The following is a 144,179-nucleotide window of genomic DNA, read 5'->3' as shown; positions in this document are numbered from 1 at the left end:
TAGCTGTCCTGGGGCCATTTGTATCGGCTGTTATAGAACTTCTGGGCCGGCATTGCGTTTAATCTTTTATTTTTGCTTTTTATGTTGTCAAACTGGCATTCCAACAAATAAAAGCACAATCTTTCAAAAAGTGATTTATGATGTGTTGGTAGATAAACAAAATATTCCCTTGGGAACCTCTTTTGCTTCCTCTTTTATTTTCCTAAAATTAACTAAATTTGTGCGTGCTGATATACAAAGCAAAAAGGAAAAATATCAATAGTTACTTGAGTTTCTTTTTTATTTGGATTTTGTTTTCACTAAGCGCGAGTAAATTTAGTTTATCAAAATAATTTGAATGGTTTATTTTTTTTGTGATATAATTTTAATATTTTATTTTCGCTTAATGAGTGATGATGCAGCAGAGAGTCACCAGATGCTACTTTTTTTTTGTGGTGGGTGAGGAGAGTTGAAAATGCCTGCGCACTTACAGCGACCGTCGGCAACTGCGTCGAATGGTGTAGCCACTAAAACAATCCATCTTTCTCTTCTGGGGAGACTCCCTTCCCGGAACTACCTTTCATGACTTCGGGAAGGCCCAGAACGGTATCCATTAAATGGACCAATAATATTCACCCACGTCTGGGTCCACCATATTTGTAGCCAGCTTCATGCAATAGGCTCGTCTTCTAATGTCTCTGTGCCGTCATGTCGGTGGTATGTGTGGCATGCTTTCAGGATCCTCTCACATGGGCGTATGGATGTTATACGCTATTGAAGTTTCTTTTACATCTACAGCAAATAAGATGTTGCGGTAATATGATACCTTTGTTGTTGTTGTTGTTGTTGTTGTTGTGTCAGCATAAACATTCACCGTGCATAGACGAGGAATGCTGCTGAAGTGACAGCCCTTGGCCAGATATAAATCCGGGTCGTTCCGATTACGTAGAACCAACTGTCGTGGGCACCGTCTTATGCCGTCGTGAGCACATGATTTTCTCTGCGTTCTGCACTGCAACTCCGCGCGTTGCACGTGCAGCATTATCCTCTTTGCAAAACTTCTATCTGCGTTCCAACAGTCATTTGATGCACACATGTCATTGATTAAGCTGCCTGGGCTCAGCTGTTCACCCAAGACTAACTCAAGCGTTCGGCGTTCTTCGTTGAAACGATCACAGTAGAAGAGCACGTGCTCCGCGCTTTCTATTGCATTGATGCAGCTTGTACAGAACGGAGTGTCCGCCATGTGAAAACGATGGAGGTACTCCAAGAAACATCCGTGACCGCTCAATATTTGGGTTAAATAGCGTCTCCGCTAGGATAAGTCTATAGGTCCAACGTTTGTTAACAGACGAGTCCCATCTGCTTTGCCACATTTCTAACGAATGCAGACGTTTTGCAGCTTTCGGCTTTACTCCTTGTCTGTCATAACGTTGTCCCATTTCCTGCACAAGTATATCTATTGGGAGCTTCCCAGCGATGACGCAAACCGCGTCGTCTGATACGGTCCTGTATGCGCACGCGACTCTCAGTGCCAAATGCTACTTACTAATAGCTATGGAGGTGCATGCTGTTCAAGAAGCAATGAACTTTGTTGTGGAAAACAGGTGGAGAGACAGCTCTGAAGGTGTTTTCAGCGCTCATGGCCTTAGGCAGCCCTCCACTTCAAAGGTAGTTGAGTCCTGTAAATCCAGGCTGAACTATGTCGGCAGACATATTATCCTGCTGTTAACATAGGTCCCGGCATACATGGATATCGCGGGTAACGAGATCTCTGACTCTTTAGCTAGCATGGGTTCTGAAGCCAACTTCTTTGGCCTGGAGCCCGTTCTGCCACTCCCTTTTGCAGCCATCAAAGGCACGGTTAGCAAATGGGTTACTACAACCCACAAGCAAGCTTGGCAGGCTGAGAGAGGCTGCAGATGGACAAACCTGATGCTACCTGCCATGTCCGACCGACTGTAGCAGATCCTCCTGTTATTAAGCTGAAGGGATGTAGACAGCTGGTTGGACTGCTGTCGGGCCACTTTCTATGGGTGAAGCACACGGAAAAGGTAGGCATCTCAGACAGTACACTCTGCCCAGCATATTTGGAGAGAAGGATGAGAGGGCGGACCACTTTCTGTGCATCTGCCCGGCCATCGATCGAATCAGGCTTGAGGTCTTCGGCACTGATGTGTTAAGAAGCGACCACCTTGGCTCCTTGGCACCACAAGATCTACTCAGATTTCTTTGGAGGTCGGGTAGATTTAAAGAAAATTGTAAAGGGAACCCGAGTGCAGTAAAATAAATGTAATGTTGCCTGAGTGCTGTACTTGCTAGTCGTCCCGACAAAATAAAAACAAAGAAAAAATAGTTACCATCTCGTTGGAAGGCTTGGATGGATGCTTAAAAGCACATAACTATTGTGTGAGGGAGTGAGGTGAGGTTCTGCTTTTCTGTACATCACAAAGTTCCGTCCTAAGCAAAATAGCCTAACCAACCCCTAAAAAAAAAGCCGATTTATTTGTATTTTGAATACCTGGAAACCTTAATTGGTTAAAGTATTTGCATGTGCAATATTTGCTAATATTTAAAATCACAAATCAAATTTTCCTTTTAAAACAGAGCAGATGCTGTGCAAAATTAAAGTTAAATTTCATGTGCATCTATGCTCAGAAAAAATACTACCATATTCTTTTAACAATTTCACCCACTCGTCCCCCAAGCGTTTTGCCATAGCAACACGCCCATTTATATCCCATCTCAATTAACTGAACAACTGTATTATAGAGAAATGTTTATAAAATATTATATTTGTGTACACATTTCTAGATTCTATATATTATGGCTTTTCATACGCAGGCGCCTGCTTCGGATTAGGTTGTCGTTCGATATTTGCTGCGTGTATTTATAGACATGGTTGCTACAGGGTGATGCAATAAAAACGCAAATTTTCACACTCGAATTTGTTGAAATTAGTATTTTATTCATAATTTTTTTTTTATTCTATGGCTTAGCTAAGTATGAAAGGCAATATGGATTGAATGACGACAACGACGCCTCTGGCGCATATCTAAATTTTCCAAAACTTATCATCACATATAACGCGTATGATTTCCTTCTTCAGCTGTAGAGTCATCTTGGTCTTATTGGCATAGACCGTAATTTTTACTTATCCCCAGAGAAAGATGCCCAATAGTATTAACTCGCTAGAAATCGATGGCCATTTGATCCGGTTGATTCGTGGATACATCGTTCACAATAAGGCCATTGATTCATGCGCTATGTCGCAAGTGGTATCGTCCTGTTGAAACCACATGTTTTCCTGGTCCATCCCATCTAATTCGGGTCATAAAAAATTTGTTATCATATCACGATAACCTTCACCTTTCCCCGTGACATCGTTATCGACATGACTGACATCATTTTCGAAGAAGTACTGCCCGAAGATTCTGTTAGTCCAAATATAACACCAAACGTTGTGTGATGCATAAGTTTTTCTCGAATAACACGTGGATTTTCAGCTTCCCAAATGCGGCTGTATTGCGGATTGTTCACTCAAATTGTCATTTAAGATGACCGAAAAAATTAGGTAATGCGCGAAATGGAATTATTGCAAAACGACCTATTTCATAAGTTTCCCAAAGTCTGCAGTATCAATCGTCAGAACAAAAAACGAAAACAAATTATAATAATTCTCCTATCTCAAATATATATCTACACATATAAATTGCAAAGGTTCCAGAATAAAATTATTAAATGTCCAGTCGTTGCCCCTTGGTTTATACGTAGCTGCGATCTCGAGCGCGACCTAAATATTGATTCGGTAGCAGACACAATAAAAAAAACGCTGCAAAAACCCTCAATGATTGAAAAGTAATGAGCCTTATTTCTTTAAGCAGTTTTATTAAACCTTTTGGCTAACACAACTAATATTCTTCAAAATAGGACCCTTGAGCGTCAATACACCCCTGGTAGCGATCCTTCCACTGCAGGAAACATTTTTTAAACTCATTCGCCAGAATCGCGTTCAATTCGGCTGTCACAGTTTTTTGGAAAGCCTCGATGGAGTCACTTTGCGCATTTCAAGTTTTCCGGTCCTGATTTCCCGCACATTGTAATAAATTAAATTTAACTCTTCACTGATCTCACGTAGACTAGCACGACGGTCAATGTTCACGAACCCGGTTCACATCTTCGTCTGTTTGCGTCGTCGAAGGCCTTCCAGATCGCTGTTCGTCTTCGACGTCCTCCCGGCCTTCCTTGAACGACTTGTGCCACCGTTTTACCTGTGCACTGCATTTTCGCCACTGCAAAATCCTAACACACTTTTAAAACAGCTTTCACGCGCGGAGCGATGTTGACTGCACCGCTGTTTCCAGCGAACTGCGACCGGTTTCTAGTGGAAGGGGAAGGTCCAACGATCACTTTCCCCCACCAGCCAATTCGTTTGATCGCTTGGCAGACGCCCCGCGCGGGAAGGCTCATTACTTTTCAATCAAACTCTGTAATATTAAAAAACCTCGTCAATACGGAGGCCTCCATTCATTCTTGTATATCCAACTAATTGGAGAAGCAGTTTGAAACGCATAAACCCCAAAGACTAAATAGAATCACACCTTAAGGGGTTATATACGTCCAGCAGCGCCGAAATTGCGCTAAAAGAAAAACTTTTTTTAGAAGAGATAGCAATAGAAGTAAATATAAAAAAATTGTATAGATTGTTTATTAGCACTTAAACTTTATAAAAAAATTATTTTAATTTTTCTTTACAAAAATTAATATATAGAAAATCACGTGACCCAAAGTACAATGAAAAAAAAGTTGCTCACGGTCTGCATCATTTCTCCTTGAAATGTTGATGGACCTGGAAAAAGTTAAAAATTCTTGTAAAATAAAGTTGTAGTTACAGTTGTCGAGCCGGATTTTTGAATTTCGAAAAATTTTGCAATTTACGGCATTTTAACAAAAAGTATACGTCTTACGTCATCAATGTCACACTTTAATTATGTTTATAAAGTTTTTTAATAAAAATATAGAGAAAACACTTTCGAATATTATAAAAAAACCGCATCAAAAAATATTAAAAACTGTATGAGTTTCGAAAAAAGTAGTTTCGAGAAAAACGAGTTTAAAGTTTGAGGTACAAGAGTGCGCGGACTGCTCTCCACCTAGTTAATGGGCTGTAGAAGCTTTAATGTTGGGAATTTCCTCATGAAAATTTCACAGTATATTCCTAAGATTCTAAAAATTTTTTTTGATTTTTTGAAAATTCTGGACGTATGTAACCCCTTCAGTGATGTATGCACCTCATATTAGAAATTCAAAACAAAGTTAATCATATTTTTCTTAGTTAAGAATATTTTTCTTTGCAACTAATCGCTTGTAAATTTAAAACAAAAAAACAAAAAATATCTCAATAATTTGCTGCCAAAAACCTGCGTCATTTTTGCGTCACCCTATACATGCAAATGCCTATCAAAAATGTGTAGTCATGTTGTGTATATACATACATGTATACTTATATATGTGTGTACGCATGCAAGTTGTTTGCATATTATAAATAAATTTGATGTTTGCTTTCACATTTCATCGAAAATAGGAAACATCATAGAGTGGAAATCTTTTTTTACGGTTTCTGACGGTTTATTTCCACAAATTGCAATTTTATGAATTTCAACTAATTGAGCCGAAAGGTGGTATCTTCTTCGAATTCCTGCTAATCAGAGAGAAGAATCAAATTACGCATTGACATGTGTGGCCAGTCACATACATACATTCTGTGAAAAAAGTACCAGGAATTGTTCAATAAAACGAAAAATAATTGTTTAATCATCGAAATTTGTTTTGTCGCCTTCAAAATAGGCTCCATTCGAAGCAATACACAACTGCCAACGGTTAGTCCAGTCATCAATGCATCTTTTAAATGCTTTTGAAGAGATCTTCTTCAGCTCCTACAGCGAATTCTCTTTAATAGCCTCTATTGACTCAAAGCGGCGTCCGCGAAGTGGCAATTTAGGTTTTACGAAAAGGAAAAAGTCGCAGGGAGCTAAATCCGATGAATACGGTGGTTGTTCGATGATATTTGTCGAATTTCTGGTCAAAAAAGTGTTCACAATATGAGCCTTGCCAGACGGTGCCTTATCATTGGCGCAAGATCCATGAGTTTTCTTTCCACGAATTGAGCCGTTTCCTTCGCACATTCCTTCATTCTATGTCAAACGTCGCATAGCTTCCAAATAATATTCTTTATTTACCGTATAACCATTTGGAACGAATTCCGAGTGCACAACACCAGGATAATCCAAGACAAAGAGTTGCATGACTTTCACTTTTGACCGACTTTGACGTGGTTTTTTGGGTTTTGGCTCATGTGGATAGCGCCATTCAGCCGCCTATTGACTGGTTTGCTTGTCAAACTCATATACCCACGACTCATCACCTGTTATGCTGCTCTGGATAAACATCGGGTTCGAATTCACTAGCTCAAGCATGTCTTCAGCCACCTTCTTCCAATGAATTTTGTGGAAGGAATTCAACTCTCTTGCAACGAGTCAAGCAGCCACGCGTCTCATGCCCTATTGATGGTGGAAAATGTTGCGAATTGATTCGTGAAATACGCTAAAGGTACGAGCTACCTCCCTCAAATTTAAATGATGGTTTTCCAGCACCATTTCCTTGACTTTGTCGACGTTTGACGTTTTATCCGTCAAAGACGTTGATGGGCGACCAGATCAGGGCAAATCTTCCACGACTTTTCGGCCCCCTGCAAAAGCCTTACACCACTCGTAGACCCGTGCTTTTGATAAAGCACACTCGCCATAGGCTTTCTGCAACATTTTCAACGATTCGGTACACGAAATCCCGTTCAAAGCATAAAATTGAAGGCAAATTCTTTGTTCGATATTTTTATCCATAGTGAAAATCGCAGAGCGCAGCTGCGGTTGACTGATATAATTAAATGCCAAAAACAAGATAATTGTCAGATCACCCTCAAACTCTGCGACACTACAGAGGACAGTTGTATCAACATTCCAAAAAAAAAAACTTTAGACATGTGCGCTTTTTAAATGAACAATTCCCGATATTTTTTTGACAGAATGTAGATACGTTCCCTGCAGGGAAATTTACTACTACCGAACTCCTCGTGCGCTTCTGGTAAAATTGAAATCAAAACTAATTCTCGTATTTTCTCTCCATATAAGAAAGTTGAAAGTATTACGCGAAAGTGTTAAACGTCGCAGTCTGTATTTTTTTTTTCGAATATTTGGAACTATAACTTCATTCCCGATAAATTTGTGTATAATGTAATAAAAGTGTAAACTATCTCGTGCTGTTGCAATGGTCTGTAGGGTAGAGAAGGGTATGCAAACTGTAGGTCGTCGCGCGACGTCTGGTGAATGTCCATCGCACGGATTTCCTGCAGGTAGCAAATAGGATCGCAACGTTCCAAGAGGAGCTACTATTTGCTAGAAGCAGAGTGGGAAAGTAGCGAGGAAACACTGAGTATTTTCATGTTCTGAAGGGCTTTTCGCACGATAATTCTGCTGATATCACTGTCCATTTGGTAAATAATTTCGAAAGAATCTTGGCCTATACAATTGGATTATAGATTCATTCTAATCGACCCAACCTTATCTGTATTTTTAATAGTCGGCGGAGAGAATTAATTTGGGATATTTTTATGTCATCTTTGACATTTATCAAGTAGGCAGATGCACAGTTTTAATGGTCAATGGTCGCTGTTTTAGAACAACATTTCGTAAAATTCGTGGTTTTTTTGGTGGAAATAATAAACCGAATGAGGCGACAATTCAAAAGTTGCTGAAAAGATTTCAAGAAACTGGTTCAGTCGAGGATAGAAAAAGAAGTGGCTGGCCATAAACTGGGCGTTCTGTTGAGAATAATGCTGTGGTGGCGCAAAGTGTTGCTGAACAGCCTACACCCGACAACAACAATGATATCCCGACGTTCTCAACGATTAGGCATTAATGAATCGCCTATTTGGCGGATTTTACCTGTAGATTTGCCAGGGATGACACAATTTTTCACATATAATTGTCAAGAGCCGTATTTTGAATAAAACTAGTGACTTCTGGAAGAATCTAAATTTTTGCATATTTTATTTTCACGTCCTTTTAAAGACTGTACAAGTCAAAAATCTATTTAGAAAACGAATTATGTGAAGCTCTTTCAATACTCAGTCCCATTGTGACAAATTATGAAAAATACAAAAAAGAGCCTGACATACAGACACTATTCTTTTAGAAGGCCTCGTAATAAAATCAATTAGGTGGCGCATTGAGTGTCATATCGCATGCTTTTTACGACACATTTGTTTCACTGCACTTTCATGCCACATTTCATGTAAATGTTAATGTTTTTCGAGTGCGTTGATATTTTACAAACATTTCCGATTTTCATAGCATTATCATGATTTTTACGAGTCCACTTCCGTCAGACAGGTCCAGGTCGTAGAAAAACATGAAACACACAAGAAACCTGGTGAGCTTCCAGTGAAGATTTTCGTGAAATCCACTTGGCAGTAAATGTGTTAAAGAGCGTCGTAGTATGAAAAAGTTTGGCAACCCATTTAGAAGTCCCTCGGTTTGTTTGACATACGGCCAATGACTTGAATCAACAACTTGCTGCAATAGGAGCCGTATTCATCAATGACTCCGCTGTCGTAATATGAGCGAAAGGCCACTTTAAAGACACAAGTCACTACTCGCGACCAGCATAAATAGCGAGTTGATTCATACTTGGCTGTGCATAACAGAGATTCCTTAGTTTCGCTCTTCTCTACAGGGTTTATTTTGCTTTCACACGCACACCTGCCTGCCAAGTAGGCAACTACTACTGCTAGTCGGCTCTGCTTATTTGTCGTCGGCTCGTTATAGTGTCAATTATGTTGCAGTTATCAATTTTGCAGCTTTGTAGCGCTGTTGTTGCCCTATCTCGTATTGCACTCATTAACCAGCAGCTAGAATGTCCCTTAGTTGAATGACAACTAACTTTTGCAAATGGAGCCGCTCTTGGCACCACAACACTACTTCGGTTTTCCCCTCTTCTCTCCCCTCTGTAATTATAGTAATTTGTTTGTGCGCAATCTTGTCGTGCCTTAATACGAGGCGTCATGACGCGTCACACTCGCAGACGACGCAATGTACTATTTCCTAGACACACCCATTTTTGAGGAATACCAACACATACATATGAGCGCACACTCGTATGTTGTTTTGGTTTTACCTTTAATAATTCATCTGTTACTTCCACGGTTGATTGGTCAGTGTCTTGGCCGACCATTTTACTTATCTAAGGCTATCCAGTTGACTATTTCAGTCATTCTGTGTACGTGAAATGTCCTAGCGTTTGAAAGACCTCACTGCACACTCGTAGAGAATCGTAATTTGGCCAATGCACTTTCAATATACGATCAGTGTTTGGCATATGTTTTTGTTCACATGAAGCAAATTTTCAGCTGGAGTATAATTGAATAAATAATACGCAGGAAGGTGCATTGTGATGTGTGTAACGCAGTTTGTCGGTAAAGGGTAGTCCAAATGCAAGTTTATTTTTAGATTAAATTAAACGAGTAAAAATTTATTTTTCAACATGTCTTGTAGAGAAGGTATAAGAAGAACGATTGGGGTATTAACTGGTCATTGTTTAATAAGCAACGCTAGACGGTTAGGAAGAAGAAACAGTCAGACACCTTTTATGTGAGTGTGAAAACTTAGATATGAGGAGGCTGCGCACTATTGAAACTGCATTTTGAACTGACGTAGCGGGCATAGGGCATCTAAAACTAACGAAACTTCGCTCGTTTATTAAAGCAAGCAGATGGTTTTAAAAGGACCCCATAGGGTAAGGATAAGCTCCAGTGGTATCACAATGGCCCTGCGAAAGGTCTAAGTGTGTCGTTGCGACAGCCACCCTACCTACGTACCTACCTATAGAGTTTTAGTGGAAAGATAAAACATTGCAAGCCTGCCACAAAAAGTCTTTACGGTGTCAAGTTGGAGTTCCGACGGAACTAATTAACATCGCCAGGTCAACAGTTTGACGGATTGTGTGGCATCGTCTGTCATTCTTCCTTGTGAAACCAAAGATCTTCTAATCCCTTTCTCCTCTCTTCTTCTCTTTTTAAAAACCACTGTTCGTGCAATAAACGTTTAGAAATAATTTAGCAGAAATTTGCATCGTTTTTCAAGCGTAAATGGCTTCGCGATGCGTTTACACCCTTTAGTTGGGTGTTTCACCGAGCTCCTCCTCTTATTTGGTGGTAGGGGACTTCAAGTTGTTCCACAAATCAACGGTCCTGCAATTTTATGCCGCCTCAGAACAACAGATGGTTTTTATGATACAAATTCACTGGGATGGTTGGCATTGCCTGCCAAGAGGCGACCGCTATTTGAAAAACCTTTGGTGTTTCTTGATCGGAGTTTCGAATCCCGACTCTTCTGACTGATAGTCACACATCTACCTGTTCGGCTACGATGACCGACAGACTTATGATCCATATGAATATCAAATCTACATGAAGAAAATAAAAATATTGTATTTGACTAATTCTTTCTTGATTTATTTTTTGGCAAAAGTTTTGGTTTTTGTTTTAGAAAATCTTATAAAAATTTCTCTAAACCTCTGTGCTTTCCACTTTAACTTATGATACGAGGAAAAAGTATTTCAGCTTGAATTCAAGGCTAGTGAAATTAAAATTTAAAAAAGTTGATAGTCAAGAAGGAAAGGAGAAATTGGATAGAGAGAGAGAGAGAGAAAGATAGGATAGAATAAAGAAAGAGAGAAATAGGATAGAATAGAGAGAGAGAGAGAGAGAGGGGGAGAGAGAGAAGTAAAAGTGTAGATAGTCAAGAAGGAAAGGAGAAAAGTGATAGGGTGAAAGAGATAGGATAGAATAGAGAGAGAGAGAGAAATTGGATAGAATAGAGGGAAAAATTGGATAGAATAGAGAGAGAGATTGGATAGAATAGAGACAGAGAGAGATAGGATAGAATAGAGAGAGATAGCCAGTCCTATGAGAAATTTTCCAGATTCTTTGGCAAGTCAAAAAATATCATCCGGTTTGAGACAACGAATATTATTCAAACAACACTTGTAGTTCTGCAGCGTTCTGGGCTGGGATATCGCTCTTTATGTATATTAACTGGCATACATAATCGCTGAAGCAATTCATGATTCCTGTAGAACTGATTCAGATTATTGGCTCTGGTCCCTGAGGAGTAACCGCTGATCCGAAGTTGGCCAATTCGCTCACTGATTGAAATAATTGGTTATCTTTATAAAGGCAGAATGCCACCATATCCGACTAACATTATTCCTTGTATTCTTCAACAAAACGTTTTTGTTTCGAGCTCACCTAGATCATCCTCGCTGCTGTCATCAAGGTCTTTAGATTCGTGGCTAGTTAAAACTTTGTCTTACTTATATTGAAGGCTTTTATATCTTCGATAGCGCACACTGAAATTTTCTGCCAAATATTTTCGTGAAATATTTTAGTCCTTAAATGGCCGATTTAATAGAATTTTTTGAACTTTTCTTAAAAACGAGGTCAAATTGGCTCGTCAGAAGGGAAGCTTGTGGGTTAAAATGTTCCACAAAACAAAGCTTGTGAAATTCTGCTATAGAATCTGAATGCTGAAATTTCTGTGACCACAATTTGGATTATATTTGATTCAGGCTGAAAAAAGCAGAGGCATATTTGTTCTAAAAAAGTGGTCCACCCTTGATGGACTTTCAGTATTATATGGTCGCTTTTCTGTTTCACAAAATGCTATTGGACAGCGTAATTATTCCAATAATAACTTGTAATGCCATATTAAATACATTCGCTTGATGATAAAAATACGTCGTCGTTTTTTCATGCAAACATCATTCAAACAAATATTTAGCAATAAGCTCCAATAAGCGGATTATTCAGATAAACATTGCAAAAATGTAAAAGGGGAAATTCATGCCAATTACGTTATTCCCTTTAAACACAGTTGTATTAAAGAGTAAAGTATTTGTATGCATATAATTGTGTGTGTGTGTGTGTGTGTATCAAATTAATATACCTAATAAGATGAGAAAATCGCAACACTTGAGACAACGCTGAAGCATCATTAACCAGCCTCGCTATTCGTTAGGAGGGAATTCCCCACACTCTACATTCTTATATGTGCACTTGTATTGGTGCGTTGTGCCTCACTGACTCCACTCATGAATGAGTGAATGACTCGCATATAATTCCCACACGTACATATAGCGGAACAATAATAATACGAAATTCCAACAAAACTGAAAACAAAAAAAATATTTTTGCTATAGCAGAGCTATTAACCAACAACACATCCTGTCGTTGAACAATGACTAAAAAGTATCTACTCTGTCTGGTCTACTACTCAGTCTGTCCTGTCTGGCTCGCTCTGAGGCTCTCATTAGATTCACCATCTCCGCACATGATTTCAATGCATAATTTCCCATAGATGTTTGCTATATTTTTGTGCGAAAGTGTTAATGTTTCAAATGCAATTATTGTGCTTCTCCGTACTTGTTGAGATGATGAGTATATTCGACTGTGCTGACATTTATAAAAACATACTCTTCATTTCCATTTACATTAAGCATTGCCTTTTATACCTTCCCCGATGTGTATGTGCAGACAAAGTGTTGTTGGCAAATGAACGACACGAGACTTACTAAATTGCCTTCATCATCCTGATCACGTGACATTCGCTACATAAAATTACAATCAACAAATAAAATCGACAAGAGCAGAAATAATTTGCAAAACCTCAAACGAAATGCAGTGAGCTGTGGTTTCATTTAAAGCGAATCTCTCACAAGCACACCAACACACAGATACAAACAACAAGGCTGCGGGGTGGGAGATTTGCAGTTTGCTTAACCGAACTTGAAATTTACATGGGTAGTTGATTATTTCTTCTCTATACCACTTGGAGGGCTATGAGAAAACATGGGAGGGGTACAGAGTATTGTTGTGTTGGAATAAGAGAAACCTTCCCTATAAATTTTAGGGGAATGCTGCTGAAGTGATTGTCTTCGAGTCGCTCCGGTAGTATAGAACCGATTATCTACGAACGAGGGAACGAGATACAAATGCTCACACACTGCGCTAAATGTGTGCTAAGAGAAAGAGAAAAGTGTGCTAAGAGGATCAGCTGATCCTAGTCATCTATCGATCTTGTGCGAGATTAAATTACGTATTAGTTTACATCGATCTAGTACTTCAATGAGTCAATGTGAAAAGTTAACTTGAAGATCAAGAAGTGAACAGGAACTAATGAGTTATACTGTCTGACAGACAGAGGCCAACAAGAAGACGGTATAAATTTATCTGAAAGCATCGCTACCTTCGTTGTTAGCCGCGTTGCACTAAAGGAACAAGAATGCAATATCGATAGTTGAGCTTTCGAACTAACTATAAAATATTCCATCAAAAGTGCTCGAACCAGAATTCAAACGAGGTGAAATACTTGAGCATAATGCTGAATGTGTGCTATAGTTAGAGCTCTCACTTAGACCATAAGGGCTGAGCTCTGAACTCAGAGTTAGTCGAGGTACTAAATATAATAGTACAATCATCCATGGAAAAAATTCCCTATAATAGAAAGGTGAGATTAGGAATTAATATTCATGACTGAAAAATTTTGAAAAAGGAAGTTCAGTTATGAGCAAAGATTAGAGGAGGTTGAGCAAACGAGGGCAGATATTTACGGATCTGATAGCAAACTGTTTGCTCGATGGGCAAATATGTAAATGCCTTGAGGCAAGATCGGAAGGTCGCACTTATTGCTATCTTTTCAGTTAACCAAACGTACATCGAGGATCTCTTAAACAACCCTGTTTAAAGCATGCCACGACAGTCTTCAGCTTCGGGGAAAAATTTCCCCAATACGATGTTGGGTACCTGACCACTGGAATTATAGACAACGCTTGCGAAATGAAGACTGTCAACTGCTGCATGGAATCAGAACAGTTTTGCGGCCTTAGCTGTTCGGCGTGCAGCAGCTCAGTGACTGGGTGGGTTAAACTTAGACCGGAATAAGTACTGGGTTGCAGGAGGTTGCGAGGAACTCCCCATCAGACTCAAATTCAGGTTACCGGACCACTGCAGTGTGTTCCAGGCAGAGGTAGCCGCAATCCAGGAGGCAGCTGATTGGATGCTCACATGCGTACTAACAGTCAGGAAAGTAAATATTTACGCCGACGGCCAAGCGGCAATAGGGGCCCTCGTCAGTGACGGTGCATTCGAAACTGGTCAGGGAAGTCCTGACCTCACTTTCGACTGCGCCCGAATTCTTTGACATAAGCCTTATCTGGTTTCCTGGTCACAGCGACATTGTGGGAAACTGTGAGGCGGATGAGCTGGCCAGACGAAGGACATGTGAGGTGATTTCCTTGCGAAGGGAGACAAATGGGGTCCCTCTGACTACCTGCGATCTGCTCCTGGAAAGATGGGCATCGCGCTAACTCAGCGAGCGTTGGGCAAGTACACTAACTCGTAAGGTCACGAAATCCTTCTGGCCACGTGTGGACCGGGGGCGCTCGGGCGAGCTTCTGAGGCTGACTAAATATCAGCTCTGGAATCTCGTGGGTTTTCTCACAGGTCGCAATGCGCGAGGAATGCATGCTGTGAGACTTGGAATCATCTCAGCACCTTCTCCTTAGCTGCCCTGCTCTGACGGGACTAAGATCAAGGCATCTTGGCTCTTACTTCTTTGCTACGCCTGCTGATATAGCTGGCGTTGATATAAAAATCTGATGAATTTCATCAGCAGCACAAAGCGGTTGACGCAAACGCAGCACAGTCATCGTTCGTAATCCACACACTCTAGACCTACCCTCCCAACCATCCCAGCACCACCTCTCCCCGCCCTCTCCCTGCATGCCATGGGTCTTTCTCTTTCACCTCACTTCCTTCATAATCGTACCACAAAGGGCGAAACCTCGTCCAAGTGTGCTCATTCCTTGGGCAACCATACCAACCTAACCTGGCCTAACTAAGTTGCAGGAGGATGCCTCGGACAAGCGAAGCTATTAGGTTATATGTTTAACAGAAAAAACAACAAGTTGATAGGGGTGCCGTCAGTTTATTTACTGGTTTCCAAACTCGACTGCTTTTCTACTTGAATATGCCTCATCCAGTCAGGGCAACCTAACGAAATAGAATATTGCTTTTGTAGTCGACGATCGGTCACGGCCAGTCAAGAGTTGCAAGAGAAGTGTGCATGGTTATCCTTTTAAATGTAAGACTGCCAAAGGCATTTCGGCATTTATCAAGTTAATTGAGGAAATCTGGGGCAATCAGCGTTTGGGGCTAGCTGTAAAAACTAATTCGGCTCGTATTTATGGTATTTCCATTTAACTATGATAAAACCAAATTTTGCTTATTATCTGGTAGTATCCAAGTTAGATTGGAAAAAAGATGCTACCATCTGAAATTTAAAAAAAATTAACAATGCATTCGAAGTTTTACCAGGCAGTTTATGTTGGCATGATTATTTTTCAAGGGTAAGCAAACTTTTTTAGTCTTTCCAAAAATTAAAATAAGACTTTAGTACTAATTATTCTCTGCCCTAGCGTAGCATGGCCGTAGGATCCAGCCATTTGCAGAACAAAACGTTTTGTTTAGGGTCAACACACTTTAGCTCTGCCCCTCTCCATTAATACTTTCACTATTTATTCGTCATGTCGCTAATTATTTAACACAATTTTTTTATATTTTTTTTATTGAATTATTTTTTTAAAACTAATTTCTATTGAACATAAAAATATTAACTACCAATTAAAGCCTTTCGTAATGATAAAAAAAGCGAAGCTTTGCTATTAAAATTAAGTTGCAAGTGTCAGTAAAATGAGTTTCGTAATTTTGCATAATGTTTGCAACAATAATAAAAGCATTCAAGAGCTTAATTGCATATGGACGAGTACGAGCCCAAAATTTGACTCCCTTGAATGCTTCCCAAACGTTCACTTGTACGGTCATAATTTGTTTTGCATAGTTGTTGGAGAAGAGTCAACGAACTGGAACATCATGATGACGCTGATAATCAAACAAAATTTGAAAAAAAGTCGACCAGTCATATCCATCTGCATATGAATATGCAGATTTCCATGAGTGTATGGGTAAGTGTGTGTGTTTGTTGCTTGTTTGCGGGTCATATATTTTACAGTTAGTGAATCAGACATGCTGTGTTATTGTTGTGCATGCTTGAGTGCATATATGTATACATACACAGGTACCTTCCTGCATGCCCTGTAGAGAAATCTATTCAATGATTCTGAACTGACGTATGGCAATTGAAAATTTTGATTCCGTTTGATCGGCATTTTTCGTTTGTTCCCAAATCTGCAAAAAAAATGTATGCAAAAAAAATGGATTTATTTTTCCCCAAACTAATATAATATTTTAATTTTCTCGCATTGACCGGAACGACTCAACGCAGGTGTGAGTTTTTGGTCTGAGAGCGAAAAGGAGACAACTCTATAGTGGATTATTTTATTATTTGTGAAAATAGTACAAATCTATGAATCAATTTACTTTTGCTCGATATGACCACCTTTCGCCTTGACTATGGCCTGGAAATGATCTAGAAACGAATCGCAAGTTGCCCGAATGCGACTTGCAGGTATTTTGCCCCACTCGCGGACAATGGCTTTTTTCAGCGCCTCGAAACTGTTGAATCTTTTAGCTCGGACCTTGCTCTCCAAAGTGGCCCAAAATAATGCATAATAAATAATGTCCTATTTACCATTCTGAGTCCTATAGTAACATCCATGATCTGCCACAGAAATGTTTGTCTGCCCACGGCTTTAAAACAACCTCCAAAATACTTTCCCGATAATATTTCGCATTTACCTTACGCCAGGCTCGATGGAGATTGGATTGGAGAGCGGCCATCTGCGGTTACACCGGCCCAAACCATTACCAGTGGCGGGTACTGCCTCCTGGTGGCCAATCCTTGACTCAAATTCTCATATGAACGGTGGGTCAAAAAAACTCTATCGTTTTGGGAGTTTACGAAGTGCTGAATTTGAAAAATTTTCTCGTCAGAAAACATGACGAAGCAACTCCTTCGCTCTCTCAAATTTGACTGGTTGCTGCTTTGGTGTGAGATCATGCTCCTTTCGAATCTTGTAAGGCTTGACTTTGAGATCATTTTTCAGTAAGCGGCTGATTCTACGGTCAGATATTTTCTTCTTCAGTTCTTTCGCCATTTTATTGGCACTTCGTCGGCGATTTCGCTCAAATCTCTGCTTCACTTTTTGACCCATTTCACGTGATGTTGCAGTCTTTTGATGACCACCTCCACGACATTTCGCGATACTATCAGTATCATTGTAAGGAGTAATGGTGCGATAAACAAAAACTTTGTTTACTTTAAGGTGCTCGAGCTCACGAACTATCGCTGATTGTTATTTTCCAGCCAAATATAATGCAATCACACTTACGTTTGGAATCCATTACTGATTTTCTTTTTTCGCGTTTACTCTCGGCAAAATGCTTCCGCGCGCTTATAAAAAATAGTTTCGACTGTCATTTAGCCTACTCACAGACAGCTGATGCCCGTGCATATCGGCGTGAGTGCTAAATATCGGGAAGAGCACCGCAAAAGTTCGAAGATACTCAACTACAAAAATTATTGGATGAAGACGCGTGTCGAACCCGTGATAATATGTCTAAAGAGTTGGATGTTGACAGATCAACCGTGGGTAAACGTTTGCACGTGATGGAAATGGTCCAGAAAGCAGGTTACTTAGTGCCACATCAAATGAAGGAGAGGGTTATCGAAAAACGTGTAAGATGCTTCTTGAACGGCAGAAAAGAAATGGTTTTCTGCATCGCATCGTCACTGGCGATGAAAAATGTATCTATTATGATAACCGTAAGCGTCGAAAAAGTTCGAGCCTGACAGGTGGGCCAGATCCATCGTCAGTGAAAAAAATATTCATGCTTCAAAGCTTGTGTTGTGCAACTGGTGGGATCAGAAGATGGGTGTCATCTATTATGAACCCCTTAAACCATCTGAAACCATCACTGGCGATCGTTACCGACTGCAGATAATGCCTCAAAAAGTGGCCGGAATGGATTGTAGTCTTGACAATCTGGGCTTGCTGCATGACAACGCCAGGCCACACGTTGCTAAATCGGTCCAGAAATATTTAGAGGGACTGAATTGGGGAATCTTGCCCCACCCGCCGTATTCCGCAGGCATTGCACCTTCGGATTACCATCTGTTTCGATCAATGCAGTCAGCCCTTATTGGAAAGCGGTGCACTTCTTACGAGAGCATGGCAAACCAGCTCAATGAATGGATCAAATCAAAAGAACTCGAATTTTTTCGTCAGATAAATCCGTATGCTGCCTGAAAGATGGAGTTAAGTTGTAGCTTTCAATGGCCTACACTTCACATAATATCATCTATTATTTAATTGTTTAAATGATTCGTAACTTTGGCTAAGAAAGGATCGAAACTTATTCCCATACCCAATATATAAAACTATTTATAAATATTAACTTCGTAGTTCTCAGCGCGGTTATACACCTACTAATCTTCGAACTTCAATAAGAAGGATGGCGCTGTAAAATATTTAATTTTTATTCCATACAAACGAATTTTCAGCTTCCGAATACATGCGAAGTCTTTTTCTGTCGGTTTTTTTTCATAACGTGAACCGCTTTCGCTTTCACAGCTTCAATGGACACAAATCTAGCTAATTTTAAAAACAATCAGCGCAAGATCTTGGTTAGAGTGAGATGTTGCTTTATTGCTTTAATGCCTACGAAGCTAGTTGTTATACCGATTGATTTACAGAAGCGAGAGGTAATACACTCAAAAGAGAAGGTTTCATGCGGTCGCTGGCTGCTTCGTCTGTAGCAACTTAAGTCTGGAATTTATTGTTTTACTAGATTGCAAGTATAGGAGTAGGCCAAATGGGTTGGTGCGTGACTACCACTCGGAATTCAAAGAGAACGTAGATCCGAATTACGGTGAAACCTCAAAAATGAAGACAATGGCAAGCCTACGAGGGTATTTCTGCCATGAAAAAGCTCCTCATAAAAATATCTCCCGTTCGGAGTCGGCTTGAAACTGTAGGTCCCTCCATTTGTAAAACAACATCAAGACGCACGCCCCAAATAGAAGAAGGAGCTCGGCCAAACACCCGAAAAAAAGGGTGTACGTGCCAATTATACATAAGTATACGAGTATTTTTCCTGCAGGGTGTTTACATTCAGCTGATTTGCATCTCACCTACAAATATAACTTTTATCCACGGTCATATTCCGAAGGCACGATACTAGACCCACTGTCACACCAATAGTGCAACAAAACCTTATAAACATACGTACATACACCTGGGTTCAAAATATTAAGAGCGCGACGAATTACCACGTATTAAATATTTTTTGTATGTTTTGTTTTTTTTCTTTTTGTAACAAAAAGGCATATAACTAAAAGTTAACAAATTTGTACAAAATTCACAAAAATTTAACAAATCTCAAAATTTCCAACTTCTTATGCAAAAATAAAAAAAAAATTCTGGATAGGCAGTTTTGCAACCCATTAAATTTTAGTGTATAGGATAGAAAGCCAGTTTAAAGTGGCTCACAGAATTCTCGTTGACTTTTGCTAGCTTTGTTTTGCTGATGTGTTGATTTTTTTCGTAAAGGCTACATCGCACGGAAGCAAAAAAAAATCACAAAATTAACGCGATTTTTGAATAGTTTCGAACTTCCACTTTAGTATACTAAAATTGAATGGATTATAAAACTGTAAAAAGTTGAAAATTTTGAACATTTTTGGTTTTTTAATTCTGTTCAATTATTGTGAGTCTTCTATAAAGTTTCTTAAAAAGTTGAAAATTTTGATGAAATTTTTTTTTTAATTCTGTTAAATTATTGTGAGTCTTCTATAAAGTTTCTTAAAAAGTTGAAAATTTTTATGAACATATTTTTTTTTAAATTCCGTTAAATTATTGTGAGTCTTTTATAAAGTTTCTTAAAATGTTGAAAATTTTTATGAACATTTTTTTTTTAATTCTGATAAATTATTGTGAGTCTTTTATAAAGTTTCTTAAAAAGTTGAAAATTTTGATGAAAATTTTTTTTAAATTCTGTTAAATTATTGCGAGTCTTTTATAAAGTTTCTTATAAAGTCGAAAATTTTGATGAACATTTTTTTTAATTCTGTTAAATTATTGTGAGTCTTTTATAAAGTTTCTTAAAAAGTTGAAAATTTTGATGAACATTTTTTTTTTAATTTCGTTACATTTTTTTGAATTTCCGTTAAAGTTTAGAGCTTTCAATTACATGGTTTTTGTTGTAAAATGTATAAACTATAGCTCACACATAAATGTGTAGTAAACACAAAAACAAAATTTAAATACAAAAAAATACTTCAAACTAGGTACCTAATTCGTCGCATTTCTATTATTTTGATCGCTAGTGTACACACATATGAATGTCTGTATAAAAATCTAAAATGTGAATGTCAACAGTACAGTGGAGTACAATAGCAACAACACCAACTACAAATCGTAGCCACTTTGTGGTATGGCCATTTGTTGTTTGTATTGGTTTGGTTTGCCTTTATTTTGTTTGTCGAGTTGTTGTTGATGCAGGAAACGCATTTGCTGCTGCCTTTGGCGGACTAGCTGATTGCACTTGTAATGCACCGCACAACAATAACAAAAACTCAACTCATTGAACTTCATTCAATACACGTGCACGCTTCTCATAACGCCACCGAACGCAAAGATTGTAATTGTGATTACAAACAGGCCTATCTCTCCTCTACACACACAAACACACACATACATACATATACGTGCTATTGCGCAAATAAAAAATTTGATAGCATTGTAAAAGTCATCGTCATGGACTGCACCGGCGTCGCCGGCCTCCATCAGACAGTGTTGTTGGTTGCCAGTGATGGATGTGGGTGTCTGTCTGCCTGCGCCTAACTGCCCTACGCTTTGTCTCGCCCAGTTAAATTGATTGCAACACAGTTTTTTTCGCTTCGTAATTTTGTTGGTTTTTATTTTTGCTGATTTTCAATCATTTTATAGGTTTTTCATGTACACTGTTTTATAGGCATTGCCCGCTGCAATGAGTGTGCAAAAATTACCAAATACAAACTGCGTAGTACCGTTAAGCAGAAGCACTGGAGTGAAGCGAAAAGTAAGTGAATCCAGATTAGCCAGTGTTAGCCATTAAAAATTGTAAAAATAAACCTACTGTCCGATGTAAGGGTTTTTTATCACTTTAGGAGCTTTTCTGATGTGTTTGGTGTTTCAAATAATGTGGAGGCTGCACTTATTAAGTTATTTCTTTCCATCTTGTAAGTATGCAGGTCGAGATCTTCACTCGAAATTCGCAACAATGTAGACTGTTACTGCCTGCTACTGAGCGGAATCGTCTGTTTTTGCCAAATGAAAGCATAAAACCCCGTGAAATGAAACTTCAATCTGAAACAAAGTCTGCTTGCTTCTGTGTCTCTCTAGGAAGACTGCAAAATATGGACTGTTTCAACTCACATCACGCAGCCAAAATGGGATTCGTCGGGGGTACTTTAGAACAACTACTTTTCTACTGCTCTGCTCTTTATAGAACTCGACAGTTTTCGCTGTTTTTTTTTTTTTTTTTTTTTTGATGAAAATACAATTTTATTCTGAAAAAATGATTCACTTGTAACAATCATTGAAAGTATTGCCCATCGCTGGCTACTACTTTTTCCCATCTTTCTGGTAGATCTCGTATACCGTCGCGGTAAAACTGTTCATCTTTTGAGGCTATCCACGGATCAAGCCATTTTTTGATGTCTTCATATGAATGGAACTGCTGGTCCGCTAGACCGTGTGCCATCGATCGGAATAGGTGATAATCGGACGGCGCAATATCTGGAGAATATGAATTTCCCATTTTAGTGTTTCCAGGTAGGTTTTAACGGGTTTGGCAACGTGAGGCCGAGCGTTTTCATGCTGTAGAATCACTTTTTCATGCCTCTCCGCGTATTGCTGCCGCTTCTCGCGCAGTGCTCGGCTCAATCGCATCAATTGAAGTGGATACCGATCCCCAGTGATGGTTTCGCTCTGTTTTAACAGTTCATTATAAATAACACCCACTTGGTCCCACCAAATACGTAGCATAACCTTCGCAGCGACGATGTAGAAGCATGACCGGGCAGTCCCCATGACTTTCGTTTCTCTGGATTGCTGTAATGAATCCATTTTTCATAACTCGTCACGATGCGATGAAGAAAACCCTCCTAATACTGAAGCAAGCTCTTCTTGCGTTTGACACGGATCCTCCAATTCAGCGTCTTCGAAGGTTTTTGCCCTTGCTTCACGCGGACGGTCGCCAACATTAAAATCACCGTGTTTGAAGCGACGGAACCAATCTTGGCATGTTGCTTCACTTAAAGCAGCATCTCCATAAACTTTTTGTAGCTCTCGACGCGCTTCAGCTGCCGTTTTCTTTCGAATGAAAGCGGAAAATCAACACTTCCCGCAAATGACGATTAGTCGGCACAAAATCAGACATTTTCACAAAACCAAAAGTTTATGATACCAAAACAAAGTCGCTAATGCGTCGAAGCGGGTTGTTTACCTTATGTCTAAGCTTGGTTTATGACGTTTAGGTTATGCCGACTAGCACACACTGCTGGCGGCATCTATTGACAAACAGCGGGAACTTAGTTGCGCACCTAATATTTAGATCATTTATTTTCATTTTGTGCAAAAACATCAAGACCCCCGCCACAAATAGGTCAAACACTTAACAGAAATTTACGGGGCAATTATTTATTTATTTATTTAAACTTATTTTCATCTTTTGCTATGCGCCAAACTTTCGAATCCCGCTGCTACCTTTTCACCTATGAAATTACAAACTTTCCGTCGGGTAGTAAAAAGTGTTAATATTAGGACGGATTATATATTTTCCTCTTCTTCTGTTGGTACATTTTTTCGATTCACCCCATTATGAGTATGATAACGGCATTTATCACAACCACAGCTACTGCCTACGCATGTGAGGCAAGTCTCGCCTAATCGATTTTATTCGTACATATTTATTCAAATTCAAGTAGTCGCTTTTGACTCCGATATTTTACAGTTCGTCGATGCACAAAATGCGTGACGAAAGCTTTTAATGAAACAAATCAGTGCGTTTGTGCTGCTATTTCCATTATCTACTCTATTGTCTTGATGACCGAATAGCCCCAAGTGGCTTGATTATACTCTTCTAAGTAGTCTGTGCTGTTCAACTCAAGTGATTTACGTATATCGGTGATACCTCAGCCGCATTTTTTTAAAGTGATTACTGAGTGTTTCAATGACGTCTCTAAGGGTTTTGATATTTCTAGAGCCAATTATAAATACTTTGACTTCATAAAGTCTTCGTGTCTAAAAATTTATTAGGTCTGCTCAAATATTTGTTGCGATATATTCGGCAATAGGAAGTTTAAAATTATCCATGTAAAGGTGCGATCAAACTGTCAGCTTGAAAATTTTGGCTTTTCCAGTGACGACTCTCAAAGTCGTCCGTCAAAATTCTTTTAGACTTTTTGGCAATTAATTTCGAAAGTATAATTAATGTTAAAAGAGAGCAAATCAATTTGAAAAAAAAAAAATGTTCACCTTCGGAGCGCAAATTTTTCATCAGAGCTCTTTTGTGTATAAAGGATGCATCCACTCTGGCGGGCGAAAAAGGACTAATTTTGACGATTTACTTTGAAAGTATGGAAAAAAGACTAAGACTTCCTTTTAGACAGTACAAATAGTTAGCATATTGAAGTGTGAAACACAATTTTTTCTCATTATTCCTTTAGGAGCGCACAAAGTTCTCGTTTATTGTAAGCCAACTACAATAGATAACATAAAAGGATACTAATAAGCAATTTTCATTTGATGATTTAACTTGTTTTAAGAATGCAACCAGTGACCTTAATCGTCTAGCTGCCAAACCCGGACATTTACGAGAAAATATGTCAACAGTCTGCTTCTCCGAAAGGTCCCCACAACTTCTGCAATGAGGGTTAAATAGGAAGCCTAGCTTTTCCGCGTGTGTGCCTATCGTCCAAAGTCTGAAAAACACAGTTTTGAGTTTGGAAATTGAATGGCGTTGAGGGTGACATTATTCAATAATAAATTATGGTTATTCATTTTTACGCCCCTAATTAACATCTCTGTGGCAGAGGAGAAATATCAATAGGAACGCTTCCACGTTCGGGATTTAATTAAAAAAAAATTGCTAGACATTTTTTGTTATGAACAACCGAAAAGTAATTTTAGATAATTGGAATTGTAGAGGAAATTGGAATTGTGTAGTTACTTTCAACTTTGAATACTTGACATAGGCACTCACTGCTGCTCTTGCAACTACTTTTCGAAACTAACTCTTCAATTCGGCATACTTTCTGAAAGCTATCTTCTTGCAACGTCTGACGGTATCTTAAGTTTTCAGCAAAAACACTTAATTAACAAAAGTGTGGCAAACATCCAAATCTCCACACACAAAGTATTTACCCTGCAAAAAATAGTGCGACTAAACTCTAAAAAGACTGCTTCGGGACCAGTCTATTAAAAGACTGCTCCGGGACTAGTCTCCTTGGTGTACAATGGGGTATTATTTGACAATTTCGAATCACTTCTTCCAAGGTGGAAAGCAACAAAGCTGAGAAGGACATGTAAATAGCCAATCCACTCAAACAGCTTAAGATTCTGAAGGCGCTGATTCGAGTCTGCTCTCAAGCATGTGAGGTTTTCAAATGAAATATAAAGTTACCTTGTAATCTTTGAATTAAAACAAAACTTAAATACTAAAATTTGCAAAGTATTTGGAACGAGCAAAAAAAATAATAATAATAAATACAAATTTGTTTACTTGTGCCAAAATTAGAGCCTCAGATGTCAATAAATGTTATAACCCCCCCGCTTTTGCGTTGCCAATAGATGAATGAGGCTTAGATATAAACTTCGCACTTCGAGAAGTACTAGTCTCACTTCATACCCGTTCGGGCACAAAAGGGTACAATTAGTCTCTTCATAGGATATGCTCAAACAAATGCAATCAGATATAAAGAGATCAAAAGTGCCAGTAATGATCGCCTTATCCTTAGCAACTGATCCCGAACACGTGCGGGACAAGTCGCAATTTTCGCAGTTTATTTATATACAATTTTAAAAATAACTAAACAATCAATTTGATCAGTGGCACACGTACGCGCATACACCCACGCACACACACACAGGCCCGGCATAACAATTGATTATTGATATTTGTTTATTTATGCATTAAATGTTAATTTAATAACAAACCAAACTTAACTTTACCCAATCACTTTACTCACTTCACCTCACTTCCACTTCAATGGGTTGATGATCGCTTCGAAGCGGGTCGTTTGGAGTGTTTATTTAACATATTTTTACACGTTGTGTACTTTATAGTGTACGGATGTGTGTGTGCATGATTGTATACACTCGCCGCTAGGGGATCTAATGTGTTTTGTGTGTAGGCAGCAAATACATCGGAAGAGAGGTGGAGTAAAGATGGTAATTTATGCACACGTGCTACCGGCTATCTCTGACTCTTGTGTACGCTCTGTCTGTCCCCAGTTCCTGTTCCCTTGCCTTTCCCTTATCCATTAGCCTATATTTCCCAAATATCCGTAATGGCTTCAAATGAAATTACATGCGTATATATGTATGTATGCGAGTATTATTGAGCATTGAGAGTCGTTAAGCCGAGCGAGTGCATTAGCTGTCACCCGAATGAATGTTGTGGCTATTTATTGATGTATTTGCATTAGCTTTTATGTAAATACGTATATAGTTTTTTTATATTTTGTTATAACCGCAGACTTGTGCACAAGGGTATTATAATTTTGTTGTATGTAACGGCATAAAGGAATCGAGTTGATATAGTCATTTATATATACAAAAATGCAGGGGATTTATGAGAGGAGAGTCTGTTTGTACGTGCACCCTATTACTCGAACAAAAATTCATATATTCCTCCAATGAAACTCAAGCTCAATGAACTTGACTATGACTCTCACTTCTACTACATCCAAGCTATATTGGTGTATATTTGTATTGAAAATGCGCAAAATCGGTCAATAGCTACGCCCACATTGCATTTAATTATAATTTTCAACCACAACACAACGTGACATCTCTGCTATAAATGAAGTAAAATTACTCAAATTTAATACAAAGATGATCTCAAGAAAATACATACGGCACAAGTAAAATTTTGAAAAAAATGGGAGGTGCCACGCCCACTCTTAAGTTAATGCGTGCATCTCGATAACGACTTAATAAATATTATGTTTTTCGGCCCGTCGTATTCAAATATCATTTCAATCCAATTTCGTGAACTCTATTAAGGGGTTAGGGGTAGTCAGAGGCCCGAAAAAATGATGATTTTCACGAATTTTTTTTTGCTACTTAATTAATTTATTTAACAAAAATAAAAACATAGCATAAAAACATCATGTTTTAACTTGACTTCACCAAAATTTCAAAAAAAAAATTAGTAATTGCAAAAGTTATCGCTGTTTGTGTGAAGCCCGTTTCTCCAGAAGTCCCTTGCGGTGAACATCACAAGTCCTTCCAGATTCATCTACAACCAATCGGACAAGAAAAATTAGTTTTATTAATAGATAATCTTGTGCCTGATCGAACCTTTTTTTTTCAAAATGAACAAAATGGCGGACTCAGACAATTTTTTCCAGATTTTAGAAAAAAAACCAAAAGTTAATTGTTAAAAAAAAAATCGAAATTTTGGAAAAAAAAAATCCTTCGATCAGGCACAAGTTTTTTATGTTTTTCAAAAGCTGTATAAATTTTATTGAAATCTACGTAGCGGTTTTTAAGTGTACAGTGTTCACCAGTTTGAAAAACATAGTTTTGAGAAAAACGCATTTAAAGTTTTGCTATCGGCTCCGGAGCGGCCGAGTGCCCTTTGTTAATTGTTGAATAACTTGAAAAGTATTTGTCGGATTCACTTCAAATTTTTACACAATATTTTTAAAACATTATACTTTAAGAAAATGCAAAAAAAAAATTGATTTTTTGAAAATTCTGACTACCCCTAACCCCTTAACTCCCACATATTTTTATCAAATTATTTCAAATTTGAATATCAAAATTATTTATTTTCGAAGAAATATCAAATGCGTTGGCAGACAACATAACGGTAATGCAAAGCACAAAATAATAAAGCGAGTTGCCCGCGTTATACGAATGAAAAAAGTACGATGTGAACCCTATACTGAAGAGTCATCTAAAATCAATCGGACAAGAGAAATCAGTTTTATTAATAGATAATCCTGTGCCTGATCGAAGCTTTTTTTTCAAAATTAAGCATATGGCGGCCTCAGGAAATGTTTTTCAAATTATCGAAAAGAAAACCGACAATTGTTTCAAAAAAATCGAAATTTTTGAAAAAAAAAATCCTTCGATCAGGCGCGAGTTTTTCAAAAGCAGTATACATTTTATTGAAATCTACCTAGCGATGTTAAAGGTACAATGATCACCAGTTCAGAAAACATAGTTTTGAGAAAACCGCATTTAAAGTTTGGTTACTTGCTCTCGAACGCTCCGGAGCGCCCGAGTATCTGTCGGATTCACTTCAAATTTTCGCATTTTTAAGATATTATATTTTAAGAAAATGCAAAAAATAAAGTCCAATTGTTTGAAAATTCTGACTACTCCTAACCCCTTAATTCATTTTTGTTTTTCAATTCTAATTACCTGCAATCATCTTAATACTATATTAAATAAGTATCTATTATTTTAGAAATAAATAAAGTTCTTACGTAAAATGTACTGCTTTTACATACTCCAAAAATGAAATCCGTTCCACATGCAAATATTTTCTCAAATAAATCCGTACCCAAGAGGCTACGAGCCTTTCACATGCATTTTTATAGTAGTTATATTCTGTTTATGCATTATATAGGAAGTGCAAAATTACAATTCCCCTCTTTGCTCGAAGAAATCACCACTCGAATTCCCCAACTAGTCAAGTCGTCTGCCAAGCAGTTATGAGTATTTCTCTCCCATTAAGAATGTGTTTGTTGTTTTTTTCTGGGAAGTTCTCCTATTTTTATTGTTATAAAATACCTTATAAGTGGCCGCATCGTGGCATTGGTTATTTTCGCAAAATGTCCCATAACCTTTTTTCATAGAGCCAGCTGCTCCTTCAGTTGAAGAATTGTGCTTGGACTATTCACCTACTCCTTTCCCCTCAGAAAACCAAAAACAAAGAAAGTAATCCGACCACTCTCACACTCAATACTCTCTTCATATCTATATAAGTGCAGGTTACAATAAAGTGCATATAACCTGAAATTACTATAGCAAACCAACAACAAAGTATGAATATTTGTCATAAATGATGTCGGATTATTTGCACTTAATTGTGAACTGCCCTATTGATTTTTCATAATATCCTGTGAGTCGCTGTAACTTGCCATGACTCTAAATTCTTAGTATACGACCTGAATCGGACACATTTTTTTTTGGTGGGTCACTGTAATATTGCAACCAACAGTTATACCGCAAACTTTGAAATATTTCTATCTGTAAGCATTCGATTTCGCTCCACAAAATTCTATAATGCCGTATTCACTAAATAAAATGCAAACATATATAAGTGTGCATAAATATATTTCCGTACAAATTGTGATTATGTCATGCAATTCCTTTTATCCATAATCATGAAGTATTTCGATAACATCTTTCACAACTGCTTGCAGTAAGCCCTTCCATTAGTCATTAAGCAAGCACAAGTTTACCTTGGACATGCATATTCTCGTATGTACATACCGTCTCACCTAACCAATGACCGACCAATTAATCATTGAAATGTTTGACGTGTTGGCATTTATTTCCATTTTCAATCGAAGCATTGTTGCATGGTAACCATTGTCGCCAACACAACTTTATATGCAGCACCTAATGACCGACGGCCAGTTGTACCTAATAATGAACACTCCAAAAATACATTACCACCCCCACACATTCACTCATATCAACTTACGAGTAACCCAATTTTATTGGTGTCCTGCTTTTCACTACATTACTTAAAGAGGAGTGGGAAAAAAGGAATACTTCGAAAGGGAAAATAAAAGCTAGAAATCTACTTGAATAATACATTTCTATGTATAGATAACTGAACAGATTCGATTGGCATTCACTTCCCCCCACCATTTAAATGTTGGTCTCAATAACTTTGCGGCACTTTTTCCTGGCACCGTTTCTCCAATTTTGTATTCATGTACGTGTGCGTTTGTTAGCAAAGGCATTCGTATCGAACTTGAACTCAATTAAATGTGCTCCAAAAACTTTTTCCTTTTCGTCCTCATTTTCTTACTTAGAAATTCCCTTTTTCTTGCTGCTTTGTAAATCTTATTATTGTTATTTTCTTGCGTCCTCAATTTTTTGTTGCCATATTTTCTTTTACCACCTCACCCCTCCAACTGCACACCCGAATGCCTTAATGTCAATAAACGTATAAGTATTAGTGTCTTATTTATGCGCTTGAGTTGTTGCATTCTTCCCCATGACGAGGGGAACAACCATGCAAGGCAGACAATACGTGTATAGGAAGGAAGCGTTGTGTTGTTGTTGTTTTCCTAGTGATGCATGCTCAGAGTGTTGTGCATCCTCAATTTAAAAGTCAGAGCACATGTATAGTCGTAAATTTTATATAGATTTATTTTTAGTTATAATTTTTAAGGGCACGAGCGACTTATACTCGTAGATAGATCGTTCTCCTCTCCACCAAACTGTTGCTGTGTATGTCGTCTGCTTGCCAATATGCCAGTGAAGCGACTTTATATTTTTCATTCGTGGTGCGTTGTGTCAGCAACTGTCGCTATTTTATTCATCATCGTCTTATTGCAACAGATGCACCAGTTTTTCAGTGAGCCGTACATCCGCGTGTACGGAGTGTACGCAGCGTGTGAGTGAGTCGATAAACCTACTATAAGTATACAAATGCAACGGAATAAATACAGCAACGGGCAACTAATTAGTGACACTGTTTATATGAACCGGAAAAGCAGCTTCCCGATTACTTAGATTATAAATTCATTGAAATAACACTGAATTTTGTAAGTAAGTGCGCAATAATTCGAAGCCTCGCGCTATGCCGTGACGATATAATACTGAGTTGGTACCACTTTGATACCACTTGAGCGCGAAATAGAAAACAGAAATTAGTCCAGCACATACCTTGCTTATCTTGCTTTATTGAAATATTATATTTTGCCCAAAAACTTGTGGTACTTAATTTTATCTAAAAATGTTACCAAACTAGCAAATACTAATTTGAAAATTTATTTCAATTTTTTTTTTTTTGCATAAAAAAATTCCTTTAATATGGCGTGGTAATTATTTTCAAAACTTGATTTGTGCCCAGAAAAGTGATGTTACCTGTATGCCGTTGTTAATTATTCGACCGTTGCTGTATTTCTATATTGCATTTGTGTAGGAAAATCATTCTCGTTCTTGGCAGCCATGCGCTTCTGATGACTTTTAGCGCTCAGTTCCGAGTTATGTTCTTTTTTTCTCGCGGTCCCTTTGCGCCACTACGCCCTCCGAGCGCTTGGGTACTTCTGCAGCATTTATTGAAAATATATCCTTTTGTGTGCATTATTTATAACTGCGAATGCAGTTTCATTCACTCGTTCGTTTATTCATTCATATATGCACTTCTTCTTGGCTGTGGCTACGAAAACTTTTCGATGCATTCAATTTGCTACTCATTAATTAAGTGTTTGTCAGCCACCACTTCCGGTGGTACAGCGCCAGCTTATTGGGGTGGTGCACTTAAATTCTTGCATTCATTTTGTAAACTAGTAAATATTTAATTTATAGGTATTACTTGATGAAATAGGCTGGTAAAGGAGTCAATATTCTTAAATCGTATTAAAACTTTCGCTTTTTAGGAATTAATTTACTTTTACACCCTTTATTGGGTGTTTGGTCGAGCTCTTCTTCAGTTTGTGGTGGGCGTCTTGATGTTTTTCCACAAATGGAGCGGCCTACAGTTTTATGCTGTCACCGAATGGTCGATGGTTTTTATGAGAAGCTTTTTTTTCATGGCAGAAATACATTTGGAACTTTGCCATTGATTGCGGAAGCGCGACAGATATTAGAAAAAAATCATATCTATCATTTGGTATTTCATGGCCGAGGTTTCGAACGCGTGCACCTCCGAATGGTAGTCACACACCTATCCATTCGGCTACGGAAGCCGCCGTATATGAGGAAAAAAGTATTTCTAGCTCAGTAACTGATTTTACATAGAAATTGGATGGTCTGGCCCCACTTTTTGGCTTAAGCAAAAAACAAAAACAAGTCTGTAATTATTTGTAAACACGGTTTTTTGTAAAATATCTAGTAGGATTTGCTTTAGTGTGGCGTTTGGTCACTAGCTTGACTTGCTAAATCTCCTATCTCGGGATTTTGATACCGACGGCTGTAATTATTGCACTTGAGAGACACATCCCACCTGAAGCCCTTCTCTACTTGTTCGAGCAAACAACATTTAGCTTTTGCTCCGATCTCGGTTTCTAAGAGCAACTTTAATACAAAAACCCTAAGCAGTTAATATATAGTAAGGGCTCATGGGCTCTATACCCCTGTAGTTAGGCCAATCTTAATATATGGAATACTTGTATGGTGATCATTTGCTCAGAAGGCGAGTTAAGCTAAAACCATGAGTAAGGTCCAAAGAACAGTCTTTTTGTGCATCTCTGGTTCTTTAAGGACGACCCCAAAAAAAGCGCTGGAAGTGCTAATCAACTTGCCTGCGCTAAATCCCTCAGGCAAACACGTGGCGGCCGCCTCGGCGCTTAAACTTAAAAGTATGATGCCATGGAAAGGCTGGCGGTTTGGCCACGCTGCTATTTTGCATACTCTAAACAGTCACAAACAAGAAATGGACGACTCTATTCCTAGCCACTTTGGACAAACTCTTCAAGGCGAGCATTCCGTCAAGAAGAGAGAATGTCAGACGGTAAGGCCATGGAAAAAGGGGGTAATTAAACTTCTGTAATGATGATTCTAGCTAGACGATGAAAAGCTAGACGATAGCGTTGGATATGGAATATTTTTGAAGGAATTCAGACTGGAACTATCCGTTCGACTACCAAACTTCTTCTTCTTCTTAATTGGCGCAATAACCGCTTACGCGATTTTGGCCGAGTTTAACACAGCGCGCCAGTCGGTTCTCGTACTAACCGGCGCCAATTAGACACACCAAGTGAACCAAGTCCTTCTGCATCTGATCTATCCAACGCAGAGGAGGCCTTCTCCTTCCTCCGCTACCACCAGCTGGTTAGGTTAGGTTAGGTTAAATGGCTGCCCTAGCTAAAGAGCTCACTTGGACAAATGTAATTCGTCCGTTGTGGTGCCATACATGGGAGAGGGGAAAGGAGATGGGAAGGAAGAAGGAGCTTTGGGATTTGATACGATGATGACCATACATTTTACGACGGCGCCGACGGGGGCTGATTTGCGTTCGTAGTTGGCCGTAACAAGCTACTAATGAACTTCATCAACTTTATGACATCTACACCGGCTATATCCGCAGGCGTAGCGAAAAAGTAAGAGCCCAGATATCTAAGTCTTTGCCGGGCGAGAGCAGGGCAGCTGAGAAGAAGGTGTTGAGATGATTCCACCTCGTCCTCCAGACAGTTTCTGCAGAACGGACTTGAGGCAATCCCAAGTCTTACGGCGTGAACACCTAACGGACAGTGTCCTGTAAGGATGCCCACCAAATTTGAGAGCTGGGGTTTTGTTAGCCTTAGGAGTTCTCTTGAGCGTCCCCGATCTACCCGTGGCCAGAAGGATCTCGCGACCTTGCACGTTTGCGCAGTAGCCCAGCGCTCGCTGAGTTGACTCGAGGCCCATCTTTCCAGGAGCAGACCACAGCTTCTCAGGGGAACCCCAATTCTCTCATTACGCGACGAAACCGTCTCCAAAGTTCCCTGTCTAGCCAGCTCATCAGCCCAGCAGTTTCCCTCTATGCCACTGTGCCCGGGTACCCAAATGAGCCTGATGATGAAGTATTCGGATGCAATCGAGAGAGAAGCCAGACATTCTCCGACCAATCTCGAGCGCACAAACAGCGAGCCCAAGGCCCTAATTGCCGATTGGCTATCGGAGTAGATGTTTACTTCCTTAACGGTAATTACCGAATTGAGCAACCAGTCCACCGCTTCCTTAATTGCGGATACCTCCGCTTGGAAAACACTACAGTGGTCCGGGAGCCTAAATTTAAGTTTGATGGGAGGCTCCTTGCAGAATACTCCCCCACCAACCCTTCCGTCCAACTTCGAGCCATCCGTGAACATGTTTGCCATGCCTTGCCGCCGAATGTTGCACCCCGCCCACTCATCCCTTGAGGGAATGTGGGTAGAAAAAGGTCCGCTCGGACCTAGCGTGGGTGTACAGTGGTCCAGCACCATAGGGATGAACTCAAAGTTTCTAAGAATACTAGAGTGTCCGTAACTTAAGTCTAGCCTATGGCCCGAACACCTTAACCTGATTGCGGCGCGTGCAGCGGTAGTTTTTCCTACAATGTCCACGGGCGCCACATTCAGCATAGCGTTAAGCGCTAGAGTAGGAGTGGTACGGAGAGCCCCACTGATTCCAATGAGGGCAGACCTTTGTACCTTCTCCAGCTTCTTAACTGATACCATCCTTTCTAGCGAGTTCCACCAGACAAGGACTCCGTATAGCAAGATTGGTTTTATAATCGTGTTATAAAGTCAAAAAGTGACTTTAGGCGAGAGGCCCCATCTTTTGCCGATAGCGCCCCTGCAACCATACAGGGCGACTGTTGTCTTTCTGATTCTCTCCTCAATGTTTGGCTTCCATGTAAGACCTCTGTCAAGGATGAGTCCCAGGTACTTCACCTTGTCAGAGAGCACCAACGGAGCGCCCGATATTGAGGGGAGAAGCACTCTTGGTACTTTGTATTTCCTCGTAAATAAGACGAGCTCCGTCTTCAGAGGATTAATCGATAGGCCGCATTTAGCGGTCCAATTTATAACTAGATTCAGATACCCCTGCATCAGTTCCATCAGAGTATCTAGAAACTTGCCTCTGACAATAAGTGCCACGTCATCCGCGTAGGCAATCACCTTACAGCCCCTCCCCTCCAGCTCCTCCAGCAGACCGTTAAGTACGGCAACCCAGAGTAGTGGCGAGAGAACACCCCCTTGCGGAGTGCCTCTGTTCACTTGCCGGCGGAGAGAGGTGTCACCCCATTCTGCCACGACCGTTCTATCGGTAAGCATCGTGTGGATAAGCCTTATAAGTTCGGTTCCGACTCCTAGTTTACCTAGCGACCTGGTGATTGCCTCCGGGAGGACATTATTAAAAGCCCCCTCAATGTTGAGGAAGGCACCCACAGTGAACTCCTTCTGGTGGAGGGACACCTCGATGTCCTTAACAATTGTATGCAAAGCAGACTCTACCGATCTGCCTTTACAGTAAGCATGTTGAGCGCACGATAACCGCCCCCGAGGAATTTCACTCCTTATGTGCAGATCAATCAGCCTCTCCAGGGTTTTCAAGAGGAACGAGGAGAGACTGATTGGTCTGAAATCCTTAGGGGATAGTATGAAAGTTACTCTCACATCCCTCCAAGATCTGTGTATATAGCCCCTATCTATGCAGCTCGCGTAGATAGGAAGAAGCCAATGACAAGATACCTCAGCAGATTTCTGCAGTTGAGCCGGTATAATGCCATCGGGCCCAGGTGACTTGAAGGGTTTGAAAGAGTCAATCGCCCAAGCCAGGCGTCGCTTATTCAGCCAGCGGCGGTGGGTGTGTGGAGTGCTATGCGTCCTATCCCAGCCGATATTAAGCGAGCCCGGATTTGTTGGAAAATGGGCGTCAAGGAGTAACCGTAGTGACTCCTCGCTGCTCATGGTCCAGCACCCCGAGCTGTCTTTCAGGTACCCCATAGGTGTGGAGTTCCTCGAGAGAATACGTCTGAATCTCGCGGACTCATGACAGCCCTCCACGCTTTCGCAGAATTTCCGCCATGAGTCTCCCATCCCGAGGGAGACTTAAGTCTTCTGGCTCTATTAAAGAGTCGCCTACATGAAGCCCTGATTTCCGAGAGCTCAGTTGTCCACCAGGGCGGCTTTTCCTTTTTGGGGGGCGGTCTTAGTGGACAAGCGCTCTCGAGGGCTCTGTTGCACGCAGCGGTGAAAGTCTCCACCAATACATCTATAAATTCTTCCGAGAGATCCGCGTTTTCTTGCGGCGCTTCCGGAAGGAAAACCTGCAGGTTTCTGCAGTATAGGTCCCAGTCCGTACTCCTAAGGTTCCTGTAGGAGGATCTATTCGGTTTTTCTTCATTCAGAGAAAACTGGATGTATCTGTGATCCGAAAAGGAATGAGCGCAGAGCACCCTCCAATCAGATATTCGATACCTTAGTGCAGAAGAGGCTAAGGTGAGGTCAAGCACCTCTTCCCTGACCGCCGTAATGAAGGTTGGGTCCTTACCTCTATTGCAAATAACTAAGTCTTCGCTTATAATAAAATCAAAAAGTGACTCACCTCTTGAGTTGATATCCGAACTTCCCCAGCAAGTATGATGGGAATTTGCATCGGTTCCGATAATGACGTCGATTTTCCTTCGCCTCGCCTCAGCTAGGGCCTCCCTTAGCAGCAACGGAGGTGGCTCCACCTCGTCATCGTGCGCCATATAGGCTGAGATCAGCCAGAGTCTCCCGGTGGTGCTCTCCAGGCTTATAGAGACAATGTCCTCATTGCTGAAATTAGGCAAAATGAATGCTTTTAGTTCTTTTCTGATGAGTATGCAGGATCTTGGTTTACCTGCACCACTGTGAGCCATCAGTAAATAGTTTTTCGTCCTGATTCCAGAGATGCCGCTACTGCTCAGCCACGGCTCCTGGATCAGGACTACGTCGACTCCACCTTGCTCAAGGTGGATTAGTAAGTTGGCGGAAGCTGCCTTAGAGTGCTGGAGATTTATTTGAAGAATCTTCATCTTCAATAATCTTCTCCAACATCCTGAGGTCAGCCTCCTCACTATCCGAGGCCAGAAGCCCCTCCTCCTCTGCCCTGTCGAACAGTTGCCCGATACTGAAGACTGACTCCGCTAAAGAGCGGGCGCCGTCAGCACTGCCCCCATCCGACATGACAGATTCCACATCCATCTCCACGGGAGCTTCCTCTACCGTGGGCCTATCCCCTCCCAGCATTACCGGAGTCGCAGAGACATCACCCCTGGCATCGGTCTGGTAAACCTTGGCTACCTTCTCGAAACCATAGGTGATGATCCCTTTAGTTTCGGCAAGAGGTCCGAGGGACTCTGCATTTAGCAGAATCAGCGCTTGCCGAAAGTGTCCCTCGGACTTCTCCACCTTGACTACCTTCCAGTTATGCGTGGGAAGATTCGGGTTACAGTAACGGAGGATTTCCTCCATTTCCTCTGGAGCAGAGGGCTCTGAGGGAAGCCAGACCCGGGCGCGTGGACGAAGAGGTAGGTCCTTTTTGTCCACAGCTTCCAGCTTGGCTCCCTTCCAGACCTCCCCCACCAGAGCTACTGCCGCCCTGTACATAGTAGCCGATCGCTCATCGGCACACACTATTCGCTTAAAGGTGCCGTGGTGCCACCCGGCACTCTCACAGCACGGTGGAGGTCCAGGGTTTTCCCTTACCACCTTCATAAAAACCGCAGAGATGGCCGATGCCACTATTTTCCACTCGTCCCTGGAAATGGCGCCATCTTCCCTGCTATTGTCGACCACCCCCAGAGTGATGGATCCCGCCTGCTTAGCGACTTCGCTAAAAGATTTCGGCGGACCGGCCCCAGTCCTCGGCTTCTTCGGCCGGAGAATTTCCTCCTCTTGAGAGCGTTGCCGCTTCACTGCCGATTCTACTGGCGGTGCTACCGCATACACCCTTTCCACTCGGCCTTTCTCTGCCCCACTAAGTACCATCCTGGCCCACTCAAGCGTCCTTAAATACTTCTCAGGTACCTGCGAAGCATTTTGGCCGCCGTAGCGTTCCAGGATTTTAGCGGCTATGCGTTGGTCAGAGAAGGCTTTCCTGCTCTGTCCTGGCTGCCGTTTAGGCCTAGCAAGGGACCCCTGAAAAGAAGCCCCGGAAACCCCCGGAAAACTTGGGGAAAACCCCTTGCTGGTACTGGCCATCCCCTCCAGTCCTACCTCACTACGGGTCGCAGGCGGTTCCGCAAGCGACCGTCTACCTACGTGAAGCGGGTTCCCGCTCACCCCCCCTGGGATGGTGCTCGAAGTCGATTCCGACTTCCTCCCAGAGCCCCAGCCTGAAAATGCTTTGAGCGTCGACTCCGACGCCCTTCCGCCCCTACTTGTTTTGCCCCCCCTGGGCTGCCTCTCGGTTAGGGCTGGTTAGAGAAGGCGGTTCCGCCCCTCTTTCCTTAAGTGAGGAGACCTTGGGGTTCGGCTCCGAATCCCCACTGCCGCCTAAATTTTTAGGGTTTTTGTTATTAGTTTTGTTTTTGTTGTTGTTGTTGTTGTTCATGTTTAATTTGTTGGGTCCCCACTCGGAGCCGCTATCCATAACTCGAAAGTGTAGTCGTCCTTAAATGATCCCACGGTTATCTGTGCCGAGGCAGGGAGGCCGTGCTAGGGTTGACGCATACCCTTATGAGGCATGCGTTCAGAGCCAGATCGGACGCAAAGCGGGAGTCCTCTCAACCGCACCTACACCACCAACCCAATGGCGACGAGTTAGGAACGTACTCCGAGGCCTGCCAGGGTTTTAACGGGACGGGGGCAGTCACGACATTTGCCCACCAGCCGTTTCGGCTGAGTTTCACCCCAGCGTACTCGGGTGGCAGAATGCCGCAACCACCAGCTCAGGAAACCAAGTTCAAGTTCAGAGAGTTTAGAAAATGCCAAAAGAATGCAGGGTCGTCACCGTTCAGGTTTAAGGCCGTTAAGGCCCGGGGTGCACCACGCGGAGGCGATCTGCCCTACACCCCACCACCAGCTGGTACCGCGTCGAATAATTTCAGAACCGGAGCGTTTGTATCCATTCGGATGACATGATCCAGCCAACGTAGCCGCTGGATCTTTATTCGCTGCGCTATGTCTATGTCGTCGTAAAGCTCATACAGCTCATCGTTCCATCGCCAACGTGTAAAAATCTTCCGCAGAATCTTTCTCTCAAACACCCCAAGCGACGCCTCATCGGATGTTGTCATCATCCAAGCTGCTGCACCATACGTTAGGACGGGCATGATGAGCGCCTTGTAGAGTATTACTTTTGTTCGTCGAGAGAGGGCTTTACTACTCATTACTCCTACTCGACTACCAAACTACTGCAGCGTTTATCAGGCAGAAGTTCTAGCTATACAAGAAAGAGCTACGCGTCTAAAAACGCGTACCGCAACAATAACTACAATAAATATATTTCAGGACAGCCAGGCGGTCATTCAAACAATGATGCGGATCAAAGCTTGCACAGGAATGCCGGGCAGCCCTAAATGATATTAGCGTCGTATTCAAGGTCAGCTTTATTTGGATTCCGGGGTCCAAAGAAATTGTAATGCCGATGAGCTAGCAAAAAACGGTACTACTCTTCAACTGCTTAGTGATGGGAGTACCATTTGGGATATCTTTGGCCACGAGCAAAGTAATAATCAAAAACAACATTATCCAAGAGGCCAGTAGGTCAAGGAAAGATGAAGACAAAAGCGTCATTCCTTGAGACTAGGAGTTTTCTCCCATGAATATTGTAGAGGTTGTAAAGATGAGGAAGGGGAAGAAGCAGTTGAGCACTTCCTTCGCAATTGTGCAGCCTTAGATAAAATCAGAGCGGGTTTTCTAGGTAGATACTTTTTCAGTTCTCTTACGGAACGGCCCGGATTGGATCAATCTTGCGCTTCATAAGAGCCAAAAAATGTTTTCGCGGAGATAAATAAATAAGGTTCCCGTGTCACACGGTGCTATCACAACGGACATGACAGGACGAATTAAGTTAGTTGTGCAGGCTGACTACCACCATAACCTAACCTAACCTTATAGTGGTGGTGGTTGCTCTCAGGCAACATTAGGTCCATTGTACTGCACTCGAGTTCGCTTTTTAATTGCCTTTAAATCTACCCGACCTCCGAAAAATCTGAGTATATCTTGTGGTGCCAAGGAGCCAAGATGGTCGCTTCTTAACTCGTTAATATAGTAATTTTCAATTAGTTCTAGTCAGTATCTTCTCACGAATCGCCCTTCGTTACGACATCGCTGCAGCGTCTTTTTAAGTCTAAAATTTTAGCTTTCAAGCAGACTTTAGAACAGCTCGAACCCAAAAACTTAGAGATAGCTGTATTCATGTTTGTGTAGTGATAGCGAAGCTGTAATTAGAGATCTACAATCTTCTTTGACTTCAGTCGTAGACATCCGCTTGAGTTTCGCCCATTGCTTTGAGCCTCTTAAGTCATCTACTGCAGGACTTAAGAAGCTCAATGCAACTTGACTCCCTGGCCAGAGGGTTATAGAAGAAACCTGCATAGCAGTTGGCTTTGCTAGGCCACATTGATATGCCGAATGCCACTTACGAAATTTACTTTTACGCAATCTCGTAAAAGATGGGATCAAAGAGAAGATTGTCGGCCGAATTAGAAAAACTGTGTGTTTTATTTGAAAAGGAAAGCTGCCACAAAAACCACGAAGACGCCTTAACTAAGATGCCGCAGAAGTTGCAGGATTCAAGAGGATGAAGAAATCTCATTTGCTTTCGTTTATGTGAAGAAGAAAGCTTCGGCAACTCGGAGCACAATTTTTCGATATCTTAGATCAGATGGCGTGCATTTGGTTACACGAACTTTACGAAATTCAGCAGGGTTCTTAGATAATTTAATAAAAGCGGCTGTGGTATCACTAAAAGCCGCTATTTTTGACCCAAGTGAGCCGCTCACTTCAACGGAAGCCGCTTCAATCTATCCTAACCTTCACTCGGCTAGTAGGGGCGTAAAAAATTTTTTGTCCACAAAACTAAATGTAGCTTTGTATCAGAAATGATAGGATATTCTCTACATCGCTGTTTTGTATAACTTAAACTCGACAAAGGTGTGGCTACTTAGCACCGCTGAATCCAATGCAACTTTGCTTATACTATCCAGATAGCCAGATTATCTACCAACCTCTCTGACTAATTCTATGCAGTTCGTTCTAATTATTTGTGCTTCGCTTCTTTGGTTCCACGTTATTAGCCTAATTAATTCTACAAAACTAAGAGATTTGTCCTCAATTACTGCACCATCCTAAGCAAAAGTCACACACACATGGAAAAAAAAGGAAATTAAAAATTGTTGCTACCACAACCCACTACCCACACAACATTAAGTGCTCTCTTTTAGTGCAGTTAAGTGCATGGGCAGATGACAAAATGAACGCGCATATCATACTCGTGGATGGGTCGGTAGGCCGACCACAGCGCACGTATCACCACAGCCAGTTGCCGTGACTTTTCCGTTCCCGAAATCTCTCCACCGTCAATAGTCGTCACATATTTTCAAATACATGCACGAAAAAACCGTTCAATTTTTTAATAGATACACAAAAACCACGCCACATCAACCGTTTGCAAGTGACAGAGAGCAGAACGACGCAAAGTGCGACAAAGGAAAAGTTTCTTAACAACATCAGCATCAGCAGTTGTTGATGTTGGTTCAGCCAGAGGCAGAGGTGGGGGCAGAAGCACAGAGTCAGAGACAGCGGCAACGTCAATTGCGGCACTGTGACATCCTGGCTGGCTGGCTGGCATATTTGTCCTACGTGTCTAGCAAGCACACAAAAACAACGCAGCACACGTACTTTGGAACAGACAGAATCCGTCCTCAAAGAAATGATTTTTTTCCCCCAGCATACGAAAAAAATGTGTTCCACGCCATCTTGATTTCGTCTGTCCTGCTTCGTACGCCCCACTGTGCTGACGTGATGACTAGCTGACTGGCTAGAGACAATGCGTGCGTTCATTCGTTGGTGTGGGGTGGTGGGGGCTCAACTTCAATAGTAATTTTCATCCAGTAAGTTTCATCCAGCAATCGTGTGTGCTTCACCGCCTGTGCTGTTGCGGTCGGCTCCTTCAGTTTTTCAACTACACAGTCTGATGCTGGCTTGCTGACTCTGCAAATGTCGTTTCGTTCTACCTGTGTTTTATTTTCCATTGACTATGCGTTGCATGCTGCCACTATTGTTGCCGCCTGCTCTGCTACATTCATTGTTAGCGCACATTTTTCTTCGATCGATTTGTTTATTAGGTATTGGTAATTGAAACGATTCTTTTGCGAATGGAATAATAACTAAAGGAATCTACGTACATAATAGTGGGTGTTAGGATGTGAATTCTTATGGTGTGAAAATACATTTATTATAAACGATTCGATGAGACGTGGATAGGATAAGTAGTTGTATTTTGACTTTTATTTCTATGCTTTTTTTCCACCCGAAAACTCAAGCAAAGTTATGTGCCGGCATTTGGTCTGCAAGTTTTATGGCTTGATGCCATATCGAAAAGAGGGGAAGGATTTTCTCCATTTACCGTGAGGGCGAAATGAAGCCTAGAATGTTGTCTCTGAGTGAAAATAGGAACAAAAACGAGATGAGAAACTTGTGATTTCGATTGACTTTCACTTCTGAACTAATTTATAACATAACTAGCATTTTAAAAAAATACGATAAATAATTGGCGCGTACACTTCTGTTGGGGGTTTGGCCGAGCTCCTCCTCCCCACTCAGAGGTTTGCCATTGCCTGCCGAGGGGGCATTAAACTAATGAAATCGCGCAATCACGTGAGTCAACTATCTTAACATGACAGCGAAGATTCAAGCAGCTGAGAAAGCCGGCCTGAAGGTCAATATCCAGAAAACCACAGTCATGCGTATAAACACTGAAAATACACCAAAGTTTTCAATTGATGGAACCGATCTCGAAGATGTACAATCTTTCTGTTATTTAGACAGCATTATATCGGTCTCGGGAAGTTCGAGCGACGATCAAAAGCCGAATAAAGAAAGCTGTGGCGTCTTTTGGCTCTCTGCAAGCAATTTGGAACGTATCATACATTTCACGGCGCACAAAACTGTGAATTTTTAACTCCAATCGACCAAGTCGACTTTACTTTATGGTTGTTTTTATAAACAGATGCCTTCGGGAAAATCTCAAAATAATCTGACTAATGGGCCACAACCCAGCAGATGCCAATACTATCCAAGAGGTCCGAAAGAGAAAATCTGACTGGATTGGCCGTGTTCTATGCAGAGGAAATGGTGATTTAACAAGGGCCGCCATTGACTGGAACCCTCAAGGAAGCCGCAGACGTGTAAGACCAGCCAATATTTGGAGACTGGTCAGAAACTCGCGCCATGCAGCTTAGCTGGAATGAAGCTAAGAGATTGGCGCCAGGCAGACCAGAATGGAAAAAATTCATTGTGGCCCTATTTTCCACACTGGAACTCTAGGAATTTATGATGGCGATGACGTGAGTCGGTTGATTCAAAAATCAATTATTTCTGCATATGCACACTTTATGTGAAGAAAACCGTCTCGCTATATATGTATGCATAGCAAACTCTTTTACTCATGGGCTGTTGCCTCGATTTTCTTCCTCGTGGAATTATATCCCGAAATCTTGTTAGAATGTTTCTGGTTCTCTATGCTTGAACGATATGCGCCTCAAGTGCCAACATCGTTCTCAAATTGTCCATATAATAGCAATCTTTCAGCGACCTCGACAAAACATCTAACAGGATGAAAATGCAACGTCTAGTCAGTCATTTAGATGTTCTTAGATGGTTACCGAAATTAGCGTGCGTGGTGTGGCGTACTGCCATGTGGTCCTATTGAAATCACTCTGCATACAGTCGATATTCATGGCGCGATGCCACACGCCATTTGTTCATTATCTTCATGCCTAGCAGCTTTTTCGTTGAAAACCCAAAGTTGCCACCGGTTCGCGATAACCATAGTCCCCAAAATAAAGACACGCCTTGTCAAAAAAAAAAACAAATTTTTTCAACATAATTCACCGACAAATTTGGGACTGCTCTAAAACTCGAGCTTAGAAGCGATATCAAAACGGATGGTCGTTTACTCAGTAGTAGCTGAATATTTGAAGCGAATACTTCGAGTCCTGTACATATCGATATCGTGGCGATGGATTGTGGCCACTCTAGCCACATTTAAGTCGGTGGCCGTGGATATCGTCCCTTAGAAAGCAGGTTTTGGAATTTAGTTTTAAATATTACCCGAACTTTCTTTACTTTATGTGGGGGTTTTCTACTAATGACCTGCATAATTTCCAAAAATTAATTGGTATTACTCGTAGGACCTGCTATCTTAACGACACAACCTTCGCTGATTATAAAGGGTGATCAATTTAGAGATATCGGATTTTAAATTGAAATAAAACAACGATGATTCAAAGTGATTGGGCAATGTTTACTGTTATTGTGTAATTTCATTTATGGCATTTATTTTTTAAGGATAATCCCTTTCAAATATTGGCCGCAACTGCCTCGTAATTCGGGGATCCGTAAACACCAACTTTGAATGACACACTGGAGAACTTCCGTCGGTATCTCGTGAATAAATTTAGTAATCTTGGCTTCCAATGCCTTAATCGATGCTGGTTTATCTACGAATCATTTAGACTTTTTATACGATACATACAAAGACAAGTCCAAAGGTGGGATATCACAGGATCTACTGATCCGAGCCGAGACATAAATTGCTCACCCTTTTTTTGAATTTGATTTTAATATATTTTTATTTTTTTAATTTTTTTTTGTTTTATTTTTTTCAGAGTCCCTATAAAATAAAGTAAACTTTTGTTTTGAATTTAATTTAAAAATTTTTTAATATTTTTAAATTTTGTTTTTGTTTTTTATGGGCTTTCAGAGTCCCTATAAAATAGAATATAATTTTGTTTGAATTTAATTTAAATTTTTTTTAATATATTACTTTTATTTTAAAATTTTTTTTATGGGCTTTCAGAGTCCCTATAAAATAGGGTATAATTTTGTTTGAATTTTATTTTAATTTTTTTTAACTTTGTTTTTATGGGCTTTCAGAGTCCCTAAAATAGAGTAAAATTTTGTCTTGAATTGAATTTAAATTTTTTTTATAATAATATTTTTATTTTTAAATTTTTTTTTTTATGGGCTTTCAGAGTCCCTATAAAATAGAGTAAAATTTTGTTTGAATTTTAATTTGTTTTTAATTTTATGGGCTTTCAGAATCCATATAAAATAGAGTAAAATTTTGTCTTGAATTTAATTTTAATATATTTTTATTTTTTATTTTTTTTTTTATGGGCTTTCAGAGTCCCTATAAAATAGATATATGTATATATATTTTGTTTTGAATAAATCTTAAGGTATCATAAAGCATTGGCATCTAAGCAGCTGACAGTTCGCATCTGTATACTTCTTCTATTGCAACGTAAGTTCCATTATCTAATAGGTACACCGCGTATGCTTGTTTTAAATGTTTGTCGCATCCTGAGCTTACTAGTTTACCTCTACTGCCTGGCACGGAGCCTCCTAGTCGAGTTTTGGCCGCCTTGCAGTTATAATTGCCTGATATGTGCGGTTGTACGTCGCGAGTTGCGTTACCTATCCGACCTCTATTTCCGATAGGTGTGTGAGAATATCCAAAAAGGCTGCTGCACGTTTTAAGTTGAGCTCCTGCGGAACCACCGTAGCACACACAAACATATCCACTATGCCCGGTGCATTGTGACTGCCTTAGCGATTGCTGTTGCTCCTTCTGTCATTCTCCGTTCACTTGCTTTTTGGCAACCCACGAAGTGCTCTCTCTCTCGCCTTTCTTGCCGACATTTCAGCGCGATGCCATCGACGGATTTGTTGTGCTGTTAAATGGATGCGGTTTCATGCGAGCGCATTCAACTCGCTCGATGACGCGCGATGAGCAAGCAAATCGCTTGATGCTCTAACCATACGATACTACTTCATATATAGTATAGGTGTGTGTGTAATACATACATATGTGCATGTCTATCTAATATTCTGGCCGTTGATGTTGATATTTAGATATACTTGAGTTTTTGTTGTTGTTGTGGAGCTTGTTGATACACCGTCAGACAAGCAGCGAAAAGAAGGTGTGTACGCGCACCTAGCTATCAAGATACGCGCAGTGGCTATGAATTTGTTATTGCGCTGTTGTTGCTTTCGGAACTTATTTAGAGACGTGATAATTGTGCCTGCGCGTTAGCCACCAAATCTTCAATTACTGTATACATTTTTCTATCACATTTTCTTTTTCGCCTTTTTTTCTCACGCATTCAATAAACTAGTTTATTTAATTTCCGATAAAATCGCATATCTGTCACTAACACTTTGCGCTCTGCGGCAGCCTTGTAATCGGCCGCACGTTTGTTTGAATTGTGTGGTGGTGTACATGCAATGACTCGAATGTGCGGCATCAAGTCGATAAATTAATTGAAGTGCTAGCTGCCTCTACAGACACATTCCGTTTTCGTTTATTATTGACCTGTTGTTTGATTTCCCTTGCTCTTGCAAACTGTGTACACCACAAAGCCTTTAATGTATTTACAAGTACTTATAGTATTTGTTCTTTTAGTGTTTGTATGTATGTATATATATATATATATATGTATGTGTGTGTGCTTCGACAGCGACCCTCTGCGCACTTCCGCTTACTTATTACTTCAAATTTGGTTTGCCGTATTGAATTTCCAATCGCTTCAAATCAAATATGTATCTCTACTTGAAATATCAAGAAAAAAAGTTTAACCAACCTTTTTTGCCAGCTGATTCCCCCATTTCTTCTGATATCTGCAATTCATTCATACATTCATCCATCGCTAAGTATATTTTAGTATTTTTTCCCCCCTTACGTACAATACCTTTAATGTTATGCGCACCTAATAAAATAAAATAAAAGGTCTCAAGAAATTCATGCAAGTAAACTAACTCTCAATTTTCACATTGTACCGCATTTTCTTATACCAAAAAATTTGGATATGCATGTGCCCTATTTTTCTTCATCTCTTTTAATTTTTTTCTTTTTCTGGAATTTCTTGCTACCCAAAAGTGGTGCACCGCAATGCTGGATGGCTGACTCGTTGAGTGCTGCTTCCTCATTTCTACTATGATTCATGCTTATACTCCGTGAAATTGTCAAGGGTTGCTCCTTATCGTTTACCATAATCACTATCCTCAACCTCATTCTCAGCGTCGCCGATGAGATGATGCCGTCGTGCTCTCTATCTTCATCAATGCCTCTCAAATTCTTTTATACACTTTAGTGTTGGTTGTATGACTCTCTCACTGTTTTTGTATATATTATATCTATGCATGTAGCGTTAACAAATAACTTTTCCACTTAAGATATGCACACCACATACGCTCTCCACACTCGTTCTCTTTTTTTTTACTCTCTTGCTCCAAAAAACATGACTATCATTAATTTTACTCTAATATTGACTAACATAAGTTTATTTCTGCACGTACGCTTTGTCGAAGTTATATTCAAAACTTTTCAGTAATATTTTTTTTTTCTGCATTCTATTCACATAACCATTTGTCTTCCCGACTTTCCTTTGTGTGTTTATAAGTGCATACATACATATGTATGTACGTATATTCGTACCTGTGTATACACAATATCAGAGTTTGATTACCAGTGCTAACAGCAAATATCAAAAAACCGGAATCACTGACAAACGTTAGCTGGCTAGCTAGCGTTGTTGTGCGGGAGCAGTGAAGAGAGGCTTGTCGTCGAAACGCATCGCATCGAGACGCAAACGCAGGGCATTAATCTCATTGCGATACGTCTAACTTCATATTCATACAAAAGCAATAGCCAGCAACTGCATGGTGGTGCGAATACGTTATTGCGTGCGAGAGATGTATGTATGTATGTATGTATGTGCATACATATATAAGCCACACATGCTCGTAGTACGTTTCCCTTTGTAACATTTTTGTGAATTCTTTGCCAACATTCAACTCATTTTTTGGTTTGGTCAATTTAGTGAAGTTGCCAGATCAATTGGCGAAATGCATTACTGTTAATTAAATATAGTATGATGCTTTTTTATCTCATCTACACTACAGAACAGGCAAACCATATGATATTTAATGTTAGATACTGCAAAGCAATATTTTTAACACTTTGGGTATGCATTTATTTGATAGAAATTTTCCGTTTGGAGCGCATTTAAGTTTGTGGGAATTAAAAGCAGTGGATTTTATGCCAAAATTCATTTATTTCATATTATTCATATTCATATGTACTCCTAGATTAATTTAGGCAACTTAAGTCAATTAATATTACAAAAAAACAAAAAAACACAATAAAACAAATTCAATTTATAACAAACAGCAAATTATTAATAATTTTGAAGCGTGAGATATTTTTCAAAACGATTAGAGGATTACTAAAAAGTTCTTGGATCAAAGTCACTACTTTGTTCTGGCTAAAATTACTGTGTGAACTTGCGTTGTTTTGAATAAAGTGCAGACATAAGTAAAAAATATACTAATGCCTTAGGAATTCATGCGACAGCCTGGGGAGTGCGCCAACCTAAATCCAAGCAATCTCCTCCATTATATCAACAGCTCTGGCTGGCTGTAGATATCAACCTGTTGAAGGTCTCATAATGGTATCAAAACGGCGCTTGAGTGCTACTTGAGGATTGCCAAACCGGCACTTTAGCCATTTCACCTACCTACCTACCTAGGAGTTTATTAAAATAATTTAATATTGTTGCATTTTCGCTTTAATCACATATTTTCAGAGTGCTGCCTATTCTAAATATATTAAACATTTACAGTTATTTAGCCATATTATAAAATTTTAATTTTTTTTTAATATTTATTTAATAAGTAATAAAGTACTAATTGGTACCAGTGCCCTAAAACATCCCAGATTTTTACAAAATTTGTAAAATTTTTGAACATACCTACATAAGTATTTTGTATTTTATTCTTAACTGGTCGCAATTTACTAGTACCTGGTGCACAGCCCAGAAAAAATATAAAAAAATTAAACCTCTTATTGAAACACGCCGTGCATACATAAATTAATTCGCCTCGCGTTATCACGTTTGTTTACCTCTTTAATTCTGATGCTGATTTACATAAACATATGGTATGCTAAATTCCAAAATCCTCGTAACGGAAGTGGCAGTCACGATGAATGAAAAGGAACGGAAGAAAAATTAGCTGGCAAGACTGTCACTTTTTGTGCGCGCGCTGTTGATATGCTAAGCTATACCGAACTGTTGTTACTATTAAATAATGTTGTTACTGTTTTTGCTTTAGTTAGTTGGTATTTGGCGTTGCCACTGCCGCGCTGCTGCATTGCATGCTGTCAGTTGTGATTGTGTGTTTGCTGTTGCTCTCTGGGCTAAGTGATTTTACGTGTATGGCGCACCACACGTACGAACGGATACCGTATATGATGTCGGCTATATGTTTCTTTTATTTCATTTCGTTTCGTACACAACAAACCTTTTTTTGCCACTTCCTTTTTACCGCACTGTTCTTACCGTGTACTGTTTGTACTGTTTACTGCTGCTGTTATGTTGTTGTCTTGTTTGGTTAGTTCTCCCTCCTGTTGTTGTATACAATAATCGAGTATTTGGCTGTTATTGCAGAGATCTTTTTTGTATTCTGATGGCAACGATGAGAACGTCGAATGTCGCCGACGACGACGGGATATGAAATTTTTTGTGTGGTTAGCCTGAATAGTATTACGTGCCGGGGAGCAATGAATGGCAGCAAAATTCTATTTGTCTCGTCGTCATCGTCGTCGCGTGTAATATAATTTTTGTGTGTGCTTTATTTGTTGTTAGTGGTGTTGTATGAATGTGATATGAAATAATATGCACAAGCAAAATCTGCACAAATACAACATTTATTAAAAAGCACACCAACAAATAATGGGAGAATGTATGGAAGAGGCGAAAAAATGTGTTGAAGTGCAACCGCGACATACAAATGTAGAAAAAAATTATTGGAATATCGGCAAAGTGTAGTGAGCAAATGGAAAAGAAATTTGCAGCTTTTTCAGTGAAAGGCAAGCAATAAAAAATAATATTGAATTTATAATTATAAAATATAATGAAATGCAAATTTGATTTGGTGGTGAAAAAGTAGAGCATCAAAGTGAATAATAAAAAATTAATAGAAATATTTATGATATGTTTCCATTTAATATGGTATGAAATATAACATATTTACTGATGTGTATAACAATGGAAAAATAGTGTGTGCTTATTGATTGAAAAATACATATATAATAAAATAAGTGCGCGTAAAAAATAGTAAATTAAAAAAATATATATATGTATTCAGTGCAGCAAAAAACAAAAAAATAATAATGGTGAGGTGTGCGTGCCTAAGATTTATTGAAACAAAATTTACTATATGAGTTTGTGTGTGCAAGTGGCTAAATAAAAAGCGACTCTTTTTCAAATTTTTGAGAAATAAAATATTTTCAAAATTTTTCCTCAATTCTATAGTGAGTATATTTATATAAATCTATCTAAAAATCAAAAATATATGCATACTTATATATACAAATCCAAACTACCGATATACAGGCCGTGCAATGAACAAACTTAGATACATTCATTTGGATATTCTCAAGCACATACTTACATACATACGTAGGCTTCAAATGTTGATGGTGTAAAGGCCAAAAACTCATTGCCACAAAAGTATACCAACAGCAACAATAATAATAGCAACAATAACAACAACAGGAGGCATTTACAGTCATGTCAATAGCAATATACCTCAAAGCAAAAGTAGTGGACAAGAACAAAAAAGACGTAGTAGATACATTTTTCCCCAATAGGTTTTTTTTTCGACTCTCAAGTGTGTGTACATGATGGTGTGTTTGTGCATGTGTAAGTATTCGTATGTCGAATGCTCAGTCATGTTTGTTTCCTATCGCATTTTCGTTCTGTGATTCTTCAACAACTTCAACATCATTATTGTGATAGGAATCATCATTATCAGGCCTAGCGTCAGTGTTAATGCTGAAGTTCTGGCTGATTTTATTAGCTTATTGTTATTGTTAGTGGCCGCTAAAGTCAACGACTGTTGCAGTTGGCTAGTTGTTGTTGCTGGAATTCGAGTCGCTATTAATGTGCTAAGCCATTGGTCCGTATCTTTTTTTTTGGTACTCTTAGTTATTGTTGTTGTTTTGGTAACATTTTTGGTGCTTATTTTTAGCCAAATTCATTCCTGACTTTTGTGCTTCGGAGCTATTTGTCAACACTGTTTTGCTTGATGTTTCTGTTGCAACGGTTAGTTTTGTTGTTTTTGCTAACTGCATTACTCCAACTCTACTTTACTCCGTTTCATTGAGCATCCATTACATAATTATTATAAATTTTAACTTAGATGTTTTTTTTTATTATTTTTTTTTTATTATTTTTTTGTTTCGTTTTTTAATTGTTTTTACTACTTTGCTTTATCTGTTTATGCTCTTCCCACTTAATCCATTTTTCAAATCTGGCTCCTTAACATACTTGGCACTGGTGATTATTTGTTTGTTTTCCCACAATTATTATTGTATGTCTTCTCATTATTGGCATCCTTTTTGTTAGTGTTGTTTTTGCTTGCGCTCTGGCTTAGTTTCGATTTTCCAAACAATTCCACCGAATCTGTATTATTTATTTTGTGAAAGATGGTCACCTTTTTATTTCATTTTCTCTGTGCGATATGGTCTAGTCACCTATCTCATACTCTCTCTTCTCTCGCACTCGTTTAGTGTTGCCACGTAAAAATTTACAAATCTAATGTAATTTATTAAGAATTGGTGTCTGCTGAGAAAATGTTTAATATGCCAAAGAAAAACATGAATGCAGTATATTTTTAAAATGAAGGGGTTGTTTTAGTGTCAACAACGCTACTTCAAATAAAAAAATGCGTTCCAAAATGGCCATATAAATAAATAGGACAATCCAAATAACTAGAGCAGCGTCACTCTTAGCTCAGTAACTCACGAACTAATGAATAGAAGATTATGAAATTTTAACAGCTGTCTTTTTAAGTTTAGTACCAACTGAAAAAGAGGTCAATGCAATGAAATTAGTGCTTTCTATGTGTTATGCTCGGAACTTTTCAGCCCTTGTGTTATATTGTGTTGGAGAAAATCGTGTGTATCGCAGTTGCGTACCCGTCAATCGCAGAAAATAAAATTATAATAAAATATTAGAATTGTACCTACTCCAAAGTGCAGTAAAATTGTATGTCATATGGCAATACGTATTCTCGACAAATTTAATAATGAGTCTACCATATAAAATTCCTTTTCATGCCTTGTTTATTCTTTCTCATCTGCGGCGACTAAACACATTGGTTGCTGCTAAAACAAAATATCTCCGAAAGTCGAATGATCTTCCTGAAAGAGGAAAAAATACTGTTTAAGAAGCCTTTGAGGCTTTCGACAATACACACAGTGAAGCACCTGAAAAAAGTTTACGTGGGAGTCTGTTTGTCTGAAGCGGAATTCATAAAGTGGTTGCCGCTAACCACAAATTTCAATGCTCAAAGAAAGATAAAACTGCACCAAAATGAATTCTTTGCATTTGTTGTGCTCTATTTCGGCTTCGGAATAGCGATTTGTTCTTAAAAGGAAAAAACGAGAATGCAGAGAAAAGTGATATCAACGTATTGGATTAGCCAATCTCGTTAAAGATGTCTAGAGTTTTATGCAGCAAGGATTGAAGCACTAAAATAGCTTCAAATGATTTTAAACTGATTCAACAGTAATTAATTTAGAGCTGATCTAAAATGAAGGAAAATTGGAATTTACTTTGGAAATGTTTGCAATTAAATCCAAGTAGTTTTGTTATCCCAAGACAAACAGTTAGTTCATAGTATTCCTTGCGTTTTTGTCAGCATTCCAGTTCGTATGCCGATTGCCAGTGTCGGTAACAATATTTTTTCATGCAATTTACTGCTCATAAAAATCTGTTAATGTTAATAACATTCTAGTAGACTTTGAAGTTAACTCAAAACAGGACCCTCTAATTTTTATGAGCGTACTAAAACACATTTATTTTTATTCTTTTTTAAAGCATGGCTTTATTTACTGGGATTCAACTTAAGCCAAACGATATGTTTTTAAATCCGACTCTAGTTTATCTGCTTGTTAGCCCGTTTTCGGCTTCGTTTTTCTGTACGCCCAACTAACGCGGGACGATCTTTTCGTTGTAGGCGCGATGTGTCGATTGAGTGTGCGACAACAGGCAGAGTGTTTAAGTGGATCTGCAGTTAACTTATTTAGGTATTTTTCTTTGCTATTTTTCAATTCGTTATCGACCATGGGTATTTATAGATCTCGGTGAGTGTTTGTGTTTTGGACGTATGTATGTACCATGTGATGCAGCTGATATTGTTCTTAGGACCTTGGAATATACGCTTTGTATGATATCGATGTTATTAAAACTGTACACCATACATCCATTGTGGCTTTATAGTGGCACTTGTATAATAGCACTTTGTAGTCTAATTTTAATGTAAATTTCCGATGCATTAACCAAGCTAAGTTTGGAGTTTTAAAATTTATTTGTATCTTTGTGGCAAGAATGTGCCTTTAACATGTGACGCATGATATATGTATACCAAGGTAGACAGGGTTGTTATCTTAGGGAATGGTTGCGTTATTCAAAACAGCTGCCGGGCATGCGTTCGTTTCGGGCGTAGATGTCACATGCTTACATTTTTGCTCATTCACTTTAATTTGCCAGCACGCTTTTTGTTCGAATACGACGAATAAGTAGACTAATACTTATACATCATCATTGCAAGCTCTTCGTTCAATAATTTGAAAGAACACTTTTCCTTTTGATGCTTATTCACATGTGCATATAAACATTAATATAACAGTTTTTTTTTTTTTTCACCAAAGAAAAAGAACAAAAAGAATACGACAGGCGGGTCTACGTAACCAGAACATCCCGGATTTATATCCGGCCAATGACTGTCACTTCAGCAGATTTACCCGTATATGTCTGGGAAATGTTTATGCTGCTACAGCAGCAGAAATTTATTCAACCAAGTCGATCTAATTTATGCAAAGGAGTCTCCTTCTATCCTGCAATACAGGATATTAACGTGAAGCAGTAGTCGTTTTTTCCAAGCCATAATACTTAACTGGAAATTAAAAGCTCACTCTTTCCGAAAAATCGATAGTTTTGTGTTAAGCGGGGTTTTTTTCATTCAGGTTTTAAAACATTCAAAAAACTAGCTAACCTAGAATTAACATAATAAAAGGACAGAATTTATTTAAACTTTTTATCCGTGTTGTGAGCTATTGTGCGCGTATGTTTTCAGTTTTAGCTTAACTAAAAATATTATGTAAATATAAAAATCAAGCGCCAATTCACTTACTCCCACTTCCAACAAATATAACCATTTTTGGTTAGTTTTAGCCGAAATGGCAACATTGCGTTCCATTTTCCCCCAAATGTGTGTGGTATCCATTTGGCTCTCATGAGCAGCATAGAGCAAGAAGCTGCCTTGATGCCTAGTAAGCTACTACAACAGAACAAGCACTTAGTTAACTCTCTGCGTTTGAGGTGCGTTTTTTTTTTTTGCATTTGTTTTTGTCTGAACTATTTAATCTTGCCGAAAAGGTTGGCGCACTGGATCACACCAACTGCTTACTACTTACAACGCAAATGTTATCTCAAACGAAGCATTAATTAGAGATTGTTTGAGAGGATTTGAAATTTCTTCAAAATTCACTAAAGCAAATTACAATGAAAGTTTACTAACCCTGCCATTTCTAATCCGACTATGGAGTCGTGCATATGTATGTGTTTATTCGCAACCGTGGCCGTAATTATAATAAATGCTATTACCGTTGTTTAACACCTCTTCTAACTCGTTCCATTTTTCATGCTTCATGCTAATTTTCTCTGCCTTATCTCAAATATTATATTAAAATATTCCCTTACTCTACACTCAATTGTCTTCTGTGATGCGGCTGTTTTAAATAACTTGAAAAATCAGAAGAGCGACAATTACTGTGGTCATTTATTTATTCTTTAGCAGCGATTGCAAAAAATAATTTCAGTGTTAATGACACAGTCTGTTGGTTGATCGGTGTGTTGCTTTATCGCTTGCGGTTATGCCTTTGAATTCGCACATTGTTAATGTGTTTACTTATTCGTGCAGCCAAGTGTAAATATGTATGTATGTATGTAGGTATATTTCGCATATTTTTCTTACTCACTTTTTCGTAAGCACCAAATGAAATTGTATTTATTTTTATTTTAACACACATACGCGTCGAAACGTGTGCAAAACGTCTTTTTCGTCTCCGCCTTTACTTCACGCCGAGTATTCGCGTGCATTTGTGTTTTATGCATGGGCGTAAATGTGTATATTTATGGTGTAAACATTTGTAAAACTATTTTGTATTTTGTGTGGGCCATTACGAGTATGGATTATGCCCACATCGCATTGATGGCGCCGCAATATCTGCCCAGCTGGCCGTGTTGTTTAGGTGACAAGCACAAGTTCAAACTTGCGTATACATTCATGGGTGCCTATTTGTGTGTGTGAGTGTGTGGTATACATGGATGAGTGGAATGAATTATTATTATGTGATACACCTACATGCTCAATAAAATATAAATAAATGCAAAGAAAACTGACCTAATTCAGTCACTTAGCATCAAAAAGCAATCTTGATCACGTGCCACAACTCTTCTAATTAATTCATTTTCAACACTTGTTTGTCAATCAATTTGCAGAAAGGTAGGAAATTCGTATAATTCAATTTTTTAACTTTTTGATAATTAGACCAATGATAATATACGGAGCGGTTGCATGTGTATCGAGAGCCGCTCTATTGAAAGCAAGGTCAGCCCTATCTTACAGCTGCGTTGGAGGTGGCACTCGAACTGACGCCACTTCACATCTACTCAGCAATTACCCAAGCGCAGCGTATTTAATTTAAGGGGTTAGGGGTAGTCAGAGGCCCGAAAAAATGATAATATTCAATAATTTTTTTTTTGCTAGTCAGTTACTTTATTTTACAAAAATAAAAACATAGTATTAATACATAAAATTTCAAAAAAAAAAATTAATAATTGTAAAAGTTATCGGTGTTTGTGGGGAGCCCGTTTCTCCAGAAGTCCCTTGCGGTGATCATTACAAGTCCTTGGAGATTTAAAAAACATTTAAAATCAATCGGACAAGAGAAGTTAATTTTACTAGTAGATAATCTTGTGCCTGATCAAAGTTTTTTTTTCAAAATTAAGAATATGGCGGTCTCAGGAAATATTTTCCAGATTTTCGAGAAAAAACCGACAATTAATTGTTTAAAAAATCGAAATTTTTGAAAAAAAAACCTTCGATTAGGAACGAGTTGGTTAATTGTTCAATAACTTGAAAAGTCGGATTTGTCGGATTCACTTCAAATTTTCACACAATATTTTTAAGATGTTATTCTTTAAGAAAATGCAAAACGAAAATCAAATTTTTTGAAAATTCTGACTATCCCTAAAGCCTTAAGGGAAGGTTTTGGCAAAGTAAAAGTGATCTCACCCAAGACTATGCGAATCGTTGAGCCTGCAGCTCCCACTTGTCCAACTGTTCTCATTTTCATGGAGTACACCTGCCTTCGAAAGAAATGTCCCAGATTGTACCCTGCACTGGCTTGCAGATAACTCGAAAACACCCGAGCTCTAGGGGCCTGGAATGTATAGTCTCCAAACAAACATACCATCAAGAAATAGCTTAGAAGCGATGAGGTAAGCCTGCAAGACGTAAGCTGGATCCTCACTAGATGAAGTCCTACTCCATCGCGACCTGGTATGGCCATAAGAAAAGTTTTATCTTTGGCTTTCACTTTATCAGCAAATTTATTGAGGCAACTGGGTTTGGATGAATAGAAGGCACAAAGGATATTAAGGGCGAAGTTCAAACCCCCCTTTTTTGTTTACTTTTCCTAAGTTCTCAATATTTTTTCTCTTCTTGACGATAAAATTAATTAAATAAATTAATTAATTATAATTATTCTCATGCAAAGGGCTACAAACAGTTTCCGGACTAGTTTTCAATTCCTTGGCAATGGAATAAGTGCTCAAGTGCTCGACTTATCACTTCCCATGGTTTTATCGGTATTTTCGACGAATAACCTATCAAAACGGAATTATTACTGTGACAGAATTAAATGCTGTAATGGGTCCATAAAAACACAAATTTTTTTATCCCCTCTTGCAAATTTTCTTCTTGGTCGTAACAGTATCATTTTTGATTGCCGTAGTATGACTTCATGCACGGGGCGATGCGAATCTGCCTTACAGCTGCGGTGTAGGTGATGTTTGAGCAGACACCGCTTCACATAGTTATTTATTGGACATTACTAAGGAAGATTTCGGCAAAGGGAAAGTGATGTCGTCCAAGAACATGGAACCGCTGGGACTGCCGCTCCTACTTGCTCAGTTATCCAAAGACGATATCACTAAATTCATTAAATTTGAGAAGTTTAGCTGTACGAAAAAGTAAACTGGATTACTGAATATACTATGCAGATGGCTTGAAGACACCGGAGGGCATAAGTGCTGGAATGTATAGCCCCAAAACAAAGCAATCTGCGCCGATGGAAATCTGTCAGTATGTATACCCTTTTTCCTTTTGATGCAAATTTCACCTTAAGAAAAATAGAGAAGTTGCACGGCGAAAGATCCTGCGAATAAGGCTAATAGTCTAGCACTGAAAAGTTGAACTCGTTAGAGGTCTCTCGCCAGACACTGCTGAACGAGCGCTTGCATTGCCTTGGTTTACTACGTTTGACAGAAACCACCACGTCAGCCACCTTGGTAATGGTAATGGTTGTACGGGCTAGGCTAAGGTCTTTATGCACTCCGACCAGATTGAGCTATTGTGCGCCTCTAATTACTTAATTATAATAATTTGGTATACCGAGGAATCGAACCAGCACCTTGGGAGGGAGAAGTGTAGGTCTTCCACCTCTAGTAGGTACGAGCCCAGGATTCTGTGTCTCTTGTGGCCTAATGTCTCAGTTAGTGATTAAGTGTTCATCACAGCAGAACCTACTTAATCTTGCACTAGATAACCCTATTGGGTTTAAGGGGGCCTCTTTTCAGTCGGCTTCAAAAAATCGATTTTTTTACTGCAATCGATAGATATTTTATAGCGGAATTTAAAGTGATTTCGGAGTTGCAGGCCTGTGTACCGTCCCTCGTGTGAGTATACTGTCTACCTTCTGAAAACTTTGAAACATGTTTTCTCAAAACCATGTTTTTGAAAATGGCGTGTAAGATTAAAAACAAAAACGACGAAAGTTATCGTTTCAAACCAATAATCTATATAAAGATAATTAAAATGTGCAACTAATTAACTAACAAAATACAAACAAAAATTTATTTTTTAATGTTATTTAACACCAAAAAAAAGCGAAAAAACACTTTTTTTTTAATAATTAATTGTGCGTTCATTTTTTCATATTTTTATACAAGAGTAGTATATTATATGCGGGACAGCGTTCTGAATAAGACAATATTTTTCTTTTGTGTTTCAAGTGAAAACTACGACCCCAATCTTACACGCCGTTTTACTAGCGTGCAACGAGAAGCTGTGCGAGATGCCCCATATTTCCGCCATTTTGTTTTTTTATTTATGTTAAAAAATTGTTTATTACTCTTCAATCATGCCTTCAAATAAATGCAAAAGATTATTTCTGTGTGTCGCTTTTTTCGCCTCGAAAAAAAAATTGAGAAAAAACACCTTTTTTTGAAGCCACTGATAAGAGGCCCCCTTAAGTGTTTATAACAGGCAAAGTGACCTGTAAGTGGTCCACAGAGCAATCTGAGGACCTTTTTATCTAGGGTTAGAGCAGATTTTGCTCTGTTGGCATTAAAGTTCAAAAAATTTTTGGATTGATTAAGGCCGCTTGTGTCGTTCCAGTGTTCCCTGATTTTAGTTTATCGTAGTATCTGTGCTTAGTGATAGAGATTTGTGTGCTCTAGGTCCCACTATTCCTGCTCCCACTCCTTGGAGCGTTTAGGAATTATCTGGGTACCATTTTTGTGAGGCAGCCACCTTACAAGAACTTTTCTTTTCTAACTGCCAATTACAATGCGTAATTACCTCTGTTTAACCGTGTAACACTGCTTTTCGCTTTTTCTTTGAAACTCATAACAATTGGAGGCTTTAGCAGAACACGCTCACTCATCAATTTATAATAAAAATAGTCTGTCTAATGCGCGCCTCTGTTTTGAGTTCCAAATTCGCCCAATGATCGTTTTATTTATCCCCGTTTACAATAAACGAAATATTTACCCAAATTGTAGTGTAGTTGCATAGCGTTGAATGGATTTTCATGATAAGTGAATCAATCTTGCTTTACAATGACATCAGTCACGAAATTTGCATCGTTAAGAGGCACTGATGAGTCAGTATGTGTTAATTGGTTTATGTTTACAATGAAGAGAAGAACACGAATAAAATGCAAATAAAAGTAAAATATTAGTAGCCTTATTTTGAAACGATTGTCTGTACATATAATATATCTGTTTGTTTTTATTTTTTTTTATCAATGATAATTGTGAATAACCGAAATTGTTAAACTCCCAATTCTCAAGTGAAAAAGTCATTGTTTTGTGTAGTTTGCATGCCAGTGGCATTGTATTTTCTTACTTTTTCTGAAAACTGGAGTCCCGCGCTATCATGAATTGTACAACAGGCAAATCTGGATGCAACTTAGCTAACAACCCGTGAAACCAAGGCTTTGTGCAGACGAATTTTTGCTGAACGTTTTATATCAAATGCGGGGTAATTCAAACGATTTGACTCCTTTACATTTTTTTTTTGGCAGTCAAGTCACTGGTCTGTGCTGATAAATCGATGCGGTTGACGACTTGAAGCCAAAATTCGGTGCTTTGCTAGCGGAATGAAAGCCCGAAAGAAAAAAGGAAAAGGAAAGGTTAAAGCTTTTTCTGTAAAATGATTTCGTTTACTCGTCTTAAAGGAGTTATTGCACACAAATATTATTGAAAATGAAGTTTGCACTTGCAGCTCACGCTCTCTTGTGCCCACGACTCATCACAATTCCTAATCCAAACCCAGTTCTTTTAAGGGGTTAGGGGTAGTCAGAAGCCCGAAAAATGAGATTTTCAATAATTTTGTTTTTGCTAGTGAATTGCTTTTTTTTTTACAAAAATAAAAACAGAGCATTAATACATCTTATTTCGACTTGACTTTAGCAAAATTTCAAAATTAAAAAAAAAGAATTAGTAATTGTAAAAGTTATCGCTGTTTGTGTGGCGCCCGTTTCTCCAGAAGTCACTTGCGGTGATCATCACAAGTTCTTGGAGATTCATCTAAAATCAATCGGACAAGGAAAATTAGTTTTATTAATAGATAAGCTTGTGCCTGATCGAAGCTTTTTTTCAAAATTAAGAATATGGCGGCTTCAGGAAATATTTTTCAGATTTTCGAGATTGTTTTAGAAAATCGAAATTTTATAATAAAAAAAATCGAAATTTTTGAAAAAAAAATCCTTCGAACAGGCACGAGTTTTTTATATTTTTCAAAAGCAGAGTAAATTTCTATATGTTTAAAATCTACTAAGCAGTTTTTAAGTTACAGTGATCACCAGTTCAAAAAACACAGTTTTGAGAAAAACGTATTTAAATTTTGCCAACGCTACGGAGCGCCCGAACGCCCTTTGTTAATTGATGAGTAACTCGATTTACTTCAAATTTTCACACAATATTTTTAAGATATTATACTTTAAGAAAATGCAAAAAAAAACATCAAATTTTTAAAAAATTCTGGCTACCCCTAACCCATTAATGCAACTAAGATAGAGCCGGTTTGCGCTGAGCGTATGTGCCTTTCATCCGACCGTTTCCAACCGAGAAACCTCAGCATTCTTCGCGCTTTAGCGTCACATTCAAAGATAAGGTGGGTTCGAGTCCCAGAGAACTAATCAGACCAGAAACGACAGGATTCAGTGGACCATACCCTAGTTCTGTGCCGATGACTATGTAATCTGCAATGGCTAAGGAGAATGCCCGTGAGCATTCCCAATCAATCCTTCGAGAAGGTGAAGAGTAGCCTGAACCTTCCTGGTGCCTCATAATTTGGTGCGTTACGCTTACGCAGCTTTTTTTGCACCAAACTAATTTTACTTTTGAAAGTCTCCAGAAAATTTTAAGCCGCCTCCTGATGTACTTATCTGAAATCTGAAATCTTATACAGCTAGCAAAGTTCTGAAGTTTGAGCCGATTCAAAGAGCTTCGAGTATTTTTGTGCTAAAAATTACATTTAATTATCGTAGTTAGCGCTTTTATGTCAAGAAGTGTAGTGCTGCGGTAGGTGAAAACTTACATCAACCAAACAACTGATTCGATTTGGATTGAGTTTATATGCAACGCAATGCTTTTAGATCGCAAAACCATATATTTCATAAAAAAAAACTATTTTCACTCAACTTTTAGCAATATTTAAGTATTTCATAAAAAAATTATTTTCACTCAAGTTTTAGTCATATTTACATAAGTATTCATACTATTAAAAGTTGAATTGAGCATTAAATGATTAGTAGTTAAGATATTGTATTAAAATCCTATGAAACTCTAAAGTTGAAAAGTTTTAAATTTATAAAGGTTTTGTTTTTGTCAAAAGAGCACAGATATGTACTTAGCCAACTGTTTTTAAGCAACTTTAATTAAGCAATGCAATTAAAAATGTTAAGTACCTTTGATTTCAATGGCCGAAACCTAATAGCAAATTGCCTTTTTTATCGATTTTATCTAACAAAGCACCATCAGGCTATAGAGCCACCATATTTCGTGTAAACTTCTCCATTTGCTGAAGCAAAAAAAATAATATACTATTCGTGTAATTATCTGCTGTTGTAATCGTTTTTATAGCTCGTAAAGTCTCAATACGCATTATTAGCCAAAAACGTAAATAGTCCAATTGCACTTGAATCGCAAGAGTCATAAATCTAATCAAATATCCGGCGCGATTTCAACACTTCATTGTTCTACGCATCGCGCGGGCAAGCAAAAGTGACGTTGAAACGGTTCGATAACATCATGTCCCATTCGGCGGCGCTCGGTCATCGTCATGCACATGCCTTCGGCACATTCGGCTGGTTTGTAGCGCACAACCAGTTTACTATAAGTTCGTTACTCGTACATTTGTTACCTATTTTTATGCATGTGTTTGTGTACATACTAACATATATTTGTCTTGTGAATGATGGTATCGCGCTGCGCGAAAATCTATAGAGCAAAGCGAGCACTCAGTGTTTCAACTCAACGCTTGACCGACTAATTAATGTGCATGGAAATTTGATTAAAAACAAAAATGCAAAGTAAATTGGGAAACTTGTAAAAAACTGGTCGCTGTTGAGCTACGACCAACTAACTTGATATAAATACATTCATATAAGTTCATTTAAATATTCAGCGCGGTGCGTGATTTTGCATAATCTCCTATCCACCCCTTCTCTATATTTTTACTAAAGCCGAATGACTTTGTACTTGACCACCATTCGGTTGGTTAATCAAAAGTGCGGCGCAAACCGCATGAAACATCAAATTATGCAGAAAAAAAATTCTTATTGGGGCTGCCCTTCAGCAGGCAATGGCATAACTCCGAGTGTATTTTTGTCATGAGAAAGTTTTTTAGAAAAACTCTCTCGGTTCTATTCCATTCGTGAAACAACAATAAATTACGTATCCTAAATTGGAGGGGAAGATTTTTAATTTATGCAAATGACGTCGTACGTCAATATTATTTGACACTTCTAAACTAGACAGCTGCAGTGTAGAAACAGATGAGCACGCAAAGATCAAAATAAAGATTTCCTTCTCACACAATCTGTTTTTTTTTATTTACCAAAAAAGTTATTCAAAAAGAAAATTAGTGATTCATTTTACGCCACCTTTTGCTGTGCATTATGCAACGGCATAATTTTATACAAATGCGCTATTGTGCTTTAATGCGAGTAGTTTAGTTTTCTCCCTCCCTTTTCAATGCCGCTTCATTAACAAAACAAACAAAAAGCCAAGTCGTTACACTGAACTTGCCAACACTCTTAAGGCGAAAATGGCGGTAAACAAGGCACTGCAATGCTGCCACACAGTGTACCGGCGCGATACAAAGAGCAGGCAAAAATATAATTTAATAAAATTGGGCACCCAAATGAAAGGGACGTTTTAATTTAAAATATTTGATTGACGTTCGTGTTAACTTCGCAGTTTTTTAGAGTAATTTGTATAAAATAAAAAATATATGTGGCTCCTTAGTTCTGCACATGAGTTCGAGATAATAAGAATTACCAAGTTTTAACACATTTTTTTTATATTTAGTTTTTCTTTTTTTGGTTTTAAAAAGCTTTGTGAATTCTTTAACAAAACCCATATAACTAACTTAAAGCTCCAAACTTTGTACAAAGTTTACAAAAGTGTAACAAATTTCCAAAAAAAGGGCACAGTTTGCTACTTTTTATTTAGAATTTTTAGAAAAGTTAGAAATTTTCATGAATTTCATGGTATGCCAGTTTTGTATATAGCCCAGTTAATATTAATCTAAAAAAGTGTAAATTGCAAATAGCTCGAAATTCTGGTTGATTTTTGATAATAATTTTTTTTTGTTGAGGTTTTGCACATTTTCTTCCGAACATGTTCTATGGGAGAAAATTCTCGACGACATATGCCTACAATCAATCAAGTTAATAAGAAATTTGCATTTCGCAGCTCAAGTTTTCACCATAGTCTACCAAGTCAGCTAGATTTGTGATTGCGTAAAATGTAGATTTATATTTCAGGAGTCAAAAGGAGAGGGACGAATTCGAATGAAACTAAACGTGAAAAGTGTGTACAAAACTAAAAATTACATAATTTTTTGGGGCAAACCTTTTTTATTTTTCGACGTAGTCTCTTTTTAGACGTATACACTTCGTCAGACGCTTTTCTAATTTGTTGATCTCTTCCAAATAATATGATTTTTTTAAGCCTGAAAAACAGCCATTCATTTCTGCAATCACCTCCTCGTTTGAATAAAATCTTTTTCCCGCCAGCCATTTCATAAAATTAGAGAACAAATAGCAGTCCGAGGGAGCTAGTCTGGAGAATAGGGAGAATGTAAAGCGAATTGGAACTCTATTTCAATTAATTTTGCGAGTTGTGGATGATGTGTTGTCGTGATCGAAAGGAGAATCACTCGACTTCCTCATGCAAAACACAAAACACCTGGCTGAAACTTGATGTGTGTTCTTCCAAGAGAAGCTACTTACTAAATATAATCTTGATAGTCGCCAATAGGACCATCTCTCTAACTTGGCACGGACTTTTCAAGCGGCCCTTGTATATTTTAATGGTGCTTGACTGTGCTTCTTTTTTATTGGTATACGGCGGGTGGTAAAAAAATTGGAGCATTTGTCTGGGAGAGGGGGAGTTTTTCCTTATTAGAACTACTTCGCGATTTCATATCAAGTATTTTGGCCATTGTTGTCAATTCAAGAAAAACAAAAAATGGTTTATTGGTAGGCTTGAGCATAATTAGAAGTAAACTGAAAAATGTTTGAATACCATAAAAGTGAAAATTTTGAAATTTATTCAATGTTAATAATTAGGGTATAGAGTTCTTAAATTTATTTTTAGGATGAAATATACTTATTAAAAAAAAAATTTACCTAAAAAAGTAAAAAAGTAAAGTTAACTGTAAAAACCATTTTAACTAAAAAAATTTGTTTTTTGTTTTTAAATAAAACTTTAACAATTTCTTTTTTTTTTTTAATTTAACAAAACTTTTTTAGTTTATTTTTTTAAATTAAATTTAAAAAAAATGTTTAATTCAAAATTCAAAGTTTTTTTTTGTTTTTGAATTTTTGAAAAACGCCTCCTCTTGTGGGGATCTCATTATGAAATTACAGCGATCACTCAGCATAGTCTAGGCTATTTTTTTTTTTTGACAAAATATTAGGTTGTTCGGAAAGTATTTTCGTTTTTTTTTTGTGGATATATCGAGCTTCGAGGTTAAACCCAGGCCTTTCAGGTGGTCATGAACAGTTGAATTCGATAAATTAAATTTCTCACCAATCTCACGTGTTGTTATTCGCCGGTTTGCATCGACTAATGCCTTTATCGCGTCTTTATCAGCTTCAACCGGCCTTCCAGAACGGGGTGCATCTGCGCCATCAAAATTGCCGGATCGAAATTTTGCAAACCAGTTCTGGCACTGGCGTATTGTCAACAAATTTTCTCCATACACATCGGTTCATTTCTTTCTGGCTTGAACAGCATTTTTACATTCTCTATAGTAAAAAAGTAAAATATGACGCTTATTGTTCTCCATACCGACCAAAAGCTACTGCGTGAAATCAATTGAACTTATTCACACACAAGCCTTGCTAGATCAGTTGTGGAAATATATAATGTCAATGCGACTTAAGTGTGAAGTTAGCTGTGAGAAAATACAATTAAATCCTCTGTCGGGTAAAAACGAAGTTACTTTCCGAACAACCCAATAAGAAAACATTATGAAAACTTTATCAATACTAAAATTGTGGTGGACGGGGTACAGATCCCATCTTATAAAGAACGATATCGCATTTCGTTCTTGGTATTTAAGTCGAGCATCGTATCTTTTTGTTATCTCCAGATTTTTTTTAGCGGTGGCGGATATAGTTCAAGCCAAAAGGATAGCTGTATTTTTCTTTGGTACATTTGATGCTACTTTATAATATTTTTGAAACCCAAAAAGGGCGCTTTCTACTAATTCAACGAATCTAGAGAACAAAAAAAATACCAGTACAATTTTATTTTAACTAATTTATTCCGTTTAAAACAACACAAAATATGTTAGGATTCCCTAAAATGCAATTTTTGAGTTTCATCCCACAAAGTTTCACTGTGCGCCGTCTCGTTCGACCATTTCTTTTGCATAGTACAAAAATTGTGCGGTGCTATTGTACGCTGTTCATGCCTTTGTTTACACTTATCAGTGAAGCAGTTGGATTACAACCAATTTTGTGTTGCCGCTGAAGCAACAATAAATGAGCTTACAACGACAATTGAATGAATAAATGAATGGAAGAATGAGTTGAAAAAAAAAAACATAAAAGCACGTCCACTTGTCAGCTTTTGAATGCATTTAATTTTAACACAACCCTAAAGTGTCTTATAAAGAATGCCGCGCTCGCGGAATCTATTTTTGGAGGCCTCTTCAAAGCAACCCTGCACTCCAAAGCTTGCTTCAGAAATCAAAGCAACCGTTTTGTGGCCTAGTGGCGTTAATTCTGAATAAGCGTATACGCGAGGGTAATAACATTTAGTGGCATAAAAAATAACTGTATTTAACACACAAATCTCCTGAAGAACAGAAATCACGCTGTAGGCGCAAAAAAACACTTAAGCGGTACAAAGCTTTATTCTTTTTAATTCTTTGGTGTCAAAGCACCCGTAACACTTGTACAAATTATTCGTCTGAATGGCTTTTTGATTCGTTCATGTTCGTGTTCTCTTTCGTTGTTCGTTAATAGCCGCTCATGACGCTAGTTATTGTTGTTTTAGGAGCGATTTAGCGTCATTAAAAGAATTTCATAGCTACATCTACATACATACATACATACTTACATACCTATTAAAGTAATTCTTAAGTGATTTGTGATTTTTTCGATTTATTTCAACTTTTCGTTTTATTTTTAATGTTTATTTTTATTATTCTTCTTCCTCTTCTCTGCGTTTGTGTAACACTTTTTTGTTGTATTTTCACTTTAATTACACCAATGCACGTAACACGATGTTGACCAAGTCTGTGGCCGTAATGAAGGTGGCGAACTTTTTTTATTTCACTTGTTTGTTTTGTGTACTTTTGTTTTCACAAAGCAGACAAACGATAAACTTGCGTGCGTGTTTTATGCAAATCAGTCGCTGCATTGAGAATTCTCATTTTATTTTTAGCTAGTATTTATTTTTACTTTGTTATTAATTTTTGCACACATACATACATACAAGCGTATTTACTATATATACATTTATACCGGTGGTACAGTTCCGAGCACGGAAATAGCACTGTCGTTACATATTCTCGAAAACGTAAATATTTTTGAAGTCACAATATTTTTGAGATGAAATATTTTTAGTTTTTGGTTAATATACGAGGGCAGTTTGATAAATTCGTGGCTTTTTGAAGAAGAAATATTTGTTTACGCAAAAAACCGTTCTATTGTTAAAACTAATCTCCTTATGGCTCCATACATTTCGTCAAGCGTTTTTACAATTTTTTATTCCTTACAATGTTTTCTTAAGGGAACCCGGTGGTCTGGAAATTTCCTAAAAAAAACTTTTTTTTTTGGTTTTTCAATATTTTGAAAGTATAGTATCTTAAAAATATACTGTGAAAATTTCATGCGGAAGTTCCCAATATTATAGCTTGTACAGCCCATTAACTAGGGCTGTAGAGAACTATTAGAGAACAGTCCGCGCGCTCCTGTATCTCAAACTTTAAACTCATTTATCTCAAAACGACTTTTTTTGGCCTGGTGTTGTCAAAAAACGAAAAAACTATTTAACCGAATCGTCTGAAATTGGAATATGTTGTTCACAACATCAATGGCTATCAGCCGTACTAGAATCATATTATTATTTCAATTATTTTGTATTTTTTGATAAAAAAAAAACTGAAGTGAAAAATGATTTTTAGAGTGTCAAATTCAAAACCGCGCCACTTTTTAAATTTGTTTTTTTTTTTTAATTTTAATTCTAGTAGCGGGACATAGCTACAGTCATGCTGATTAATAATTTTTTTTGGTTTTGTGTTTCAGGTAAATAGAAGAACCAAAATACAACACCGTCCAGCCCCAATTTTTAGGGAGGGTAAAAAAAAAATTTGTTTTATTTTTGTATGTAAAAGAAGTTAAATAAAAAGCCTTTTTTATTGTAAAAAAGCTTTCCTGAAAATACCCTAAATTTTCGAGCTATAGACCTCCAGGACCCCTTAAGGTCTTCAAATTAGACGTTTGTTTATGTGATGACCTCTTCATTCGGCCCAAAAGTCTTTTCAACCAGCCATTTGTGCAAATTTGGAAATAAAAAATAGTCGGTGGGGCCTAAAACCGGAGAATATGCTGGATGGGGCTCGTAGCCCTAAATATAGATTTTTTCCGAGGGGCGGTGCAAGTGTGCACCTGTGAATTGTGTGGATAAAACAGCATTTTTTTATGTTAAATGCGGTTGTTTTTGCTTCAAATCAATATCCAAGGATGATAGATTATCAGAGTTGGCCAATCTGCTATGAGGCAAAACAAAATTATGCGAGTAACTTCGACTGCGTGCTAAAAGTTTGACTTTCGCCTATTGATTCGCCAGTGTTCAACACTGCCAAATTTAATGTTACTTTAAGCAAACTCGGTAGTATCAAACCGTCCTCGTTCGATATAACACGAAAGAGAGAGAATATGAGAACACGAAAGAGAGAGAATATCCTACCAAACCAAAGACAGAAAATACTTTTAAATTCATAATTAACATGAAATGAACAGTTGATATGAATGAATACTTGATTTCAGGATTTTTATTTTCACTCTTTTGTTAGTTTTTGTCTCTGTTTGATTCTGAAATTAACCTTTCTTCTAAATCGGAGATGAAATACAAATTCAAGAGGAAAAAAATCCCCTGACCCTTAGCTATCTATCCTTTAGCTAATTTCAGAATTTCGCCAAATGATCCAAGAAAGAAGTTACATATTAAAAAATAAATGAAAATCGGTTTTTGGCCACGGATAGCAGCGAGTAAACGTCATATACCTAAATATATTCATATTATATACAGTTTTCTTTTTTGTGGCAGACTCCAAATTAATATCTCTATTAATTTTTTATTTTCTTCCAAGTCGTGGCCTCTTCCTTCGACTTCGATTACAAACATACATAGAGTCAGCGTCAAAATAAAGCGACATTGACAAATTTTGACTATTTCAATTAAAATCTTTTCTAAAAACAACTTATACAAATTCGGCAAACTTTTATCAAAATTTCAAACTTTAATCGGAACTTAGTGAATTGATTTTGAATTTTGATATAATAAAGTGCAAGTTTCAAGGGTTTAAAAATTGCGTTGTCCTCCATATAACCGTTTTTATAACCTTACGTGAGGTTACTTAACTTTTTAAAAATAATTTTTCAGTTTTATTTTATAAATATATTTTTTTTTAATAAGTTTTCAATTCTATCTTAAAATAATTTTTTGTTTAATAAATACAATTTTATTTTAAAAATATTTTTTTGTTATAAGTTTTCAATTTTATTTTAAAAATATTTTTTTTTTAATAATTTTTCAATTTTATTTTAAAAAAATTGTTTATTTTAATAATTTTTCAATTTTATTTAAAAAAAATTGTTTTTTTTTTAATAATTTTTCAATTTTATTTTAAAAATAATTTTTTGTCATAATTTTTCACTTTTATCTTAAAAATAATTGTTTTTTAATAATTTTTCACTTTTATCTTTAAAATAATTGTTTTTTAATAATTTTTCAATTTTATTTTAAAAATATTTTTTGTTTAATAATTTTTCAATTTTATTTTAAAAATATTTTTTTTTTTAATAATTTTTCAATTTTATTTTAAAAATATTTTTTTTTTAATAATTTTTCAATTTTATTTTCAAATATTCATAAAAACCTTCATCGTTTAAAGAAAATTGCACAGTCGTACTGCTACTCTTACGTTCACAGCTGTACATCTTTATATGTAAATGTATACATCTTCCCCTTGGTATGGGTGACAAACACCTGCAACTAAATTCAAATATTTTTATTTAATTTTTTTTTGTCTACTGGTTGTTTTTAAATATGAATTTGGGATGTTATTAAATTATCGTTTGAAAACATCTGTTAAGTGTTTGTCGAAATGAAAAAGTTGATAACCTTTCAAGGGCTATTCACTCTCAGCGTTTAAAAGCTTAAATATTTTATGACTACATTAATTTGAATGATAAATAAACAGTTCTATGTGTAGAATGCACACAGTTATATGCCACAGTTCATAATAAAGTGAACGTGCCGCAGTTTCATTAGGGCAAACCAAGCTTCGCAATCTTAGAATGTTTCATTTGAGATTGGATATAATGATACAAATGACGAGTCGAGCACAGTAGCAAGTTAATGGAAATCGCGCGGCGAAAGTTGCAGTGGAAAAGGCGGATGATTTATCACTGAGTTGTTGTACTTTGCGAGGTCTATCTGGACAGATAACGTTCTGGCCCATATCCGGAAAATTTCACAATTCGGATCGCTCTTCCCTTATTTTGTACGGAACTCAGCAAGAATGAGTAGTAATATTGGCGAATAGTTGTGCCTTCAGCAACTCAGTGACTCTTACAAGAATCGAAAAAACTTGTTCCTATATATGCCTTGATCTCAGGTTGTTTGCACTCACACAAATTTTATTCATTGTAAAAAAAATTATGATAGGTTGAAGTAAACTGAATGAGTGAAATATTCCATTAATTAAAAAAAAATAAAATTCAAAATTGACGTGCACACTTCTGTTAGACTTCCTGACTCAGCCATCGTGTTCCCACAGAGCTAGCTACTAGCAATCTGAGAAGCATGCAAATCACTAAAACTCACTACAAAGATATTGTTGCAAGAGTAGCCATCTTTTCAAACAGTCAAGCAGCTATCGAGGACTTAAATTCCAATTCCATATCAATCAAACTTGTCTTATAGTGGAGAAAGGAATAGTATATTTTGGTCATTGGCTTCAAATTACTCTGATATGAGTTCCCGATCATAAAAATATAGAGAGTAATGAGAAAGCGGGTAAACTAGCAATAAAAGGCATAACTGAGGCGGTGGTAGTTGCTACCCCATTCAACACAATAAAAACATCCATTGCTTCACACCACCATGTTTTAGCCGAAAGAAGGTGGAAGCAATTAATTACATGCACTACAACAAGAAGAACATTGCCGTCGTAAAATAGTATCCAGTGGACGAAGTAACTCGCCCAAGTATCTCACGTATTACAGCAACCCTTACAGGTCAGTGGAAGGTAGGGGATCATACAGCCAGTTTTAACCTTCCTTTCAATCCCATCTGCAGAAGCTGTCAGGCGGAGGGGGTGAAAAAAAGTTTTCGCTCTTTCGGTAAGCCTTTCTTCTTACAGTAAATTAATGAAATCTCAGACATAGATATAAAAAAATTGCCGCTATGTTTGGAGCTCACGAAATGGATCTCACTACAACAAACCAAAAACTTTTAAATTCATGTTTAACATGAAATGAACAGTTGATATGAATGAATACTTGATTTCAGGATTTTTATGTTCATTCTTTTGTTAGTTTTTGGTCTCTGTTTGATTCTGAAATTAACCTTTCTGCTAAATCGATGATGAAATACAAATTCAAAAAGAAAAAAAATCCCCTGACCCTTAGCTATCTATCCTTTAGATAATTTCAGAATTTCGCCAAATGATCGAAGAAAGAACTTCTTAAACATATTAAAAAATGTAAAAAATAAATGAAAATCGGTTTTTGGCCACGGATAGCAGCGAGTAAACGTCATATACCTAAATCTATTCACTAGAGCCAGTTCTTCTAAATAAGAAAAATTATATACAGTTTTGTTTTTGTGGAAAACTCCAAAAAAATATCTTTATTAATTTTTTTTGTTTGCAAGTCGTGGCCTCTTCCTTCGACTTCGACGATAGCAAACATAGAGTCAGCGTCAAAAGAAAGTGACATTGGATCTGACTACAACAAAAAAACACAGACATCACACGAGAACAGTGGTAGTAAAACGGTGCTACTCCCTAATTGCATTATTCCAAGAGTAATATTGGACCAGTTCGACAACAAAAACACTTCTGTTAGGAGTTTGGCCGAGCTCCTCCTTCTATTTGCGGCCTGCGTCTTGATGTTGTTCCACAAATGGAGGGATCTATTGTTTTAAGCCGACTCCGAACGGCAAAGAGTTTTTTTGTGAAGAACTTTTTCATGACAGTAATACACTCGGAGATTTACCATTGCCTGCCGAGGGGCGACCGCTGTTAGAAAAAAACCTTTTTCCAACATTTGGGATTTCATGCACGGAGACTCGAACCTACGTGCTCAATCGGAAGATTTATAATGTTTTCAAAAGGTGTCTTGATGGTTCCCCTACAGTGTATGGAACGACAGATGGTTATCTTACGAGCAGTTTTCTATGGCAGATATACACTCAGAGGTTTGTCATTGTCTGTGGGGGGCGTCCATCATTTAAAACACAAAAAAACAAAAACATTTTTCTATCATTTGGTGTTTCATTACTGCAGTCGATTTCGAATCGTAGCTCCAGCGAATAACAGCCACACTTAAAGTCATTCGCCTACGGTGGCTTCCACCTCCTAATCCCTCTCTAAATGTCCCCACAGAAAATCTAACAACACATCATTATGGAAATTTTCGAAATCCACTATATGTTTACCAAACTGTCATTTCGTCTACTTTTTGACTAGTGAAACCAGGCACTTGCTGCATCTCTGCTTGCCAAACAAGAAATTTGTTTCAATACCACTTCAGGTTGTGTAGGCTATGTATGCGCGTGTGTAATGTCTGCCAAAGGTCCGCTACAGCATCTACCAAATTGTGCACTCCCAAGAAATGTTTAAGCCTCAAGAGTAAGTCCGGTATTATAATAGAGCATAACTCTAGCCTTAGCAAATATCATACTTAATATGTGTGCACATGCGAGTGTGTGTGTGTGTGTGTGTATGCTATATGAGAAACTACGTAGTGTTGTTCCATCTACCCTCTTGTAGGCATGTGCATACACTTTTATTGATTTTCGCCTCAGTTTTACGTATTCGGGTATTTGTTTGTTTGGGTGGTGGATTCGTTGATTCGTTGGTTGGTTTGTTGGCTGTTTGTTGTTACATTCATTGTTCTTGCTATTGTTGTTTATATCCACACTTCAGCATCATAGCAAACGACGAAGTGTGCTGCTGTGGTACTCGTATTTTCTTATAGGATTATTATTATTTTTTTTTTCTTTGTTTGCTTTAAATTGTTGGCTGTGTTTTTGTTGCTTTCGTTTGCGTTTGCGTTTGCTATTTTATATTCGTGCATTGTTTTTATGTGCATTCAACGTTTGCTTCACATCTTTGCTGATTTCATTTTTCCCCCATCGGTTATTTTTGCTACAATACATCCTCTAACTTGTGTTGCTCGACGTTTGCAGGTGTAGATGTTTGTGCGCGCACACAAAGGGCACATAGGTTGGTGTATCCTTTATAACGCCTTTGCATGGCAGCAGCAGTCACCAAGTAGCCACATATGTACGTTTGTATGTAGGTAGTATAGCGCAACACCAAAAACTCCAATACAGTTCGTGCAGCGAAGTTCAGTTATAGCGAAGACGAACCTGCCTTAAAGTGGCGGCCGAACGACCAACCAACCTTCTTGTCATCCTTTCAATGCAACACAGAATGCTGAAAATGTCAGAAAATGTGAAGCGCACAAGCAGCATTGAATCGTTCGCCTGCCAGCCTACCGACTGCTGGTTGCCTTACAGCTTGGTTGCCAATCCAAGCGCCGCAACCAAAATGTTGATATTGACGCAGATGCTGTTGCTGATGCTATAACAACCAACATCCATACTTAGTGGATAGCTCTTGGCGGCTGCTCTTAGAGGAGGATGATAGTTGATGGCGATGGCGATGGTTGTTTTGGTAGTCGCTGTGACTGCTCATCATATACATATAACAACGTGACAAACGCCGATGCCATACATAAATGAGGAATATCAGTGTTGGAGTTTTGGCTATGGATAGCTAAAGACAATGGTAGTGCAACCTATTAGCGTATAAGCAAAATGCTAAGGAAACAGTAGGCTTAATATTTAGCAGAAGCAAAGCAAAATGATGTCGAGTTGCTGGTAAGCAAGTTCAAGTTTTGTATGATTGCCTAAACACCTACACACATACATATATATATATATATGGTATATATATGTATGCACATTCGTGAACATACACGCCTACATTTGCTACTTCATCGTCATCGGAGCATACTCGTATCAACTAACTGAACGACAGCAGCTCAAATGATGTTTTGCATCCGCAAGAGTTTCTCCTACACACATACATACATATACCATATACCATACATATGTATGTACTATTTACGTCTTTTAATATTTTGAATCTTATAAATTCACGACAAAGACGAACGGGCGGCAAATGGATGGATGGATGGATGGATGGTGGCGAAGTAGCAGGGCACGCAAGTTGAGGTGCATCACTATCGCTTGGGGTGATGTACGAGTATAGTAGAAATAACAATGGCTGCAGTGGCAACAATATATGCATATGCCACCACCGTAAACCGACACCAACAACTACAAGTACACCAGTACTTGCAGTCTGTTCTAGCCGTTCCTTCACTATTCACTGTGCGGCTCGGCTGTGTGACAATGCGTTGATGCAAAACAATGCGTTTATTTTACAAGCGGCAAAGTGCATGAAATCAAGCGTCCTCACATACACTTTTGCTAGCCAGCTTGCAATGAGTTGGGATCTGGCATGCCAGAGCTAGAGGGACTTGCTGCTTGTCGACAAACGCCAAATAAGTTTTCAATAAATATTATTTTGTGTGCTCTGGGTTCAAGGAAAGCAAAATTTTTATTTTCCTTCGAAGCAACATTTTTTTCTCCTTTTTTTTACTGTTTTTTTTTTTTTGCTATTGTAATTTTTTTCAACTTCCTTTTATTATCCTTATTTTGTTCTAGTTACATTTAAATATATTTTTTTTGTACTTTGTTCATCGTTCGCTTTGCTCTGCCTTCCATTTTTACATAATTGGATTATTTACATAAAATGTTGTTGCTATTGTGCGCAGTTACCTATAAATAAATATCCACTTGTTTTTCGTGGTCCTTTTTGTGGTTTGGATTGAAGATTTACAACACGAAGATTTAGCATGAGGTTATGGGTAAGCGTAAAGGGAATAGCGTTTACTGTCGATTATTTACGGTTGTCAATTTCAGCTGAGACTTGTTGTGAAAGCTCATTATACAAAGCAGGGTCCCCTCTTTTTTTTGGTGAAAAATGCAAAAATGTGCTGTTCATATACTTGTAATGGCTTCTAAAAATACGTAGAGGAATAGTTTATATGATTCCCGGGATAAGGAAATAATTCTTGCAAGTTGTGCAAGTGTAGAAAAAAATGGGAATAAAATCTTATAGAAGAAGAGTTGCTATCAATACAAATTGCAATGTTTTCCCGTTTTTAAGTGCAAAAATCCACGATAGGTATGCAACTTTCGCTGTATTCTATTGTAACTGGCCTGCAGCAATGCGGAATTAGAATAGAAATATCCCAAAATCCCGGGATGAACCATTAGCCCTAATATCTGCAATCGCTAATTTGGTAACAAGTAAGCGAAACGGCCGCAGTAGCCGAAGTCGTTGGTGCGTGACTACCATTTGGAATTAGGTTCGAATCTCGTTGAAAGACCAAAAAAAGAAGAACAAGTTTTTTCTAATAGCGGTCGCCCCTCGGCAGGCAATGGTAACCCTCCGAGTGTATTGCTGCCATGAAAAAGCTCTTGATAAAAATATCTGCCGTTCGGAGTCGGCTTGAAACTGTAGGTCCCACCATTTGTGGAACAACATCAAGACGCACATTACAAATAGGAGAAGGAGCTTGGCCAAACACCCAAGAAGGGTGTACGCGTAAACAGTAGTAAACAAAATGCTCAGCAAGCGGTTTCTTCTGAGGTGCTACCGGTGATACCTGCAGACATTTTCTTAAGCCTGAGCCACCTCCCAGGCACGTCAGGAGAGGAGTCCTTGCTAACCCACGTTGCTCTCCGCAATTAGTCCGTGAAGATAAGATAAAACTGAACAGTGTTGCAAAACACTACAAAGTTAGTCTTATTTGGATGTCTGGACATTGTGGTATTACGGGGAACGAGTTAGCTAATAAACTGGCTAATGAAGGCTCTGCAAGTATGCCACATGGCCTGCACCCTTTTTAAATGCCAATTCTGCATCGATTCAACCATAGATTGACGACTTCATAAGGTCTACCCATAGAGGAGGTTGGTCTGGGTTGAACTCGTGCAGAGTAGCCAAGTGCTTTGTGAAAGAACCAAACAGGAAAATAGTGACCTTTCTCCTAAAACTCAGCAGAAAGGACCTGAGAGTACTGGTGGGTGTAATCACAGGGCACAACGTCTTCGGTCAGCATATGGCTGCCATGGGGATCGTCGACAGCCCGATATGCCTATTCTGTCTTGAGGATGACGACACTGCCGAGCGTTTTCTCTGTAGCTGTCCTGCGTTTTCCAGAATCAGACTTAGGATATTGGGTTGCGATATACTGAGTATGGATAAAGTTCATACTCTTCCTCTTCCGGATCTCTTAAGATTCATCAATGAATCCAAGAGATTTGTGGAAGAGTGACCTCAAACTACAGTTTATCTTTCCTATCTCTATTCTTTCTACTGAAATCTGTCCGGGTGTAGTACAATGGTCCCCTGACTGAGTGCTTAGACTTGTCGAACTTGGGGGACAAATCTAATCTAATCTAATGTATCTAATCTGCTACAACAATATCCCGTAAGAACTGTTAGGCGGATGCCCTACCCATTGAAAGTAAGAAGTGATTTCATGCATTTTAAGCACGTTTAAGTAAACTTTTCGACGTAATCGAAGGACAAATGCCAGCCAGTTGAAAACGACGACGAATCGACATTTCGGTGTCTTATCCGCCCACAATTATGGTGTCTTATCCACAATTTGGAAACATTGCTCTGGCATTAAATAATTCACGATGACTTGCCAAACCATTTCTTGACTGGCGCGATGACCGCTTACGCGATTTTGGCCGAGTTTACAAAAGCGCGTCAGTCGGTTCTTTCTCGTGCTAACCGGCGCCGGTTGGCCATTGATGATATATTTTTAAACGGAATCCGAAAACACAGCGACATTTTGCCAAGTTTTTACTATTTATTTGTTTTTGTTTTATATAAGTTCAGATTACACTACAACGAAACTCATATAACTCTAAGTTTCGGCCTTTGATAATTCCGAACGGAAACATGTAAATAGTACTTAAATATTACCTCGATCTCAGCATATATTTTATTTTTTTAAACGCCACCATAATATTTAAATAAATATTTCTTTGAAATTTTTTCACAGTACACAGAAAAAAATAGTTTCCTAATGTCCCATTATTTTTCTATTTTTTGCAGGAATACTGTCTCCTCCGGGTCCGTTTTTAACGCCCAGTCCGTCGCCATCAATATCAGCTAGTCCACGTTTGCAACCGTCACCCTCTCTGTCACCATTTCCGCAGGATGTGTTACTCGTAGCTGGTAATACAATCACAAACGCCACACACGATCAGGTGAGTATTTGCCATTTCGTCGCTTGAGTAATATATGTATGTGCAGGTAATATACACATATGGCCATTAAAATAGGTACGCTGCCTTTATCTATCGACTTCTTTGCCGCTCGCAAAAAATTAAAGCTATTATTAAAATTCCCAGTGTCCAAGATAATGTGCGTCCTGCGTTTGCCGTGCTGGGGGCCTTGGATTTTTGAAATAGCCCAGGAAGAAATGGAGCTCCATCTGATCTGTGCTTTCCTGAGAAATAAGTTGTGTAAAGTCCCTTTAACAACAGTCAGGGGGATGCCGATGACCGGTTGGGAGACTTCTGAAACCAATTCAGTTGACCCCTTCTTGACAAACTCATCAGCAATTTCATTTCTCTCTATGTTCCTATGTCCTGTAACCTAGGTCAGAGAAAAGTTGCTTGTACACCCAAGAGATTTAATCACCTCCTTACAGATCTCCTCCAAACTGGTCAAGGATCTGTACCATGGCGTCGTCAGTGCCTTAATCGTAGCTTGATTATCGGTAAAAATGTTGATATCTGCCTATCTGAGCATTCTGCATGCCTGCAGGATCGTCTACCCTAAAAACACAAGCGGTATTCGGCAGTTTTAAGGAAATAAATAAGTTGGCTGATTTAGAGAAAACCCCTGCTCTGACTACCGATTGCATCTTGGAGATTCGGTACAAATTTTTCCCTCGTACCAATCCTGCCTACTTAGAAAGATTGCCTTGAAACGACCCTCAAACTCCAGTTTGTGGAAAGAGGAATCTGTACGAAGCTCAGAGAAATTCGGTGTTAGCTGCCCAAAATTGCTCCCATCCCTTGAGAGATTGCCTCCAGAGGCCAACCTTCTTTAACCAGATTGTATTCTGAGCAGCGATGGAAATAACGTAAAAGTCGATGGGAAGTAAGTGCAAAAGGACATTAAGGGCAGCACTTTGACAAGTTCTGGAATCTGGGGTGATGTCAATACAAGCAGTCCTTTCAACCCTCCCCAGCTTGGTAATGTTATAGCCCTTCCGAAGAGGCACTATAGTTAATAATTAATATGAATTTTTTTCCAACATGGGTCGTGCGCAGCATTGCACAGTTGAGGAGCGTGGGCTTGCTTGTTGTCAATCTTTGAAAACAAAAAAAATCGTACAAATTTATCGTTAAGCCACTTAGACGGTCCAATAACTTTGTTGTAAATGCCCTTAAGCCTAAAAAATCCACAGAACGACGAGGTGGCAAAAAGAAAACGACTTACACTACTGAAAATTTAATTGTGACCCGACCCTTGCCAAGAGGGAAAGAACTGTACGGCGTCAATTGTACAACATGATACCACCAGGCAGAATATCTCGAAACGTTCCTCTGTTGAAACAAGCCAATTTAGAGAGAAGGAAAAAGTTTGCTCAAGAACGAAAGACATGGCATGGGCCTGAGGGTATGAAAAAATGGTACACCATACTTTGGAGCGATGAAAAAAAAAAACAAATTTATTTGGAAATGATGCCGAGCGAGTAGCTAGTATTCTTATAGTGAATCGGGAGTGTCAGTTCGCTAAATTTCGCTAAAAGTACATCGGAATAAAAATACCATACACAACTTTTTGAAAAATCCTGGTTGGCGTGGAAAAATTAAAAGAACTGGTCCGAAGCCTACGATTGACGACAGGTGTAACAGAGAGATAAGACGATTGTCTGTCAATGAAAACACCAGCCCTAACCAAATTAGATGTGAACTTTCTCTCAATCTTACGAAGAGAAGAAAACGGCAAATTTTGAGTGAAGATTCGAATTTAAATATCAAAATAGACTGGCGAAACCGAAGCTTACACCACGCCACAAAGAACTAGGCTTGAATTCACCGATAATCATAAAAGTTGTGGGATGATGAATGGCAAAGTTATCTCGATGGATCTGATGGCTGTCAGAAGTATGGGAGAGATATTCGCGAGCCACTACAAATGCGCCAGTACCGAAACTTCCACGTTCCACGGTGGCTATCTTATGACCTGGCGTGTTTTTAGCTACCGTGGCAAGACCCCAATTTGTTTAACCCTTTCGGGACGAAGGCAAGCGTCGCTGAGGTCAGAGCCGTCACTATCTAACGTATAGTCTCTACATCGCTTATATATAATATAAAATACCTGCTGGTTCCTTTGGCAGTGGCACTGAGAGACGGAATCGAAGAACTGAATTTCGATCTGACTTTACCGTCGTCTCACATCGTAAGCGTACATATTATAAGGCCCATATCGCTAATGGCCCAATGGAGAACCACATACAATTGAAAGTCTGTATTATTAATTTAAACGTAAGAGCGTGTACCTATTTTAGTGGCCATATCTGTATATATGTAGTATGAAGAGCATTTATTAATTATTATTATTGTTTCATTTTGTATGCAAAGGACCGTAAAGCTGCCACACCGGGACGTAGACAATCGTTACATCAATTCACTAATGGCAGTCCGAACGCCGGTACTGTTGTATTCCAACCAAGTCCATCGCAGTCACCAGCGGCAGCAACCAGTGTTATCGGTGTGACAGCCGGAGTGGGCGGTGCGGCGATAGCGGCAAGCACACCTGCCGCCGGTAATGAGTTCAACACAACACTTGTTGGATCCAATAATATACAATTAAATAAGGCAAGTATTGAGGTCCACAAAAATTGTACCTCACCAACATTTGCGGCTTATGAATCAAATGAATTCGTTTTAAAAATTGCATGCATCCATAAAAATTGTAAACTTAACCAACTAACAGTAACATTGTTTTAATTTTATTTACTTTTTTTTTGCAGAAGGGCAATAAGCGCAACACTCAGCAACAACAACAGCAACAAAATCAACTTGCTCAACAACATCACCAAATATTCAGCAGTGCTGTTGCACCGTCAACTTGTCACACTGCGTCCTCGATCTCTAATACTGTAGCCGGCGGCTATGGGCAACCACATGCAGCAGCGATCAACACGTCGAGTTCGTTTGCGGCAGCAAATGTGGCTGGTTGCCCAAAAGGTCAAGCGAAAAAAGCCGCCGCAACAGTACTACCGACGTCGACGTCGTTGAGTCACCAACAACAGCAACAGCAGCAGCAGCAGCAACAACAGTTCCAACACTATCACAGCAGTAGTCCGCTGATAGCTGACAGTCCAATACCGAGTCCTAGCAATACAATTACCGCCGCCACAATTAAACCGTCAACACCACAACCAATGCAAATGTTGCAGCAACAATTTACGATAACAGGCAGTGCGCCGCATCAAGCGAATCAAGCGCAGCACACTCAACAGGTCTTTCAAATCATCCAGGGGCCGCAGGGGCAAATTGTTGCGGCACCGGCTGGGCAGCAACATTCCCTGCAGCAACGTCTAATAGGCAGCACCGCAACAGTTCAAACACATCTGGCGCCTACGTCGTACAGTAGTCTTAACAGTACAACAACGAATACAACAACAAAGTCAACTAAACCGCCGCAACAAATACTGCCAAAGCCACAACACCAGTCCTGCAACGATGCCAGTCAACAGCAACAATCGCTGCAGCAACATCAGAAAACTAAAGTCGGTGGTGGAAATGCGGCAACCGCCACTGTACACAGCAACACTAGTAATATGGCGCAAATGCCACAGATCTCGCAATCACCGCAGCCGCAACAGGCACAGATCAGTGTCTCGGCTGCGCCCACCTCAGGTGCCGCCGCGCAACAACAACAAATACTTCTGCCAACAGGCGCCACAGCCAGTTTAACAACGCAACAACCTTTGTTGCTCAATCAAATGCCAGTTCTGGTGCAACAGAATACGCCACAAAGCGTGCAGCTAATACTGCGGCCACCTACGCCCCAGCTAACGGCGACACCATCATTGGTGATCCAAAATGCGCGTCCACAAGCGCAACTGCAACAACAACAGCCACAACAATTGCTGCGTATACTGGGCACAAATGGTGCAACCATGCAACTGGCCGCCGCCACTCCCACCTTTATAGTATCTTCACAGGCTAACCTCATACAACAGACTGCAAATCATATACAAACAATTAAAACGAACCCCCAAAATTCGGCCATAACGCAGCTGACTGGCTTGCACGCTGCACTTTCGGCGTCAAATCAGCAACGATCTCATCAGCCGTTCACCACAACGGCAACCATAAACACCAGTCACTTGCTAGGGCCGAGCGTGGCCGCACAGCTGCAAAATCTGCATTTGGCTGCCGCGGCGGCAAACGGTGGCAGCATTACACAAATTCAAATGCCTAACGGGCCATCGCCAGCAACGGCAACAATACTCTCACAGTTACCGGCGCAGTTTCAGCAAAGCCTGAACAATGCCGCAACTGGTGGCGGGTCACTCATCAACTTAAATCAATTAAGTGGAGCGAATATTCAGCAGTTGGCAGCGGCAGCTGCGGCAGCGGGCGCGACTTTTCAAACTCCACCACCACCGCCCACAAGTTCCAGCGCAAATGTAGATCTTTACAATGCTCAGCACACGACGCTACCTAGTTTGACGCATACGTCTCAAGCATCGGAACCAATGCGTCAACCTACACCCACGTTGTTGCAGAATGCGGGCGGTGCCACTGTAACCATAAATCAACAGCAACTAACCAATGGGCACCAGGCAACTTCCTTAATGAGCGCTGGAGCTGCTAACAGTGGTGCATCAAATGCCACAATACAAATCCAGCAACAGCAGCAGTCCGCACAGTCACAGCCTGAACCGAAAAAGAAAGCAAAGCCCCGAAAAAAGAAACAACCCACTGCCAGCATAGCGGCATCATCAGCTGCGGCTTCGGTGCAGTCGCCTGCAATAACGACAACGGCACCTTCACCCTCGCCTACGTCGCAAACAAAAAATGCCCCAAATGCTGTATCCTCTAGTGCGCCCAACCCAATAACCCACAAATTCAACACACCCATCAGCATGAGTAACACCACAGGCGCTATGCCACAGCTCCAATTCTCGCAATCGTCTCCTCAAAACGTAAAATTGGCATTTACAAATAGCAGCAGCGGCCACAGTGCACAGAGTCAAACAAATCAGCCGCAGCAACAACAGGAGCAAGCACGCCCAAAACTTGATCTCGGCAATGTTATGAAGTTATGCGGCATAATGGAGGATGATGATGATGATGATTACATGGACGCCATGTCAACACATGATGAGAACGCTTCCACTCCAGCGTCTAACGTACCACATCCGCCGCCACAACAATCACAGGCAGCGCCAACATCATCACTCTCTTCCACAACTGGGCCGGCACCACCAAACGCTAATGATATAATGATCTCTATACCCAATCAAAACGGCTCCGATTCCATGCCCTTTACTGTCACAATACCCGCGGCAGCAGCATTGAGTGCTGCAGCGACGTCCAACAATAGTGGTAATGATACGACTGAACCTCACAATATCTTTATCAAAATCGACCAAAATGACACAGCTTCTACGCCCTACACGATCTCCATACCACGTCTGCCGACTGCTGAGGAAATACAACAGCAGGCGCAACAGCATTTGGCACAGCAAGCTGCGGCTGCAGCAGCAGCAGCAGCCGCCGCCGCAGCGGCAGCACAACAATCCAATAATAAGACAGCGCCACCCACAATGAGTTTCAGCATGCCCACAGGCAATGGTTCACAATTGCAGTCCATGCAGCAGTCCCAATCGCAGCCGCAGTCGCAGCTGTTTAACATAACAGCCGGTGGCAACTCTCTGCAACTGTCCACTTCCAATAGTAATCCCACAATAGCCATCACTACACCCGCAACCACAACAACCACAACCACGACAGCAACAGTGAAACCAAGACGCAAGCCAGCAGTGCGTCGCAATGGCAAAAAGCAGGATAATATTACACCTGCCGCGGCACCTGCAAACACTGCAAGCAGCGCAGCACCGACCTCAATTACTACAACCACAACGACTACGAACAGTGTGTCGGTGATGCCTTCCTTGACAACCACAATTACACCTGCCATATCAACGGCATCAGCTGCGTCACTCACAACACCGGTTCAAATGCAGCAGCAAAGCGCTTTAGGTACACCACTCACACCGGCGCCGTCAACCCTATCGGCACAATCTGCTGCGCCTACATTAACCGCAACGGTGGCGGGTGCACCGCAAGTTCCTAGCCAAATTGGCAATATACAAATATCGCAAGTAGATGGAACGAAAATGCTACCAAATCATAATGGAGGTGGCACCGTAGAGAACAAAATACAAATTATGCCAATTTTGGATGGTATGGCTGCTTCGGGCGGAGGTGAGTTGCCTATGAATATGAATAAGAAAAGAAAATTAATTAAACACGTATGGCCTGTAAAGTAACAACAACGAACCTATATATATATATATAATTGGTGTTTACACCCTTTTTGGTTGTTTGGCCGAGCTGCCCCTCCTATTGATTCGAAGATTTTTATGCCGCATGCCGCTTCGATAAAGAAAACACTAATTATTTAATAGGAACCCCTAATATTGAAGGACCTTGTAATAGCAGAGTGCTTCCAATTCCAGTCAGCCTCGTTCAAAGTGAATTACACGAATACTTAGATTTTACTTATTTTTTTGCTGCTCAGACATCTGGAAGGGAGACACTGGAAATTCCGTTCCCCCGACAGTCGGTTCCACGTCACCGGAACGACCCGGATTTACTATATATCCGGCCAAGGACTGTCACTCCAGCAACACTCCCCGTACATATATGGGGAATGTTTTTGCTGTTACAACAACAACAACACTGGAAATTCTCGTTTATTAGTTCATTCGCGGTCACACGGGCAAAATTGTTTTTGGCAACATTCGTTGCTTTTGAGGTTTACTTGTTTAGCATCTTCTGGTTCGGATGTATTCTATAATCCGCGGAAAACTTTGGTCAACAGTTTCTTAAATATTTCAATGAAGAAAGCAAACTGTGTTGGTTAAATAATAAATACTTTTTTTTATTTCTATATACATATGTATACATTTTTGTTAAGGGTTTCCAATAAGAGGTGTTATTTTGATATTCAAAGAAAAATGCTATTTTTTAATATAAATAATCGGATGTTTATTTCATTGTAAAGAGGCCACCACGATCACGCTTACAGGACAACATCCTTTTTATGAAATTTTCCATAACCGAATAGCAAAGAGGCTGCCCTATGTCCTCGATAGCCTGACGAATTCCATCTTTGAGATCTTGAATCGACCCTGGGCTGTTGGCGTAGACCTTCTCTTTCACGTGGCCCCAAAGAAAAAAGTCATAAGGAGTTCTCGGTGGCCAAATGTGAACACCTCTTCGAGAGATAACACGGTCCGGAAACTTTTCCCGCAAAAGATCAATGGTTTCGTTGCGTGTGTGGCACGTAGCGCAGTCTTGTTGAAAATAAACGTTGTCCAGATCAATACTCTCTCGATATCGCAATGCTATTCAAAATAGCACCTGTTATTGGAAAACCCTTTACTTGAATACAAAAACTTAAATTAGAAATAATTCATATATAAATACTTAGCTTAAAATTAACTTGAGTATCTAGAACTGGAAAAAATTTACAATTCAACATGCGGCATGTTTTTGGTGAATTTTTTATGTTTTTTAAATCATACCTACTTTACTAGCAAAAATCATACTGTATTTGCCAAGCAGCATTCTGATGTTTTTCATCGTTAATTTCTTCCATTTGATTGAAAACCAACATAGAACGCACAACTTTCCTTTTTTTTTATAAAAAAAAATTTTTTTTTAATAAACACAGGCTGTATTCACATGCTTAAAACTTTTTAACTATTGTAAAAATTATCGTTTTCGAAATATTACAAAATTCTAACAAAACGTCTCTGTCTTCCAGGGCCCCATATTAAGATAACAACTCAGCCGCCGGCTTCGCCATACCAAACGCAGTCGCATCAGCAACAACAACAACAACAACAGCCACAGCATCATCATCAACAGCAGCCACAAATTTTATTTCAACCACCTCATTCTCAGGCAAACGTACAAACACACGAAGCTCCCGCCGTTACTATAAAACCAACTTCGGACGGCCGTCAAGTGCAACTAGTAGCCATACCACAAACGTCAGGTCCCACCGCGGTGGCGGCTTCATCGAATCAAACACCAACAGTACAACAACAACCCACCAACTCAATGGCTCCCAACAACAGCAGCAACAGCAGTGGTAACAATAATAATGGCATGCCAGCGTCGACAACTGCCACTATACTATCACCACAGCTGACCGGTATGCCCAGCAGCGTATCAATATCGGTAGGCTCGCCAGCATCAGCAGCTGCTCTTATTCCACAACTTACAGGCAATCTGACCTTGGCCGTTTCTGAGCACTGTGAGCGTCTGATATTGCGGCATGACCCCAATCAGCCGCCGGACAAACAATCGCAGATAATTCTGCATGCTCTACTTAAAGGTGCTTTGCCAAATTTGGCAATAATCAATGAGCCAACCAAATTGGATACCAGTAATAATAGCAATAACGGTATCAGCAGTCAACTTAACAGCCGAACGAATTTGGGTGCTTTGAGTGCAACAGCACCACAACTGCTGCCACCGGCTTCAGTGAACAGTGCTTTACAATCGCAGCAAGCTAAATCTGTTATTGGGTCTAGCACGGGCGCTATAGGTAAACTCACGCTGCCATCGCATGTAGCGGCGGCCATAGCAACAAAAACGTCTACAATACAGTTGCAATTCAATTCCGCGCAATCAGCCGCGTCAAGCGGCGCATCTGCATCTGCAGGGACAATGGGCTCAACCCTACAGTTGCAATTGCCGCAGCAGTCACCACAGCAGCTGATGGCGCAACAACAGACGCAGCAACAAAAAGCCCTACAACAGCAACAACAACAACAAGTCGCAGCCAATTCGGCAAGAACGCCGGAAATTGCACAGCAGCAGCAACAACAACAACAAATGCAGCATCAGCAGCAACACCCAATGCTGCCACAGGTGAACCAAGCGCCGCCACCGCCGCAAATCAACGCGCTACTTGGTGCTGCCCCATTGACCGCGCAAAGCCAACAACGTTACGTATCTTTGCCGAAAATAAATGCATCATCACAGCAAATATTTTCTCTGAACAGCGAAACGAATCATATCACTCCCATTAGTCCAACCCAGACTGCCGCATCGATTGGCCCCACCGAACGTTTGCTTATTGCGCCAGCCGGCATCAATGCTCAGCAATTAGCACAATGTCTGCAGCTGGGTCAAATACATTTCAACGATGTAAATCCGTTGCCACCAAGCACGCAGCCGCAACCCACCCTAATGGGCATGAATCCGACGCTGAGCACCAACCAGCATGCAGCGCAGCAACAGCAGCCACAATTGCAACAGCAGCAACGCTTACAGCCACCGCAGCAACAAATTGTGCACCCGCAGCCCATCCAGCCACTAAGTAGTGCAGCCAGCGGCGTTAACAACAACTGCGCTAGTGCCGTACCGAACGTCATAACTAAGCAGGTGGCCAATGTGGCACCTATTATTGATCAGAGTAAAGCTAAGTTGGAGCCGGCGAAAGTTGCAGCGCCAACTGGCGCAGTTCCCAAAAAGAAGCCAGTGCGTAAACCGAAGGCTACAACAACAGCTGCCGATGTGGCTAGCGGCACAGCAGGCATAAAGAATGCGAGCGTCGTCAAGCCGATGCCCAAATTGGATCCACTGTCACAGAAGCTGAACAATAGTCCTGTGCTGGCTGTGCAGCCGAATGTTGCTAGTGGCAAGCAAGTTGGTGCTGCGAGTGCGGCTAGCAGCCTAACAACAACAACAACTAATAATAGCAAACAACCATTTCAACAACCGAACAAGTTGGTGGCCGTAACGGCACCCTTGCAACTACAGCAACAGCTGCAGCCACAGCAACAATCGCAGTCAACGAGCAGCGCGCCTATGATGCAGCAGTCGCCAAATATGCGCAGCATTGTTAGCAGCGCGAATATTACAGGCAGCTCAATTACAACAACCAGCAGCAGCAGTCTCATCAGTCCCACCACCACCAACAGCAGCATGGCATTGACGTCTTCGTCAACACTTGTGGTGCCCAGTTTTAGCAGCAACAATGAGCCACCCTCCCTTTCGGCGCTAAATCCAGCGAGCAACGTGAACGCTTCACAACAGCAGCCGCATCCATCGCCGCAAGCACAACACCAACAACAGCAGCCTCATCAGCAGCACACCGTGTCACGTGTACAAACAATTCAACTGACCGCACAGCAGCAGCAAATGTTCAAACAGGTGCAAATGCAAATCCAGTTTTTGACTATTAAGTTGCAACATAAATCATTGCTGGCGTCGCTGCCACTGCCGCCAGATTTTGATCCGGCCGCCATAACCGCCTATACCAAACCAATGAGTGATGCCGAGATAAATATGGCCTTGCAGCGTCTTTACACGGAGCAGCAGCGCATCTTGGCCGCCGGCAAGGAGATGCCTACACCGGAGGCCTATCTGCAAATGCCGCCAATAGGTCATGGCGCTGGCATTACGCTGATGTCGCAGCCGCCACCGATACAACAGCACCAACAACAGGTGGGCATTGGCAAAGTGAATGCCTCTGGCATACCGGCGAATATCGTACAGCCTAATAATCACTCATCTAACATGTCGATTACGGCAACATCTATGGGTGGTGCAATGGCTGGTCAGCAGACGCAGACGCAAACACAAGCACAGGCACAGGCAGGAGTTACGCATCGCATACATATATATCCCATGCAGCATCATCAAACAGTTCAACAAAATAAACAGCAGCAGCAGCAACAACAACAGCAGTCCAAATCGCTGCAAACAGCAGCAGCATCACGTGGCAAAGACAGCGCCAACGCTAGCGGAAAAGGAAAAACTCCAACATCCACCCAACTACAAATGGCGCAGAGTTCCAACAGCACGCTGATGCCATTAAGCGCGCAAAAGCAGCAGCCAACACTAGTGCCAACAACCAAAGCGCCAGCATTGCACTACCAGCAGCAGCAACAACAACAATTCATGCTACAAAAGCCGTCATTAGTAAGCAGCAGCAGCAGCAGCAGCAGTAGTACAAACCTCATGAATGGACCACCGCCATTAGTGTTCTCTAGCCCCTTAATTGCGGCGGCAGCAGCCTCCACAAGCGCGAGCAGCACGTCTTCGGCTACACTTTTTACACCCAGCGCGAATTGTTTCGTACAACAGCAGCACCAACAGACACTTCAGCAGTTGCATACGTATTCCCAAGCGCCTGTTAGCAGCCTGTCTACGATTACGCCCAGCGCTTCACCACTCAACTCAGTTGCAACGCTAAGCACCGCCAACAGCGCCATGACAATTGTAACAGCGGCAACAGCATCAACATCTAATGCTAGCAGCGTTGCTTGTACGAGCGTGTCTGCTGACGCAATGGCAATGACAACAGTCGCCAGTACAACAGCTGCACCAACCTTAGGAACAGCGGTTGCGGCAGTCGCAAGTACGACAACACCAGATACGCAAGCCAAATTGCAAATACAGGGAAGTAATGCATCGTACGCATTTAGCTCCAGCACAGCCAGCCCCATCACCACCACGGCTACTCTAATGTCATCCACTTCTGTGGGCACTCATCTCATCAAATCCGAAGAGAGTTTGTCACCCCAGCCGAAACTTGCACGTCTTTCTTTGTGAGTAGTTGGTTGAAAATACGCAGTATTCAACACATTTCTCGATTTTCGACTTTAAAAATTTGAAATCTCTGAGTCAACTTGTCTTTAGTGAAATTCATATCTGTTTATGTGGTATTTTCAGGTTTTTGCGTCAACTGGAATTGGATCAGCACGCGTGCTTGAAACCGGACTATCTCAACCCATTTCAGGATAAAGAGGAGGCTGTTAAGCGGCTAATAAGGTGAGATACATAGATTAGAAACGGGAAATTATTATTATGTAAATAATTTTACACTATAACTCAAAAATTATTGTGCTCGCAGATATCATTGCATGTACGAAAGTGTTGAGGATTTACCATTTGAAGATGAAGAGCGCTTTGAGCAGACGGCGGTACATTGTCAGGAAAAATACCACAAAATTTCAACCAAATACCAAAAGATATTGATGCAGGAGTCAACGGTAAGTAGCGAAATTTTCAATTCAAAGATGAAAGCCATATTTAGGGCCGAATTTTCAATGATTAGTTGAATTTTAACCTGGCGTTGGAAAAGAGTTTGTGAGCGGCAGAAGTTAGGTTAGGTTAGATTGAAGGGGTTGACGACTGTGGGACACATTCAGACTCATAGCCCATTGTGTCGCGAACTTGGTCTTACCTCTCCTAAAGCCAGTGCTCAATTTTCAAATATTTTAGAAGATCCCTAATTTCCACAGGACTAAGAGCTTCAATTCATTCAAGAATTGTCTACCTAAAGAGGTAAACATACCTTTGGATAGAATAGGACAATGGCAAAAAAGGTGCGGGATCGTCTCTTCATCATTTAGACAACTTCTACAGAAGGCATGTGTTTGCAAACCCAGCGGCCTAAACAAACGCGTTGTTAGTTCTGCCTTTTCTAAGATAGATAAAGAAACAAAGCGAATTAGTCCGGTAGTGAACGATCATCAAATAAATAGTTGTCGCACTCGCGTATCGGCACCCCCGTCACTGTTGACAGTTACGATTTCGAGGTTGTAAGAGACTTCGTTTATTTAGGAACCAGCATTAACACCGATAACAATGTCAGCCTGGAAATCCTACGTATAATCACGTTTGCCAACAAGTACAACTTGGGACTAAGTAGGCAATTAAGAAGTAAAGTCCTCTCTCGACCAACAAAAATAAAGTTCCATAATATTTTCATCATGCCCGTTCTAACGTATGGCTCAGAAGATAACAATATTCGATGAGGCGTCCCTTGGAGTATTTGAGAAAAAGACCATAGAAATACCATAGACATAGTGCAGCGAATAAAGGTCTAACGGCCATGTAGTCCGAATGGATATAAGCGCTCTGGCTCTGAAAGTACGAGTATTCGATGCAGTATCACAGGATGAGTTAGCGGTGGTAGCAGAAGAAGAGCAACGCCTACTTTGCATGGACAGATCAGGTGGAGAAGGACTTGGCTTCGATTAATGTGTACACCTGGTATCGCTTAAACGGTTATAAGAAGTTGACCGTTTGGAGCTCATTAATTGAAGCTTTGTTCGCATGTGTCGCATAATATGAGTTTATAATTTGTCTAATTTATTAAATTTTGATTCGTCTGTTGCGTTAACAGGCTTTGATTAGATAATTGAGCGGGGTGTTAGAGGTGTTATTTTGATATTCAAAGAAAAATGCTATTTTTTAATACAAATGATCAGATGTTTTTTTATTATAAAGAGGAAGGTATGCCGTTAATAGTGGAAAATAACATCAGGCAAATAACCACCACGACCACGCTTACAGAACAATTTCCTATTCATGAAATTTTCCATAACCGAATTGCAGAGTGGCTGTCCTACGTCCTCGATAGGCTGATGAATTCCATCTTTGAATTCCTGGGCTGTTGGCGTAGACCTTCTCTATCACGTGGCCCCAAAGAAAAAGGTCACAAGGTGTTCTCGGTGGCCAATTGTGATCACCTCTTTGAATGATAACACGATCCGGAAACTTTTCCCGTAAAAGATCAATGGTTTCGTTGCTTGTGTGGCACGTAGCGCCGTCTTGTTGGAAATAAACGTTGTCCAGATCAATACCATCCAATTCCGGCCATAAAAAATCGTTAATCATCTCTCGATAGCGCAATCCTATTCAAAATAGCACCTGTTATTGGAAAACCCTTTACGATGCAGGAACATGCCGGTTTTATATCCGGCCAATATCAGGTACATTCCCCCACATCGCTAGATCAATTCTGGGGATCTAAATTTTTCAATCAAAAAAGGAATAAAACATAAAAGAACACCCGGATATGACTTAATAACATATTTTTGCGAAACGTTTTTAATGCAATGTTTCGCTTGCAATATTTTCCGAAACTCTGGAAAGTGGTAGAGATTATTGCATTACCAAAAGCGAGAAAAGATCCAACTACCGTATCATCTTATAGACCAATGAGTTTACTACCGACAATATCTAAAATTGCTGAAAAATTACTGCATGATCGACTAAGCCAATTTCTGGAAAAAAACGTATAATAATACAATATTTAGAAAAAAACATTCGACTATCCAACAGATCCATAGAATTACAAATAAAATCCAATCAGACCTTGAAAACAATCGTTACTGTGCGGCAGTATTCTTGGAAGTAGCTAAAACGTTTGACAAAGTGTGGCACAAAGGCTTACTCCACAAAATAAAAATAATGATACCTTTTGACTACTATCTTATCATAAAAAGCTACTTAACTGACCGAAGTTTCTATTTTAAATATGACAATCAATGTTCAGATATTCATCAAATAACAGCTGGAGTTCCGCAAGGAAGCGTTCTTGGACCACTGTTATATGTTTTATTCACTGCAGACATACCACCTCCTGACGAAACTAATTCATCAATTGCTACGTTCGCAGACGATACAATACTACGGGCATCGGACAAAAACTTAACTATCGCTACTGAAAAACTGCAGCGATACACAAACGCAGTTAAGGAATGGTTCGATAATTGGTGCCTAAAAATAAATGAAGACAAAACCGTACAGGTTATATTTACTACCAAAACAAAGTTTACTGCAGTTCCAATTAAAATAAATGGCAAAGCAATTACAATTAAACCAACTACTAAATACCTTGGAATTCATTTGGATTCGAAACTAAATTGGAATCTCCACATAAAGCAAAAGATCAAACAAATAAAAGAAAAACTGCGACAACTTCATTGGTTAGTCAGCACAAAATCCAGACTTACTATACAGAACAAACTATTATTGTACATAGCCATTGTTGCGGGGAGAATCCTGTTCAAAAATGTTGCGGGGAGAATCCTGTGTGCGGCTACAAATCTGTTGCGGGAAGAACCAATAATGTTGCAGGAAGAAATTGATGCGGGAAGGACCAGTAACGTTGCAGGAAGAAATCGATGCGGGAAGGACCAATAACGTTGCAGGAAGAAACCGATGCGGGAAGGATCAATAACGTTGCAGGAAGAAACCGATGCGGGAAGGATCAATAACGTTGCAGGAAGAAACCGATGCGGGAAGGATCTTGTATGCGGCTATAAATCCATTGCGGGGAGAGTCCTCTATCCTTAATGCTGCGGGGAGAGTCCTGTATCCAACAATTGCCCAAAATAATGAAACTTGCTGCTTCAATTGACAAAGTTACAATTTTTTTCTCACTATATTTTACAAAAATGTTCCGTATTTATACACATTTCTTTACAAACAAAACCTACTTAACTCACAGAAAATTATAACAATTTAACAAAAGTTGAAAAACAATAAAGTATTTTATCTAATATTAAATTGAACTCAACATACCGCCGCCCTTGAACTATCTGAATAAGTTCAAAACAAAATATTAAAAAGAAAATGAAAAGCCTTGAAAAACATTTACGATAAGTTATTAGTTTCTTCATGAAATAAATCTCCTCTCGTTGGCAAAAGGCAAAGTTTGACTATAGGGCGAACCAATTCGCCATGCGGTGTTTTCAACGTAACTACTCTTACGCGTCCATCGGTACCATGATGGCATTTGATCACTCGTGCAATCGTCCACTTCGTCGGAGGATTAGGCTCGTTGAACACAGCAACCACATCCCCTTCTTCAATGTTGCGTGAAGAACGAAACCATTTAGTGCGACGTTGTAAGCTCACGAGGTACTCGTCTCTCCAACGACGCCAGAAATGTTGTCTCATGGCAGAAATTGCTTGCCATCGCTGTCGAAGATTTCCACGAAACCCTTGACCCTCAGGTTCCGGTATTGACTTCAGCGGTTCACCGACTATGAAATGTCCGGGAGTTAAAACTTCTAAGTCACCAGCAGCTTCAGAGTTGTCACAGAGTGGGCGAGAGTTTACGCAAGCTTCTATTTCAGTCAAAAGTGTGTTGAACTCTTCGTATGATAGTGGAACTTCTCCTAATACGCGTTTTAAATGATACTTAACACGTTTGACTCCGGTCTCCCAGTAACCTCCCATATGGGGTGCAGCCGGTGGATTAAATCGCCATTCGATATTCGAGTCCGCAAAGAAAGAGCGAAGTTTAATATCAGCCATGCACTGTTGAAATGCAATGCGCAACTCCTTCTCGGCTCCAACGAAATTTGTACCGTTATCTGATGCCATGACCTTACAAAATCCTCGACGATTGGTGAACCTTTTAAACGCATTTAGGAAAGCTGGTGTTGACAGGTCACCAACAAATTCGAGATGCATCGCACCAGTGCACATACAAATGAACGAACAAATGTAGCCTTTGGTAGCCTTAGCTCCTCTTCCTTGGGTGAATTTGTAGAGGTAAGGTCCAGCGAAGTCAACAGCAGTGTGAGTAAAACAACGGGCGTAGGTTGTACGAATGACAGGTAGATCACCCATGACTTGTGTGGTAAGATTGCGGTTCAAATAAGTGCATTTCACGCACTTATGGTATATATTACGGATCAAGCTACGAGCGCCGATAACCCAATAACGACGTTGTAAGACAGTTTGCATAATGCGGGGCCCAGCGTGCAAAGTGACCTTGTGTATTTCGCAGATTATTAACTTAGCAAGCGGACAATTCTTAGGCAAGATAATGGGATGCCTAACATCTGGAGCGATTTCATCGTTTTTTATTCTTCCTCCAACACGTAGAACACAAGTCCCATCCAGAAAGGGCTGCAGACGCAAAAGACTACTTATTAGGCGAAGTTCAGCTTCAAATAACTCTTGGCAACTCGGTGTACCAAAACGCTTTATAACATTAAGCCGTCTGTTAGCCCGAATATTAGTCAAAAAACGTAAAACATAGGAAATAACTCGACGCAGCTTAGAATACGATGAGTATTTTGTCATCACGGACCAATGATCTGTAGAATTAATCACATGGGCACGAATATTCTTTCGTATGCCCAGCTCTGTAGTGTGCTCTTTAGATTTTTTCTGCTTCCACAATTGTTCAGTGCTTTTCAGGAAAATAGGACCAGCCCACCACAATTGATGACGTAATAATTCGGAGGGAGTTATACCTCTTGAAGCACAATCTGCAGGATTCTGTTCAGAACGAACGTGGTTCCAACATTCGGGAGGCAAAACTTCTTGAATATCAGCGACGCGGTTGGCTATAAATGTCACCCATCTGCTGGGGTGAGCTTGTAACCATGCCAATGTTATAGTAGAGTCAGTCCAAGCGAAAAGCGGATAACGGAGATCAGACCAGCAGTGCAGCACGCTTCGCACTAGTTTAGCAGCAAGATGAGCGGCGCATAATTCAAGACGTGGCAACGTTGTCGGCTTAAGCGGAGCTACCTTGGTTTTCGACGAAATTAATGACACAATAATGCTACCGTCGCTTTGTGTTGTTCGTGCATACAAAACGGCGGCGTAAGCCCGCTCGGACGCGTCTGCGAATACGTGCAATTGCGTAAATGACCCAGCTACTTCAGTACCAAACCAACGTTTCACCTTCAAATGTGCCAGTTTCTTGAGTTCTATGCGATGCTCCAACCACTTCGTTGCGATAGACTCAGGAATGATATCATCCCAACCTACCTTAGTGCGCCATATGTCTTGAAACCAAATTTTTGAATTTATAGTAGCGGGAGCAAGCAGGCCCAGAGGATCGAAGAGCGTACTTGCATCTGATAGAAACATGCGCTTGGTCAACTTAACTGGCGGTTCCCTCAAGTTAATAGCAAACGTGAGATAGTCTCCTTCTGTGTTCCAGATAAGACCTAAAGCGTGAACATCCTTATCGTCGACAATATAATGTGATATGTTCGTAGATGCATTAGAAATGCTTGCGATTAGCTCAGCGCAGTTCGATGCCCACTTACGAAGTTCAAACCCCCCTTCCCTCAATATTTCGGAAATATTTTGCTGCAACAATCGAAGTTCTTCTTTACTAGATGCACCAGTAAGTAGATCATCCATGTAAAAATCCTTGAGAATAACACTAACAGCCCTAGCACAACCATTCGACGAATCTCTTGCCGTCTGTTGAAGTGATCGGACAGCTAGATGAGATGCAGCTGCCACTCCGTACGTTACGCGAACCATGCGAAAATCTTGGATAGGCAGGGATGGGTGGCTACGCCATACGATGCGTTGCAAATCGGCGTGTTTTAAGGATACGCAGATTTGACGATACATTTTGGCGACATCTGCTGTTACAGCATAGCGGTGTGTTCTAAAGCGAAGTAAGATGGAGTATAAATCTTCCTGCAATTGAGGTCCTATAAATAATGCGTCATTCAGCGAATTTCCGGAAGTTGATTTTGCGGACGCGTTAAATACAACCCTCAATTTGGTCGTGGTACTACTTTCCTTTAAAACAGGATGATGAGGCATATAATACGTTGGATTCATAGTCTCTGACGTGACCTGCATATGTTTCATATCAATGAGTTCATTCATGAATTCATTGTAGCGTAAACGAAGATCGGAATCACAAGCGAGTCTTCTTTCAAGTCGTAACAAATTCCGGATAGCAAAGTTTCGCGACTCTCCCAGAGCTACATCGGGCTTCAGCGGCAATTCGACGACAAACCGTCCGTTAGGTTCCCTTCGATGCGTTGTTTCAAAATGGTCTTCACAGTAACGCTCCTCATGCGTAAGATACGTTTTTTGCGGAGCTTCCTCTAACTCCCATAACTTGTTCAATGCTCGATCCAAATGAACATCGCAATGTAACGACTGTAAGCGTGGCATATCAGGCTCAGATCCATTCACGCTTCCAAACAGAGTCCACCCAAAGACCGTCAGTTGAGCCATAGGAGCTCCAGATGGACCCTTACGAAGTTCTGTACAGATCAGTTGATCCATAACGTCCATTCCAATCAATATATCGACCCGTCCAGGCTTCATAAAATGGGGATCGGCTAAAAATAAACCTCGGATATGTGGCCACGATGAAGTAGCTATAGTCTGTGTTGGCAAGTCGCTTGTAATTTTAGACAGAATTAACGTTTTGACAGTAAAGCATTGATTTGTAGAGAAAGAAGAAAGAGAAAGTGATACTTCACCTCTAGCTCGTCCTCCTTGCGCTGACCCAATTCCAGTAATGTTTACTTCAGATGTTGATCGCGGCAGGCCTAAGCGTTGCACACACGCTTCGGTTACAAAGGAAGCATGTGATCCAGAATCGAAAAGTGCACGTGCGGGCTGCCAATTACCAGAACAGTCGCGTACCTTCACTAATGCGGTGGATAACAGCACAACTCTTTCTACAGCTATGGGTGGATTGGAGCTCGAGTTCAAGCATGAAGAAACGCGTGGAACGTCGACGCTTGCTGGAAATTCACAAGTTTTTGCGCTTACCTTTGATGTGGCGTCAGCAGCACATAACGAATGCGTCGCGTAATTGTTCACTGCGGTAACGGTCGTTGACTGCAAAGCACCGTGCAACAGAGTGTGATGACGTTGTTTACACATGCGGCAAGTGGAAGCACTGTTACAACGGTCTTTATAGTGACCTGAACTTAAGCAGTTGAAGCATATGTGTCCTTGCTTCACGAACTGTGATTTTGTAGACAAGTCCAATTCACGAAATTTTTCACAACTGTAAATTTTATGAGGTCCACTACAATATGCACACACATTACTTTGTTTTGATATCGTGTGGAACACATTTGTCGACTTGCTTGATGATGCAGTTTTAACCTTAATTGGTACTGATGTTGTTGACGACGAAAACATCGATAACGATCGGCATCTTATCTCTAAAAATGTTATTAGTTGCTCAAAAGATGGAGGATCATCACTAACGAGCGATAACTCCCACTGCTTACGCGTTTCGAATGCCAACTTACTGACGACCTCATGTACCAACCAATCATCCCAAAACTCAATCGGACGACCCAACGCTTTAAGCTCGCGAATATGCTGTTGGAACGCATCAATTACACCTTTGATTGCGTCAGCATTGTCATGCGTAGCTCTTTTAATTTCAGCCAACGCGCGAAGATGAGATTCCACAATTACACGAATAACCTTATACCGCGATGTTAATAGACCCCAAGCTTCAACGTAATTTGCGTCACATATTTTAAAACCACTGATAATTTTCAACGCGTCACCTTTCAAGCAGCTTCGGAGATAGTGCAACTTTTGTCCATCTGATAAAGCAGAGTTATTATCAACTAACGAAGAAAACGCGTCGAAAAAACCAATCCATTCTGTAGAGTCACCGGAGAATGTGGGCAACTCCATTTTCGGTAAACGTATAACCGTGGACACAGATGCCTTTGTGGAGCTATCTTGCGAATTAGTACGACAATTTTTCACGCGGCTAAAGTTAGCTGAAGCTGTAGAGTACCAAGTTTCGGCTTGGATACGCACATTTTCTTCAATTTCAATAACATCGGCACCACACGTAATTTCTACAGCGTCTTGAGCAACGTTAAAACGAACCCACTGTTCACTCAATAACTGAAGGTAGCTTGCAATATTTTCTGCATCCATAGTGAATGCCTCATCAATACTTTTTGCCATATACCGTTTAATGGCATTGAGAGCGGAATCGCGCGTTTTAGTGGAATTCGACATTTTTAATATGACAGAAAAGCAAACGACGGGTTTTTAGAATTTTCGCGATGTTAAATGCAGGAACGGCTGCACAAACGTACACACAATGCACAAAAATAATTTTCTTAATAATCGTTGCGCCTTTTGCTACGCGTATGTATGTACACAAGCGAATGCGTATATGCAAAAGGCAAGCGGAGTGACTAAATCCGGCTCGAAGGACCAAAAATGTTGCGGGGAGAATCCTGTTCAAAAATGTTGCGGGGAGAATCCTGTGTGCGGCTACAAATCTGTTGCGGGAAGAACCAATAATGTTGCAGGAAGAAATTGATGCGGGAAGGACCAGTAACGTTGCAGGAAGAAATCGATGCGGGAAGGACCAATAACGTTGCAGGAAGAAACCGATGCGGGAAGGATCAATAACGTTGCAGGAAGAAACCGATGCGGGAAGGATCAATAACGTTGCAGGAAGAAACCGATGCGGGAAGGATCTTGTATGCGGCTATAAATCCATTGCGGGGAGAGTCCTCTATCCTTAATGCTGCGGGGAGAGTCCTGTATCCAACAATTGCCCAAAATAATGAAACTTGCTGCTTCAATTGACAAAGTTACAATTTTTTTCTCACTATATTTTACAAAAATGTTCCGTATTTATACACATTTCTTTACAAACAAAACCTACTTAACTCACAGAAAATTATAACAATTTAACAAAAGTTGAAAAACAATAAAGTATTTTATCTAATATTAAATTGAACTCAACAGCCATCATTAAACCAATCTGGCTATATCGTCTACAGGTGTGGGTAACGACTAAAAAGTCTCATATAGTAAAAATTCAACGACAACAATCGAAGATTCTTCGAATTTTGACCATGTCTGACACGAATAATGATGATATCCACAGGACTTTTAATATAGCAACAGTAGACGAAGAGACCAAAAAATAGCAAGAAGGCACTTTAAAAAATACAGGAACACAATAATGTAGAAATCAACAAACTTCTGGAAAGGGAAAAAACACTGAAAGACGCTTAAAGAGAACTCGACCAAGCGACTTAATGAATGCTAGAAAATAATAAATGTGCAAAGTGGTTAAATTGCTGTTATATTGTTGTACAATTGTAATTATGTAGAGTCAAACTTGTATTGAATATTATTTAATTGTATATTATTTCGTTTATTTTAATTTAAAAAAAAAATGTTTAAATTCAGCCGCTTGCGTTTATCTCTGGAATTGCGAATTGAATCCCTTCATTATATACATACATAGGTATATAACATATATTTTCACATTATTCCTCCAAGGATCTTATCTCTCTCCAGGTGTTGTTTTGGGCTGCAATTTTGAGCTCGGTCTGCCCTGCGGACTCCATTCGATGGCCATTTTCGTTACGTCGCCCGTTGCCAATCCATCGCCATTTCCTTCTCCTAACTTCAGCGTTAATAGCATTTTGTTACGTTATATCCCATAGTCTGTTATTCGTAACGATTTCTATCCAGAAAATGCGCCATATACGTTGATAAAAACTTGCACTTCTTTTGTATCACTGGCAGCCATGTTCCACGACTCACAGCCGTACAGGAGTACTGACTTTATATTAGAGTTGAATATTTGTATTTTGATGCGTGTTGACGAAAAGGAGGACCTCCAAACTGGGGCGCCCAGAAAGCCTGTCTTGCGTTCTGAAGTATTGTATGTGATTACCATCAGCTCCAGATCCACCATCGGTGGTAATAATGCTACTCAGGTAGCAGGAGTTGACATCTTCGATCGTTGCGTTGAGACTCGTTCATGTGTAGGCTCACTGATACCCTTCATTCGTAGTCATTACTCTGCTAAGAGTCCTAAAGAGTTAGGAAATTCAACATTTACCTATGGTGGGCTTACTCTGTAATCACTTACCCGTAGAAAGCTGGTTACTAATTACTACCATAATTCTGTCCCATGGTCTTAGTCACTCTTAGCCACCTTTTCGCAATGTAATTATAATAATTCCTTTTATTATTTATAGCTGGCACATCGCACATCGGAAACCTGTCAGATTCAGCAACTGATGATTGATGATCTAAGGACTGAAATTGAGCACCTGCGTAATGGTGGACGGGAGCAAGCATTGTGCGAACAGCAGCAACAGCAACAACAAGATCTGAATGAAGGCGAGCACGTCGAACAAAAGGTGGAACTTTTGCCGCCAACTGTAATGGAAGAAACAAAGCTGGAGTTAAAAGCTGTAATAGATGAGCCGGAGATGGGCACAAGTAAAACTCTCTTAGACAACGATGCCACGCTCAACACATGTGAGATTAAGATGGAACAAAGCGACAATACTATTAGCAATACTAATTTTATTTGCAACACAGACAAAACAGTAGCACCGCCATCACCAGTTGTTGACAAATTCGATTTGTTGAAGCATAGCACAAGCAATAGCACACCAAACACTAGCTGTAACAAGCAGCAGCGTATAGCGACGAGCCAACAAGCTCAGCAGCAGCAGAAGTCACAAAACGAGATGTCGTCAAAGAAAGAAGAAAAAGCTAGTTGGCATAGCGCAGCTACTGCGGGAGCAACATCATATACGAATTTAAATTCCGATTCTCTTGAGACGGACGCTGGCAAAAGCAAACTCGCTGCGTCCAATTTCTACACCACTTGCAACAAGCACCTGAACGGTATAACTAAACGGGATGGTGCGCAGTTACCAGCTACGAGTTCCTATGTCAAGAAGGAGTTTGAGAATTTCGATATTGAATCTGAAATAACACCGAGTTTTATTATGAAAAAGGTGGAGCATAAAGAAGTGCTGCCATCGACACAGCCGTCGCCAGTGAATAGCGGCAAAACGCATAACAAACACCTCAGAGAAAAGAGTGAACGCAGCAAGGCACACGAACAGCAGCCGCAATCACAACAGCAGCAGCAGCAGCAGCAGCAAAAGGCACCAACAAGTGCACCAGCAAGCAATAGTTTTGTTGCACAATATCTGCAACACAACTCGAAGCAGCAACAGTTGCAGCACCAACAGCAGTTAAAACAGCAGCAACAAGAAGACGATTGGTTATGCTTACAGAAAGAGTTAAATCTGATACATACAGAAAATAAAATGTCCTTACAGCAACAACAACAGATAAATAATCTGCAGCAGCAACAGCAGTCACAGGCAACGAAATCGCTTAATCCCTTCGAGAGCTCACCTAGCAATGATAGTGGCAGTAGTATGGGCACCGTTAGCAGCGCACAGTCCGGACAATTAATAGACCTCTTTCCGAATGGTTGCATTAGTAAAAACAACCAATCAAGCCCCAGCAGCAATGACTCTACTCAGCATCAGCAGCAGCAGCAGCAACACCAAAACTGCGATCAAGAGTTGCAGCTTAGTGGCGACCAGCAGCAACATAACAATCATCCAAACCATCAACAACAAGAGCAAAGCACACACAATCACATGCAGTCAACACTCAATGAGTTCTTCGACTCCGGTGACGATATGGCAGATGTGCACAAATCTGTGGAGACGCGTCTTGAAGCTATGTTTGGCGAGTCACCTGTTCATCTGAGTAAAAGTGGGGGTAGTGATACGCATGATATTGAAGCGGGGTTGGATGATATTTTCGGCGATGGCAAATCGAACGATAATAACGTTGATACAAAATCGAAACAAGAACAACACCTGCAACAGCAACAACGTCTATGGGATAGCGAACTTACGGCAGCGAACACTTTTATGCGTGTCGCAAACACACAGGAGAGTGTGCTGTTTGAAAATGAGCAACAACAAATGCAGCTCAATCAACAGCACTTGCAACAAAGCTTACAATTAAACATTACCAACAATTCGACACGTTGGATTCAACACATCGATGCACCCTTTAGTGAGTTCATTGGTAATGCTGGCGGCGATTGTGGTGAAACGCGTAAAAGGCGTTGGAATGCTGAATTGATGTCGCCTGAAGCGGATGATACGCTCGATGGCGCGAAGAAGATATGTACCATGTCCGGTTCGTCGAGTTCATCGTCACCAATATCAGCGCAACAACAACAACAGCAGCAACAGCAGCATCAACAATCGCAACACCATCACGAAAGTATTATAGAGGCCGATCTACTCTCATTGCATGATGGGATACGTGTGGAGCCGGCCGCTACACAAATGCTACAAATGTCAGCACAGCAACAGGCCGTCTTCTGCCAAACGCAGCAGCAATTTAGTACTTTGTTGGATGGTGTCGACCACCATCAACAGCATTTTGGCAGCGCACAACATCAGCAGCAACAGCAACAACTACTGCAACAAAACATGCAGCAACAAAATCTCCACCATCACCCACTGCATTCGCATTTACAGGCGCATGTACATAACAATCACATTGGTGGTGGCGATTTCGATGACGACATCAGTCGGCATGTGCAGAATGCCATCGACAGCATTCTAAATTTGCAAAACAGTGAATCGGCAGACTCGCTCAACTTCTCGTTGGATCATTCGATGGGCTCACTGCTCGGCGACAGCATACTTGACGATCGTCAACAGCAAGCGTCAGTAAATTGCCAAGATGGAGTAAAACGTAGGCATCACCTCGTTGACGAATTAGGTGATTGTCTGATTAGCGGTGGCGGCAGTGGACCAGCGGCGGGCGACAATGCAAGCCACATACTTTTGGATAGCAGTCAACATCACCACGCACAGCAACAGCAACAGGCCCTACTAAATCACAATCATCATCAGGGAATGCAACAAAACAATCATCACCAACAACCGCCTCAACTCAATCACCATCAGCAACAGCAGCAGCAGCAGCAGCGAACGCAACAGCAGTCGTTGTTGGGCAACGATTTCAGTTGCGTTGCAGCTGGTCTCGTCGATGAGGCGGTCAAGTCGATAATGACATCTTGACAACTTACTGCAGCAGACCAGCAACAACAACAAACGCCAGCACCAAAACAACGTGCAGTAGCAAGAAGTACAACTGCAGCAGCAGCAATAACAGCAATCACAGCTAGCAACGGTGCAGGCAACAATCGAAACAATATTGTAAACTCAGGGGTGATATTAGAGTTCAACGCCAGCGCTTTATGAGCTGTGCGTCATAACAGAAATGCTTAGAAAGACATGTGCGGCATATAGAATTATGAGCAAAGGTAGCGCTTGACTGAGCGAATGTGTGAAGTAAGTAGCACTATTTGCAGAGAGAGGAAGTAACCTCTGCACGTGCCGCATGCAAATAAGAAACGAAAAAGAACAAAGTAGTAATTGTTTTCTAAATTTTATTGTATGTTTTTTTTTTTGAGAGTGTGGACATCAACAATTGCACTCAAAAGTTATGTAACGAAAATATGCTGAGTTTCAAGTTTAATATTTGAAAACACTTTCTAAATTAAGAAATGTGCGTGCAAAGATATCAATATTGTTGTTTTAATAGCAAACATCAGGACCCCGACAGTCGGGGTCGACACTTACTATATGTCCGGCCAAGGAGTGTCACTCCAGCAGCACTCCCCGTACATGTATGGGGAATGTTTTTGCTGCTACAACAAGAACAACAACCCATATATTTTTGTACAATGCTAATGGTGTCACAGGCTTTGGCGAGATATAAATCAAAGGCGCTCTGTTAAGTTCGTCTCAGCTGCCGTAGTGTGGTGATTTGGCTAAATATGAATCCGGGTCCTTCGGAAAGCTTGTAAGGGAATGTAACTGTAAATGATTTCGCCTACAAGATTCCCTACAAAATTAAGGTACAATAACTGAGGCAAGAAATTAAGTAAAATCCACTGAATAATCTTTCTGTTGTATTTTTTCAAAAGCAAAAATTTAATTTAATTAAAATTTATTAATTGAGAAAACACAACTTTCATGCGTAGGCCTGATATAGAGAGACGCAAAACGCATATCTTGCATTGCATGTAACGCAAAAAATGACGGCAACAACAGGGACTACCATCTGGTATTCTTAATCTTGAACCACTTTCCAAGAACCTTTCGCGTGCCGTGGTAGAATTAGTCGGTACTTGACTACCATTCCGAAAGTCACAGGCTCGCAGCTCCGAGAATGAAACGCCAAATGATAGAAACAAGTTTTTTCCAATAGCGGTCGCCCCTTGACAGGCAGAAGCAAGTCTCCAACTGTATTTCTGCCTTGAAAAGCCTCATAAAAAACCATTTGCCGTTCAGTACGTTTTGCCATTTGTGGAACAACAACAAGGCGCACACCACAAACAGAAGGAACTCGACCAAACACCCAATAAAGGATGTAAGCGCCAATTATATATTAGTTTGGGGGGAAAAAATCCATCGATCGATGGAAAAAAATTGTATCGAGAAAAAAATCCATTGATCAATGTCTCGTAAAGTATTGATCAAACAATTTCAAGTTTATGCTCGTGGATGTCACCTTGACCACCACGCTAAAAAAATTCGTTTGCTGTTTTTGTAAGTTCCATTGAATTGTGAGTGACAGGGTGTTAGCAATGGATGTCAACAAAGAGAAAATTCAATATACTTAATAGTTTTTCTTTGACAAAGGCGAAAATGCAAGTCAGGCCGCTGAAATTGTGAATCGCGTTAATGGTGTCAATACTGTGCGTGGTCGGTGTCAATACTACCGGGTCTGTAGTTTTTTCGTCCTGTTTGAGGATGCTTTTCAAAGGTTATAACCATAAATCGATAGAAAATTAATATGTTAATATGCTAAGTTCGTGTGCAAAATCGAAAAGTTTGTTGAATCATTTGCGCAAAAATAATGCATTTCTTTTTCTCTAAACTTGACGAACCTTCCCCCGTCACTTCTGCCATTGTGATTGAACTTGGCATATTTTTGCTACAAAACCTTTTATGTTGAAAATTTTCACTTTTCTTTATTTTATAGATGTATGAATGTATTTAGCACTATAAAAAAATATAAATATATATATTTAAATTATATTTATCTGTAAATATTTATGACATTTGTTCAAATTAGGGAGTTGGCAGTTCTGAGAATTTGTAAAGTAAATTCAAAAATCTATTTCCACTGGCACTATATAAACAATTTTTCAAATAAAAATAGTGACCGTTAGAGAAATTTTACACGCTTTTATTGCCCACTTCAAGAAGTTGTACACCGGCACGGGTGTTGATGGTCCACAAACCACATATTTTAATATAAATTTACAAGGTATTTTAGAACGATCTTATAAGTTGAATTGTTTTGTTTTATATTTTAGATAATTTATAATATTTAATTTGTTAAGTTGTTTCCTGGTGTATGCAAGTGTAAACTTATTTACTTTCTTGATTGTTTTTTTTTTTTTTGGTATTTTTTCTTTTCTAATTTAATAGCTCAAGAGATATGCACTAATGAAATAATTCAAAAAAGCAATACATATTAAACTGAATTAAAAGCGATATGTAAATTGTAAAATGGCACAAATTTTATAAAAGAAAAACAAAAATATTAAGCAATAAAAACTAAACTTGAAATAGCTGAAAAACATACAATACTGAAGAATAAAATTTATTTATAATGCAAAGCTCCGCCTCTTAGCAAACAGTACTGAAAGCGTTTAGCTTTGAAGCAACCCAAAGAACGTCTATAACAGAGAAGGTGCAACTAATGCGCGAACGGCGTGCATCAGCTAAAAACCACAATTGATTCGAATAGGAATCGAATTGGCGCTAATTCGTTTTGGCTTCTTTTTTTTTGTGCTCGGTAAATGTCGTGGATTTTAGTACATTTAGTTGCGCCTTCCCCATCTCAAGACGTGTTTTGGAAGCAATCTCAATTAATGTGCTGCTATATCAAACGCATCATCAAAATAACGTCGACGATTTTTTTTTATTGTTTGATGAAAGCGCTTTAAAGCTTTTGTGAAAGCTCAGCGCATATGACTTTTAGCAATTCGCAATTTTAACCGTTTAGGCTACTACAAACAAACGACAAACGAACTCGTGCAACTGAATTCTCTAAATCAATGAATGTCTTAAAATCGCTTTAAGACAAAATATTAGCAAAATTTTATTTAAAATACAAATTATTACAAATTTAAAATTTAAAAACTATGTATGTATGTAATTATGTACTTTAAAAATACAATGGCCACAAAATGAGGAAGCGAATCCCAAGTGGTCGGTGGCAAACGAATTGGTTGTAAACTACGCAATTATGTTTAGAATGTATGTGGCTTTCGCAAAACAAATAATATTTATAAAAAAAAAAAATACTTAAATTAAAACAAATTATTAGTAGAGCAAGTGAAATTGAGATTTACAAAATTGAAAGCAAAAATAATTGGATACCCCATAAAAACCAAGTACACAAATGCAGTTGCAAAAATGTTGTGCAGTGCAATTTGCATGAAAAATGCTGAGTAAACCCGTTGCCAACTTTGTTAAAAAAATGTTCAAAGATTTGCAATGTATTAATGCGAAAACAACAAAAAAAGTAAAAAAAAAAATATGTAAAAGAACTTAGAGCAAAAAGTCAATAATGAGAATTCAAAGCCAACGACGAAAGCAAACCGTTTAATTTCGTCATTTTTTGTACATAAAAACTATTAAGTGAAATTGTTAGTGAAAATTGTAAGATAGCAACAACATGCAAAATCTAGATGTGAGTTCTTTTCCTTTCTACAATTTATAATAATAATAATCAGTGTTTGTATGTGTATTAAAAACTTCACCAAACTCAAACAAAAATTACAAAAAAAGATAATAAACTTTGTATATAAAAGAGATACAAGACAGCGCCAGTATTGACGACCGTTGGACACAGTATTTAGTTATAACGGATGTTTTCAGACGTATAGAACTTTCAATAGGGATATATGTTTTTCAAATTTCTAAATTTCTGTTCAATCCACTTTGACCAGTTACGAGCAACTAAGTGCGCAGTAAAAAACTTATCAATTGCGCGCGAATTATGTTAAATGATGAGACTTACTTCTGGCTCAATAATTATGTGTATAAGGAAAATTATTACAAATTTTTAAGAAATAATTTTTTTTTTTTTTGGTGTGACAAGTGACTCATCAGCTATCGCTGAACCATGAAAATATCATTGTTTGGTGTTGTTTGCACTGTGGTCCATATTCTAAAAAGCTGGTTCACTCATTTTTCAAAGCTCGAAAAGCGGCCCAAGCATGAAAGATTACAAGGTTTGGTCATCCGAAGTAAAATTGTGTGTGTAACCTCAGCTGCCACGTTATATGGGGTTTCGGCAGCCGATTTGTGCCTGCTCATTTGACAGGTATTCTTACCATTTAATCTGCATTTGGGCTTGCGTAAAGCTTATCTTGTTTTTTTTTCAAAAATTTGTTTCATTTGCGCTTTTATGATGTTGAATGGGTAAAATAAAAATTTTAAAAATTTTATCAAATATGTTTGGCTGTGACGTTATGTGGGGTTTCGGCAGCAGAATTGTGCTCGCTCATGTCACACGTAATCTTATTTTCTATTTCTTATATCACTAACAAAATCTCAGTTTTGTCGTAAACAAATCGCTGTCAAACCAGGTATTCCCTGTTACGTCAGATGTCTGATGTTGGCCAAACCTTCTAAATTCTCTTCACCGTGGAAGGAGCCGCACCTACTGGCTATGATACACAAAAAGCAGGTAGTTTCACTTAACACACAGCGATTGAGTTTGCTACTCGAGCAAGCCCACCTTCTTTTCTGTATCATAACACTGGCTGTCGTTCAATGGTTGCCGCTAGAGGCAAATAATTCGTGACTTTTTGGTTGCTTAGGTCAATAAAAATCGTTTGAGTGGTGAATAGTCTCAGCAAGACGCTGCAACATACCATAAATCAGGTGCAACCATCTCTTTATTAGAGCGAACTTTTGGTGACCGGGTCAACACACGAAATACCCGATGAACCAAAGGTATCGGGAATGTTTAAATAAAACAAAAAAGAGTTAAATTTTAAGTAAATTTATTTTATCTCCTTCAAAATATGATCCGTCTGAAGCAACAAACACATACATGTGCCAACGTTTAACCCAGTCCTTCATGCAGCCCTGATAGGCCGACGAAGGGATGGCCTTCAGCTCCTTCGTCGCATTCTCTTTGATCTCCTCTATTGACTGAACTCTTCTACCACGAAGTGGTAACTTCAACTTAAGAAGTCACACGAGGCAATACAGATGAATACGGTGCTTGCACGATGGTATTTACTTGGTGTTTGGTCAAATAATTCAGCACAATTTGGGCTCGATGCTGCGATGGCGCGTTATCATCATGCAAAATCCAAGAATTGTTTGCCCACATTTCCGGCCGGCCAGCAGATACTAATGACCGATGGCGCTAAAAAGAGATAGGTGTGTGTCTTACAGTCCTACCAACATAAGAAAAAAATATTGACCGGTTCCCACGTGCGCGGTTCGTTTAAATTTAACATTCCCGGTACTTTCTGATCATAGGGTAGACCTACCTACTAGCTGCTTAAGGCATGTAATTAAAATCTCTTGAACTGCAAATACTTTTTGACTGTGCTTCAACTCATCATTTGACAACTAGGAAGCCAGCATTTGATATTTTTATATATTGACCGCGGACCGGCCAGACGTTCTTCATATTACGCAGTCCCAGTAGCCTAGCCCTACATACATCCGAAACCATTTATAATCACTAAAATGCTATAAAGCTTTACCATCTAATAAAATCAAAATATTGGCCATTTCATTGACATTTTTTGTGTTTTATTTGACAAAAGTTCTATACCTCTAAAAATTAGCCGTTATAATTTTGTGACTAAATATGCGCGTATAACAAAGAATGAGGCGCACACCGCTTGGTGAGTGTTAAGGGGACTACATTTCCGATTTTAAATTGCAGAAAATACGAATTCATACTTGAAAAACATTTTTTTACTTTCATTTCTAAAAATTGCAAGTAATTCGAATTCCTATAGGCTATTCATTGGTGTACCTAAAGAGAGAGTTCTTTGTGCGCGCGGACTATTCCGCTCTTGGTGATAAGGGAGAGATTTTTTTCGCGGATTACACCGTTGAATGATTCAAAAGGGTTAACTCAAATTCAGCTATAAATAAAATACGCATGCATATTTTTCAATGATTTCTTTTTTTTAAATGAAATGTGTAAACTTTGCTATTAAACATGGCACCCAACTTCATTAAAATTACTTTCTTAGCTAGTTCAGACAACCGAATTTTTCAGTAAATTTTCGGGAGCTTCTTGGGGACTTATGTAACCAATGGCAACTTCGATTTCATGTTGAACTCATAAATCAACTCTGAATGATTGGCGTAACGTATATCCGTAACTGCGCCCTACAAAAAATAGTCGAATGAAGGCAGAAGATCGCAGCTTCTAGGCGGCCAATTGACGTCACCGTTTTGTTACCTTTTGAGGTTTTCAATACCTCCCAAGCTGCTTCAAACGAAAAGCGACCCAAATTCCTGACACATTTCGGGTGTTAATTTAGCTGTCAGAGTAAAAAGCAAAAAATCAAAAGTTCAAATGCTGGCAGTTCAATGCACCACTCTGAAACATCTTTTTGGTAGCGAAAGCTCTGCACTGTTGTTCATATTTTTCTTTTAAAAGTTCATTAGTGAAAATGATTATCAAGAAAATAAAAAATTCCAAGATAGCGTTCAGTTGTGAAATTTTTAGGAAATATTAAAAATTATTTGGTCTCAACTCGGCGGCTAGCTAACTGCAATTCTCTGAGTATATTTCTGCCATAGAAACACTTCACATAGAAACGGATTTGCCATACAGAGCAGCTTTCAAAGTGTAAGTTCAAATATTTGTTAAAAAAAAAACATAAATACACTGAAGACTTAGTATAGAAATTGCGGTTTCAATGGAATGATTGAATCGATGATATGCACTTAGGCCTGATGGATAACTCCTCACGAATTGCATGGGAAAAATAGGAGGCAAACACTCTAAAACACATGTAAAAACAAAACAAGAAATAGATTTATTGAGTTTTATTATCACAACTGACAAGTTGATTATTTTATTATATAGTATTAAGTAATCGTTTTCATTTATTCAGCCTCCCAATAAGACAGTGAACAAATGTCTGCCTCAAATTACGATGTAGCACAAAAGCAAAGTGGGAAAATATTCTTAAAAGTTTTAAATTTTATTTATTCTGTTCTTATATCGACAAAACTGATAAAGTTCTATTCTTTTTCTTGAAAGTAGGAATTTTCAAATCTTGTGAAATGATGTTGTGCTTGCTTCAAACTTATTTTAATTAAAATTTTAGCTTTTGTGATTTCGTGAAAGCTCTTTAATTTTCATTTGGGCTTTCGTAAATCTTAATCTTGCTTTTTTTTTTAAAAAATAGGTTTTAATTTGCATTTTTATGCTGTTTAATGAGTAAATTAATAAAAATTTTATCAAATATGTTTCATTGTCAAATTGCGTTAAATTTTAATATAAGACGATTTGAAGTCGTAGAGCATAAAGTACAAGGGTATTATATTTTGTTTTTGCTTTTGGTTGCTATAATGTCAAAATCTATAAACAAGGATTGACAGTTAAGAGTAGTTTAAACAAAATTCGGCAATCTAAAGGCGAATTCGGCAAATAAATAGATAAAAAATCAAATCAGCTGCTCTGCTACTACTTGCACCAACTGTTCAATGTGCTTCGCTTGTAATTTATTTTTTCATTGTTTGTATTCTTTATTTATGTATACATATTTTTTTTATTCTTTTTTTATTTTTATTATTATTGTTTTTTTTTTGTTACCTTTATTTATTTTATTTTTTTGTTCTTTTGTTTTTTTAACTTCATTTATTTTATTTTTTTTTTTTGTATTTGCTTGCATACTTTTTTTCTTTTTTGTTTTTATTTTTATTACTATTTTTATTATTATTATCATATTTATTTCATTATTTATTTGTTTTTAATGTTTTTATTGTATCCTTTATATATTTTTTTCATTACTATTAACTTTTTTTGTTACCTTTATTTATCAAATTTTTTTGTATTTGTTTGTATGCTTTATTTATTTATTTTATTTTGTGTGTTTTTTGTTTGCATCCCTAATTTTTTTAAACTTATTTATTTTTTATATTTTTTTTGTGTTTGTTCGCATTCTTTTGTTTATTTACTATTCATTTTTTGTTTTTAATGTTAGTACTATTTTTTCACTATTAATTTTTTTAGTGTAATTTTATCTTTTAAATTTTATTTTATTAATTTTTTTATTTCTATACTTTCATTATTATTTTTTAATATTTGTTTTGTTTTTCTATTTTAGAAATTTTTTCCAATACTCCTTTGTAATCAGCGAAAAATTCAAAAATTGTATTCAGAGAAATTTTCAAAAATTTCCGTTATCGAATAAAGGAAAAATTATTAACCAACCGCACAAAGATCAAAATTCTCGCTTAATCTAAAAATAAGATCAACTACAAACTCTCAAACCCTCACCTTTGTGTTTTGACGATCCCAACAGGAGAATTGGTATTCACAAAACGTTTTAAGATTGTTAACTGACGTTTAGAAATGTTGATGTTTTTGTTGTTATGACAACATAAAAACACCACTGGTACAATAAAAAAACTCGTCGAGCGGACATAATTGCAAAACCGGGTCGTTCAAATAGCGTAGTTCACGTCTCGAATTACAGCAATCGTTTTCGAATAACTTCCAGCTTCAAATCGAGTGAAAAACGTATAACATAACCGTTGTTTAGCTGTGGTACATTCTTATTTCTCCAAGCGCACTCGTTGTGAGTGCCGCCATCTCAAAATAACATTTCGAATTTCGTGTCATTTGTTCAGTCATTCGGCCGCTGAATATCCCGAAGCATTTTGTTTGCAATTTTTATTAGATTTGAAGTATTTTTTTTTATTTGCTATCTGGGTTCATTGGAAGAAAGCTTTGAAATTAAATGTTCTTCCTTTTTTGGTTTTGTTTGATTTCCAAGCTCCCACCGCTGACATAACCTCGAAAGTGCGCCCCATTCAGTGTGAAAAAAAACGAAGAGAGGAATGCAGGCGTGCACATACATACATACGTATGGGGGTGTAACTTGAACCAATCATCAATGTGACACTACAAGTTATGCATCTAAGTGCGTGTATGTATGTGAGTTTGTAAGTTAGTAATCATCGAGAAAGGAGCAGAACGCGTGGCGACAGCAACAAATCTAGTTAATAGGGACACTGAACTTACAACTGAGGTACATATAAAATAATTGCAATAAGCAAACAAAGAAATATCGAACGTAAACGATAATTAAGTAACTTAATTCAACTTAACTACGCATTAAATGTAATTGTAATTGTATTTGTAGATTTTAAGTCAATAATTATTGATGAATGTGTATGTGCGAGTAAAAAATCGAGCGGTATAAAGAATGTAAACATTTTTTTAAATATATATTAAACTAAATTAAATATATCTGAAGGAATAAAAGCAAAGAAATACGCAAAACCGTTCTACTAAAAATTAAAAACAATTCAACAACAATAATATACTATATTGTATGTATGTAAAATTTTAAAAAATCTCCCAAATATTTTATAAAACAAAAATCTCGAAAACAAAAAACCGAAAGACCAACATTGAAACAAATAAGCAAGTTTAATATCTATTGGTAAATTAAGTTAGTGAAAATATCGTCGTAAATTATAAGTGAAACTAAATACAAAAACAAAACAAAGAATACAAGTTGGACTTAATATTATATACATACATATGTATAAAACAAAAACAAAAACAAAAAAAAAACGATAAACCATAGCAATCGCAGTAGTCGTGTTTGTTTGTTCGTGTGTGAGTGTGCGTACCAGTCTGCGGCGTTAAATTGCGAAACGCGCATACGCCTACACAGCACTTACACACACACACACACCTTGCGTATAGAAGGAAAAGAAGAATAATACAAACACTCTTATCAGGTGTTGCATAAATATTTAATAAAGAAATAAATAAATTATAAAAGTCATTTGTGTTTTTATCAGCGAAGTCATTCTCATTGAAATACTGTGGAAGCGGTGCTTTTCAAAGGGGTAAGTAAAGGGTTTTTAATAAGAGGCGTTATTTGATATTCAAAGAAAAATGCTATTTTTTTAGTATAAATGATCGGATGTTTATTTCATTATAAAGAGGAGGTTATGCCGTTAATAGTGGAAAATAACATCAGGCAAATGACCAACACGACCACGCTTACAGGACAATATCCTTTTCCTGAAATTTTCCATTACCGAATTGCAAAGTGCCTGCCCTATGTCCTCGATAGCCTCACGAATTCTATCTTTGAGGTCTTGAATCGACCCTGGGCTGTTGGCGTTAACCTTCTCTATCACGTGGTCCCAAAGAAAAAAGTCACAAGGTCTGCTCGGTGGCCAATTGTGCTCACCTCTTCGAGAGATAAGACGGTCCGGAAACTTTTCCCGTAAAAGAACAATGGTTTCATTGCTTGTGTGGCACGTAGCGCCGTCTTGTTGAAAATAAACGATGTCCAGATCAATGCCATCCAATTCCGGTCATAAAAAATCGTTAATCATCTCTCGATAGCGCAATCCATTCACCTATAACACCTGTTATTGGCCCTTAAGCCCGATGAGGCATTTAAATAGATAGATAGATTACTATTTACACTCCGTGTTTTTTCCTCTGGTACCACCAGCTGGTACCGCATCGAATACTGCCGGAGCGTTTGTATCCATTCGGATGACATGATCCAGCCAACGTAGCCGCTGGATCTTTATTCGCTGCGCTATGTTTATGCCGTCGTAAAGCTCATACAGCTCATCGTTCCATTGCCTGCTATATTCGCCGTCGCCAACGTACAAAGATCCAAAATTCTTCCGCAGAATCTTTCTCTCAAACACCCTAAAGGACGTTTCATTGGATATTGTCATCGTCCACGCTTCTGCGTCATACGATAGGACGGACATGATGAGAGCCTTGTAGAGTGTTACTTTGGTTCGTACAGCAACCTAACCTGACCTAATTCGCGGTTGAAAGAATTCAGAAGGTGTGACCCACATCAGACCGTTAAACAGCTCTCAGCGATTTTACTATAATCAGCTGATTGGGTGACGTAACCGGCTAATTGAGTTGGTGATATACTATAAAAAAAAATCAACTCAGTCTCCGCTCATGTTGCTTCGTTGAAATGAGCGGAAAGAATTATATTGCCGAGTCCCCCATGACGTGACAGCCAAAGCTACTCGCTCTATTTCGTTTTTCACCCTAGCTGGAGATCAAACCTTGTCATCATTTAAATGAAGCTATCAACAATTGAAAGTCAACATGAAGGCAAAGTCCCCGACCTAAAAAAGAAAACACGTTTTTCGTTTTGTTCAAAATTGGCTTTATTCACCAGCGCCGCTCTAACATATCAATACCACTTTTGTAGGACGATTTATCTTTTGCCACAAAACCTCTGCATTCGAGCAAAATTTCTTACCGGCGATCATTGTTTTTGGTCTTCGAAGTAAGCCAGTGGTCGTTGGGAGCCAAATCTGGCGATTGCGGTGGATGTGGGAGCAATTCGAATTTCAATATACAGGGTGAAGTCCAAAATAAACAATACATAAAAATGTTTTTGATGACGCCATCTTTTTAATGAGTTAGTGCGTTGGAAGTTACATCCCTAGCTGACTTCCAGGGAAAGCTTGGTGACATTCGGTTCAGTGGAAGCGAGGTTATTGCGTCTAAGGTGTCAATATGTTTGTGTCATCAGCACAAAAATGAGTTTCGAACAAAGAGCTAATATCAAATTTTCGTTTAAAATCGGTAAAACATTTACACGTTTCAGCGATGGTTGTGAGGTCGTAAACGGCAATGCCCAAAATCAGTAATCACCGAAAACCCCATCGAAATTCTTCGTAAATTTATCAAAAATTAATCGAAATCGTCGTTGAAATTCATGGAATCGGAGTTGAGTACCTCCAAAACATCGATTTATCGCATTTTAACTGATTATTTGGGCTTACAAAAGGTCTGTGCACATTTCATTCCGCACAAGTTAACTGAGGACCAAAAATTGCTCAGAATTCATCATCGAAAAACCTCATTAAAGAGGCGAGAAAAGTCGAGAACTTCCTTTACAATATTGTAGCTAGTGATGAAACGTGGTGTTTCCAACATGAACCTGAAACTAAGCCCCGAAGTACCAAAAAGAAGGCCCCAGACGAGCCACCACACAAAAAATCGCGTTTGGCAAAGTCAAAAATCAAGTCGATGCTCATTTGTTTTTACGATTCCAAGGGAATTGTCCACAAAGAGTTCGTGCCAACAGGCTAAACTGTCAATGCGATTTTCTATCTTGGCATTTTGAAGCGTTGCTTGTATCGCATTCGTCGAATTCGCCCTTAATACCGCGAAGGAGGAAGCTGGCGCTTATTGCATGATAATCCACCATCTCGTAGATCCATTCTTGTGACTGATTTTTTGACTAGAAATCGGATTTTAACCATCTATCACTCACCGTATTCGCTTCATATGGCTCCCTCTGACTTGTACCTATTCGGAGAATTGTATTTGGTCATGAAAGGAAAAAGTTTTGCGTCCGTAGAGGCCGTCTAAAAGGCTTGTGCGGATATCCTGAAGGACATTCCGATCAATGACCTGAAACATTCTTTCGAAAAGCTTTTAGATCGCGCAAAACAGTGTGCTGAGGGCAGAGGGGACTACTTTGAATAAATAAACCCGAAGTTATCATAACAAAACGCCTGCCGTTTCTATTTTAGCTCAGTCTTGTTTATTTTGGACTTCACCTTGTATTAGTAAAGTCAACTCTACTTCTTAGATGTCTTTACGATGTGAGCTAATTCACGCAACTTCACTTTTCGATCATTCAAAACGATTTTGTGGATTTTTTGACGATTTCTGGTGCTACCGCCTCATTTGGACCGCCACTGCGATGTGCATCATCGGTGTTTCTACGCCCACGTTTGAATTCAGCAAACCATCGTTTTATTGTTGTTTCTGACGGAGCGGAGTTCCCATAAAACTTTTCAAGCCATTGCTTCGCTTGAACGGTATTTTTTACCATCAAGAAGCTGTGTAAAATAAAACACGCCCTTCTTTTTGATCCATTGTTTTGAAAATAACAAAAGTACCGTCACTCTTAGCACAATAACTCACGAATTAATGAATGGAATACCATGGAATTTTAACAGCTGTGATTTTAAGGTTAGGTAAGTACAATAAAACTACAGGGCCCGGCACTCGAAGTGTAACCAACTTCAGACCGCTAAATGACAGCGCAGAGTATTGTTTACAAGTGCGCGGAAGCATTTTGCCCAGAGTAAAAGCGAAAAAAGAAAATCAGTAATGAGTTTCAAACGTACCTAATAGTGTGAGTGCATTATATTGGGCTGTAAAATCACAACCAGCGATTGTTAGTGAGCTCGAGCACCTTAAAGTAAACAAAGTTTTTGTTTATCGCACCATTACTCGTGACAACGATACTGGTAGCTCGCGAAACGTCATGGAGGTGGTCATCAAAAGACTGCACGTCACGTGAAATGGTTCAACAAGTGAAGAAGCGACTTGAGCTAAATCCCCGACGAAGTGCCAATCACAAGGCGAAAGAATTGAAGAAGAAAATATGTGACCGTAGCATCCGCCGTGTACTGAAAAATTATCTCAAAGCCTTACAAGATCCAAAAGGCGCATGATCTCACACCAAAGCAGCAACAAGTCTGACTTGAGAGAGCGAAGGAGTTGCTTCGTCATGTTTTCTGACGAGAAAATGTTTCAACCTGAGCAATTCGTAAACTCATTTGACCGCCCCTTCATACGAGAATTTGAGTCATCGATTGGCCACCAGAAGGCAGCACCCGCCACAGGTAAATGGTTTGACCATGGACGTTTCAACAGGACTCAGCACCGTCTCACAAAGCTCGAGTTAACCAAGAATGGCTAAAAAACAACGTTCCGAACTTCATAACGTCCACACAATGGCTCTCAAATTCACCAGACGCGAATCCGATGCATTATTCTCTTTGGGCCATTTTGGAGCGCAAGATCCGAACTGAAAGATTCACCAGTCTCGAGGCGCTGAAAAAAGCCATTGTCCACTTTCGGATGGCTTGCGATTCGTTTCTGGACCGTCTCAAGCCCATAGTCAAGGCAAAAAGTGGTCATATCGATTATTTTTCACACATTTTTTACTGTGAATTGGATAAAAGTAGTTTTCCAAAAACTAAATTTATGTTCTTTTTAATTGGTTACACTTAGAGTGCCAGAGCCTGTACGCAGACAACTGAAAGGAAACAGCCAAAAATAGTGACGCCTGGAAGAAAATTGTGAATGAAGCTAAAGCTCACCCCGAGCTGTAACGCTGCCTGATGATGAAGATGATAAATATTAATAAAAACACTTTTTTTTTCTTTTCATAAGACAATTTTATTGCTTTACTATATCTACAATTTATAGATGTTAACTAAGCTTTTGTTATAAATAGGATAAGGAAAACGTAATAAAATATTCAGGCCCATTGTGCATACTAACTGTGCTAGCTTACCAAAAGTAATTCACTACGTAGTTATAATTAATTTCTCGCTTTACTGAGCAAAGGAGATGTTGACTTGTAAACAGTGGTAAAACTTTTAAAATCGCTACATAAAGGGGAGTGCGTCTAAAATATACCAAAAGGGTATCAATAAATTATTTATGTTGCATCCAAGAAATATCCAAATTTTTCATCCAACAAATATCAGATACGACACTTTAGTGTTGCGAATTTCGAACCTCTGCAGTAGAATAACAATGTTTTTTTTGGACTAAATTTCATCACCAATTTTTTTGAAATAAATATTTTACCTAATAATTGTATCGATAATAATTAACAAAAATTCACATAACACACACATATACATACATACACATGCTGTTAAAATACAATAAGCATCGAGTAAAGGAAATTTTATTTTCATACAGGTTTCCACCAAACAGTTGAGATTCATATAATATGTTAATATGTAGGTAATATATTACATATTCGGGTACAGGTATGCATACGTATGTATGTATGTATGCACATTTACATTTAATAGTTTTTATGTCCTCTAGCGGGGGTGCTTTAAGGGGTTAGGGGTAGTCAGAATTTTCAAAAAATCGATTTTTTTTTTGCATTTTCTTAAAGTGTAATGTTTTAAAAATATTGTGTAAAAATTTGAAGTGAATCCGACAAATACTTTTCAAGTTATTCAACAATTAACAAAGGGCGCTCGGCCGCTCCGGAGCCGATAGCAAAACTTTAAATGCGTTTTTCTCAAAACTATGTTTTTCAAACTGGTGAACCCTGTAACTTAAAAACCGCTACGTAGATTTCAGAGCGCTTCTAGACAAAAGCAAGAACAAAAAATTGATTCAGGGAAATCCATCTAATTGAAGAGCAGAACTTCATTTAATGTCATTGAGTCAACTCGTTATACGCGAGATTTTTGCAATCAAAGCAGGATTTTCCCGATCTAATTTTGTTCTGAATGATAGTGATTCAGATTCTAATCACTCATAAATCAATCTGCAACGCTGAATTTTGGGCACCTAAGTCGTCCTACGTGAAGCACGGTCCACGCACTTTTCCAAATTTATCTACTTTCCCTCTTTCTAATAATTTTCCATCCCAAAAATATTTTCAACCTATCCTTTCCATCCTCACTCCTGTACAATTGTCAAGCGAAAACAAAGAAAAACACACAGAGCAAAAGCAAGCTAATTATGGCATCCACAAGCTCAATTCTCCTGTACGGCAGCGAAGTATGGGGAATTGTGCTAAACTGCAAAGCCAAGCGCAACGCACTGGAGGCTGTACAACGAACAGCGGCACTTAGAGTTGCCTCAGCCTACCGCACTGCCTCGGCGCAGCAATTTTCGTGATCAGCGGGCAGATACCCGTCGATCTTATGGTCCGGGAACGAATGGATGCGTGGGACTCCAAGAAAAATACGTCATCACTAGCGTCGCGGAACGGAGATGCCAAACCATGCTGCGGTGGCAAAGCCGATGGGACACTGAACCGAGTGGCAGATGGACGGCGGAACTTATTCCATCAATTGGCAAATAGGTTCAAAGGAACTTTGGCGAAGTGAATTATTTCTTAACTCAGTTCCTCTCGAACCACGAATACTTCCGGAGATACCTATACGGAATGGGCAAGGTAAGCGAGCCCAAGTGCATATACTGCGAAGCGCCGAGCGATGACGCTGAACACACTTTTGTGACAGATGTCTCACGGAAAGAGATGCTCTGAATAAGCAGATTGGCGACATCGCGCCGAGCAACATAATCAGCAAAATACTTGAACGCGAGGACAGCTGGAACGCGATAAAGAGTGTCGCTATCGAGGACGTACTACGAAAAAAAGATAGACCCCGACGCAGAGCAACAAAGCGAAGCCTCACAGTTAAGAGACACAAGAAGACGAGCCTGTAGCATGAAAGCGGGCTACAAATACGGTGGACCCAGAAATGGGTGAATAGAATTGATCTTTTATGGATGCCGTTCTGGGCCCTCCCGAAGCCCTAGGTGTCTCCCCAGAAGGAGCGGGTGTATCGTTTTAGCGGCCTCACCACACGACGCAGTAGATGACGGTCGCTGTAAGTGCGAAGGCATTTTGAACCCTCCTCACCCACAAAAAAAAACATACTCCTACTGAACGTGCGCTTCGTGATTTTAATGAGATCTCCAATTCTAACGCGCTAGGTTTCTCCTTTTCTAAGAAAGAATTTTCTGTACTGCATAATGAACTATCTTTTAGTTAGTTAGAGGTAAACTAAGCGCCATGGCAGCTATAGCTCCCTTCAATATTGTTCAACATTTACATTAAGAGGTTAGAGGTAGTCAGAATTTTCAAAAAATTGGATTTTTTTGCATTTTCTTAGAAAATCATATAATATCTTGAAAATATTGTGTGAAAATTTGAAGTGAATCCGACAAAAACTTTTCGAGTTATTCCACAATTAACAAAGGACGTTCAGGCGCTTCGGAGCGTTCGAAAGCAAGTGGCAAAACTTTAAATGCGTTTTTCTCAAAACTATGTTTTTTAGCTGGTGATCACTGTAACTTAACTTAACCGCTAGGTAGATTTCAATAAAATGTATACTGCTTTTGAAAAACATAAAAAACTCGTGCCTGGTCGAAGGATTTTTTTGTTTTTCAAAATCTCAATTTTTTTTATATAATTAATTGTCGGTTTTTTCTCTTTGTTTTTCTCTTGTTAATTTTGAAAAAAAAGCTTCGATCAGTCACAAGATTATCTATTAATAAAACTAATTTCTCTTGTCCGATTAATTTTAGATGAATCTCCAAGGACTTGTGATGATCACCGCAAGGGACTTCTGGAGAAACAGGCTCCATACAAACAGCGATAACTTTCACAATTATTATTATTATTTTTTTGAAATTTTGCTGAAGTCAAGTCGAAACATGATGTATTAATACTATGTTTTTATTTTTGTAAAATAAAGCAATTGACTAGCAAACAAACATTATTGAAAATCCTAATTTTTTAGGGCCTCTGACTGCCCCTAACCCCTTAAGCAAGCAAGCAGCCTGAACTACATAAATTAAGCTGCATAAACATAGTAAATTTCTGCAACAACAACAACATAAATTAAATATTTCTTTCCACATGATCCAAACTTCTTGAGGCCCACCTTCACTTGCAGGTGAAGCCAGCTGTTTTTAAAAGCAGAGTTGATCCACTCAACCCGCAGCTCAACAAAACCGAAATGTGTATTTTTTTTCTTAATGTAGAGATTGATTACCACCCCTGACTCATAGTTCTAGCTAAAAGAAAAATTATTACAATTGACAACTTCGTTAAAACCTTGGGTGGAGTAGCCGGGTCTGGACTTCTTCGACCTGTTCGAGGATCCTTTTTAAAAGGTTATACCCATAAATTGGTAGAAAATTAAGTTTTAGGAAACTACCTGGAAGCTTAAGTCGTCAGAAATATGTTAAATTCAGTTGATTTGTGAAAAATCCACAGATATGTTTACAGTTACTATAAATCAAAAATTCATATAAATTATAATATCATTATTTATAAGTATAAATATTTTATTCTAATACACCCGCCGGGACTTAAAGTGCCACTACAAAAACTACGAGTACTTAATCAACTAAACACCACAGATCTAATAGGCTTTTGATTTTTATTTTTATCGTTTGTTGTGTCATTTCTCTACGCACTTTTTCAATTGAATTTTATTTATAAACTCTAAGTTTATTGTAAGCGAATTCACATTCTACGATACGACCAAATATAACTAGTGCAAATTCAAAGACAAAAACGGTATATTTCAGATTAATTCAAAACATTTTATTTTGAATAGGCATGCAGAAATGACCACCAACTTTTCTCTCATACTGTGTAAATAGTTCTTTTACTTATTTTTTTCATTTTTTTTTATTTTGAATTTGTGCGAAATTTCAGCTCTGTGTGAATACTTTTGCCTATGGCTGTGTGTATGGGGAACGTTTATGCTGCTACAAGAACAACAAGCTTAAACTCTTCTATCATTTGAGATGGCTTTTTGGAAAAAATATTTTGAAGAAATAATTTTATTAAAAGGTGGTTTCTAATCAGTGTATTTCACGCAAATCTTAATATTTTTCCGACATATTTCGGCAAATATCTTAAAATGTAAAAAATTAGAATTCCGCCATTTTTTTTGGTGAGGCACTCTAATGCATATACATACATACATATATCTGTGAGCTTATGCTTCGTTTGCTTTGAATAAATGAAAAAAATTTATATAAAGTACTTTAAAAAGTAAAGACTGGAAAGAGGGTGTGGGGAGAACATTTTTTTAAGGTTTTGTTTTTTTACCTTATAGAGAACAAAACTAGGTGGTGCATAAAAAATCAGAAAAATAAGTCCGCGGACTCTATTTCCCGAAGTTAATGGGTTAAATCTGCTATATAGATTCACAGAAATGCTTACAACAAATACAAAATTGTATACTTAAAATCCAAAAAAGAAGCCACTGCTTGCGAAAAAGCTTAGAGATAATCGTTTGGAATTTACTGGAAAACACGCCGACTGATGTACAATCAATGTGGCGGAATATTTTTTAAAATTCATAAATTAAAAATTGTTACATTTGAGAATACTGGCACTAGACATTACGTGCGGTGCTGCTTGTCAATCCAACCATCGTGAAACGATTTTTAGAGGTGGGCTCTTTAACAGATCGTTATTCGGCTCTGAACGAATTTGACAGAATCAACTAATAGGCTGACGCCACTTGCGGCAAGTTTCCAAACAAATTGAGATTGTCTTTCTGATATTTTTTTTCCTTGTTCACTCCTCTCGGGAGCAAGACTCTCAACAAGACTCAGCCTTGCGTTGGTTTCGTTAATCTATTTTGATTTCTGACAGGGTAGGGGATTAGCCTGCCGCTACCAGTCCTAAGTAGTGGGAATGCCCACCTGTCGTTACTTAGAAACAACGCCTTCTTACTGCCATCTGTGTTTCAAATTTTTCTGGCAGCAGGATCGCACGGGTGGTTGAGGACTTCGCTAAACTTGGTGTGTCTGCGCTATTATCGCTGCTGCCCGCTTCCTCTTTCTGGCGCCACTGATGCATTGATATAACTGTGTGTTTTTCTTTGTTTTTCTGGTTTTGGCAGCTACAATGCAAATAAAGCGCTGACTATTGTGCGGGAGTAAGGATGGAAAGGAAAAGATTTTGGGGTTGAGGAATGAAATTTGTTTTTAGAAACAGGGAAAGTATGTAGATTTTGAAAAGTGCAAGGACCATGCTTTTCGTGGGATTGGAACCCACAACATCTAGGATGGCAGGCTAGTGCACTTATGCTAGACTACCGAGGCCGACATGCTGATATACGAACAACGACTGATTGGAGTATGTGAATATGTGGGAAACGATCGTGCAGAATTTGAATCTCCCAAGTGACGCCGAAGTTCCCCTCAGAATTTTCACTAAAATGGATCTTCCATCAGGATAATGGAACACGCAAAAGTCAAAAGGCTACGGAAGAGAAGGCTAAGAGAAGCTGTATATCATGCAAAACCATTCAATAGCTATCCTTTAGTTGACTCGCAGTTAAAGTTAAAGTTTAACCCTTTGCGGACGAGTGTTGGCATATAGACCCCTAAGCCGTTTTACACTTCCGAACGCATGTCGACGTATAACCGCTCAAATTAGTTCGTAGCTGCAAGGGTCGCGACGTCTGTTGTTCTGAGTGATAAGACACGCATAGGTGTAAATAGTAAAAGAGTCACGACATCATTCAAAGACATTAGGAGCCATTAGCGATGAAGTCTTATCATCCTCATAATGTAAACTTACGATGTGAGACGACGGTAGAGTCAGAACGAATTTCAGTTCTTCGATTCAGTCTCTCAGTGTCACTGCCAAAGGAACCAGCACGATTTTTATATATTTTATAGTTTATCCTATGCACGACGGCTAAGCGATCTAGAAATGAGTTAAGTAGTGACAAGTTCTGACGAATATTACTTTGAATTTGATAAAACGGAAGATGACGGCATTACTTCGTCAAGTGGAAGTGAAATCCGTGCAATAAGGAATCCACTCAGGCATTTCAACATTAGCAGCGATAGCAGTTTGTTTATAATTATTTTTTGATTTTATGATTTTATTTCTTGTGTTAAATACAGCCTTAGTTTTATAACGCTCAACGTATTTACAACGCACTCATCATAGCTCTCGGCCTCAGCGACGCTCGCCCGTCGAGCTTCTCCGCCCCCAAAGGATTAATATATAGAACTTTAATTTTTTAAACTTTTCTTTCACTTAATTTTAAATAAATACGCCAAACCCATGGCCACTGCTATTTTAATGCTCGCCACTGTAGGTGACTTGAACGTCACGCAGTCACGTCGCGCAACACGAATTCGCATTACAATAAACATAGCCTACGAGTACTACAAACATTTCGGTCAACAAATTTAATACCCACTGCATATATGTATGTATGTATGTATAGTACAATATGTGTGTACAATAGTTATATAAAATACATACAATATAATAATAATAGTGCATTTTTATATATAACGTATTTATGAAAATGTTATATTGTTAAGATTGTGAATTCAAATATTTGGTCGGATGTATGTATGAATGTTTGATATTCAACGATATTCGATGACCTTTGATGTTATGGCATGAGACAGCCATATTATTTACTAATTTTTTAAATTAATTTTTTTATTTATTATTACATTTTGTAAATTTATTTATTTATTAAAAGATACAGAACAATCAGTGGTGTTGTACAGTGAAATGCGAGGCATATATGTCCATTAGATAACGACGATCTATAGAGGTTTGGGATGCAAACAGTGTGTCAAAAACTGTAAGATACTGATGTAATCGCACGGCATGCTGCCAAAAATACCAATTTGGCCGCTGAATCAAACAACACCGAAATCGAACTACAATTGATTGGAGCATAAGAACTGAGTAGAATAATCTGTGAACGACGCCATATATTCAAGTGTATTCGACCATTTCGCACCCGGAGGATCTAAAGTGCTTTTTAGAACAAAGTGTGGGACAGCTGAACTAATAGATGAAAACGTTAAGGCCAATATTACAAGTGGCCACTTGAGGAAAGTTCGACTCTATCACGCGAAGAGCACAAACGTAATGACCTGCCAGTGGGAGAGTATTCAGTATAATGCCGCACGCAAAAGGGGGATAGTGGAGTGTATCCCCATCATGAATTCTACGTGACTGACAGTCCACGACAAAATGGAAAGGAAACTAGAATTCTCCAAGAAAATCAAAATGGACATTAGTGACCGCTCAGCCTGGAGAAACAATAAAATATCTTTAAAACAGGGCGCACAGATGTGGTTTACTGATGGGTCCAAAATGGAAGACGGTAGTGACGGGGCTGGAATTGTCGAACCACATTTCAAAAAAGCAATTGCAATGGGAAAAATCACTTCCATTTTCCACACGGAGGTTCACCCCTTAGAGTTGTATGCCAGAGAATGTCTACGTAGAAGTACGCACGGTGCCAATATTAACATTATCTTTGGCAATCAAACGCTCTAAGGGGTGAACCTACGTGTGGAAAGGGGAGCAAACACTCCCTTCATAGGTCCTGAACCTTTCTGCGGGGCAAATAACAGCTTCAAAAGTGCCTCTCTACGTGAGCAGGCATCAACGAGGCCTATTCGATTACTGGAGAGCCCAATCGGGCATGCGGCAGGCGAAAAAGGCTCATAGATCCAGAACAGATAAAGGCAGAAACAATCCTTAACCTAAGCAAAAAGGACATAAAACTTTACACTGAACTACTAACAGGACACTGTAAACTTAATTATCACATGAAAAAGATAGGTGCGATAGAAAACGATTCCTGTAGACTCTGCAAAGAGGCACAAGAAACAGTAGGTCATATTCTATGCGACTGCCCAGCAGTGGCACGACGCAGACTAAATTACCTGGGAAATGAGGCTATAGATCCAAACCTCCTGATAGAAATTAAGCCTACAGCAGTTTTAGGATTTATTTACAGCCCAAAACTGTTTGAGTAGGCTACATGGCTGCACAATAGATCTCTTCAGGTCGCAGTGCACAAACATCCAATCAATAATAATAATAGTGTAGTGAGCACCCTAACTACAAGCGTAACAGCAGGTGGCGACATTATTTACGAACCGTAGCTAAGTTTGCTGTGAATTTAAAATCGCAACTGAATATTCATTCGACGAGAAAAACTACACGCGTGCACGCAGCCAATATTCGTCTTTTTATAAATCTTAAACAAATCAAAATTAAACTTAATAAAATTGAATAAACGAAATATAGAACACCGAGGTTCTATAATTGGTGACCCCGACGGCAGTGGAACATCATATATTATATGTAAATTACACCTACATATGCAACATCATGCCTGTCGAGAATGAGGATAATTTTCAAGACGCTGTAGCTCCGTTTCATGTGACGCGAGTAGCAGTTAGACCACCACCGTTCTGGAAGCCAGATCCGCGGCTATGGTTTGCGCAGGTGGAAGCTCAATTCGCGCGAGCTGGAATTTCCACCGACGAGACGAAATTTTTCACAGTGGTTGCGGAAATCGATTCGGCGGTACTGGCGCACGCTAGCGACATTATTTCGGCTCCACCTAGTGTGGGAAAATACGATGCATTAAAGCAGAGGCTGATTGGAGAGTTCGGCGAGTCTAATGAGAAGCGGCTCAGGCGTTTAGTGGAAAGTTGCGAGTTAGGGCAAAAGAAACCTACATCGTTATTGTGGGAGATGAAGGACTTGGCAAATCAACAGCTGGGTAAAGACATGTTGAAGTCTTTGTGGTTACGGTGTTTACCCGTGCATGCACAACAAATTTTAGCGACTATCGAGGGTGATGTAGATGACCTGGCTAAGAAGGCTGATGATATTTTGGCGATTCCAGCAACGAGTACCGGGGTTGATTCTGTCAGTACTTCGAGTGCCGAAATGACAGCAACCATTTCCGAATTGGTGAATAGGTTAAATCGTTTAGAGAGTCGCGATGTAGGTCGACGGAGTGGAGCACCTCCGCAACGGGCAAGAGCAGTAAACAGTCGCAGCGGAGCAACACGAGATGGGTGTAACGATTTGTGCTGGTACCATCGCACTTTCGGCGAGAAGGCAACACGATGTCGACAACCGTGCGGTTTCCATCGAAGGCGCTCGGAAAACTAGTCAGTCCTCCGTTTAAAGCGGCTGAACCGGAGGAGGAAATCAATTCCAGCCGCCTTTATATTGCAGATAGAATGTCCTCAATGAAGTTTCTTATCGATACGGGGGCCGAAGTGTCGGTGGTCCCCAAGCGTAACGGTGAGAGTAAGCAACCTTCCGTCTTGAGACTGGTTGCCGCAAACAACACTGCAATTGATACTTTCGGCAGGCGACATATCACGATAGATTTGGGCCTTAAGCGAAAATTTAATTGGCATTTCATCATTGCTGATGTAGCACAGCCTATAATAGGTGCGGATTTTTTAAAGCACTACGACGTTTTGGTAGATTTAAAGAACAAAACTATTATCGATAGAGTAACGAGTACTCAAGCGTTATGCCAGGTCATGATGCCGCCTCGTAGGGTACTTTCTTTGAGGGGAGCCGACTCCTTTCATACAATTTTAGCGCGCTATCCCGATCTGACTAATGACGTACCAAAAAATAAAAGGCTTATGACAGCAGTACAACACCATATAGAAACGCGAGGAGCACCAGTAGTGCAGAAGATGCGCCGTCTCTCACCTAAAAAACTGGAAGCTGCAAAAAGAGAGTTTGATTATCTCATCGAACGAGGTATATGTCAGCGTTCTAGTAGTCAGTGGGCAAGTCCGTTGCACATGGTGCAGAAGTCCGACGGAACGTGGCGACCCTGTGGGGATTATAGAAGGCTAAATGCCAAAACAATTCCTGACAACTACCCCATACGACATATTCAAGATTTTGGAAGCGATTTGTTCGGGAAGACGATTTTTTCGGTGATTGATTGCAAAAAGGCATATCATCAGATACCAGTGCACCCTGCAGACGTACCAAAGACAGCTATCGTGACGCCTTTTGGACTTTTTGAGTTCAAATATATGACCTTCGGGCTTAGAAACGCCGCCCAAACGTTTCAGCGCTACATTGATGAGGCTGTCCGAGGGCTACCCTTTGTTTTTCCATATCTCGATGATGTGCTCGTTGCTTCGACGTCACCAGAGGAACATGCAGAGCATCTGGTCAAGGTGTTCGCACGATATCGTGAGAGGGGGTTGGTTATCAATGCTGAAAAATGTCAACTGGGTCAGGAAAAGGTGGAGTTCCTGGGTCATCTCGTTTCAGCCGAGGGTATCAGGCCGCTGCCGCGCAAGGTGGAGAGTATTTTACAGTACAAAAAACCGAAGCAAGTACACGAGCTGAGAAGATTTTTGGGGGCCATTAATTTCTATAGGCGATTTTTGCCCCATGCTGCTGCTACCGAGGCACCGTTGCAGAAGTTAATGGGTCCATGTAAGAAGCGTGACAAGACAGAGATCAACTGGACGAAAGAAGCGACGGAAGCATTCGAAAAACTGAAAAAGCAGTTAGTTGAAGCGACCCTTTTGGCTTTTCCAACGCAGGATGCTACAATTGGGTTGATGACTGATGCTTCGGATATCGCGGTGGGAGCAGTTATACAGCAGTTGGTCGACGGTAAATGGATGCCATTAGGGTTTTTTTCACAAAAGTTTAATCCAGCGGAACAACGCTACAGTGCTTATGATCGTGAGTTGTTAGCGATTTATAAGGCCATTCGACATTTCCGGTACCATTTAGAGGGATCTGTCTTTACAATTTTCACCGATCACAAGCCGTTAACACACGCATTTGAGCAAAAATGGGAGAAGCTTTCCCCACGACAAACTCGACAACTGAACTTCATCAGTCAGTTTTCTTCAGATATACAACACATCAGTGGGGCTGACAACATTGTAGCTGACATGCTTTCGAGGATTGAAACCTTTACGCTACCGTCACCAGTGGATTTACAGCAATTACATGATGAGCAAGTTAGATGCGACGAGCTTAACGATCTACTTAAAGGCTCGTCGACCTCGTTGCAGTTAGTGAAGCACCGGCATCCAGGCACAGGTATTTATATAGTTTGTGATGACTCAACAGGGCGTCTGCGCCCATATGTTCCGAAAATTTTACGTCGTGTAATTTTTAATGCTTGTCACGGCTTGGCGCACCCGGGAGCGAGGGCAACTACTAAGTTAATAACAAGAAGTTATGTGTGGAAGAAAATGAATAGTGACATACGAGGATGGGTTCGAAGCTGTCCTGCCTGCCAACGATGTAAAATCGCGCGACATACGAAAACTGAGCTGGGTCAGTTTGCAGTTCCAAGTCATCGATTCGAGCACGTCAATGTAGACATAGTTGGACCGTTTACACCCGCACGAGGTTTTACATATTGTTTAACATGTGTGGATCGTTTCTCACGATGGATAGAGGTAATTCCCTTGGAGGATATGACAGCCGAGACTGTAGCCAGGGAATTCCTTAGTGGGTGGATCAGTCGGTTTGGCGTTCCGAAATTCATTACTACTGACCAAGGACGTCAATTTGAGAGCAGTTTGTTCAAGGAGTTGGCAAAGCTTTTGGGAGTCAAACATATACATACCACCAGCTACCACCCACAAGCTAATGGTATGGTGGAAAGATGGCACCGGGTTTTAAAGGCTGCGCTAAGGTGTCATTCTGCAGATGCGAACTGGGTAGATGTGCTGCCTATGGTTCTGTTAGGATTAAGAACGGCAGTGAAAGAGGATTTAGGCGTCTCGGTGGCAGAAATGTTATATGGGCAAACTATCAGACTCCCGGGTGATATAATAGAGCCGGAGGAAGATAACTCCATGAATCAACAGGACTTTGTACGAGAATTGCGTCAACATTTCGAAACAGTTAGGCCGGTACAGACTTCGGAACATGGGAAACCTGCTGTATTCATTCCTAAGGATCTACGTTTTTGCAGTCACGTTTTTCTACGGGATGACACTATTAAGAAGCCACTGAAAGCTCCGTACGATGGGCCATACCTGGTGATCAGCAGATACCCTAAGACATACACCATACTGATGGGGTCAAAACCAGTCACAGTATCGATCGACAGACTTAAGCCGGCATATTTTCCGAGGGGAGAAGAAACGAGTAGCGGTTAAGCAGTGGGGTGTTTGCTCAGATGTTTTGGAAAGGGGGTGATGTAGTGAGCACCCTAACTACAAGCGTAACAGCAGGTGGCAACATTATTTAGGAACCGTAGCTAAGTTCGCTGTAAATTTAAAATCGCAACTGAATATTCAGTCGGTAAAAAACACACGCGTGTACAAAAGCAAATATTTGTATTTTTATAATTTGAATAAACAGAATATAGACAACGAGGTTCTATAGTAATAATAAATGTTCTTAGTGCACGAAATCAGCATAATTCTACACTCGACTAGAAATGTAGTGAATATTTATTTCCGAACATTTGTTTAAACAATTATTTTGCATAGCAGTTATGAAAAAAAAAAAAAAAAAAAAAAATCATTGAACCCAGTAATTCAAATGTGATGCAGCCAAAGCCGCATTTTGTTTAGGTTCCGTATTTTTATAACCGCTATTATACATACATACATATACATACATATGTATTTATGTATTGGGTATAAGTTGTTGGATGCCTCCCGAGTCTATGACTCTTTTATTTATATATAACTTCTTTTTTATGTTTAAGTTTTTTGGCATTCGCTTAAAGGTTTACACGGTTCACAATTATTTCCTAATGCTGATCGAAAGCTATCTGTCAATCATATTTATGCAATAATTTAATGCTATAAACTATTATAAATAGTAATAAATTATATTGTTTATACATACATACATTAACATAATTCAATTGAGTTTTGTCCTGAGCGCACATCTACGTACACACACGTGCACCGTCGCGCATAAATTTCGTCATCGTTTCGTGGTGATGCTACGCTTGCAGTACAAAACAAAAGGTTGTAGACATGCGACAAGTATGATTTGATTGGTATGATTGTATAAATAAGTGTAAATATTTACATATTGAGCAATCAACTCAATTCGATTCGCATTATAATGGTCATGGTTACGCACATTCGTTTCGCACACACGCACAGCAGCATACCCACATGCAAGCAAATACGAACTTAATGATTCCTTAGTGGCAGCAGATGTGCCTCGGAATTGAACACCCACTTATCCAAATCGATTTCTAACCGATTGTCGCTGAACAAAAGATAAAAATATTTAAGTGTTTCACTTAACCAAAAACTCTCCATCATATCACGCAGTCTTGTATTAAATATATGTTTAACATTGCCAATCGATGTGTAACCGTAAGCAACTTTGGTGTGTTTCTCAAACGCTTGGAAAATATTCCAACCCATATCCTGATAGGTGCGATTTCCAGTTATTGCATAAAAATAGTACAGACTCTCTATGAATTCGGGACGCAAAAGATTATGAGCATCGTTGGGTTTGACGTAAATTTCTTGCTCTTCATTTTCGGTCAGCGCAAAGTAGGATATCTCAGGCGCCAGCTGTGTGGGCTGACGCATATAGGTTTGATAACAGGTTTCGAGGAGATCGCGTGCCAGCAGAAAGTGTGAGGTTGGCATACCAAATTTGTGTCCCAGCAGCAGCGTACCGGGTAGGTAACAAGTAAGATGGTCCATTTTCGGTTTGAAATCTTTGCCATTGATTAATTCGCCGATGTAAACATGTTGCTCTTTGGGCGTACGACGTAACAGTTTTGTTAATACTCCGTCAATGGCGCGTATATAGTCCATAATAAGGCTGTAAAAAAAGTAATACGAGTGTGAGTAGACATTAATATATGATTATTGTAGCCGATGCATATTTAGCGCACTACAATTCATAATAGTTGTTGTAACAGCCTAATGGAATGACAGCGGACCTGAGAAAAGCGGACCTGCGCTTGCAGAAGTGCCACAGCGGCCATTTTGAATATTTTGACTTAAAATTTTTTTTTCAAAAACTTAAATATATAATAAAGATAAGAGTTTAAATAGATTTTATGTACGAGCAATATTTTGTTAGAAATAAAATCCGGAAAATAAGCCTGTTTTTTCCCTTGTCACAGTAGACTTCCCCCTTAAATTGCTTCGATCAGTGCAGTTTGATACGCTACGCTCAACCGTTACAGCGGAGCACATATTCTTTAAGACTAAAGAAAATCTATTTAAGACTGCAATAGCCTAAACAAGCGGTGGCGTTAATCGTGATTAACGACTTAATTCGGATTTATCTCAGGAATTAAGGGCAACTAACTTGACAACTAGACTTAATTCTCATAATTTAAGTGGGTTAGAATAAAACGATCGATGGCCACATTTCCAAAAAATTACCGTTAATATCTATTGTGAATAAAATAGAATGAAACTTTTAAAGCGAAGAACAAGAAAGAAAATTCTGGAACAATATGAAGAGCACAACAGGAGTAAGTATTTTATAGCATTTTTCTTTTATTTTTAAATTTAAAAGTGCGTTTTCCAATTTGAGATGACAAGTAGAAAGAAACAGCCGCTAAAACTATCCAATAAACATATGAACTGTTCACTAATCCGCGTAACCGTCTGTCACATTACAGGGTCCGGTACTAGAAGTGTAACCAACTTCAGACCGCTCGCACGGGCATCAGCTGTCTGTTAGTTGGCTTAATGACAGACCAGAGTATTGTTTACATGCGCGCGGAAGCATTTTGCCGAGAGTAAATGCGAAAAAAGATAATCAGTAATGGGTTTCAAACGTAATAGTGTGAGTGCATTAAATTTGACTGGAAAATCACAACCAGCGATTGTTCGTGAGCTCGAGCACCTTAAAGTAAACAAAGTTTTTGTTTATCGCACCATTACTCGTTACAACGATACTGGTAGCATCGCGAAACGTCATGAAGGTGGTCATCAAAAGACTGCAACGTCACGTGAAATGGTTCAAAGAGTGAAGACGCGACTTGAGCGAAATACCCGACAAAGTGCCAATCACAGGGCGAAAGAACTGAAAATATCTGACCATAGCATCCGCCGAATACTGATAAATCCCAAAATCAAGCTTTAAAACATCCAAAAGGCGCATGATCTCACACCAAGAGAGAGCGAAGGAGTTGCTTCGCCAGACCGAAAGCGGTCAATTTCCGAACATTGAGCAATTCGTAAACTCTCAAAACAATAGGGTTTATTTGACCGACCGTTCATACGAGAATACGTTTTCATCAAGTCTAGCGTCAAAGTAAATGTGAAATATTATCGGGAAAGTACTCTGGAGGTTGCTTTGAAGCCGTGGGTAGACAAACATTTCAGTGGCAGACGTTTCAACAGGACTTGGCACCGACTCACAAAGCTCGAATGAATCAAGATTGGCTAAAAAACTTCCGAACTTCATAACGTCCACACAATGGCTCTCAAATTCACCAGACGCGAATCCGATGGATTACTCTCTTTGGGCGATTTTCGAGAGTAAGGTCCGAACTAAAATATTCACCAGCCTCGAGGCGCTGAAAAAAGCCATTGTCCGCGAGTGGGTCAAAATACCTGTGAGTTTCTGGACCGCCTCAAGGCAAAAGGTGGTAATATCGAGCAAAAGTTAATTGATTCTTAATTTTGTGTTATTTTCACATATGTTTTACTTTGAATTGAATAAAAGTAATTTTCCAAACAAAATGTATGTTCTTTTTAATTGGTTACACTTCGAGTGCTGCACCCTGTACAATTTTAATCAAATAAACTGCGCCGCTTATCTCGATTAACTACGCCGTCTGTCTAGGCTATGAGATCTATTCTGTGGGCTGTATTACGTGAGTAAATCTTAGTACATACAAAGAAATAATGAAGTGTCGGGTGGTTTTTTAGCTGCGTGGGAACTATCGATATCGATAACTATGGCAATGAGAATGGCAAACTGTGTTAACATTTCTGTTTAGTAAGGTTTGGCAAATTATCATTAATCATTTAACACTAGAACAGTACTACCAAATACATAGTGACCTTGAAAAAAAAAAAATCTATTCGCGAAGTTCATACATCACTTCGTCCAATCTACGTACGGTTTACACGCTGGCGGCATCATCGGCCCTTATTTCTTTCGAAATGAGGAAGGAGCTGCCGTTATGGTAAATGGCGAGCGCTATCGAGCCCTGCTAACAGAATTTTTGTTTCCAAAAATTAATAAGCTAAACATCGACGGCATTTAGTTCCAACAAGACGGCGCAACTTGCCATACAGCGCGCTTAACAAACGATTTATTGCAATATTCAACCAGATTCTGATTCAATATTCAGATTTATTGGAAAAAGTACCCAAAAATTTAACTGATCAAATGGACTATGTAGCTCGTAGCCAGATATGATACTCAAAACATAAATGCCATGAAATGATCTCACCAGTTTATAAAAAAAAAAATTCTTCCAACAATATTTCTGTTTCGTATTAGCGTTGTAAGTTCTCAAGCTCTTAAAAAACACCCGATATATAGTACTCGTAGAAAACATCGTTTCGTGCAGTTTTCGATTTTCGACATTACACACGTTTTTAAGACTTTCCACACTTACAAATCATCCGGTTTTCGTCCAGTCTGTAGCCACTGTTTCAAAAGGTACTCATAATAAGAATCGCCACGAGCGCCCAAGGAAATTGTAGCGTAATTTCTAAACGTGCCTGTGTTGGCATTTATAAATATTGGTACTAAGCCACTGGTTTTCTCCAGCGTATGTACCTTCTTGTTGACTGCATGGGATACCTGTAACGGAAATAGCGATAGCAACTATTATTTCTATCAGTTTTAAGTTTGTGTGCATACTTTTTCGTAAATAGGTATTTGTGAAGAACGGCTAAGATCACGAAATTCCAATTGTATGGTAGTAACCTCGCTGGTCGAACTGTCAGGTGACCATTTGGGCGAGTGTGCAGACATTGAAGCAAGATTCACATCCGAATATGGTATGCCAGAAGCGGAGAGAAAACACGGCAACATGCGATTGCCCAATTCAATCTGTTGTCAAAATCATAAAATGCATGAGAGTTAAGTACATAAACACACACACATAAACATATATCGCGTTCAAGCACTCACCGATTTTATTAGGAACATTTTGTCACCACTCAAATGGTAAGCGGACAATAAGCCACCCAGTACACGTATTGTCACCTCAAACAGATTCACATCGCGATTGATGTCAAATGTAAGAAAATTGCTGACCCACTCACGTCCTTCATTGAATTCTGTGAAAATAAAATACAAAGCATTTCATTGGCCTTTCAACCCAAAACTATTTATCAAAATAATAATAATGTTGGCCACCTACCATCCTCTAAGCCCATTATGTACATGGTGTCCAAAGAGTCTACGATGGTCAAACCCAAGCCGAACCAATCGTGCGAGCCCTGCGATAACGGCTTCAAATTGTCATGACCCCAAGCGTACTTTTTATAGCCATTCCAAGAGTGTTTGAAAGCTGCAACAACAGCAGTCTGCCGCTCATTTGTGGCGCCGTGGAAATGTTGTTTTTGTGCCAACGTAGAACTATCCAATTTATCGGCATAGTCGGCAATTAAAATGTTATCGGTGCCGGGAACCGCACGCGGATTCAGCACGGCCGCTTCCAAAGCAGCACGATCATCATCTTCAACGCCCGATTGAGCATCCACGGCGGGACTTTCAATGCGATTGTCATTAAGGTTAATCTCTTGTATACTTATTTTATTTGGAACATCTGCTAAGGGACCCTGCAAAAAGTTTGACTTCTGATCTTTTAGTAATTCTGCGCCACTATCGATGCCATCACCATTTTTTTGAACACGATTGGGTAAATCGAGCACGTTAATCTACAACATAAGAATTTAAACGAAAAATATTAAAATATTTTCTTTTTAGAAAAAAAAAATCATGGATTGACCAAAAATACAATACAAAATTGATATACTATATATTTCGATATATTTTCATTCATCCGACATGATTTCAAAGCTATAAATTTATATTTTATTATACTTAGTACTACCATAAGTTCTGCTATAAGTTAAGTCCGTTATAAAGGGTGGTTAAATTTCAAGGGCTGATGTTGAATGTGAACCACACCTAAACCTCAAGCTTTTTTCTGTATTTCATTTGACATTTTTCAATTTCAGACTAACTCAATTAGAACCATGGAAAGATACACAATCGAGTAACGCGTTAAAGTTATTCAGGCTTACTATGAAAACGGGCGATCAAATCAAAATGCATATCGCGCAAGAGTGATTGTTGAAAAACCAATGCACCCACAAAGAGTGACTATTTGGTGCGGTTTATGGGCCGGCGGCATCATTAGGCCGTATTTTTTTCAAAATGAGAACGGTCAGGCAGTTACTGTGAATAGTGTTCGCTATCGTGAGATGATAACGAACTTTTTATGACCCGAATTGGAAGATATGGATGTGGACGATATGTAGTTTCAACAGGACGGTGCCACTTGTCACACAGCTAACGAAACAATGGCACTTTTGCGCGAAAAATTTGATGGCCGAATAATCTCACGCACGTCGCGGCGATGTCAATTGGCCGCCAAGATCTTGTGATTTGACACCGATGGACTTCTTTCTTTGGGGTTATTCGAAAGAAAAGATGTACGTCGATAAGCCAGCAACAATTCAAGAGCTAAAAGATGAGATAATTCGGCACATTAACGGCATAGAACCTCAATTATGCCTCATCGTCATCGAAAATTTGGACCATCGGATGGAGGTGTGCCGCCGAGACCGCGGCGGCCATTTGGCCGATATTTTGTTCCATACGTAATTGAACCATACCAATATTATCATAATAAAGAGGAATGCCAATAATTAAAAAAAAAATTGTATTTTATTCAAAATCAACACCGGCCCTTGAAACTTAAACACCCTTAATATATTTAATTATTTTGCTTTTTTTTAATGAAGCTAGTTTTATTTAATCATGTAACTATAAAAAAAATATATATATGTATTATATATATATATTTACATATATAACAAAATTTCAATTTTCATTCGAAATGGTCGCTATTTATTTCACACAAGCCTTCAAACGATTAGGCCAATTCAGCTATTGCAGCGCGCACGAGATCCATGGATGTTGACATCGCTGCTGGAACTAAATGTTGTTTGAGACTCTCCAAATTTCTGTGAGGCCCTGGACAGGCCATGTTCTCATATTCTGACCAAAAACTGTACTCCAATGGATTCAGATCTGAATTACCAGAGGGGCAATCTTCTGCGGCTATAAACCCTGGAATATTGCTTTCAGCCACTGCTGGGTGGCTTTTGCCTCATGGGCTGGAGCGGAATCTTGCTGCAAGATCCAACGCTCTCCATTAAAGAGAGTACTGCTTAAGTGCTTCACCACACCTTCTAAGACATCCTCCTGGTACAGCTTTGCCCTCTCTTAATCCCCTTTTCGCAGAAGAGATGTAACGCCTTCCACTTTAACGATAATTGTTATCGTATTTTGTTTACAATTTTAGGCATTACCAATTCCAGAATATGTAGAATACTTATAAGTCTCCATGCCCACACGCAAAAAAATTGTGTAATATCTATAATGCGACAATTCAAGATGATTTAAAAGCTTTACATGGCATCTCTCTTCTTCTTCTATTAGAGAATCTTTTGCCATCCTTTTCTGGGTTTTGTTTTTTGTTCTGTTTAAACAGGCATAAATAACAAACATTGCGTTTTTACTATCCATCTTTACGTTAGAAGAATAAAATCACATGAGCGGCTCACCGTCAGTAGTAAACGACAGCGAACATGTTGGCGAGCATGCTTGCTAGTGTGTTCGTCGTCTGTAACCTACCTTAATGAATTTCACCGCCGCCGTAGTCGAATGGGGAGTTCAGAGAGAACGTAGGTTCGAATTTCAGTGAATCGCCAAAATGAAGAAAAAATTGTTTTCTAGCGGTCGCCCCGCGGCAGGCAATGGCAAACATCCGCGTATATTTCTGCCATTAAAAAGCTCCTCATAGAAAATATCTGCCGTTCGGAGTCGACTTGAAACTGTAGGTCCCTCCATTCGTGAAACAACAGCTAGACACACGCCACAAATAGGAGGAGGAGATCGGCCAAACACTCAAAACGGGTGTGTGCGCTAATTATATATATATATATACAGGGTTGGCCATATTAAACTGACCCATTGAGTAACCCTATAACTTTTTACTGTAATTTGAAATCTAAGGTTTACGTCAACAAGCCAAAGACACTAGGCGCACTTAAGGCCAATATCCGACGGTAAATAGCCGCCATATCGGCCGAGACGCTGGCCAAAACTATGGAAAACGCCGAAAAACGGGCACATTACGCTATACGAGCTAAGGGCGACCACTTGCGCGATATCATATTCAAAAAGTGATGTAAACGAATCTCCTTGAACTAAATTAAATGTTTTTCACAATGAAACACAAAAAAATGTTTCTTTTTCCATATTTTTTTAATAATCACATGGGTCAGTTTAAGATGGCCAACCCTGTATATGTGAGTATATAAGTCCTTTTTCGTTCTGAGTGCCTTTTGCAGAAGTGCAAAGTGTGCCTTAATCTTAAAAAAAAACTAATTCATCAAATAAATTAAAAAAAAAAGATTTCTTTAAATCTACAGTATCTTATAATCGCTAAGGAGATTTGAAGGTGTAGTGTTTTCTAGCGTGGAGGCTGGGGGAGGCTATCGTAAACTGACAAATTTTTCTGGATGCATATGTGGCCATAATTTTTAAAGGCTTATTAATCATTTGACATCACGTTGCTTAACCTAATTATGTTCACTAAATTTTTTGCGTAATTGTCGAAAATGCGGCTGTTGACAAGTTTGCTATTTAAACAGTATGCGTATATAGGCAATGCGTTTATTGAAGTGTTGTCAAAGATAAAAGCATTTTTTTTTTTGCCTACCATATGATTACTTCGGATATTTCAGCACAAACACGTGAAGTGAAGATGCGGCTTGAAAAAGAATGCTTTTCAACCACCCAGAAAGCGTGGCTCGCGCGCTTGCCCCTTCAAACCACCTCGAGCACACAAAAGGTGGCAGCAAAGTGGCCCAATGCTTGTAATTCGATTTCTGTTTGTATACAATTTTAAACTATGAATTAATATATATTATTAGATTGTAAATTTTTAACATGCGCTAACATGCAAGTCTTCACGCAGTCTTCTTTCAAAGTAAACCTCGCAGCTATGTTTATTTTTTTGTGCAGTTTTTATTAATTGGCGAATTCCATATGTCAAGGAATATGTAGTGTTTTTAAGTGATATTTAGTTATGTTTCTTTAGTATTATGGTAGATTTGTGATAGTTTAAATGATCTTCTGTGGTGAAAACAAAAGTGCACAATGCTGTTATAAAAACCCCAGACAGCCACACATTTTTCTGGAAAAAATAAAATCTTAAAAGCTTTCAAAGTACATTATCACTAGAGATCGGATTTTTATGCAAATTGAATGTTTTATTATGAGTTTCTACCTAGATTCGAACTTCATGTGATGTTAAACAAAAATATGCACTTGCATAAGAATCCGATGTCTAATTATCACATTTAATGTTGAAAAAAAAAAATAAGTCATGTAAAGTCGATAGGTTATAAACTAACTATGGTCTCTGCGTGGCTTCGGTCAGCCAGTATAACGTAACCCATCCAAAAAACTTGCAAAGTAGGGGAAAGTGAGAGAGCAAAATGACATTTCATTTTGAGAGGAAGTTGCAAGTTTTTACTGGATGAATTTGGGAGTTTTTACTGAATAAAATAGGGGTAAATATATTTTAGATAAAGTTGATTCGAAGTCATATATTAAATAGGAATCAGCCAATGTTGTAAAGGTATCTACTTCTGAACCACAGAAGGTATCTTTTGTGTTTAATGCTTGTACATCTTGATTATTAACTAATTTGGTAATAGCTTCTGCTCAAATATGAACGAGACGTTATCAATAAAACGGTCCGCGGATGACATATGGCAAAAATAAGGACTGTTATAAGCTTACATGGTAAATTTCAGCGTGATATGTCACATAGTTTGTTTTCTGTGCTACTGTAGACAAGTCAAGCTCAAGTGTGTTCTTCCAATTCTCTTTTATGACTTCAATTGTCTCAAAATGTTTTCCACGGAGCGGCAACTTGAGCTTGGGAAACAGGAAAAAGTCACATGGAGCCATATCAGGCGAATACGGTGCTTGCGGAACGATATTAACATTATTTTTGTTCAAATAATCGCGAACAAGACGTGATGTGTGAGCTGGTACATTATCGTGATGCAAGAACCATGACTTGTTGTCCCACAATTCCTTCCTTTTAAGACGAATGTTCTCGCGCAAACGCTTTAAAACGTCTAAATAATATTCAGCGTTAACCAATCGGCCTTGCGGAAGGAACTCCGAGTTCACCACACCTTCGTAATCGAAAAAAACAGTCAGCATAACCTTAATTTTTGAGCGACTTTGGCGTGGTTTTTTGGGTTGATGTACGGCCCTCTTTGAACGATTTGTACCTCTGGAAAACACGTGCACGCGATAGAGCAGAGTCCCCATAAGTTGTCTGCAACATTTTTAAGGCGTCTAAAGCCGAAATTTTGTTGGAATAACAAAATTTCAAACAAATTCTTTGTTCAACTTGAATTTCCATCGTTAAATTCGAAGAACACACTCGAGCTTGACTTGTTTACAGTAGCACAGAAAACAAACTATGTGACATATCACGCTGAAATTTGCCATGTAACCTTATAACAGTCCTACCAAAACCCCAAAAATTTATTTTTGCCATATGTCATCCGCGGACCGTTTTATTGATAACGTCTCGTTCATATTTGAGTAGAAGGTATTTCTATATACATACATACATGCATAGATGGAAGCAATTAAAATATGAACAAAGCTGTGATTACCACAATGGAATGGTCTTCATCTGACAGCGATGATGAAATGGAACAAATTATTGTGGACAAAATAAAATCATGTAGTGCTAAGCTCCTTATTTTGCATTTTATTTGCTTTATTTTGTTTTATTTTATTTTTTAATTTAATATGAGGTAGCTCAACTGAAAAAATTTGTACTTTTTGCGATTTTTCCCGAACAATTTAATCGACTGCTCGTAAAACTTGCAAATTGTTACTGGTTTTCCGTGCATTTATTTATTTTTAATATTTTTCTCTTTGAGAGCGAGTTATCATAAATTAAGTTAATAGATAATTTTCAACTGAACAGACCTTATATGGCAACTGGAAATTAAAATATATATTGAAATGCCTAAGTCTCAACCATTGTACCAACTAATCGTGATAATTCGTAGCAAAATTCGATACCTTAGAACTCGTCTGACAAAAAATGCTCTATTATTCGCATTTATTATTCATATTAAAATATTAAGAAATCACAAATTGATTTTCGAAAATTCGATATTACAAAAGTGCATATAACTCGAAATATTTTGGTGGTCCATAACTTCATTTGCATTTAGCTATTAGCCTATAGTAAATATTTAACCTTATTTCTAAAATATTAAATATTTCTAAAAATATTGACTTGTCGTTTATTAAATAAACACTTTTAAGCACCACTGAGGTTTTCTTATTCACTTTATAGGTATACATTCGTTTATATACTGCTCGAATTGTACAAACCATTTTGATTGGCGCTGAAGCCTCATTTAATATTGCTGATAGTGCTGTTTGATAAGATAACATGACATTTTATACACTTATCACTGTCATCTCTACGCCCCTATTTATTTATATTAACCTATGCACATACATACTTACATCTTTAAATTCAGGTGCATTATCATTTAACAACGGCATTGGTCGCTGGCCAATTTCGGGTAACGCATTGTTATCTATATTATTAACACCGTTCACAACGTCCGCGCTGTTACCATTCTTAAGCGCATTGACAGGTAGCGGCTCATTGCGAACCAGCGCTGAACCAATAGCCGCCTCTCGACTGCCCCGGAACGAAAAACCGCCATTTATATTAACTAATCTGCCATTCTGAGCTTCAATTTGTTCATTATATAGAACGAGAACTAATGTTAAACATGCCGCTAATGTGGCTACTATGATAAGGCTTCGCTGACAACGAGGCAGTTGATTCCAAGACTGTGGAAAATAGTGAAACTTAGTTGTATTTTGTAGTTGTAGAATTTGTAATGACGTGCAATATTTGAAGTTGATAAATAAAAAGTGCATACGTACCCTCCGTAAGCTACGTCGTTGGGGCTGTTTAGCAGTGAGACTGTCTTCTTCACTGCCTCCCACACCTACACCTGACAAAGTTACTGAAATGTGATCGCTTTTTTCCATACCTCCGCAGATTTGCTATTACTATCTTCACACAGCGCTGGCTTTCGCAGCACTACACGAACTCTTTCTGTCCCAGACCACTGCTGTTGTTGCTCACTTTTTCTGGTGCACAAAATCGATTTATTAGTTTCAACCTCAAATTATCACCATCTGCATATTGGCAGCGAGTAACTAGCCTGCATGAACAATTTTTAACTTTTGCAAGCTGGCCAATCTATATAAAAAATTATAAAACAAGAGAAAACTATTTTTATTGAAATCCCATCTAATTCTACAACACACATAAACAATTTAACAAACACAAACCTTTCTTTGCAACCAATTTCGCTTACTGCTTTTACATTTTTGCTTTCTGTCTTTACAAATTTCTTTGCTGCAGAGTTGTACCGAATAGCAGTGAGAAGACACAGTGTACATGATACCGAAGGGGGCGCCTTGCGAAAATCGTTACTTTATTTTTCAAGATTTTGACAACCAAATGACATCATCTCTGCAGATAAACAAACAGAAGGAAGCGAAGATACTTGTTCTTGTTATTCAGAGAATGTCTTGTTAATATTGTAATTTTTATATAAACAAACTAACTAGAAGGAATTGCGGCGTGCTAAATTGTGAAAGCACGAATTATAAAAATATGTGCCTACAAATAAATTTTCTTTGAGATTTTTGCCGATGAAGCCGTGGCAAGAAAGTGTGTGTGTGTGTGTGTAATTTCTTGTGTTTGGCAGTTTATTTTGCTTTCGCTTGCCTTCATCCTCCCAAACAAGTAATTTTTCTTTCTTTTGTTTGTTTATCTGCAGAGATGACGTAGCAGCGAATTCGGAAGGGCAATCTTGTATTCTATCGTTCTTGCGTTTGACTTTCGCCCGGAAATTATCGGCCGAAAATGGTAGGCATTTTAAATGCCATTTTATAATAAAAGTAGTCAAAAATATAAACCCGCAGGTATATAAATCCAAACCAAAGAATGAATTCGTCTTGTTTCTCTCTGGGCTGAGAGCCACATGGACACGGCGAAAGAAAGAAAAACAAACCGGCTGATATATCGATACCAGCTTTAGTACATTCGCCTTGATATTACCAAAGCGTCAAGTAAATTAAAATTCAACAACGCAGAATTGCAGTTGTATCCCAAGGCGAATTGAATATTGAAGGTGGCGTCTTTCCAAAACAGTTACTTTATATTTCGCCAATTTGACAATTCTGACGTCAGGCTCGTTTCCTATCCTAGCCCTTGTATTCCATCATTCTTGGTTGTATCCCATAGCACAAAAAATATTCTCAGAAAATGCTTGTATAAGGTTTGTTCTTTTGTATGAAAACTTAATTTATAAGATTTGTTTTTAGTAGCTCTACTCTAGATGGCGCTCTAGCCCACACACCAGTTCAAGGCGAAGTCTTTCAAGCTGGTGGAACTAGAGAATTTGATCATAAGTATCATAAGTATTGAGTGTCAAAATGCTCTGCTTCTTTGTTTGTTTACATTCTCATGGAAATTTTCACATTTAGTACACAAAATTTCAAAAACATGTAAACTTTGTTGCCGTCACCTTCAATATATTCACTTTTTACCAGTGGGTTCAGCCATACTTTTAAGAAGCGAACAATGCAGAATTGTATTTCTCTCGCTAATTCGAAATTATGAAATATTCTTATATTATTTCGATAGCATATCTATGCCCGACCTAGTTTTATCGATTTTTGTGAAGAAGAGGAGAAATGTCAAATGTGAAAGTAAATAAATATGGATGCTGGCAAGGAGGTTGCTTGTTTTTCAGGAAGTGGGTTGTGTCCAAGGCGAATCTATTAAAGGTGATATCAGTAAATCAGCTGATTTGTTCTTTTTTTTTCGTCGTGTCGATGTGGCTATCAGCAGAGAATGAACCAAGGCGAATTCTTTTTTCTTTTCTACGTTTCCAATACTTTGCCATGACAATCAAACGTACAAAACATTGTTGTTGTCCTAGTGCCACTACCATTAATGAATACGCCTTGATTGTGTCACATTAGTCTCTTTGCACAAAATCGTACATGATTGCCGACTCAACTTAAAACTTTCTTTGACAACTTGAGCACTACTGCCATGTCTCTCCCGGCATTACTCCGAAAAGGCATGACCTGCTTCTAGAACCACTTACCAGGATTACTAGAACAAGTATCGCACAAGAGTGCATACCAAATGTATGGAGGAAAGCAAAAGTGATATTTATATCGAAGGCTGGAAAGAAGGACGCATTCATCCTAAATACTTCAGACTAATTTTTCATTTACATTAATTCATGTCGGCATGCTTATAGGGCTGATCGATCAATTAATTATTATTATTATTATTAGATATAACATGGAAAAGAAGGAAACTATAATATGTTCCATCTTGGATACAGAAGTGCCTTTGATAACGCATGTAGTCATAAATAGGTTTATAGTTCTTCTTCTTCTTAATTGGCGCGATAACCGCTTACGCAATTTTGGCTGAGTTTAACAAAGCGCGCCAGTCATTTCTTTCTCGTGCTAACCGGCCCCAGTACTCCATCTGATCTTTCCAACGCCTTCCTCTTCCTCTGCTACCATCAGTTGGTACCGCATCGAATACTTTCAGAGTCGGAGCGTGTGTATCCATTCGGACAACATGACCCAGCCAACGTAGCCACTGGATCTTTATTCGCTGCGCTATGTCTATGTCGTCGTAAAGCTCATACAGCTCATCGTTCCATTGCCTGCTATATTCGCCATTGCCAACGTGCAAAGGTCCAAAAATCTTGCGCAGAATCTTTCTCTCAAACACTACAAGCGTCGCTTTATCGGATGTTGTTATCGTCCCCGCTTCTGCGCCATGCGTTAGGACGGGCATGATGAGAGCCTTGTAGAGTGTATGTTTTGTTCGTCGTGAGACACATTTGCCTACTTAGTCCAAAGTAGCACTTGTTGGTAAGAGAGATTCTACGTTGGATTTCCAGGCTGACATTGTCAAATATCTTAAGCCAATTTACTTAAATGGAATTGTGATAAAAATACCAAGGGGAGCAGCATTTGACCAGCAGGTACAGTGGATGGGATCCATAGAAGAGTTGGAGTATTCGTGACATGTAAATCGAGTGCAAGGAAAAGTTGAGGATACACAGCGAAACTACAGCGATAGATTTGAAAGGCTGTAGTCAGACCTATGATTTCCTAGGAAGCAGTGGTCTGGGGGAATCGCACGACGAGCCACCATTGACTCAGGCGGAGGTTTGATATTACTGCTGAACTAACCCCTAAGATCTCAATGATAACATAATGCTACCTATGTTCAGTTTTATCAAACGCGTCAAGACTGATCTGGGCTACAGAAAGAATTGGGAAGCGTTATCTAAAACCAACAAGATAAAC

The 144,179-nt window shown here is 39.2% G+C and overlaps 3 protein-coding genes across 6 annotated transcripts; 2 read left to right on the top strand and 1 right to left on the bottom strand.

The window, feature by feature from the left end:
• Nucleotides 1-76,285: 76,285 nt before the first annotated feature.
• LOC129236281 (mucin-5AC) lies at nt 76,286-102,601 on the top strand. 2 transcript variants are annotated; one of them, XM_054870577.1, is made up of 8 exons: nt 76,286-76,435; nt 78,827-79,063; nt 79,219-82,690; nt 84,258-88,059; nt 88,184-88,282; nt 88,365-88,503; nt 99,028-99,313; nt 99,377-102,601. In XM_054870577.1, the coding sequence occupies exons 3-8, from the start codon at nt 79,633-79,635 to the stop codon at nt 101,908-101,910; spliced, it is 9,918 nt and encodes a 3,305-aa protein (XP_054726552.1). In that variant the 5' UTR covers nt 76,286-76,435; nt 78,827-79,063; nt 79,219-79,632; the 3' UTR covers nt 101,911-102,601. The 2 variants fall into 2 exon arrangements, with proteins under 2 accessions (XP_054726552.1, XP_054726551.1); XM_054870576.1 differs by having other exon boundaries at nt 99,028-102,601.
• LOC129236282 (endoplasmic reticulum mannosyl-oligosaccharide 1,2-alpha-mannosidase) lies at nt 99,180-141,190 on the bottom strand. Of its 3 annotated transcripts, none has more exons than XR_008581650.1 (8): nt 140,703-141,082; nt 140,271-140,606; nt 133,816-134,335; nt 133,584-133,732; nt 133,311-133,502; nt 133,063-133,250; nt 129,352-130,292; nt 99,180-99,211 (listed from the first exon to the last, which is right to left on the bottom strand). XR_008581650.1 is itself a non-coding variant. In XM_054870578.1 (8 exons), exons 2-8 carry the CDS (start codon nt 140,808-140,810, stop codon nt 129,644-129,646), a joined length of 2,142 nt encoding a protein of 713 aa, XP_054726553.1. In that variant the 5' UTR covers nt 140,811-141,024; nt 141,117-141,190; the 3' UTR covers nt 128,864-129,643. The 3 variants fall into 3 exon arrangements, 2 of the variants coding, with proteins under 2 accessions (XP_054726553.1, XP_054726554.1); XM_054870578.1 differs by lacking the exon at nt 99,180-99,211 and adding an exon at nt 141,117-141,190 and having other exon boundaries at nt 128,864-130,292; nt 140,703-141,024; XM_054870579.1 differs by lacking the exon at nt 99,180-99,211 and adding an exon at nt 141,117-141,135 and having other exon boundaries at nt 128,864-130,292; nt 140,703-141,015.
• LOC129237385 (uncharacterized) lies at nt 124,851-125,645 on the top strand. The gene has a single exon (XM_054872099.1). The coding sequence runs from the start codon at nt 124,851-124,853 to the stop codon at nt 125,643-125,645; it is 795 nt and encodes a 264-aa protein (XP_054728074.1).
• Nucleotides 141,191-144,179: the final 2,989 nt, after the last annotated feature.

This window comes from Anastrepha obliqua, chromosome 1 (assembly GCF_027943255.1).
Source record: "Anastrepha obliqua isolate idAnaObli1 chromosome 1, idAnaObli1_1.0, whole genome shotgun sequence".
Lineage (NCBI taxonomy): Eukaryota > Metazoa > Arthropoda > Insecta > Diptera > Tephritidae > Anastrepha > Anastrepha obliqua.
This window is presented reverse-complemented; position numbering and strand designations above follow the sequence as displayed.

Excerpts from the sequence above, each read along its gene's own strand:
- LOC129236281 (XM_054870576.1), top strand. The coding sequence starts at position 79,633 with ATGCAAATGTTGCAGCAACAATTTACGATAACAGGCAGTGCGCCGCAT. Across the intron at positions 82,691-84,257 it reads TATGGCTGCTTCGGGCGGAG|GGCCCCATATTAAGATAACA; the intron begins GTGAGTTGCCTA and ends TCTGTCTTCCAG. Across the intron at positions 88,504-99,027 it reads TATTGATGCAGGAGTCAACG|CTGGCACATCGCACATCGGA; the intron begins GTAAGTAGCGAA and ends TATTATTTATAG.
- LOC129237385 (XM_054872099.1), top strand. The coding sequence starts at position 124,851 with ATGCCTGTCGAGAATGAGGATAATTTTCAAGACGCTGTAGCTCCGTTT.
- LOC129236282 (XM_054870578.1), bottom strand. The coding sequence starts at position 140,810 with ATGGAAAAAAGCGATCACATTTCAGTAACTTTGTCAGGTGTAGGTGTG. Across the intron at positions 140,607-140,702 it reads AACGACGTAGCTTACGGAGG|TCTTGGAATCAACTGCCTCG; the intron begins GTACGTATGCAC and ends TATTTTCCACAG. Across the intron at positions 134,336-140,270 it reads ATGCACCTGAATTTAAAGAT|ATTAACGTGCTCGATTTACC; the intron begins GTAAGTATGTAT and ends CTTATGTTGTAG.